This window comes from Anomaloglossus baeobatrachus, chromosome 2 (assembly GCF_048569485.1).
Source record: "Anomaloglossus baeobatrachus isolate aAnoBae1 chromosome 2, aAnoBae1.hap1, whole genome shotgun sequence".
Lineage (NCBI taxonomy): Eukaryota > Metazoa > Chordata > Amphibia > Anura > Aromobatidae > Anomaloglossus > Anomaloglossus baeobatrachus.
The window spans coordinates 234,302,962-234,447,140 of record NC_134354.1 but is presented as its reverse complement, the minus strand read 5'-3'; the positions used below and the strand labels follow the sequence as shown (position 1 = coordinate 234,447,140).

The window sequence follows — 144,179 nt, the reverse complement described above, 5'->3', positions numbered from 1 at the left end:
AACTTGAAATGTCGAAAAAAAACACCAGATATATACAATGCAACTTTATTAGAGACTCATAAAACAATGGAAGTGCAGAACATACAATTGGACACACAGAGTACAATAATATCAATCTCGAAACTGATAATATGAGATATAAAGACAAGTACGTGACTCCAAAATCCTAAAGGTGCTAATGGCTGTTCCCCCTACCTAACAACGGAGGTTAAACACCCTAAGAAGCAACCAGTGGTGCCCACGTTCCACGGTGGCTAGCCCTATCTTTCCCTGTTCCTAAGAAACTGCATCACTGGGTAACGGTCCTTGGATAAGGACAGAATCCAAGGCTATGGAAGAAAAAGATACAATACAGTTATGCAATGGTCTGCTGGCTATGCATTAATATAAAGTGCCAGCTGACAACAGAATGCCTCAACACGTTTCACCTCCTCATTAATCCTTCTGGGGTATGGAACAAGGATACGGTGTATGCGGTATGGTAACAGGCTCATCAGGAGGCGGAGGGTCAGATGATGTCACGCTCCCCGGGTCCCCTGCGCTGTCCCCTGGCTCACCTGTCACGCGTCCTGGCTCCCCTGCCTCGCTTCCCGGTTCCTTGGTCCGGTCACCGCCGCTCCCCGCTCTTCAGCATCCATTGCCAGCCCGTCCCCGGCGTCCTGGTCCCCGCTCCCGGCGCCCGTCAGCTTCTCAGCCCCAGCCCAGCCCTGCTGCTTCCTCCTCGCAGCTTCCTGCCCTGGCTTCTGGCACTCGGGCCGCGCGCATGCGCATTAGGGCGCGCGCGCGGTCATTGACCCTTTCTTAAAGGGCCAGCGTCCATTAACAGGAAATGATGCAAACAGGTACAGGGTATAAAGGGGTTTAATGTCCAAGGGGGCGGGGCCTGATCTTCGTGTTTCCCAAGCTAGGAGTCAGGTCTCCTGGTGTCTATATGATATACTCACCTATCTCTCTTGTAGAGCCGTGCCTGCCTCGCCATCCGGTCCTGCTGAATCCCGAACCCCGAACGCTGTCCATCTGCCATCCTGACAGTCCGTACCATCTCGGATCCCTGCGGTGACCCGTCATCTCGCTCCGAAGGTTCCGGACCCCGCCTGACATCTTCTCGGCTTCCGAACCTGAGCTACGTCACCCGGACTACCTACAGTGACTCCGTAGTCCCAGGGACTTCTCCGTTAAACTCATATGCACGGACTGTTCTGCTGCCTATAGTGCTCCAGCTACCGGACCCCTTACCACCATCTAGGAGTTCGGCCCAGTGGATCCACCTCCTGGGTCTGCCCGTCCACCTGGCCCTGACAGATGATAACATTGATGTCCAAAGATTTAGATGTGGTCCCCCACACCTAGCTCCCAGTTTATGCCAGCAACATAATAATAGTGGACCCTTCTGATTGTAAGGGGTACTTTGCACACTACAACATCGCAAGCCGATGCTTGCGATGCTGAGCGCGATAGTCCCCGCTCCCGTCGCAGCTGCGATCTCTTGTGATAGCTGCCATAGTGAACATTATCGCTACGGCAGCTTCACATGGACTTACCTGCCCTGCGACGTCGCTCTGGCCGGCGACCCGCCTCCTTCCTAAGGGGGAGGGTCGTGCGGCGTCACAGCGACGTCACACGGCAGGCGGCCAATAGAAGCGGAGGGGCGGAGATGAGCGGGACGTAAACATCCCCCCCACCTCCTGCCTTCGGCATAGCCGGCGTGAGCTGCAGGACGCAGGTAGATGTTCCTCGCTCCTGCGGCTTCACACACAGCGATGTGTGCTGCTGCAGGAACGAGGAACAACATCGTAACATCGGTCCTTCCAAAATTATGGAAATGACCGACGCTACACCGATGATACGATTTCGACGCTTTTGCGCTTGTTAATCGTATCAAAAACGATTTACACACTCCGATATCGACAGCGACGCCGGATGTGCGTCACTTTCGATTTGACCCCACCGACATCGCACCTGCGATGTCGTAGTGTGCAAAGTACCCCTAAGGGAATATTCCACCGAAAGAACCCACAGAGTCAGCTGTCCTGGGGATCATGGCAGCAGCCACAACCCAATGGTTTGTGCTGGTTTGTGCTGCTGAAATAAATGGCCATGAGATGCCGGGGTCCACTATTATCATGAACTTATTTCCCCCCACTTTTTATTGTTTTTACTAGTCCTCTAGATGGACTTGAACCTGCGTTCATTCATCCGGATGCTTCAGCGCTGCTCTCTACACCACACATGCTGTCTTCCCATGAACGCCGGCGCTTAGTCAGCGTTCCCAGAAAGTACTTCATGACAGACCTAGAAGTCATCAGCTTACCCCCGACTGTCATGATAACCCATCGGTGACCCGTAATCACATCACGGGGCTGCCAATGGGAGCATGGAATGACGCGCTCCCCACTGATGAGCATGAAATACCAGTGTCAGAGGGATTTAACACTAGAAGTCCCAGAGAGGGGTTATTTAACATTTCTACCTTTGGAACCCAGAGACGGGTCGAATGACCTGAAGGATTTTAGCTAACATCCTATAATCACCGTCTTTTGTTCTGTAATTAAGGCCATTACTGTCGCACCACAGGAGGTTGTTGCTGTTTTCCATTGAGTTTAGCAATTTAGTTTCTAGTTAGTTCTATTCAGTTTATTGTATTTGTCATTTGACCCTCTTTCGGGACTTCATGGAGGACCTCGAAATTTCTGGGACTTCTAGTGTTAACATCTCTGATCCACACTCGCCTGTTGGCTGCACGTCGGCTGAACAGATCAGCCAACATGTGCAGGGAAAGATGCGAGTTTGCCATGTGAACCCACATTAAAAGGGACAGATAGGGCCTACAGATTTTACCTCAGAATTGAGAATTTTGATAATGACTGATCAATTTTGACAGAAAAAGAAGTAAAATTGTCTGATAAGATATATTACAAAGTTGCTTATTTCCATGTGTACTATTGATTTATGAAATAAACATTTGTACGACGGTTACACTTTAAATTACAAGCTGATTACATCACGGCCAATCCAGGGTAGTGATACGCACCTTAGGTGAATGAGAAGAAGCTGATATTGTATTTCTATATCATCCTTAATAAGAAATTGATTTTTTAAGACATCCACTTTTCTTTATCTTCACTTACTACATTATATAATGAGAAGAAACATTCAGTAATTCTCGGGACAGAATCCGATGGGTCTTCATCCCGTGTGGACATACCTTGACTTTTTATATCTGACTGGATTAGGTGGAATATTTACTCATTTATCTCATGACCTCCTATTTTTCTCTCAATGCCAAGAGGCAGCTGTAATCACCAACTAGTCATTTTCTCGTGGGCGAGGAGGCGATAACTGTTGGCAGCCAAGACTCTGCTATTTTTGACAGTGAGCGCATAATTACTTCAGTGTTGACTTGTACTACACAATCATAATTAATCTCTTATGTGTCGTGTTCCTCTATCTCCCGCACAACTTCACTTGTTGTTTTTGTGGGTTCCCTGATGTTTTTTTGTGGATTCACTGGTTTTCGGTAGCTTACATACATATTTTTAGAAAGAAAAAAACAAACTGCTCTTGGATTAATGTTTTTCTACCCCAGTGACCTCCATTGATTATTTTATTGGTTAAAAACTGAATAAGCTAATGTGACTTTTAATTGTTTTGATGCATCTTTCATATGACTATTCATGTGAATCTTTTAAAAAAAATCTTGAAATCGCATACGGTAATCAGTGAATCACATTCCTTGTAATGAAAAGGAGAAATAAACTTCTGGTACACTTGGCCCATCTTTGTCTAATCCACCATCTCTCAGATAATTCTCTTGACCCTTTACAATCTGGTTTCCACTCCACTCTACAGAAACTGCCTTCAATAAAGTCTTTAGCGATCTATTAACAGGTACTTGTAAATCTAATGGTCACTACTCTCTGCTGATCCTCCTGGATCTCTCCTCTGTAGCATTTGACTCTGTGGATCACCAGCTCCTCCTCAATATGCTCCATTATTCGGACAACCCCTTCTGCATCTTCTCATTTTTGCCATGTAAAACAATAATAGCCTGTACTTACGTGCAGTGTCAGCTCTATTCCAGCAATGTCAGTACTGCGTATCCAAGGGGTTGTGTGACATTATGTCACACGAGTCCTGCACCTAATCACACTCACTTTTTAGATAACGCTGACATCCAGTAGAAGTGAAAACTACATGTAAGTTTTGTTTTTATTTTACATGGTGGAATATAGTAATTGAGAAGTGGGTGTCTGTGTAGTCTTTGCACTGATTGCCCATTTACTTCAGAATACAACATCAATCTTACGCACAAAGCTCTCCAAAAGTGATGCACTGCCCTACTTAATTTCTATCGCCCACCACCCCCAAGCTCTCATTTCTGCTAATAATCTCAGTTTAACACTTTAAGCTATCCAAACCTCCCACCCCTGTCTCCAAGACTTATCTTGTGTTGCACCAGCTCTTTGGAGTGCACTACCCAAGATAATTTGGTTACGTCCCAGTTTACTCAGTTTGGGATTGTTCCCTAAAAACACACACAGTTGAAACCAGAGGTTTACATACACGTTTTCCTCACTATTTGACATGAAATCAGAATACATTTTTCCCGTTTTAGGTCGATTAGGAACCAAAATTATTTATATTTGCCAAATGCCAGAATGAGAGAGAGAATGTTTTAAAGCATTTTAATTACTTTCTGCAAAGTCAGAAGTTTACACAAACAAGAGTAATATGCCTTAAACAATATGGGACAGCCCATATGATGATGGCATATCTTTTGAAGCTTCTGATTGCTTTATTGGCAACATCTGAGTTAATTAAAGACACACTTGTGGATGTATTTTAATGTACACCTGAAACACACTGCTTTTTTGTGTAGCATCATGGGAAAGTCAAAAGAAATCAACCAAGATCTCAGAAAGAGAATTGTGGATTTGCACGTTTGGTTCATCCTTGGATACAATTTCCAGATATCAGAAGGTGTCTCTTTCATTTGTATAAACAATTATACGCAATTACAAACAGGATGGGAATGTCCAGCCATCATACCGCTCAGGAAGGAGATGGCTTCTGTGTACCAAAGATGAACGTGCTTTGGTCAGACATGGTGCATATCAACCCAAAAACAAAAGCAAAATACATTCTGAAGATGCTGGTGGAAGCTGGTTAGATTGTGTCATTATCTACAGTGAAACAAGTACTGCATCAACATGGGCTGAAAGGAAGAAGTCATAAGGCTATGTGCAGACATTGCTTTTTTACTTCTTTTTTTCCTGGCAGATTTTAATCAAAACTGCATGGAAAAATGCATGCCAGCAAAGTCAATGAGAATCTTGACTTGCTGTGCACATATTGCTTATTTTTTCTTGCAGATTTTGTTGCAGAAAAATAGAAGCAGCATGTGAATTATTTCTGCTTTTTTTGCTGCATTTATAACCCACTGCAGAGCTTTATCACTACAGTGGATTATATCTGTCAGCACTGCTGCTCGCAGCACTGACAGCCTCACACACCATGCATTTGGCATGGTGTGTGAGGCTCTCTGTAGCTCAGTAACCTGGGATCATCAAGGTGACAACCCAAGGTTGTCATGGCAATGATCAGGTCCCAGTCATCGCATTATTTGGGCCAAATCCCCAGGAAGAGGTAAGCGATTCCTCTCCCTGCCTCCTGAATGCTGCCACCACATTGATCACATCACTCAGATCAATCACAGGGGAATAAACTGCCGGGAGCGGCGTGGGCACTGCTCGGTGACCCAGCGGCAATCACAGGGTACAGTGCAGGAACCCCTGTGATCGCCATGACTAAAAAAAAAAAAGCATGAAAAAACGCTCAAATGCAATAAAAATGTGCATTTTTTTCTGCTGCGTATTTTCTGCCAAAACATGCTTTTTTTAAGTGCAGAAAATAAGCTCATAATAAAGCAACGTGCACACATTGCCTTACTCCAAAAAAAACCCAAACAAAAACATAAAAAAGCCAGATTAATGTTTTCAAATATACACAGAAACAAAGACCTTAATTTTTAGAGACATATCCCGTGGACTGATAAAATTAAATTTGAACTGTTCTGCCATAATGACCATCGTTATCTTTTGAGGAAAAAGGAAGAAGCTTTGAAGCCTGAGAACACCATATCAAGCATGAAACACGGGGGGGGCGGGGGGAGGGGTGGCAGCATCATGTTGTGGGGTTGTTTTGCTGCAGGAGGGACTGGTGCACTTCACAAAATAGATGGCATCATGAAAAGATTATGCAGCAATACTGAAGTAACAGCTCAAGACATCAGCCAGGAACTTAAAGGTTGAGCCAAAATGGGTCTACCAGATGGACAATGACCAAAGCATAGTGCCAAACTAGTTGCAAAGTGGCTTAAGGATAACAAAATCAATGTTTTGGAGTGGCCATTACAAACCCCTGATCTCAATCCTATTGAAAATTTATGGACAAAGCTGAAAATTCAGGTGCGAGCAAGGCGACCTATAAATATGACTCAGTTACACCAGATCTGTCAGGAGGAATGGGACCAAATTCCTACCAACTATTGTGAGACGCTTGTGGAAGGATATCCAAAATGTTTGATCCAAGTCATACAGTTTAAGAGCAATGGTACCAAATACTAATGAAATGGATGTAAACTTTTGACTTTGCAGAAAGTAAAAAAAAATCCTTAAAACATTCTCTCGCTCATTATTCTGGCATTTGGCATATACAGTGTGTCCACCCATATCCTGTCCATCGCAATTAATTTGACAACGGTGGCAGCTAAAGGCATAGAAGTGGTGTCTAGGTATAGTAAAGTAGCCATGCGCTACGCAATGAAACCACCTATAGCGCCACCTGGTGGAAAACAACAGAGTTAGCATTTTTATTTTGAAAACAGAACGAGATAAAGAAAAAACGTGAATTACAAAGTTGTAGGGCATCATCAATTCAATATGAATCGACACCTTGCATACAGAAATACTATGATAAGAATGTGTAAAACTCACAAGGCTGCGGACGTGAAGCGATACCTCATGGAGACCTTCCTAAAAGTCATTGGGTATGGTGGCTTTGTGGAGTGGCCTCCATGCTCACCTGACCTGACCCCATTGGATTTCTTTCTGTGAGGTCGCATCAAACAGCAGGTATATTCGACCCCTCCACCAACATTGCAGGACCTACGACGACGTATCACAGATTCTTCTCCAAACGTGTCACCTACCATATTGCACAACATGCAGCAAGATACAGTATGCTGTCCAGAGTCCAGATGTGCATTGCAGATCATGGTGGCCACTTTGAGCATCAAAGTTAAATGCGAACCATATGCGTGACCAGCATTCAATGTTTTGGGGGGGTCATAGGTTTCATATCATAGCATTTCTGTATGCAAGGTGGTCGATTCATATTGAATTGATGATGCCCTACAACTTTGTAATTCACTTTTTTTCTCTATCTTGTTCCATTTTCGAAATAAAAATGCTAACTCCTTTGTTTTCCACCAGGTGGCGCTATAGGTGGTTTCATTGCATAGCGCATGGCTACTTTACTAAACCTAGACACCACTTCTATGCCTATAGCTGTTGCCGTTCTCAAGTTAATGGCGGTGGGCAGGATATGGGTGGACACACTGTATAAATAATTTTGGTTCCTAATTCATCTAAAACAGGAAAGATTTATTCTGATTTGATGTCAGATAGTGAGAAAACATGCAGATGTGTCTTTTTAGATAGTCGATGGAAACTTCTGGTTTCAATTGTATTTTTAGGCATCTCTATCATGTCACCTAGTCATTAATCTAACTTTTGTCAGATCTACCTTTCTACTTTTTCCTTAGAATTCCTGCAGTGCTTTGCAAAAGTATTCATAACTCGTGACCTTTTCCACATTTTATCATGTTACATCCACAAACTTAAATGTATTTTATTGGGATTGTATGTGATATACCAATGCAAGGTTGTCAGGGAACTCCATGTACCTATCCGGATCCAGCAACTCAGGTAATTAAAAAAAAGACTGTAAGTATAACGCTCCTGGTTTTCCTTTTTTTTCTCCTTTTTTTTTTTAAAGGACAGATACGAGAATCCTGGAATTTTACCCAACTGATCCCGATTGCCCTGGTGTGGTGGCAATCAGGGTAATAAGGAGTTAATGACAGCTTACAGCTGCCACTAAGCTGTAAATTAGTAATCGGATGCATCTAGAAGACCCCTCCCCTATTACTAATCTGTAAGTGAAAAGAAATAAACAAAAACACTGAAAAAATCATTTTACATAAAATAAAAAACCCTCTTTCTCCCCTTTATGAACCCCCAAAACACCCAGTTCCGACACAATCCACAAGAGGTTCCACGACAATTCCAGTTCTGCTACATACTAAAGTGGCACAGAACATGTCTGCACGCTGTGGGCGGCAAGCAAAGACTTACTTAGCCGCAGTGATGACCGGTGATATCACTCAATTGATTTGCGGTCACACCTGGAGGTTCGCACGGTACTCCACCTGTAACTGCAGGTAAACTGACCTCAGTTGACTTCATTAAACTCAGCGACCTCACCAGAAATCTGATGCAGACATTTCAGCACCAATTTTGCATCTTCTGATAGAAAACCACGGTTTTCTGCCAGGAGATGCAGGTCTGTGAACTCAGTCACTGAGTTGAATAAGGTCACCTGAGGTCAGATTACTTGCGGTCATAGTTGTCACAGCTGTGACAACAGCTAAACTAAGTGATGTCACTACTGATCGCTGTGGCTCAGTCACTCTTTTCCTGAAGCCCACAGCGTGACGACATGTTCTGTAGTGCTGCGCTATCACTTCAGTATGTGGCAGAGCTTTAATCGTCTTGGGACCTTGTGTGGATTATGTCGGAACTGGGTCTTTTGGGGGCTAATAAAGGGGAGAAAGGGTGACTTTTTGTATGTTATTTAAAATAAAGTATTTTTTCTGTTTTGCATTTTATTTCTTTTCACTTACAGATTAGCAATGATGGGGATCTCATAGATCCTTCCTATTAGTAATCTAGGGCTTAGTGGTAGCTGTGAGCTGTCATTAGCCCCTTATTACTCCGACTGCCACCGCACCAGGGCAATCGGGATGAGCTGGGTAAAGATCCGGGATTGTTCCATCTAATGGATGTGACAATCCTGGGCAGTTGCAGGCTACTCTTTTTAGACTGGGGGTGCCAATAACCCTGCGTCTCTCCAGCTTGAAATTACCAGCTCTCAGTTGTCGGCTTTATTATAGCTCGGTATCAAAATTGGGTGGGGAGGGAACCACACACTGGTGTTTTAAATTATGTATTTAAATATTTTTTTTTTAAACGCCGCATGGGGTCCCTTTTATTTTGATACACAGCCAAGATAAACACATGGCTGGGAGCTGCAGCCTGTAGCCGTATGCTTTATCTGCTCTGGGTATTATAATATGGGGGGACCATATGCCAATTTTTTAATTTATTTATTTTTATACTATAGGTACGCATGCATCTGTGATTGGCTGCAGGCAGACATTGTCACACAGGGTGGGAGCGCTGTCTGACTGCAACCAATCAGAGACGCCAAGACTGCTGGTGGGCAGGGGAAATAATGAATATGCATGAGGGATAATGAGCAGCCCTGGAAGTAGTATTACCACTGCGCAGGAGACTGGTACTGTAAGTATAACGCGCTTGCTCTACTTCCCCTATCCCTTCTACCACCATTTTAAAGAGCCAAATTCTGGTCCCCATAGACTTATATGGGAACCAGCGTCCGGGCAGATATCTGGGATCAATACCAGCCCGGAACCGAGGTTTTTGTTTTTTTTAAACCCAGTTAGACCCACGAATCCCAGGTATCTGCTGCTCCACCCATCACAATTAGGGATTAACCAGCATCATGAAAGACAAGGAACACACCAGGCAGGTTAGTGATAATTTGTGGAGAATAGTAAAGCAGGTTAGGTTATAAAAAATATAGCCCAAGATCTGAACATCTCACAGAGCATTATTCATTCCATCATCCATTGTTATTGCCACAAAAGGAAGCTCTACAAAGTTAAGGGGGTGAATAGTTAGGGCGCTTTCACACTTGCGTTCAGCGCAATCTGCCGCTATGGAGAATAGCGCAGTCCGTTAACGCACTGTGCTATTCTCCATAGACTTGTATTGACGACGCACTGTAACGCAAGTGTCTGCGTTTCTTCCACTGGACGACGCTGCGTTGGTATTTTGACGCAGCGTCGGGCGGAGGGAACACTACATGTAGCGTTTTTTGGGTCATTAAAATAACGCACCTTGACGGATTCCTTTGGAATCCACCAAGGTGTCTAATAAATGTCTATGGTGGCGGATTCCTCCGCTATGCGCTCAGCGGCGGAATCCGCTGACGGATTCCATCACGTTCTACTGCACATGCTCAGCATGTCCAGCATAATGTAAATAATTTAAAATCACTCCTGGTCTCTCTCCCCCCTCTCTCATACTCACCGATCACGAGCGCGATGCTGCACAGTTGTCACAAAGCTCCGGTGGCTTTCCTCTTTTGAAAATGCCGGCCGCTCATTATTCAATTTTGTATTCCCTGCTTCCCCCGCCCACCGGCGCCTATGATTGGTTGCAGTCAGACCTGCCCCCACGCTGAGTGACAGCTGTCTCACTGTAACCAATCACAGCCGCCGGTGGGCGGGTCTATATCGTGCAGTACAATAAATAAATAATTTATAAAAAAGGCGTGCGGTCCCCCCCAATTTTGATAACAGCCAAGGTAAAGCCACTTGGCTGAAGGCTGGTATTCTCAGGGTGGGGAGCTCCAATTTATGGGGAGCCCCCCCAGCCTAAAAATATCAGCCAGAAGCCGCCCGGAATTGCCACATCCATTAGATGCGAAGTCACGGGACTCTACCCGGCTCATCCCGAATTGCCCTGGCGCGGTGACAATCAAGGTAATAAGGAGTTAATGGCAGCAGCCCATAGCTGCCACTAAGTCCTAGGTTAATCATGGCAGGCGTCTATGAGACACATTATGATTAACCTGGAAGTGAAAGTAAATAAACACATACACCCGAAAAAATACTTTATTTGGAATAAAAGACAAGAAAAACACCCTTTTTCACCACTTTATTAAAATCCCCAAATACCCCTCCAGGTCCGACGTAATCCACGAGGTCCCGCAACGCATCCAGGTCTGCTACATGAATCTTACAGGAGCGGCAGTAGAACACCGGTGCTGTCGGCTCCACGCAACAACTGAAGTGAATCGCGCTGTCAGCGGGGACGTCACTGAGGTAATGCCTGTGTGTGCGGTGATGATGAGTGCCGTAGTGCCTGTGTGTGTGCGGTGATGATGGGTGAGGTAGTGCCGGTGTGTGTGCGGTGATGATGAGTGCAGTAGTGCGCGCGTGTGTGCGGTGATGAGTGCGGTAGTGCTTGCGTGTGCGGTGATGATAAAGGCTCTCTCTCGGCTAAAGAAAACTTAACGCAACGTGTTATTTCACTGGAATCCGTTGCCTTTATTATCACACTTTTTGCAAGGCATCCGTCACATGCGTTACACAATGCATTGTGATGGATGCCGCACAACGCAAGTGTGAAAGGGCCCTTATGCACACTGAAGTTTTCAGTGATTTTTTTCCTATTTTGGTTGTTTCACAATAAAATTAAAACCAAATGTTCACAATGTTCTTTACATGAACTGATGCAAGCCATAAAAAAAAATGTGAAATTCCAGGTTGTGAGGTAGCAAAACACAAAAAATTGCCAAGAGGGTGTGAATACTTTCACAAGGCACTCTACATCATTGATTTAAACTGCCAGTGTACGAAAACACACTCTGTGCCGGCAGTGGTTACTGACCGCTGACCAGCACGGCCAGAGATGCAGAGACCCATCTGACTGACTGATCACAGCATGATCGTGGGAGAAATGCTAAAATATCAGCACTTCCCTGCGCAATGACCGCCTGAGCTCAGCTTCGCTGACAGCCGAGCTCTAGCAGTAGCAGCCATGGCTGGTGCACACATCGCTCCTGGCTGGTTAACCCTCTAGATGCATCGATCGATAGCAATTGTGGCATTCAGAAGGTTATTGGTAGGAGGGGGCTCCCGCTCGTACCCCCATCGGCACCCCTATGACAAAATCATGGGGAGCCGACAGTTGTCATGGCACCCGGAGGGAAACAATGATCCCCTGGTGTGTCAGATATGGTGGCCTGTTAGACCCAGTCATAGGCAGTGTAATCTGACAGGTATCATGTTTTGCAATACATGTTTATTTTAATGCATAAGGCCAGTGATCAGAAGAAAAAATCCCGGAAAGGTAATAAATAAAAAGTTAAAAATATTAAGAAACAAAATTGCAAAAATTATTTAAACCCCCTCTCCCCACAAAATAAAGAATAAAAAAAATCACACTAATAAATACGTATATTCATGTAAAAAATAAACTATAAACTATTTATATAAAATAAAGTACATATATTTAGTATTGTCATATCTAGAACGAAGCGATTTATACAACTATCACACTATTTAACCCCTACAGTGAACACCGTAAAAGTGTGGCAAGAACTGATGCTTTTTCATCATACATCTAATATATAAAGCTGTGTGTGTGTGTGTGTGTGTGTGTGTGTGTTTGTATGTATGTCCGGGATCAGCATCTGCACCGTCGCAGCTACAGCCACAAAATTTTGCACACTCACACATCTGGACCCCGAGAGCGTCATAGGCTATGTTGTGAGGCGAAATTTTAACCCCGCGCGTTCCAATTACCAATCAATTTTACCCCTATCTACATAATGGGTAAAAAGTGAAACGAAAAGTGTATCCGCACTGTCGCATTTACAATTACGAAATTTTGCACAGACACCTCATGTGACCCAGGGAACGTCGTAGACACTATGCTTTGACAGGAAAATTTAACAGAGGAGGATTTTTCCAACTTTGTCTCCTACCTGAATACCACTAACACCTTGAACATGTCGTTCACCTCTACCTTTGGAGGCAATTACATTAATTTTTTGGACGTTGAGGTTGCAGTAATTGATGGAGTAATAATAACAAAAGTATATAGAAAACCGACAGCTTCAAATTCTGTCCTACATTACGAAAGCGCCCACCCCTATCACACAAAAACCGTTTTACCTTATTCACAGTTTTTGAGGGTAAAAAAAACTAACAGTACCGATGTGGTCTTTGCAGAACAGGCAGGGGAATTAAAACATAGATTTCAGGAACGGGGTTATCCCGACACTATTATTGATGCAGTGTATACAAAAACTGTACCTGAGGAGTCTTGTTTCTGTTCGACAGACTTTTTGAGGAGTAAAAGAAAGAAAAGCAAAAGAACAGTACTAATGACAGATTTGCCTTTAGTTTCAAATTCGGACCCATGTTTGATATCATAAGAAAAACCCTAAACAGTAATTGGCACATCCTGAAGAGGGATCTAGATTTGAAAAATATGACCATTTCAAAACCGTTGATTTCCTACAGGAGATGCCATAAATTAAGGGACTTGCTGGTCAAGAATAGACTGACTAATAAAAACACATGGTTGGATAGACAATCTCCAATTGGCAACTTTAGATGTGGCCAATGTAGATTTTGAAATCTACATATGACCGGCAAGTCCATAAAAATTGTCTCTCATGTACATCAAATCAAACATTTTATATCATGTAAGACAAAATTTGTAGTCTACATAGTAACTTGTCCCTGTGGGAGATTTTATATAGGAAAAACCATCAGATGCCTATATATTCGGTTTAGGGAGCATTATAACTCAATAATGACAGGCAAGGGCTCTCCCAGATTGATAGAGCATGTACGAGAATCGCATGGCGGTTGTCCCGATATCCTCAGTTTTGCTGGGTTGGAAAGAGTCTCACTCCCCCCACAAGGAGGGGACCATCACAAACTACTTTTGCAGATGGAAGCAAAATGAATTATAAAGTATGGAGCACAAGGGGCATTAGGAATGATTTATCAGTTTTCTTGTAACAGAGAGGTTTTTGCTGCAGTAACATGATTATTATTAAAAAATGAGTTTGTCTAAAAATTAATGAGACCAATAACAGTGAAGAAAATATACAAGAAATTGATACATGAATAAGATATAAAAAAATGTATTGATAATATCGATCATGCACATTTGTTATGTATGAATTCATTTGTATGAGCAGCATTGCAATCTTTATTTACTTATAAGTCCTATTCTGGTTGACTTGCAACTTTGTTTTTAATTGATGGTACGTAATGTATTGATAAAATGTACCTTTTATCTGTATTATACACTTCACTTGCATATTTTATGTGCGAGGAGGTCACCTGGATGTGCTGTCCTATTTAAGGAGAGCTGATCTTACCCCACATGTGGACCCGTAGAAGCCTAATTACAGGCGAAACGGCCGTCATCCGCAGTGAGGGGCCGCATCCAGGTCTCCTCTACCCGCTGACAGCTTACACCTTTTAACCTCGATTATGGAATAAAGAATTACCGGATGAAAAATATCAGCTTTGGTGCGCTTTCATTCTTCTTCCTTGTGGATTATCAGGAAAATTTAAGCCCGCGCTTTACAGTTACTCTCCAAAAAACATGCCTCCATTAAAGTAAATGGAGCCTGGAACTACAGGTTATTAATAGGAGCTGTGATTGGTTGCTATAGGAACAAAAGACATTCATAGTATAAGAAGCTTATATGTGAGGTAATAAGATGTCGGTGGTGAGACAGATAGAGAGAGACAGACAGAGAGACAGACAGAGACAGAGAGAGACAGACAGAGACAGACAAAGAGACAGACAGAGAGACAGACAGGGAAAGAGACAGACAGAGACAAACGGTGAAAGAGACAGAGACAGACGGGGAAAGAGACAGACCTGGAAAAAGACAGGCCTGGAAAGAGACAGACCTGGAAAGAGACAGATGGAGAAAGAGACAGATGGGGAAAGAGACAGATGGGGAAAGAGACAGACAGACATGCAGACAGGGACAAAGACAGGCAGACAGGGAAGGAGGAGACAGCCAGAGAGACAGACAAAGATAGATGAGGAAAGACACAGACCTTGATAGAGACAGACGGGGAAAGAGACAGAGAAATAGAGACAAACAAGGAAAGAGACAGAGACAAGCAGACAGGGAAAGAGACAGACAGGAAAAGACACAGACAAAGAGACGGGGAGACAGACGGGGAAAGAGACAGACCTGGGAAAGAGACAGACCTAGAAAGAGATAGATAGGCAAAGAGATAGACCTAGAAAGAGACAGATGGGGAAAGAAACAGAGAGATAGAGAAAGACAAAAAAAGAGACAGACAGAGACAGGCAGACGGGGAAAGAGACAGACGGGGAAAGAGACAGACGGGGAAAGAGACAGACCTGGAAAGAGACAGACGGGGAAAGAGACAGACCTAGAAAGAGACATACGGAGCACATTACTTGGCCAATTTAGTTAAATCTGTGTGGAATATCTGTGGTGTTGAAATATATGTTGTGAAATGCTTCTATTAGCTTAGATTTTGCCTTTTAATAATTACATTTCTATCTATTTGTTCTGTGTTTTTTGTGTGCAGAATACATTTTTGTTAATACATTCTATTTTGTTAACAACAGTTATTAATCCGGGCGAAACCGGGTAGTACAGCTAGTCCTAAATTAAAGTGGAATAAAACTCGAGCAAATTAACAAAGGTACATAAAAATGGTATAGCTGAAAACATCATCTTGTCCCACAAAAAACAAGCCACTGCCCAGCTCCCAGCAGTAAAAAAATAAGGCTAAGTTCCCATAATCAGTGATCATCTGTTAGAATGGATCCAGCAGCGATCCATAGGCAAACAAGTTGTGCAGACTCAACTGTCTGTTTGGAAAAAATTGATTTTTGCAAGAACTATTTTTTTTTTTTTAAACATGGGAGTCTATGGAAAACGGATCTAATAACTGATTACTATTTAGGCATCCATTTATTTTTCATTTGTAAAGGATCTTTCTCTCTCTACCCGGCCTCTGTTGCGGGCTTCTGGAAAGATTAGAGAAAATATGGGGGCCACAAAATTGAGTATATCGAGCAACCACGTGATACTCGATAGAATATCAAGCAAGGCCAAGCATGCTTGCTTATCACTAATAGCAACCAGTTAGCGGATCTGTTTTCCATAGACTCCCATGTTAAAAAAATGGATCTTGCAAAAATGAAGTTTTTCAAAATTGATAAAAAAAAAGTTTTGTTTGCATAGCCTCAAATTGTTTTCATTGTGTAAAAGTCGCAAAACGTAAAAAAATGATATAAATGTGATATCACTGTAATCGTACTGACCAGAAGAATAAAGAGGTCTATCACTTTCACGGTGAACTGCATGAAAAAAAACTAAAAAAAAAATATTTCTGCCTTGCTGGTCTTTGTTCATGCTTGGAATAGAAAGTGATCAAAACATATTATGTGCCCAAAAATGGTACCAATGGAAATATCAACTCATCCTGCAAAAAACAAGCCCTCACATGAATCTGTCTGCAGAAATAAAAAAAAAATTATAGCTCTCAAAATATGGTGATACAAAAACTTTTTTTTTGTACAAAAAAAATGTTTTTTTAGTGTGTGATAAAATGTAAAAAAAATAAATAAATCTGCAGCAATTGCACCAACCTGAAGAATAAAGCTGTTTAATCACTTTTACAGCACAGTAAATGGCGTAAAAAATAAAATATTAACATTTGTTAATTCTACCTCCCAAAGAGCATAGTCAGGCTCTGCTCACATTTATCCTGCGCTCTACACTGAGCGCTTACACTGAGGCTTCTGTGTTAATCTCTAATATATGTGATTCATGAGGCAGATAGCGTCACCTTGGACTCTCTCTGGCCTATGATCTGGCCAGTCCCGTCTTTGTAGATGTGCATAAAAGTGGGGTCAGCCACCTCTTTTGTGCATATCTTAAATGGAAACACTACCGAACAGAAGCCACACAGAGTACACAGTATTTCTGCTGCCTCATTAGTGAATGGTTTCCTCAGGGGTTTCATCTGGATCACATATTTTGTAAATATAGAAACAACAGTTACTTATTCAAATTGTCATAACCGACTGTCTGCACACTATGATGGCAGTTCTCAAAGCCAGAACGGCTGGTATGACCTGAATTTGATGCAGGGTATCACTATCTACGTAATGATGGTGTCACATCAGTGGCCCAAAATCATTTAACCCCTTAAAAACACCAGTTACTTATTCAATCGCTAAAATTGACTGTCTTCCCACTTTGATGTCGGTTCTGATGCCCAGAACCCGTTTGGGCCAGGCTGGAGTGACCTGAATTACATGTGCCGCACCCTTATCTGTGTCTCTGCATTGTGAGATCAGTGGCCTAAAATCATTTAACTCTCTCAGTAACGCCCTCCGGTGCCCACTTTGATGCCATTTTCATGCCAGTTTTATAATTATTGAAGCTGTTTTTAAGTGAAATTCACATCAGGGCATCTCGCAGAATTGTATTTTATTATTGTAATTTTTGTTGTTAAACCCTAAAAAAAAAAAAGAAAACAGGAAAAAAAAATTGATGAATAAAAAAACAAACTTCAGTATCCTGGCCACTTACTAGGCCCTGCGACCCCTGATGTGACCCATGAGAGGGGTCCAGCAACAGCACAGTCCACAATCAGCTCAACGTTACAGAGATGCAAATTTAATATGTCCTGATGTGACAGCCCTTGCAATGTCTGGCTTCCACCCAGGTGCTGTATAGGTGGCTGTTCTCTATCCATAGTGATACCTGTGCATCCTCCTTACAGTATGTGGGGGGGCTGTCTTCTATCCATAGTGAAACCTGTGCATCCTCCTTACAGTGTGTGGGTGGCTGTCCTCTATCCATAGTGATACCTGTGCATCCTCCTTACAGTGTGTGGGGGTCTGTCCTCTATCCATAGTGATACCTGTGCATCCTCCTTACAGTGTGTGGGGGGAACTGTCTTCTATCCATAGTGATACCTGTGCATCCTCCTTACAGTGTGTGGGGGGGAAGTCTTCTATCCATAGTGATACCTGTGATCCTCCTTACAGTGTTGTGGGCTGTCCTCTATCCATAGTGATACCTGTGCATCCTCCTTACAGTGTGTGTGGGGGGCTGTTGACTATCCATAGTGAAACCTGTGCATCCTCCTTACAGTGTGTGGGCGGTTGTCCTCTATCCATAGTGATACCTGTGCATCCTCCTTACAGTGTGTGGGGGGCTGTCCTCTATCCATAGTGATACCTGTGCATCCTCCTTACAGTGTGTGGGGGGGCTGTCCTCTATCCATAGTGATACCTGTGCATCCTCCTTACAGTGTGTGGGGGGCTGTCTTCTATCCATAGTGATACCTGTGATCCTCCTTACAGTGTGTGGGGGGCTGTCCTCTATCCATAGTGATACCTGTGCATCCTCCTTACAGTGTGTGGGGGGCTGTCCTCTATCCATAGTGATACCCGTGCATCCTCCTTACAGTGTGTGGGGGAGCTGTCTTCTATCCATAGTGATACCTGTGCATCCTCCTTACAGTGTGTGTGGGGGGGGGGGGGGTGTCCTCTATCCATAGTGAAACCTGTGCATTCTCCTTACAGCGTGTGGGCGGTTGTCCTCTATCAATAGGGATACCTGTGCATTCTCCTTACAATGTTGTGTGCTGTCCTCTATCCATAGTGATATCTGTGATCTTCCTTACAGTGTTGTGGGCTGTCCTCTATCCATAGTGATACCTGTGCATCCTCCTTACAGTGTGGGGGGGGGGCTGTCTTCTATCCATAGTGATACCTGTGCATCCTCCCTACAGTGTGTGTGTGGGTGGGGGGTGTCCTCTATCCATAGTGATACCTGTGCATCCTCCTTACAGTGTGTGTGTGTGGGGGGGGTCCTCTATCCATAGTGAAACCTGTGCATTCTCCTTACAGCGTGTGGGCGGTTGTCCTCTATCAATAGTGATACCTGTGCATTCTCCTTACAATGTTGTGTGCTGTCCTCTATCCATAGTGATACCTGTGATCTTCCTTACAGTGTTGTGGGCTGTCCTCTATCCATAGTGATACCTGTGCATCCTCCTTACAGTGTGTGGGGGGGGCTGTCTTCTATCCATAGTGATACCTGTGCATCCTCCCTACAGTGTGTTTGTGGGTGGGGGGTGTCCTCTATCCATAGTGATACCTGTGCATCCTCCTTACAGTGTGTGTGTGGGGGGGTGTCCTCTATCCATAGTGAAACCTGTGCATCCTCCTTACAGTGTGTGGGGGTCTGTCCTCTATCCATAGTGATACCCGTGCATCCTCCTTACAGTGTGTGGGGGGAACTGTCTTCTATCCATAGTGATACCTGTGCATCCTCCTTACAGTGTGTGGGGGGGGGAAGTCTTCTATCCATAGTGATACCTGTGCATTCTCCTTACAGTGTTGTGCGCTGTCCTCTATCCATAGTGATACCTGTGATCCTCCTTACAGTGTTGTGGGCTGTCCTCTATCCATAGTGATACCTGTGCATCCTCCTTACAGTGTGTGTGGGGGGCTGTTGACTATCCATAGTGAAACCTGTGCATCCTCCTTACAGTGTGTGGGCGGTTGTCCTCTATCCATAGTGATACCTGTGCATCCTCCTTACAGTGTGTGGGGGGGATGTCCTCTATCCATAGTGATACCTGTGCATACTCCTTACAGTGTGTGGGGGGCTGTCTTCTATCCATAGTGATACCTGTGATCCTCCTTACAGTGTGTGGGGGGCTGTCCTCTATCCATAGTGATACCTGTGCATCCTCCTTACAGTGTGTGTGGGGGCTGTCTTCTATCCATAGTGATACCTGTGATCCTCCTTACAGTGTGTGGGGGGCTGTCCTCTATCCATAGTGATACCTGTGCATCCTCCTTACAGTGTGTGGGGGGCTGTCCTCTATCCATAGTGATACCCGTGCATCCTCCTTACAGTGTGTGGGGGAGCTGTCTTCTATCCATAGTGATACCTGTGCATCCTCCTTACAGTGTGTGGGGGGCTGTCTTCTATCCATAGTGATACCTGTGATCCTCCTTACAGTGTGTGGGGGGCTGTCCTCTATCCATAGTGATACCTGTGCATCCTCCTTACAGTGTGTGGGGGGCTGTCCTCTATCCATAGTGATACCCGTGCATCCTCCTTACAGTGTGTGGGGGAGCTGTCTTCTATCCATAGTGATACCTGTGCATCCTCCTTACAGTGTGTGTGTGTGTGTGGGGGGGGGGGTGTCCTCTATCCATAGTGAAACCTGTGCATTCTCCTTACAGCGTGTGGGCGGTTGTCCTCTATCAATAGTGATACCTGTGCATTCTCCTTACAATGTTGTGTGCTGTCCTCTATCCATAGTGATACCTGTGATCTTCCTTACAGTGTTGTGGGCTGTCCTCTATCCATAGTGATTCCTGTGCATCCTCCTTACAGTGTGTGGGGGGGGGCTGTCTTCTATCCATAGTGATACCTGTGCATCCTCCCTACAGTGTGTGTGTGGGTGGGGGGTGTCCTCTATCCATAGTGATACCTATGCATCCTCCTTACAGTGTGTGTGTGTGTGGGGGGTGTCCTCTATCCATAGTGAAACCTGTGCATTCTCCTTACAGTGTGTGGGGAGGAAGTCTTCTATCCATAGTGATACCTGTGCATTCTCCTTACAATGTTGTGCGCTGTCCTCTATCCATAGTGATACCTGTGATCCTCCTTACAGTGTTGTGGGCTGTCCTCTATCCATAGTGATACCTGTGCATCCTCCTTACAGTGTGTGGGGGTCTGTCTTCTATCCATAGTGATACCTGTGCATCCTCCTTACAGTGTGTGGGGGGCTGTCTTCTATCCATAGTGATACCTGTGCATCCTCCTTACAGTGTGTGTGTGGGTGGGGGGTGTCCTCTATCCATAGTGATACCTGTGCATCCTCCTTACAGTGTGTGTGTGGGTGGGGGGTGTCCTCTATCCATAGTGATACCTGTGCATCCTCCTTACTTACAGTGTGTGTGTGTGTGTGTGTGTGTGTGTATGTGTGTGTGCGTGTGCGTGTGTGTGGTGTCCTCTATCCATAGTGATACCTGTGCATCCTCCTTAGGCCCCCTTCACACGTCCGTGAAAAACACGCACGTGTGTTACGGGCCGTTTTTCGGGTCCGTGTCCCGTTTTTGTGTCCGTTTTTATGGTCCGTGTGGCACCTGTGTGAATTGCGTATGCTAGCCGTGTTTGTGTGCAGAACGTCCGTGTGTGCGTGTGGAATTAACGTGTATGTGTACGTGTAATGTCCGTGTGTAATGTCCGTGTGTGTGATGCACAATGTCGTTTATAAATGTCGGCTGACAGCAGACAGAGTTGCGCGATGAGAATGAACTCGGGTGAACTTCACCCGACTTCATCCTCATACCGCGGCTCTGTCTGTGTCGAGTACTGATTAGCGGTCACCTGTGAAGGATTCACCGGTGACCGCTAATCCCCCGAGTGACTGAAGTGTCCCCCCCTCTCTCATACTCACCGTTCCTTGATCTCCGGCGCAGCGCTGCACGGCATTCACACTGCTGCGGCGGCTTTTACTATTTTGAAAAAGCCGGCCGCCCATTAAACAATCTCCTATTCCCTGCTTTCCCCGCCCACCGGCGCCTATGATTGGTTACAGTGAGACACGCCCCCACGCTGAGTGACAGGTGTCACACTGCACCCAATCACAGCAGCCGGTGGGCGTGTCTATACTGTGCAGTAAAATAAATAAATAAATAATTAAAAAAAAACGGCGTGCGGTTCCCCCCAATTTTAATGCCAGCCAGATAAAGCCATACGGCTGAAGGCTGGTATTCTCAGGATGGGGAGCTCCACGTTATGGGGAGCCCCCCATCCTAACAATATCAGTCAGCAGCCGCCCAGAATTGCCGCATACATTATATGCGACAGTTCTGGGGCTGTACCCGGCTCTTCCTGATTTGCCCTGGTGCTTTGGCAAATCGGGGTAATAAGGAGTTATTGGCAGCCCATAGCTGCCAATAAGTCCTAGATTAATCATGTCAGGCGTCTATGAGACACCCTCCATGATTAATCTGTAAGTTACAGTAAATAAACACACACACACCAGAAAAAATCCTTTATTAGAAATAAAAACACACACACATTCCCTGGTTCACCACTTTAATCATCCCCGAAAAAGCCCTCCATGTCCAGCGTCATCCAGGATGCTCCAGCGTTGCATCCAGCGCTGCTGCATGGAGGTGACAGGAGCTGCAGAAGACACCGCCGCTCCGGTCACCTCCACGCAGCTAATGAAGACAGCCGTGCGATCAGCTGAGCTGTCACAGAGGTTACCCGCTGTCACTGGATCCAGTGACAGCGGGTAACCTCTGTGACAGCTCAGCTGATCGCACGGCTGTCTTCATTAGCTGCGTGGAGGTGACCGGAGCGGCGGTGTCTTCTGCAGCTCCTGTCACCTCCATGCAGCAGCGCTGGATGCGACGCTGGAGCATCCTGGATGACGCCGGACATGGAGGGCTTTTTCGGGGATGATTAAAGTGGTGAACCAGGGAATGTGTGTGTGTTTTTATTTCTAATAAAGGATTTTTTCTGGTGTGTGTGTGTTTATTTACTGTAACTTACAGATTAATCATGGAGGGTGTCTCATAGACGCCTGACATGATTAATCTAGGACTTATTGGCAGCTATGGGCTGCCAATAACTCCTTATTACCCCGATTTGCCAAAGCACCAGGGCAAATCGGGAAGAGCCGGGTACAGCCCCAGAACTGTAGCATATAATGTATGCGGCAATTCTGGGCGGCTGCTGACTGATATTGTTAGGGTGGGGGGCTCCCCATAACGTGGAGCTCCCCATCCTGAGAATACCAGCCTTCAGCCGTATGGCTTTATCTGGCTGGCATTAAAATTGGGGGGAACCGCACGCCGTTTTTTTTTAATTATTTATTTATTTATTTTACTGCACAGTATAGACACGCCCACCGGCTGCTGTGATTGGGTGCAGTGTGACACAGTGTGACACCTGTCACTCAGCGTGGGGGCGTGTCTCACTGTAACCAATCATAGGCGCCGGTGGGCGGGGAAAGCAGGGAATAGGAGATTGTTTAATGGGTGGCCGGCTTTTTCAAAATAGTAAAAGCCGCCGCAGCAGTGTGAATGCCGTGCAGCGCTGCGCCGGAGATCGGGGAACGGTAAGTATGAGAGAGGGGGGGAAACTGACCGACAGACTGTGAGAGAGGGACAGACAGACAGACAGAGAGACCGACAGAGAGACTGACCGACGGACTCAGGGAGATTGACGGACATACACAGAAATAGAAAGAATAGCCGACATCACTAGAAATAAAAACACCAAACGGACACGGACTATAGGTATATGCATACGTGTTTACTAACGTGTGTGCACATATCCATAGACTTTCATTGTGTCCACGTGTGCGTGCTCCGTGCAGATAACGGACATGCATCCGTGCCAAACGCAAACACATACGGATCACGGACACGCACACACGGACATAATGAAATAACGCACGTGTGACCACAATCATAGATTAACATTGGTGCACGTTTGGCCGTGTCTCCGGTATATACGGAAACGGACCAAACACGCACGTGTATCACGGACGTGTGAAGGGGGCCTAACAGTGTGTGTGTGTGTGTGTGTGTGTGGTGTCCTCTATCCATAGTGATACCTGTGCATCCTCCTTACAGTGTGCGGAATATAGAATAATGTGCACAGTGTCCTCCTGGTCTCTAGGACGTTCCGAGTGGATCTTGTTTTCTGGGGGACAGCATTAGGGGACGGACCCAACATGGCGGCGCCCAGGGAGTGATTCATGCTATGTGCAGGCACCGGCTTCTCCGCTCCTTGTCGCTCCTGTTTGTTGTCGCTGTCTTCATAGACTTCAGTCATGTTTGCCAAGCCCTTCAAGGTGAAGTCCAACACGGCCATGAAAGGCTCAGACAGGTGACGTGCGCCATATACCCGCTAATACAGCCATGCCCGCTGGTAATGGTGGATGGCACTGCCCTCAGTAATGCAGCGTCGTCCAGACAATAATACAAGTGCACACTGTGCTAGAGGATCTACAGTTGTGGGTCACTGGCAGGGGCATGTGGGACAGGGAAAGGGATTTCATCTCCGCTACATATATAAGGGGCTGTCCAGTTTGGGTGATGTGCCCATAGAAATCAGGTTACGGGCTTTGGTTCCCCTTAATAAGCTGGCATATAATGCTCTCCCCAGGACACCAGTAAGGACAGATGATGGCAGGCAGTCCCCAGCGACCCTGAAGTGTAAACACCTCATTTTACGTGTGTGTATATATACATATATCTATCACTCACAAAAACCTAGGGCTATTTGGCTGAAGGGGGAAATGTCAGGGGGATCCCAAGATGCACTCCAACCTTTTCAGGTAAACTTAATGTGACTGTCTCTAAACCTTTGTCCAACTGTTCAATGCTTCATTACTTTTTACACAACGTACTGTCCTCTAACAAGAAGCTTAATGGCAAAATTCACAACAGAAATCTATGAATTGCTAAATACATTTCAGAGTTCAATTCTAATTGCTATTTACACAGTCCGCCTCAGCAGAGTGTTCACATTGTGACATCATGAGAGCAAGATGACACCTAACAATTGAGCAGTACCTCACCATTGTCAGGCTTCGAGTAGGATGTTCTCAGATGGAAGTGTCCACTGAGCTTAGTATGTCACAGAGTGTCATCATCAGGATGCAACACAGATACAGGAAGAGTCACAGAAACACATAAAAGATGTCCTTTGGCTAGATTTCACACTGACAACAGCTTCATTGTGAACAATGCCTTTCAGAAGCGGATGATGAATGCCACACAACTGCAGGCACGTTTAAGAGTGAGAGGCATCCAAGTGTCACGTCAGAACATTCAAAACCGGTTTGCATGAGTCTGCATGCTAGACATCCTGCAAGGATACCTGACCACACCACCGGGCACAGGCGTCCTCGTCTTGCTGGATGAGGGACCATAGGGCCTCAGTGCTGTTCACTGATGAAAGTCAATTCGTGCTGAGTACAAATGATGGCCGCCAGTGATGTTGGAAACATCACGGAGCCCGCTATGCAGTAGCCACTGTTGTTACCAGAGAAGCCTTAGGTAGTGGTGGTGTTACAGTGTGGGCCAATGTGTTTAGTCAATACAGAACTACATTATGAAGGGTGCAGTGACAAGATCCTACTACTTGAATAACATCCTTAATTCAATCATTGTGCCCCTGCATGAACAACAAAGGCCTAATTTCATCTACAGGGATGACAATGCTCTAACTCATTGAGGTCTGATCATTAAGGCACAGCTGCTGAAGACTGAGTACCTCAAATGGAGAGGCCTGCACTTTCTCCACACCTGAATCCCATAGTAAACTTATGGGATCAGCTGAATCACCATATAGAGGTGTGTAAGGCCGGTTTCACACATCCGGCTTTTCTCCACTTTGTCGGATCCGGCGCGCTCCCGTACAGTGTATACAGTACAATGGCCGCACAACAAGCTCCGGTCACATGCTGTCAAGTGATTGGAGCATGTGACCAAGAAGTTGCAGCGCGGCGATTGTAATGTATACACTGTACGGGAACACGCCGGATCCGATAAAGTGGAGAAAAGCCGGATGTGTGAAACCAGCCTAAGTCTGTACCCCAGAATGTCAATGACCTGAGGGCTGCCTTTCAAAAATTGTGGGATGCCATGCCACAGCAGACAGTAACTTTATTTATAAATAACATAAAATGTAGTTGTCAAGCTGTAATTGATGCTTAACGCCACATGACAAGTTATTGAGACATTGACATTTATTGGGGGGTATACCCACCACTTTTGATGGCTTTTGTTTCAATAATCTGTTTGGGATGAGGAAATCCCCATTGCTGCTGCTACTTAAATGCCCTACTTTCATGATAAAATATCACCGTTGAGTGAACTTTTTACGTTTTATATAAATTTCACCCAAAAGCCAAATATCTCTAACTTTTTGTGAGTAGTGTGTATATGTAATCTATGGGGTAACATACCAGACATACAGTTGATGTGTATATTATCCCCCTAATGCACATTTAAGGGTTTTTCCAAGCTTTAGTATACAGCCATGCGCTTCCCTGTCTTTGTGGCAGGGGAGCAGCTGTGAAATCACAATTACAGAAGGGTCCTGCAGCCACTGACTAGGCTCATTGAGGTGGACCAGGTATAAATACTGAGCCCAGTGCTCACATGCTGCAGTTTTGGCATCACCACTGAAGAACTGTAACCGATCCCGAGCAGTCACGCAGGGGGGGCAAGTAAGACCTGTTTCACATCTCTAGGAACATGGACCATACTGGGATGGTAGTAACTGCAAACACCACTTTCTCATTAATTTTGACTCAGCTGAGAGCTTCTCCTTTACCTTATGTGTCGTTGACATGTGTGAAGGTGGCGGGCTAACTGCTCACCATGAGGGGGTCTGGTTTAGCAATTGATATAAACCAATCAAACAGCCCCCTTCATACACTTCACCAACGCATGAAAGTGGAGGAAGCTCTTGGCTGAGAATACACTACTTCCAGCAGAGACCTTGACAATCATTAGGAAATGAATGCAAAAAGCATAATGAGTTGCCTTTATCAAATGTAAAGTGTCGTGACATCTTCCTGTCCCACAGTCATGTCCTCTACATTTTGAGAACTAGACCTAGAGGTTGAACCCCACTGATCATAAAGTGAAACTATATTCTTTTACAACATTGTAAAAATCACTTTAGGGTATGTGCGCACGTTGCGTTCTGCCGTGACAAATATTCCGCAGCGTTTTGTCACTGCATGTGCGTTTCAAAACGCAGCCAAAAAGGTTTGTTTTAGAAGTATTTTGAATGCAGAATGGATGCAGAATTCGTGTGTTCTGGATGCTTGTTCTGCCATAGAGAGGGAAAAGCATCCAAACCGCACAAAAGAAGTGACATGTTGCTTTTTAGAAAGCAGCGATTTTGTAAAAAAATCGGCATCCAAAACGCTGCGTTTTAAAACGCAACGTGCGCATGGAATTTGCAACATTCTCATTGACTTGACTGGGGACGCAGAATACATGCGTTTACGCTGAAGTTTAAAATGCTGTGTAAAAGCATGAAAATACGCAACGTGCGAACATAGTCTTCCTTTGAGATGTCAATTTTCTTGGCTCCTTAAAATGCAGTCAACATCTCTAGAATTACTGAATGTTGGAGTTCTGTAATCTCTTCCATGCTGAAGGAAGAGTTGCTATTTTTTTAGCCATAATGCTGAGAGTTGCAGGACATGGCAATATACAGTTAGGTCCAGAAATATTTGGACAGTGACACAATTTTCGCGAGTTGGGCTCTGCATGCCACCACATTGGATTTGAAATGAAACCTCTACAACAGAATTCAAGTGCAGATTGTAACGTTTAATTTGAAGGTTTGAACAAAAATATCTGATAGAAATTGTAGGAATTGTACACATTTCTTTACAAACACTCCACATTTTAGGAGGTCAAAAGTAATTGGACAAATAAACCAAACCCAAAAAAAACATTTTTTATTTTCAATATTTTGTTGCGAATCCTTTGGAGGCAATAACTGCCTTAAGTCTGGAACCCATGGACATCACCAAACGCTGGGTTTCCTCCTTCTTAATGCTTTGCCAGGCCTTTACAGCCACAGCCTTCAGGTCTTGCTTGTTTGTGGGTCTTTCCGTCTTAAGTCTGGATTTGAGCAAGTGAAATGCATGCTCAATTGGGTTAAGATCTGGTGATTGACTTGGCCATTGCAGAATGTTCCACTTTTTTGCACTCATGAACTCCTGGGTAGCTTTGGCTGTATGCTTGGAGTCATTGTCCATCTGTACTATGAAGCGCCGTCCGATCAACTTTGCGGCATTTGGCTGAATCTGGGCTGAAAGTATATCCCGGTACACTTCAGAATTCATCCGGCTACTCTTGTCTGCTGTTATGTCATCAATAAACACAAGTGACCCAGTGCCATTGAAAGCCATGCATGCCCATGCCATCACGTTGCCTACACCATGTTTTACAGAGGATGTGGTGTGCCTTGGATCATGTGCTGTTCCCTTTCTTCTCCAAACTTTTTTCTTCCCATCATTCTGGTACAGGTTGATCTTGGTCTCATCTGTCCATAGAATACTTTTCCAGAACTGAGCTGGCTTCATGAGGTGTTTTTCAGTAAATTTAACTCTGGCCTGTCTATTTTTGGAATCGATGAATGGTTTGCATCTAGATGTGAACCCTTTGTATTTACTTTCATGGAGTCTTCTCTTTACTGTTGACTTAGAGACAGATACACCTACTTCACTGAGAGTGTTCTGGACTTCAGTTGATGTTGTGAACGGGTTCTTCTTCACCAAAGAAAGTATGCGGCAATCATCCACCACTGTTGTCATCCGTGAACGCCCAGGCCTTTTTGAGTTCCCAAGCTCACCAGTCAATTCCTTTTTTCTCAGAATGTACCCGACTGTTGATTTTGCTACTCCAAGCATGTCTGCTATCTCTCTGATGGATTTTTTCTTTTTTTTTCAGCCTCAGGATGTTCTGCTTCACCTCAATTGAGAGTTCCTTAGACCGCATGTTGTCTGGTCACAGCAACAGCTTCCAAATGCAAAACCACACACCTGTAATCAACCCCAGACCTTTTAACTACTTCATTGATTACAGGTTAACGAGGGAGATGCCTTCAGAGTTAATTGCAGCCCTTAGAGTCCCTTGTCCAATTACTCTTGGTCCCTTGAAAAAGAGGAGGCTATGCATTACAGAGCTATGATTCCTAAACCCTTTCTCCGATTTGGATGTGAAAACTCTCATATTGCAGCTGGGAGTGTGCACTTTCAGCCCATATTATATATATATAATTGTATTTCTGAACATGTTTTTGTAAACAGCTAAAATAACAAAACTTGTGTCACTGTCGAAATATTTCTGGACCTAACTGTATTAATTACTAGTTTGTGGTTATTTCTGTGGCCAAATTTAAAAGGCTTGTCCAGTTAAAGGGGCTCTGTCAGCACAGAATGACTGTTCAAACCAAGTGAAGGGGCTCGGTGCATCATGAACCAATCATTTAAATCCACCTTCCCACCTGCTTGTTTTCCCCATATGTCCACCTCTCATCTTCTTTGACAGCTCTGGCTTCAGAGATCAAGAAAAGAGAGGAGATAGATGGAAACCAGCAAGTAGTCAGCTGCATTTGAATGGTTGGCCACGCCATGATGCACAAGCGCCTGTACTTGGTTTGAACAGTCATTCTGTCCCTTTAAAACAAGCTAACACCTATTCCCAGTATAGGTTCAGTAAAACAAAGAATTGATCCTGTACTACCAGGGTTTACCTTTCATGGTTGGGTGGCCAGAGGAAAGCTGCCCCAGAACCAAAAATTAAACATGCTCAGAGGGGCACACTTCAAAGGAGGCAGATGTTCAGCAAGTCATCCATAGAAGAAGAAAAAGTGGCTCCACTCCAAGGTCCGTGAAAAGGATTTGTTGATACAAAAAGGTGTGCATAATAAAGGTAGAGGTGGGTATAAGCTCCCCCAAAACGGACTACGGCCGTTTCGCGCTAACCATGCGCCATTCTATGATCCATAGAAGCGCATGTTTAGCGCGAAACGGTCGTAGTCCATTCTGGGGGAGCTTGCACCCAGCTCTGCCTTTATTATGCACACCTTTTTGTATTAACAAATCCCTTTCACGGACCTTGGAGTGGAGCCACTTTTTCTTCTTCTGTGGATTACTATTCCCAGCATAGGTCATAACTAATGTGTTGGCGTGGGCCGACCTCTGGGACCCACATTGATTGGCAGAATAGGGGTCTATTATCCCTATTAGAATGGAGTAGCAGTGCGCCTACCTAGGCGTTCCACTCATTCCCTATGAGGTTGACGAGCACTGCGCTTCTTTTTCCAGCAGTACTATGCAAAATGAATGGAGTGGGGGTCAAGTGACTGATAAATATGCCCCATAAAGAATAAAGATCCCCCTTTCTCTGATTGGTGTGGGTCCCGGCAGTCGGACATAACAGTGATTATGTTTCATTGGACAATCCCTTTCGTGTTCATTTGTGTCCTCCTACATACAAAATGTAAAAGTAGTAAAGCAATTTGGACACGTATGTTTTCTTTGTCGCTCTATTGGGAGACCCAGACAATTGGGTGTATAGCTACTGCCTCCGGAGGCCACACAAAGTATTACACTTAAAAGTGTAAGGCCCCTCCCCTTCTGCCTATACACCCCCCGTGGGATCACGGGCTCCTCAGTTTTCATGCTTTGTGCGAAGGAGGTCAGACATCCACGCATAGCTCCACTGTTTAGTCAGCAGCAGCTGCTGACTATGTCGGATGGAAGAAAAGAGGGCCCATACTAGGGCCCCCAGCATGCTCCCTTCTCACCCCACTTTTGTCGGCGGTGTTTGTTAAGGTTGAGGTACCCATTGCGGGTACGGAGGCTGGAGCCCACATGCTGCTTTCCTTCCCCATCCCCTTAGGGCTCTGGGTGAAGTGGGATCTTATCGGTCTCCAGGCACTGAGGCCGTGCTCCATCCACAGCCCCTGGGAATCTGCTGGACATGGAGCTGAGTATCTTCAGGGACATGGCCCTGCTACGTTGAGGTACTCTGTGTCCCCATAAAGGGGACCGCGCACAGACACACGGCAGCACTGCTGGGTGTGTTAGTGCGCCAGGGATGGCGGCGCTGCCCGCACTGGTGCCATCGCACAGTACAGCGTGCTGGGTGTGTTAGAGTATTGGGGGACTGCCGCGTTAACCGCCGCTGCCATTTTTATCTCAGGCGCGGCTGGGACTTGTGGTGCGCCGGGGACTTCCGCGCCGACCAGGGCTTATATGCCGGGCCGCGCTTATCACTCTAGTCCCCGGCTTTTGCGGCCTACTCTCACTTCGTTACCGCCCACTGGCCTGCCAGTCAGGGTAAGGGCGTGACGCTGCACAGCACGGCAGCGCTGAGAGCTGGAGCATGCTTTGCATACTCCACCCCTCTCACTGTACACAGTGTGAAACCGGATTCCCGCACTTTCTGGGGCACGCCCACGGCCTCCTCCTCTACACAGGACGCCGGCAGCCATTCATGTCAGTTTTTTCTGTGACTGAGAAAAGAGACAAGTTTGGGAAGACCCTGGCAGGGATTCTGGTGGTCACACAACCGCTGTGAGCGGGCGGTAAGCAGCACCTGTGGTGCTGACCCCACTAGTGCCGAAATGCACATATAGATATATGCTTGTACGCTATACATTGCACTGTTCGGTCGCACTTTTGTATTTTGGCTATATACCCTCCTTGATTGTTCGGGGGAGATAACAGCATATCGTCTGTGAAAAACAAGGGTGCAGAAGCACAGGTTTTCTATGCAGCCTGTACAGCATGTACGGCTATACTGCCGGCAGGTTCCACGGACCCCAATTGTATGCAATGCACGGCCCTTGTGGAACTTACTCAGCCGGAGTCTCTGCTAATGGTCCAGGTGATGGGGACGGAGTTTGCAGTATTTACTTCAGACTTTCTGAGACTATGGCTAAGATACTAGAAGCCTTGCAGTCCAGACCGGTCCCTCAGACCATGGGCACTGTTGATTCATTGCCCCTGGTCCCCCCCCCCAGTTGGTACAACAAGGTGCTCCTGGAGTGTCTCAGGGATCCCAGGGTGAGGGGTCTGACTCGGACCGCAGTCCCAGACCCCCTAAGCGACCTCGCTGGGAGCATCCCTCGACGTCACCGCATCATTCAGGGTCTCAGCATGGGGACTCTCTCTATGATAAGGCGGAGGTATCTGATCAGGATTCTGATCCTGAGAACGTTCTCTACCTGGATACACCTGATTGTGACACCGTAGTGAACGATCTTACGGCGTCCATCAATCATATGTTGGTTATTTCTCCCTCAGCTCCTACGCCTGAGGAGTCAGCTTCTCAGCAGGAGAAGTTCCGTTTCAGGTTCCCCAAGCGTACATTGAGTACGTTTTCTGGATCACTCTGACTTCAGGGAGGCAGTCCAGAACCACCAGGCTTGTCCAGATATCGTTTTTTCCAAACGCCTTAAGGATACACGTTATCTCTTCCCTTTTGACGTTGTCAAGGGCTGGGTTCAGTGTTCCAATGTGGACCTCCTATCTCCAGCGGCTAAATCCTTAGTTGCAGTGGAAGATATGGCTTCACTCAAAGATGCCACTGACAGACAGATGGAGCTCTGGTTGAAATCCATCTATGAAGCTATTGCCGTGTCTTTGCTCCAGCTTTCGCAGCCGTCTGGGCGCTCCAAGCGGTCTCAGCGGCTCAAGCGCAAATTGAGGCAGTCACACGTATGTCTGCGTCGCATGCTGCGTCTTTAACATCTCAAACGTCAGCGTTTGCGTCATACGCCATTAATGCTGTCCTGGACTCGGCGAGCCGGAAGGCGGTTGCGTCCGACAATTCAGTGGTAATACGCAGAGCCTTGTGGTTGCGGGAATGGAAGGCAGATTCTGCTTCCAAAAAGTGCCTAACCAGTTTGCCATTCTCTGGCGACCGCTTGTTTGGTGAGCGACTGGATGAAATCATCAAACAATCCAAGGGAAAGGATACATTCTTTCCTCAGGCTAAACCGATCATACCCCAACAGAGGAGGGGACAGTCGAGGTTTCGGTCCTTGCGGGGCGCAGGCAGGTCCAATTCTCCTCGTCCAAAAGGCCTCAGAAGGATCAGAGGAACTCCGACGCGTGGCGGTCTAAATCACGCCCTAAAAAGACCGCCGGAGGCGCCGCTACCAAGGCGGCTTCCTCATGACTTACGGCCTCCTCACACCGCATCCTCGGTCGGTGGCAGGCTCTCCCGCTTTTGCGACACCTGGCTGCCACAAGTAAAAGACCGTTGGGTGAGAGACATTTTGTCTCACGGTTACAGGATAGAGTTCAGCTCTCGTCCTCCGACTCGATTCTTCAGAACATCTCCGCCTCCCGAGCGAGCCAAGGCTCTGCTGCAGGCGGTGGGCATTCTGAAGGCAGAAGGAGTGGTGGTCCCGGTTCCTCTTCAGCAACAGGGTCACGGTTTCTACTCCAACCTGTTTGTGGTTCCAAAGAAGGACGGGTCCTTCCGTCCTGTTTTGGACCTAAAACTGCTCAACAAACACGTAAGGACCAGGCGGTTCCGGATGGAATCCCTCCGCTCCGTCATCGCCTCAATGTCCCAAGGAGATTTCCTAGCATCGATCGATATCAGGATGCTTATCTCCACGTACCAATTGCTCCAGAGCATCAGCGCTTCTTGCGCTTCGCCATAGGAGACGAACACCTTCAGTTCGCGGCACTGCCGTTCGGCCTGGCGACAGCCCCACGGGTTTTCACCAAGGTCATGGCTACAGTAGTTGCGGTCCTCCACTCTCAGGGTCACTCAGTGATACCCTACTTAGACGATCTGCTGGTCAAGGCACCCTCTCAAGAGGCATGCCAACACAGCCTCAACGTTACTCTGGAGATTCTACAGAGTTTCAGGTGGATCATCAATTTTCCAAAGTCAAATCTGACACCGGTCCAATCGCTGACATATCTTGGCATGGAGTTTCTTACTCTTCCAGCGATAGTGAAGCTTCCGCTGGACAAACAGCGTTCACTACAGACAGGGGTACAATCACTCCTTCAAGGTCGGTCACACCCCTTGAGGCGCCTCATGCACTTCCTGGGGAAGATGGTGGCAGCAATGGTAGCAGTCCCTTTCGCGCAGTTTCACCTGCGTCCTCTTCAATGGGACATCCTACGCAAGTGGAACAGGATGCCGACGTCCCTAGACAGGAACGTCTCCCTCTCTCAAGCAACCAAAGCTTCCCTTCGGTGGTGGCTTCTTCCCACCTCATTATCGAAAGGGAAATCTTGCCTACCCCCATCCTGGGCGGTGGTCACGACGGACGCGAGTCTGTCAGGGTGGGGAGCGGTCTTTCTCCACCACAGGGCTCAGGGTACGTGGACTCAGCAAGAGTCCTCACTTCAGATCAATGTTCTGGAGATCAGGGCAGTGTATCTTGCCCTAAAAGCGTTCCAGCACTGGCTGGAAGGCAGGTAGATCCGAATTCAGTCGGACAACTCCACAGCGGTGGCTTACATCAACCACCAAGGTGGGACACGCAGTCGGCAAGCCTTCCAGGAAGTCCGGCGGATTCTGCTGTGGGTGGAAGCCACAGCACCCACCATATCCGCAGTTCACATCCCGAGCGTAGAAAACTGGGAAGCAGACTTTCTCAGTCGCCAGGGCATGGATGCAGGGGAATGGTCCCTTCACCCGGACGTGTTTCAGGAGATCTGTTGCCGCTAGGGGATGCCGGACGTCGACCTAATGGCGTCTCAGCACAGCAACAAGGTCCCGGCATTCATGGCGCGGTCTCACGATCACAGAGCTCTGGCGGCAGACGCCTTCGTTCAGGATTGGTCGCAGTTTCAACTTCCTTATGCGTTCCCACCTCTGGCACTGTTGCCCAGAGTGTTACGCAAGATCAGGTCCGACTGCCGCCGCGCCATTTTCGTCGCTCCAAAATGGCCAACGAGGTCGTGGTACCCGGATCTGTGGCATCTCACGGTAGGCCAACCGGGGGAACTATCAGACCGACCAGACTTGCTGTCTCAAGGGTCGTTTTTTTTTTTTTTCCATCTGAATTCTGCGACCCTCAACCTGATGGAGTGGCCATTGAGTCCTGGATCCTAGCATCTGCAGGGTTATCTCAAGGGGTCATTACCACTATGAGACAGGCCAGAAAACACACATCTGCCAAGATCTACCACAGAACGTGGAAGTTATTCTTATCTTGGTCCTCTGCTCAGGGAGTTTCTCCCTGGCCAATTGCCTTGCCTACTTTCTTTTTTTCCTGCAATTCGGTTTGGAAAACGGTTTGTCGCTCGGTTCCCTTAAGGGACAAATCTCAGCGCTCTCTGTATTTTTTTCAGAAGCGCCTAGCAAGACTTCCTCAGGTACGCACGTTCCTGCAGGGGGTTTGCCGCTTAGTCCTTCCTTACAAACGACTGTTAGAACCCTGTGATTTGAACAGGGTGCTGATGGTTCTGCAGAAACCACCATTCGAGCCTATGAGGGATTTTTCTCTCTCACGCCTTTCGCAGAAAGTGGTTTTCCTAGGGGCAGTCACTTCACTTCGGAGAGTGTCTGTCGGGGCAGCATTGTCGTGCAAAGTCCCCTTCCCGGTGTCTCACCAGGTCAAGGGGTTCTGCGTCCGGTTCCGGAATTTCTCCCTAAGGTGGAATCCCCCCTTTCATCTCAATCAGGGTATCCGTACCCTCTGTTTGTCTTCATCCAGTTCACCAATGTGAAAAGGATTTGCACTTGATTAGATCTGGTGAGAGCACTCAGACTCTTCATCGATCGTACGGCGTCCCTGCGCCGCTCGGAAGCACTCTTGTCCTTGTCGCTAGCCAGCGTAAAGGGTTGCAGGCTTCCAAATCAAGACTGGCTCGGTGGTTCAAGGAACCAATTCTCTAGCTTATCGTTCTGCTGGGCTTACGGTTCCCTCAGGGCTGAAGGTCCATTCTACCAGAGCGGTGGATGCGTCCTGGGCTTGAGGCACCAGGCTACGGCTCAGCTGGTGTGTCAGGCGGCTACCTGGTCCAGCCTCCACACTTTCACGAAACACTGTCAGGTGCATACCTATGCTTCGGCGGATGCCAGCATAGGCAGACGAGTCCTTCAGGCGGCGGTTGCCCACCTGTAGAAAGGGGCCGTTTTACGGCTCTATTACGAGGTTTTATTTTACCCACCCAGGGATTGCTTTTGGACATCCCAATTGTCTGGGTCTCCCAATAGAGCGACAAAGAAGAAGGGAATTTTGTTTACTTACCGTAAATTCCTTTTCTTCTAGCTCTAATTGGGAGACCCAGCACCCGCCCCTGTTTTTTTGTATACACATGTTGTTCATGTTGAATGGTTTCAGTTCTCCGATATTCCTTCGGATTGAATTTGCTTAAACCAGTTTATTGGCTTTCCTCCTTCTTGCTTTTGCACTAAAACTGAGGAGCCCGTGATCCCACGGGGGGTGTATAGGCAGAAGGGGAGGGGCCTTACACTTTTAAGTGTAATACTTTGTGTGGCCTCCGGAGGCAGTAGCTATACACCCAATTGTCTGGGTCTCCCAATTAGAGCTAGAAGAAAAGGAATTTACGGTAAGTAAACAAAATTCCCTTCTTTTCAACAATACGTATATGTAAAGGTTGTGCTTTAATGTCATGTATTACACAGGAGAAAGCTGCGAGCCGACGTCGGCTCATCATTCCCTGCTCTGAGCACAGAACAGCTTTCTGAACTTCTGCCAACCAAAGAGGAACTGACTACTGTTAAGGTGTACGCTCACAAAGGAGATGCACTGACCATCTACGTCCACAACAAGAACCCCATCATGTTTGAACTGGAGAGGAATCTGTATCCAACGGGTAAGACGCAGATACTGAATGCACATTGTTATATTAACTTTCACAGAGAGCTGCAGTCGTGTGGCCTCGTGATTATTATTGTTATATGTAAGAATGTAGCACAGTGGTGGGGGGAATTTATCAACCTACTTTGGTTTTTCCTGGGTCATTGCAAATTGAAATGACATGCAATTAACAAAAAGGCGAGTCATGACACTGCGTAATTCTTCAATACCCAAGATCAGGATGCACTTTATGTCGAGCCTCCTCCACCCTCCAAAATATAAAGGCCCTGCAAGATTCAAGAACAATTAGCCTATCCTACACAAGGCTCAGCCATTGACTTGCTCTTCCTTGAGGGTAGTTTTTTAGGTTGTACATTAGTTAGCGGCTTGATAGCCACATCTATGTCTTTATGAAGGGTACTATACCCCAAACATTGATGTGACAGGTTGACTAGTATCATAAAAATTGTCTGGCAAGAAGACCTTACTTCATTTTGTTCTAAAGACCTGACTGTTTCTTCCAGGATCACTTCAGGAACATTTTTCTTTTCTTGCACAGGAGATGACAGATGTTAATTTCTGGTTCTGTCACTCCCAGAGCAGGAGGCACATGTCTGAGGCTGGATGCAGATTTTGCCTACAATCAAGTGACCATCCCAATTATTAATTATTAGTTTCCGGAAATTGTGATTACTGCTTTTGCCTGGTGTAGGGAATGGTGATGGATGACAGCTGTCTGTCTCCATATGTACTGACAGCACTGACTATCCAGCTTAGAGTCAAACCCACAAACCCATAGGTAAGGCCAATCAGTCTGTTTGCAAGTGATATCTTACAAAATAACCAGTCCTTTTACCGGTTGTCAGACAGTAAATCCCTAGTAACCAGGGAATATAAACAAAATAAAGCTCAGTTGTTCTCCATAACTAGCTGTTTTCTCTTCTGATACACGTGTGACATTTATAGACAGAACTTTAGTTCTTAATATTTTTGTATAAATCAGTTAAAAGGGTTATCCAGGCATATCACAAAAGTATGCAGTCACTCAATGTGACTGCAGACATGCAGATCCCTGCATCACGAGCAGCGAACTCTGTGAGGATTCTCCAGTCCCAGCAGCAAGACTAAGTGCTCACTGCAAGTGTACAATATGAATACTCCCAGTCACATTTAAGGCCCCTTTACACACTGAAACTTTCTAGCGATCCCACCAGCGATCCCAACCTGGCCGGGATCGCTACAAAGTCTCTGGTGAGCTGTCAAACAGGCAAACCTGGCCAACGACGCAACAGCGATCCGGACCTGCAGAACGACCTAGCTAGTCATTGGGGACGTTGTAAAGCAGCTTTTTGAAAGGGAAGTCGCTAACGAAGTCGCTGTAAAGTCCCCTTTACACACTGAGACTTTGCTGCACAGCGGGAAACAAAGGACCAAAGAATGGTCCTGAACGATTTGTAGCGATCACAACTTCACAGCAGGGGCCAGGTCGCTGATGTGTTTCACACACTGCAATGTCGCTGGGGAGGTCGCTATAACGTCACAAAACCGGTGACGTTACAGCGATGTCGTTTGCGATGTTGCAGTGTGTAAAGCCACCTTTAGACTAGACATGTTTAGCTTCCCTCAATTCACTTCACGTCTAGTCTGAATGTGCACGGGAGTATATACCGCATATTTGAGGTTACCGCTTAGTCTTGGCACTGGAGAATCCTCACAGTGCTTGCTGCATGTGATGCAGGGATCTGCATGTCTGCAGTCACATTGAGTGCCTGCATACTTTGTTGATAAGCCTCAACAATCCCTTTAAGGGTAAGTTCACACAGTGCGTTTTTCGCGGCGTTTTTGCGCGTTTTTCGGGTGCGTTTTTGGCCTCAAAACTGTATGACTCTGCTTCCCCAGCAAAGTCTGAGTTTTCATTTTTGCTGTCCGCACACAACTTTTTTTTTTAAGCTGCGTTTTTGAGCTTAAAAAAAAAAAAAATGGACATGTCAATTCTTTCCTGCGAAAAACGAAGAGATCAAAAACGCACCAAATCGTGGTAAAAACGCATGCGTTTTTTGCCGCTTTTTTTGCCGCGGGTGCGTTTTTGTGCGTTCTTAGCGGCCAAAAACGCAGCATCAAAAAAACACAGCGTGTGCATATAGCCTACCTGATTTATACAAATTTGGAGACCCCTCACAGCATTTGGTGTGGGCAATGTGATAATTTACAAGTCTGCAGTCACACAAAGTCACTGCAAACGTTCGTGATAAGCCTGGACAACCCCTGTAAAGATTAAATTAAAAAGATGGTACTTATCAGCAATTCACAGAATGAAGATAGTCAAATGTTGCAGTCAGCTATATCCATCTGTCATAGAAACCTGGACTAGAGCACCAGTTTGAGTGTTTAGCTGTAATCAATCCCCAGTGCTTAGATGGACCTATATGGACTCGTGTGTATATATATATATATATATATATATATATATATATATATATATATATATATATATATATATATATATATATATATATATATATATATATATATATATATATATATATATATATATATATATATATATATATATATATATATATATATATATATATATATATATATATATATATATATTATATTGTGAGATAGCGGGGCCATTGATATGTGACGGACGGTACGTATCCCCCAGAATGCGCACAGAAACATATTAGAGCCCTACATAGGGGTCAGTCCAGTAACCTCCAGGCCGGGTTATGCAGGTGGCTCATGTCCACAGTTCTCATTTAAAAGCTCTTTGTAAAGGCCTGGGTGGGGCAGAGCATGTTGTGTAAGCTGCAGAGCAGGAAACTGAAGAGAGTTCAGGCCTGTGTGGAACTATAACACAGGTCTGTGGACCCCCGGGAATAGCAAAACGGAATATAGTAAGACCGTCTCCTACGGCAAGCCGTGCCTGTGTGACGGGGAACCGTATGGACTGTGAGTAACCCGGCTGTGTTCCGGATGACTTTTCCTGTACCGCAAGGACAATAAAACTGTTTGGATCAGACTGTTTTGGGTCACTGCCTCATTGTCGTCCTGGGGGACCCCCACCCCGCTACATTATGGTGGAGAATGCGGGCATAGAGCATTGAGGCATACCCCACCGCTGCACCAGCTGAAGTCTGTGACGGCTCTGCATGTCCATAATTAGGCCGGCTACGCTACAGTATAAACCGGCTAATAACATGGAGGAGCTTCTGCGGCAGTTGGTAACAATTCAGCAAAAGCAACAGGAGCAATTGGGTCTGTTCCAGCAGCAGCACCAGGAATCCCAGCGGCAGCATCAGGAATCCCGGCAACAGCATCAGGAGACCCAGCGACAACAACAAGAGGCGAATGCATTGCTACGGCAGCAGATTGCGGCTCTGCGTGAGACACCGGCAGCAACTGACTCCGACCGACGGGTGCCCCGGGACAGGGTTCGCTCTGCCCTGAGGAAACTAAGCCTGGAGGATGACGTGGAGGTTTTTCTTACGGTTTTTGAGCGCACAGCGGAGCAGGAAAAACTGCCGGCAGACCAGTGGGCGGAAGTGGTGGCTCCGTTCCTGATAGGGGACGCTTAGAAAGCCTACTTCGACCTCAGCCTGGAGGATGCCCTGGACTACAAGAAATTGAAAGGTGAGATCCTTGCACGTCTGGGGGTCAATACCTACGTGAGGGCTCAGCGAGTGTTTTCATGGGCCTATGTGGAGACCTGTCCAGCTAGGTCTCAGGCATATGACTTACTACAACTGGTTAAAAAGTGGTTACAGCCGGAGGTGTTATCTCCAGCCCAGATGGTGGAAAGGGTGGTGGTCGACCGGTTGGTGCGGACTTTGCCAGTCGCTATTCAACGTTGGGTGGGGCAAGGAGACCCGGGTAACCTGGACCAGGTGGTGAGTTTAGTTGAGCGATATACCGCCACACAGGACTTTATACGAGACTCTACCCCAGTGCGTCAAGCCCGGCGGCCACAGGACCCTGGCCGAGAGACACGTACGGCACTGGTGAACAACAAAAGCAAAGCCCATATTGAGGGGGCAACCCACACTGAGAGCGGCAAAAGACTAGTTCCCCCAGGAATAGTAACAAAAACTGGTGGGGCCACCGCTATGAAGTGCTGGAGATGTCAAGGGCCCGGCCATATCGCCGCTTATTGCCCGTTGATTACGGAGTCCATGGATTGTGGGTACGCCCGCCGAATGTCTATGTATGCTAATACGGTGTATGCTGCACGCCCTATTCTTGAACCTCCTCTCTGTCATGTGTATGTAAATGGACATCGGGCAGAGGCCCTTTTGGACTCAGGCAGTATAGTGACCCTCGTTCATGGGTCGCTGATCTCGGGGTCGGAGTCCACGGAGAGGGAGGTTGGGATTGTGTGTATACATGGTGAACTCCGCAAATATCCAACAGCAGAGGTATGCCTCTCCACTTCGTGCGGGGACGTGACGCATGTGGTAGGAGTGGTGAAAACCCTACCATATGGGGTAGTAATGGGAAGGGATTTTCCGTTGTTTTGGTACCTGTGGGATAGAAATAATACCTTTTCCCAGGCAAAAATGAATCTGGGTGCGGCGCCGATAATCCCGAGTCGGTGATACCTGCTGTAGGGATCGCCGACCTTGGGACAGGGGGAGACCCTGACAGCGGTCCACTAGAGGTGTTGGCAGGGGAAAGTGAAGAGACTGTAGCGATCCCGGAGCTGGAAACATCCCGGGAGGACTTCGGGACGGCCCAGCTAAGGGATCCTACTCTCTCCCAGGCGTGGGAGAATGTAAAAGAGGTGAATGGGGTGGCCCAACAACCAGGGGCAGAAGTTGTCTTTCCCCGCATGGCGGTTTATAATGATTTACTCTACCGAATAGACAAAAGCAGGGAAGAGATAGTAGAACAACTGGTCGTGCCACAAACCCATCGTCAGGCAGTGCTTAACATGGCTCACACACACCCCCTGGGGGGACACTTAGGGGCTACCAAGACACAAGAGCGTATTTTACGGAGGTTCTTTTGGCCAGGAGTGTACGCAGATGTACGTAAATTCTGTGAATCCTGCCCGGACTGCCAACTGACCTCGCCCATTGCGAGTTTCCGGAGTCCATTGGTGCCTCTTCCAATTATAGAGGAACCTTTTGAACGGATCGCAATGGATCTGGTAGGGCCCCTGGTAAAGTCCGCACGCGGTCACCAACACATATTGGTGGTTGTGGATTACGCCACACGCTATCCAGAGGCCATTCCGCTGCGCCATACCTCCGCGAAGCTTATTGCTCGGGAGTTATTTGCCATATTTTGTCGTCTTGGGTTACCAAAGGAGATCCTTACTGACCAGGGGACCCCGTTTATGTCCAAGGTGACAAAAGAATTATGTAAACTGTTGAAAATAAAGCACCTGCGTACATCGGTGTACCATCCGCAAACCGATGGGCTGGTCGAGCGGTGCAACAAAACCCTTAAGTCCATGCTTAAAAAAGTGGTTGCCAAGGACGGGAGGGACTGGGACATGCTGTTGTCCTATCTTATGTTTGTGCTCCCAGAGGTGCCGCAGGCATCCACAGGTTTTTCGCCATTCGAGTTGCTTTATGGCAGACACCCTAGGGGCTTGCTGGACGTAGCCAAGGAAACATGGGAACAGGAGCCCACCCCATATAAAAGTGTGATTGAACATATGGCTCTAATGCAAGACCGCATCGCAGCGGTTTTGCCTATTGTAAAAGAACATTTAACAAGGGCACAAGGGGCACAAAGGCGCACTTATAACACACGAGCCACCATCAGATCTTTTGATGTAGGGGATTGGGTCTTGGTTTTGGTGCCCACGGCCGAGAGTAAACTGTTGGCCAAATGGCAGGGGCCGTATGAGGTTCGGGAAAAGGTGGGGGAGGTGAACTACCGAATATATCCAGCCGGGGAGGAGGAAGCCGGAACAACTGTATCATGTTAACTTGCTTAAAGCCTGGAAAGACCGGGACTGTATGGTGACGGGAGTAACACCGGTGGGGCCCTGGGGGGAACCTGTAGTGCCACCCATCCTGGGAACAGAAGGGAGTGTACACTTAGACGACACCCTCACTAAACTGCAGCGTCGGGAGGTTCGGAAGTTGGTACAGCAGAACTCGGATGTGTTTTCCGAGATACCCGGCCGTACTTCGGTTATCCAACATGACATTGTCACCGAGCCTCGGGTAAAGGTGCGTATGAAACCGTACCGGGTGCCCGAGGCCCGGAGACAAGCCATTGCAGCAGAGGTGAAACAGATGCTTACCCTAGGGGTGATCGAGGAATCAAAGAGTGACTGGGCTAGTCCCATTGTGCTGATTCCAAAACCCGACGGGTCGCTACGTTTCTGCAATGACTTCCGGAGATTGAATGAGGTTTCCAAGTTCGACCTTTACCCTATGCCCCGGGTGGACGAACTTATTGAACGGTTGGGAAAGGCTCAATATTTCACGACGCTTGACCTTACCAAAGGCTATTGGCAGGTGCCGCTGACAGAGTCAGCCAAGGAAAAAACGGCCTTTATTACACCAGAGGGGCTCTATCACTATGTTGTCTTGCCTTTTGATTTACATGGAGCCCCGGCTACTTTCCAAAGACTGATGGACATAGTGTTGGAACCCCATCAGAAGTACGCATCCGCCTATCTAGACGACATCATCATCTTCAGTTCCGATTGGCAGACCCACTTGTCCCAGGTCCAGGCCGTCGTTAACTCCCTGCGGGCGGTAGGGTTGACCGCAAACCCAAAGAAATGTGCAATCGGTCAGGAGGAAGCCCGCTATTTGGGGTACGTGATTGGCCGTGGGGTGATCAAACCTCAAGTAAATAAAATAGAGGCCATCCAAAAGTGGCCCAGACCAGTGTCCACTAAACAGGTGAGAGCGTTCCTCGGCAGGGAGAATAAAACTTTATTTTTTCCCTGTAGCCATTGTTCCAATAACCTGAAATTTACAGTTTACTTATTTGACTATACGTAGGAATTCAAAACTGTATTAACACTCAAAAGAAATCCCTATATTAAAAAATCTTTCTAATTTATTAGGTGTGCATTAAAATATATATGCAAAAATAAAGAACAAACCAATATACCAAATGGTTTAAAAGTGGTGTAAGTACAAATATCCCCAATGGTAATGGAGGAATGGAGTGGGTAGACAAGAGGGTGACAGGGGGAGGGTGTATTTGTCTGTAGCAAGATATTGTAAGTACTCTCAGCTTTGTCTGACCCTAATAACAAACTTCACCCGGGGCCATGTAGTTGATTTGGACAGATCTGTGAAATTGATTGGCCTCTGTCTTGCTCACTCATGTTGGGAAAAAAGGCATCAATATTTTAAATCAAACTGCTTGTCTAAAACCTATTACGTGTAGTCTAGGCTAACCGATAGGGTGGGCTTACACCACCCAATTTGCGGCATTGAACCACCACTGGTCAGCTATTTATTGATTGGTGGTCGTTTATAGCATGTTCAGGCAGGAGACCTCATTTAAGATTGGTAATACACTGTGTGCAGACTTATTAAGCAAATGAGTATTTTGATCACATGACACTTTTTATACATGTTGTCCTACTCCAAGCTGTATAGGCTTGAGAGCCAACTACCAATTAAGTAAATCAGGTGATGTGCATCTCTGTAATGAGGAGGGGTGTGGTGTAATGACATCAACACCCTATATAAGGTGTGCTTAATTATTAGGCAACTTCCTTTCCTTTGGCAAAATGGGTTCGAAAAGAGATTTGACGGGCTCTGAAAAGTCCACAATTGTGAGATGTCTTGCAGAGGGATGCAGCAGTCTTGAAATTGCCAAACGTTTGAAGCGTGATCACGCTTCAATCAAGAGTTTCATGGCAAATAGCCAACAGGGTCGCAAGAAGTGTGTTGGGCAAAAAAGCGCAAAATAACTGCCCATGAATTGAGGAAAATCAAGCGTGAAGCTTCCAAGATGCCATTTGCCACCAGTTTGGTCATATTTCAGAGCTACAACATTACTGGAGTATCAAAAAGCACAAGGTGTGCCATACTCAGGGACATGGCCAAGGTAAGGAAGGCTGAAAAACGACCACCTTTGAACAAGAAACATAAAATAAAACGTCAAGACTGGGCCAAGAAATATCTTAAGACTGATGTTTCAAAGGTTTTATGGACTGATGAAATGGGAGTGACTCTTGATAGGCCAGATGGATGGGCCAGAGGTGGATCAGTAAAGGGCAGAGAGCTCCACTCCGGCTCAGACGCCAGCAAAGTGGAGGTGGGTACTGGTATGGGCTGGTATCATCAAAGATGAACTTGTGGGACCTTTCGGGTTGAGGATGGAGTGAAGCTCAACTCCCAGACCTACTGCCAGTTTCTGGAAGACACCTTCAAGCAGTGGTACAGGAAGAAGTCGGTATCGTTAAAAAAACCCCCATGATTTTAATGCAGGACAATGCTCCATCACATGCATCCAACTACTCCACAGCGTGGCTGGCCAGTAAAGGTCTAAAAGATGAAAAAATAATGACATGGCCCCTTTGTTCACCTGATCTGAACCCCATAGACAACCTGTGGTCCCTCATAAAATGTGAGATCTACAGGGAGGGAAAACAGTACACCTCAGAACAGTGTCTGTGAGGCTGTGGTGGCTGTTGCACGCAATGTTGATCGTAAACACATCAAGCAACTGACAGAATCTATGTATGGTAGGCTGTTGAGTGTCATCATAAAGAAAGGTGGCTATATTGGTCACTAATTTTTTGGGGTTTTGTTTTTGCATGTCAGAAATGTTTATTTCTAAATTTTGTGCGGTTATATTGGTTTACCTGGTGAAAATATACAAGTGAGATGGGAATATATTTGGTTTTTATTAAGTTGCCGAATAATTCTGCACAGTAATAGTTACCTGCATAAACAAATATCCTCCTAAGATAGCCAAATCTAAAAAAAAAACCCACTCCAACTTCCAAAAATATTAAGCTTTGATATTTATCAGTCTTTTGGGATGATTGAGAACATAGTTGTTGATCAATAATAAAAAAAATCTTCTAAAATTCAACTTGCCTAATAATTCCGCACACGGTGTAGAGCATTCTGTGTGCATAGGCTACCATTGTGTTCTCGGCAGCACAGGCCCTGTTTAAACAGAATGATGTGCTGCCAAGAATGATGCAAAACAAAACACAATGTCACATAATGAACAATTGCTGTGTTCATTCAGCGTGTGATTGGCAGCAACTTTACACTACATGAGTATCGAGTTGTTACTGATAATGGCGCAGTGTTATTGCAACCTTTCACAGGCTTGATATGTACCAAGCCTTCCTTCGAAGTGTAACAGGCTGCAGATCACCCAATGAATAAGCAAAACGCTCGTTGAGTGAAAGGATATTTTGTGCTGCATAAACGATCATCTTTTCTCGGCAGCGCATCTTCCTGTGCTAAAAAGAAAAAAAATGAGCGCTGCTGTTATAGATTGTTCAGTACACATCACAAGAGAGGTTAGTCCGCGTGACAGGATCGTAAACGAATCCTGATCATCAAACAAGCAGGTGATTGGTGGTCGATTAGCACCCCAGCTCGGCCCGTGGTAACTGACCCTTACACATAGTGGTCAGATAGGTGATATGTTGTAACTGTAGGACAATGCCGTCAAAGTAAGATACCCTAGTGTCCGTGAGAAAGTTGTGAAAAAGGCCAATGTGCATGACCTACATTAGTGACACCTGATTACACAATGCCCCCTGGCTGTGATATGCTAATACTGCGCTCCGTCATGCTTATGTGGCGGTGAGCTGTGCTCAAACTGCGGATGGGCAGATAGATGGATGTCAGCATTTCCTGCTGAACTTGGCAATCTATATGTTGTAAAACCTAGAGATTTCTATGACTAGAGATGAATGTCTGTTTTCACCTTCATGACCAGGCCAGTTTTTTCATTTCTGACCAGTGTCCCTTTATGAGGTTATAACTCTGGAGCTTCAACGGATCCCGAAGATACTTAGGCTATGTTCATACACTGCGTTTTTTACCCGCGTTTTTGGTGTGTTTTTGCTGCAGAAATTTCTTGAGAAATTCTTGTAACCTTTCTGCAGACATTCCCCAGCAAAACCTATGGGAAAAAAAATTAGCTGTGCGCACACTGCGTTTTTTTCTTAAGAAAATTCTTTCGGTAGATTTTCTTAAGAAAAAGAATGAGCATGTCACTTCTTTTCTGCAGCTAACTGCGTTATTCACTCCATTGACTGTAATGTAATCATCAGGAGTATCTTTTCAATGTCTTTTGTGTAGGATCAGATGGCACATAGAAGCACTTCCGTGTGCATCTGATCCTACAAAAAACGCATCGGAGGTCGTATGTCCGCTCCGTTATTATGGAACATGTCCTATTCTGTTCCATGATAACGGACTGTGCCTCAATACAAGTCAATGGGCCCGCAAAATCCCCAAAAGCCGCACGGAAGCACTTCCGTGTGACCTCCATCGGGTGCCCGTGCAGTCTGTGTCCCGCTCCAGCCCCGCGGCTGCTCACACAGCAGTATCAGCAGCTTCTCACACAGCAGTGCGAGCAGCCGCGGGGATGACAAGCGCTGCTGTCAGGAGGTTAGATGAGATCATTACCTGCTGTGATGATCTCCTGCTCTCCTGACGTCAGCGCTGTCACTGACTTCTATGCCCGTCTTGTGGGCGGCCCGAGACTGTCACTAGCGGTGACGTCACAGGCTGTCGCGATACTGCTAAGAACGCGGCGGGCATAGAAGTCAGTGACAGCGCTGACGTCAGGAGTGTAGGAGATCGTCACAGCAGGTAATGATCTCATCTAAACTCCTGACAGCAGCGCTCGTCATCCTCTGCAGTGACCTGGGCTGACCTAGTGATGTTAGCTCAGGTCACTGCACTACTCTCCCAGCCAATGGGGAACATTCTGTTCTTCATTGACTGGGAAAGTGACTATGGTATGGATCGTCGTGGGACCCCCTTTTTGGATTACGCTGGACTCGGATTTGATTGTTCTTTTAAATAAATTGGTGAAAGAGGGAATGTTTTGGGGAGTGTTTCTTCAAATAAAACTTTTTTGTTGTCTATTTCTTTATCGTTCCTTTGGGAGACCCAGACCATGGGTGTTTAGCTTCTGCCTCCGGAGGACACACAAAGTACTACACTTAAAAGTGTAGCTCCTCCCTCTGAGCTTATACACCCCCTGGAGAACCAGATCTAGCCAGTTTATCGCTTTGTGTTCAGGAGGCATACATCCACACATGCACTCTCATATGATTATTCCTTTTGGAACGAGATTGAAGAGTGGGGTCCACGTCTGGACCCTCGGCATGTCCCTTCTCACCCCACTGTTTCGGCGGTGTTGTAAGGTTGATTCCTAGGCTGGAGCCTTACATGCCGTGCTCCTTCACCATCCCTCCTGGGCTCTGCCTTGAAGTGGGAGCCAGCACGGTCTCCATGCTTGGCAGGAGACCGGTCTCCACCCGCAGCCCTTCAGGACCCTGCTGGACGGAGCACTCATCCCCAGGGACTTGGCCCTGCGTCTCAGCAAGCTAAGTACCTGAGACGTTTAGTTTTCGGGGTCCCTGTACTTTATTGTTGTGGGAGAGTGTGCTTATTGTGTTTTCTGACATTTCCGGCGGGTTCTCTAGCTGTCGCCTGAGAACCGCGCCGATGGTGCCTGCGCGTCGGCCGCGCCGCTCAAATTTAGGCCCCGGCTTCGCCGGAGGCCTACTTTCTGTTTCACTGCCCTCGCATGTCACTCATACAGAGGGACAGGCTCGGCTCCGCCCGGCGGCCGTTCTGTACAGGGGAGGGACACTACCCACTGCAGTGTGTGTCCCCTCCCCTGTAGGTCTCTATGGCCCTCCAGATCCCGCTCCTCAAGCAAGTCCCGCCCCCTCTCTTCGCTCCGGCGGCCATTTTCTCAGCGTTCTCTCTGCGATCAGTCATTGCAGCGCTGGTCTGCAGCATCTCTGCTGAGGTGCTGTGCTTGGGGGTCCGGGCTTCGGGATCTGGAGGGCACACAACACCGCTCCAGCGGTCTGGTAAGCCACAACCGGTCTCCGGTTGTGGACCTCTGTATATACTCTCTGGTGTTCATTCTCTGGCAGAGCCCCCACTCCAGCAGCATGTCTCACACGAGGAGCAAGGCTCCAAAGCTTTATTCAGTATGCACTGCATGTAAGCTCCTGCTGCCTGAACCGAGCATCTTCCCACATTGTGATGCCTGCTCTAACCTGGCGGTGCCTCAGCCTGGAGTCTCACCCCCAGTGGTCTCTCAGGCTGCTCCTGCTCCTGTGGCTGAACCCCCGGCTTGGGTAGAATCCTTTTCTAGGTCTATCTCCCAGTCTTTTGCTGACTCCATGGGACTTCTGTCCAGGACTTTGCTGAACATGCATCAGCCCCCTTCACAGGGTGCCTCTGCTGCTAGGGGTCTCTCAGGACCGGAGCTCACAGAGGATTCATCATCTGGTCCCAGACCCCGTCCTCCTGAGAAGAGACGCAGGGTTCCCTCTCCTTCCTCGTCCCGCGGCTCTGATTCAGGAGCTGACTCGCAGGATGAGGAGGATGCCTTTACGGGGGGCTCGGAGGTTAACTCCATGTACCCCATTGATCTGTCCAAAAGTGACTCAGATGTTAGTGATTTGATTGCTTCCATTAATTCTGTACTGGATTTCAATCCGCCAGTATCAGAGGAGCAACCCTCTCTGGCAGAAAAGCACCAGTTTACCTCGCCTAAGAGAGTAAAGAGTGTGTTCTTTAACCACTCCAGTTTTCAGGCCGCTGTGACCAAGCCCAGGGCCTATGGGGAGATAAGGTATGCACACCAGTGACTATGGAAGGGGAATACATGGAATAGCAGAAACTGCTGTGTGAATACTGACATGAAAAATTCAATAGCTATTTGTAAGAATGAAATGTGAAAAATGGAACCTGCATTACTGCCATGAATATATGAATAAAGAGAAATTTAGCTACTGAATTGATCAATGCAGAAGAGCCCCAACACTACGCCAAAGTATTTCTCTACGTTGGGGTCCCTAGCTTGTGTGTGTCCTCTCATGCAGTTAAAAAACTTACCGTGTATGGGACGCTGAGACCCAGGCTATATATGCGTATAATGTGGATTGGCAATAGGTGTGTATGGGGAGGGTTCACAAACGAAAAACTACTAACATTAAGGAATAACGTTTGGAACTCCATTCTATGTCTGAACTGGGTGCAAAAAACCTAAAAAACATCACTATGGGGAGATAAGGTATGCACACCAGTGACTATGGAAGGGGAATACATGGAATAGCAGAAACTGCTGTGTGAATACTGACATGAAAAATTCAATAGCTATTTGTAAGAATGAAATGTGAAAAATGGAATCTGCATTACTGCCATGAATATATGAATAAAGAGAAATTTAGCTACTGAATTGATCAATGCAGAAGAGCCCCAACACTACGCCAAAGTATTTCTCTACGTTGGGGTCCCTAGCTTGTGTGTGTCCTCTCATGCAGTTAAAAAACTTACCGTGTATGGGACGCTGAGACCCAGGCTATATATGCGTATAATGTGGATTGGCAATAGGTGTGTATGGGGAGGGTTCACAAACGAAAAACTACTAACATTAAGGAATAACGTTTGGAACTCCATTCTATGTCTGAACTGGGTGCAAAAAACCTAAAAAACATCACTATGGGGAGATAAGGTATGCACACCAGTGACTATGGAAGGGGAATACATGGAATAGCAGAAACTGCTGTGTGAATACTGACATGAAAAATTCAATAGCTATTTGTAAGAATGAAATGTGAAAAATGGAACCTGCATTACTGCCATGAATATATGAATAAAGAGAAATTTAGCTACTGAATTGATCAATGCAGAAGAGCCCCAACACTACGCCAAAGTATTTCTCTACGTTGGGGTCCCTAGCTTGTGTGTGTCCTCTCATGCAGTTAAAAAACTTACCGTGTATGGGACGCTGAGACCCAGGCTATATATGCGTATAATGTGGATTGGCAATAGGTGTGTATGGGGAGGGTTCACAAACGAAAAACTACTAACATTAAGGAATAACGTTTGGAACTCCATTCTATGTCTGAACTGGGTGCAAAAAACCTAAAAAACATCACTATGGGGAGATAAGGTATGCACACCAGTGACTATGGAAGGGGAATACATGGAATAGCAGAAACTGCTGTGTGAATACTGACATGAAAAATTCAATAGCTATTTGTAAGAATGAAATGTGAAAAATGGAACCTGCATTACTGCCATGAATATATGAATAAAGAGAAATTTAGCTACTGAATTGATCAATGCAGAAGAGCCCCAACACTACGCCAAAGTATTTCTCTACGTTGGGGTCCCTAGCTTGTGTGTGTCCTCTCATGCAGTTAAAAAACTTACCGTGTATGGGACGCTGAGACCCAGGCTATATATGCGTATAATGTGGATTGGCAATAGGTGTGTATGGGGAGGGTTCACAAACGAAAAACTACTAACATTAAGGAATAACGTTTGGAACTCCATTCTATGTCTGAACTGGGTGCAAAAAACCTAAAAACATCACTATGGGGAGATAAGGTATGCACACCAGTGACTATGGAAGGGGAATACATGGAATAGCAGAAACTGCTGTGTGAATACTGACATGAAAAATTCAATAGCTATTTGTAAGAATGAAATGTGAAAAATGGAACCTGCATTACTGCCATGAATATATGAATAAAGAGAAATTTAGCTACTGAATTGATCAATGCAGAAGAGCCCCAACACTACGCCAAAGTATTTCTCTACGTTGGGGTCCCTAGCTTGTGTGTGTCCTCTCATGCAGTTAAAAAACTTACCGTGTATGGGACGCTGAGACCCAGGCTATATATGCGTATAATGTGGATTGGCAATAGGTGTGTATGGGGAGGGTTCACAAACGAAAAACTACTAACATTAAGGAATAACGTTTGGAACTCCATTCTATGTCTGAACTGGGTGCAAAAAACCTAAAAAACATCACTATGGGGAGATAAGGTATGCACACCAGTGACTATGGAAGGGGAATACATGGAATAGCAGAAACTGCTGTGTGAATACTGACATGAAAAATTCAATAGCTATTTGTAAGAATGAAATGTGAAAAATGGAACCTGCATTACTGCCATGAATATATGAATAAAGAGAAATTTAGCTACTGAATTGATCAATGCAGAAGAGCCCCAACACTACGCCAAAGTATTTCTCTACGTTGTATTCCTTCCATAGTCACTGGTGTGCATACCTTATCTCCCCATAGTGATGTTTTTTAGGTTTTTTGCACCCAGTTCAGACATAGAATGGAGTTCCAAACGTTATTCCTTATTGTTAGTAGTTTTTCGTTTGTGAACCCTCCCCATACACACCTATTGCCAATCCACATTATACGCATATATAGCCTGGGTCTCAGCGTCCCATACACGGTAAGTTTTTTAACTGCATGAGAGGACACACACAAGCTAGGGACCCCAACGTAGAGAAATACTTTGGCGTAGTGTTGGGGCTCTTCTGCATTGATCAATTCAGTAGCTAAATTTCTCTTTATTCATATATTCATGGCAGTAATGCAGGTTCCATTTTTCACATTTCATTCTTACAAATAGCTATTGAATTTTTCATGTCAGTATTCACACAGCAGTTTCTGCTATTCCATGTATTCCCCTTCCATAGTCACTGGTGTGCATACCTTATCTCCCCATAGTGATGTTTTTTAGGTTTTTTGCACCCAGTTCAGACATAGAATGGAGTTCCAAACGTTATTCCTTAATGTTAGTAGTTTTTCGTTTGTGAACCCTCCCCATACACACCTATTGCCAATCCACATTATACGCATATATAGCCTGGGTCTCAGCGTCCCATACACGGTAAGTTTTTTAACTGCATGAGAGGACACACACAAGCTAGGGACCCCAACGTAGAGAAATACTTTGGCGTAGTGTTGGGGCTCTTCTGCATTGATCAATTCAGTAGCTAAATTTCTCTTTATTCATATATTCATGGCAGTAATGCAGGTTCCATTTTTCACATTTCATTCTTACAAATAGCTATTGAATTTTTCATGTCAGTATTCACACAGCAGTTTCTGCTATTCCATGTATTCCCCTTCCATAGTCACTGGTGTGCATACCTTATCTCCCCATAGTGATGTTTTTTAGGTTTTTTGCACCCAGTTCAGACATAGAATGGAGTTCCAAACGTTATTCCTTAATGTTAGTAGTTTTTCGTTTGTGAACCCTCCCCATACACACCTATTGCCAATCCACATTATACGCATATATAGCCTGGGTCTCAGCGTCCCATACACGGTAAGTTTTTTAACTGCATGAGAGGACACACACAAGCTAGGGACCCCAACGTAGAGAAATACTTTGGCGTAGTGTTGGGGCTCTTCTGCATTGATCAATTCAGTAGCTAAATTTCTCTTTATTCATATATTCATGGCAGTAATGCAGGTTCCATTTTTCACATTTCATTCTTACAAATAGCTATTGAATTTTTCATGTCAGTATTCACACAGCAGTTTCTGCTATTCCATGTATTCCCCTTCCATAGTCACTGGTGTGCATACCTTATCTCCCCATAGTGATGTTTTTTAGGTTTTTTGCACCCAGTTCAGACATAGAATGGAGTTCCAAACGTTATTCCTTAATAATAATACAAGCCCAGGGCCTGTCCTGACAAACGCTTCCCAAAGCATGGTTCTGATGATCGCTTTCCCTTTCCACCTGAGGTGGTCAAGGAGTGGGCTCATTCCCCAAAGGTAGAGCCCCCCGGTGTCTAGACTCTCAGGCCGGACCGTTGTGTCGGTGGCTGATGGCACCTCCCTTAAGGATTCCACTGACCGCCAGATTGACCTTCTGGCCAAATCCGTATATGAAGCGGCGGGGGCCTCGTTCTCCCCGACTTTTGCAGCAGTGTGGGCTCTCAAAGCCATCTCTGCTTCTCTAGAGGGGATGCATTCCCTCGCCAGGGAATCTATGCCCGAAATGGTTGCCTTAACTTCCCAAGCTTCAGCTTTTTCATCCTATGCCATGGCTGCTATGCTGGAGGCTTCTCACCGCACTGCGGTGGCTTCGGCTAATTCCCTCGCTATCCGCAGGATCTTGTGGCTTCGAGAGTGGAAGGCAGATGCTTCTTCAAAGAAGTACCTTGCTGGGCTCCCTTTTGCTGGGTCCCGGCTGTTCGGTGAACAGCTGGATGAAATTATTAAGGAAGCTACTGGCGGGAAGAGTACTTCCATGCCACAAACCAAAACCAGGAAGCCTGTCCAGGGTAGGAATCAGTCGAGGTTTCGTTCCTTTCGTTCCTCCAACTGGTCGTCCTCTAAACCCTCGGCCTCGTCCACTAACTCAGCCAAGGACCAGAAATCCAACTGGCGCCCAAAAGCGCGTCCACAGAAGACCGCAGGAGGTGCTGCCGCTAAGGCAGCCTCCTCGTGACTATCTGTCCGCGCCAGCAACGTCCTTAGTCGGTGGCAGGCTCTCTCACTTTGGCGACGCGTGGTTTCAACACGTCTCCGATCAGTGGGTGAGGGATATCATCTCCCACGGCTACAGGATAGAATTCTCTTCCAGCCCCCCAAACAGATTTTTTCTCTCAACTCCCCCCTGCTCCAAGGCCGCCGCCTTCTCGCAGGCCGTGGCATCCTTGCAGGCCAACGGAGTAATTGTACCGGTTCCCGCCCGGGAACGGTTCAGAGGTTTCTACTCAAATCTCTTCCTAGTCCCCAAAAAGGACGGTTCCTTCTGGCCCATCCTGGATCTCAAGCTTCTCAACAAGCATGTTCAGGTGCGGCACTTTCGCATGGAGTCTCTGCGATCAGTCATTGCTTCAATGACCCAAGGGGATTTCCTGGCATCCATCGACATCAGAGATGCCTATCTGCATGTGCCAATTGCAGTTTCACACCACCGTTGACTACGTTTTGCAATTGGAGAAGATCATTTCCAATTCGTGGCTCTCCCCTTCGGGTTGGCCACGGCCCCTCGGGTATTCACCAAGGTCATGGCAGCAGTGATTGCGGTCCTGCACCTACAGGGGTTAGCAGTGATTCCTTACCTGGACGACCTTCTAGTCAAGGCTTCATCCAGCGCGGACTGTCAGCGGAGTGTCTCGCTCACTCTCGCCACTCTAGCCCAATTCGGGTGGCTTGTCAATCTTCCCAAATCCTCTCTGACTCCGACCCAGAGTCTCACGTACCTAGGGATGCAGTTCGAGACTTTGCCGGCACTTGTGAAGTTGCCCTTAGTCAAACAGCAGTACCTCCAACTGGCGGTGCGCTCTCTGCTGAGGCCCCGCTGTTATTCCCTCAGGCGCCTGATGCAGATGCTGGGTCAAATGGTGGCGTCAATGGAGGCTGTTCCCTTCGCCCAGTTCCATCTGCGTCCCCTGCAGCTGGACATTCTCCGCTGTTGGGACAAGCGGCCTTCCTCCTTACACAGGTTAGTGGCTCTGTCGCCACAGACCAGGAGCTCTCTTCAGTGGTGGCTTCGGCCCCTCTCTCTGTCCCAGGGGCGCTCCTTCCTGGCCCCGTCCTGGGTGATCCTCACCACAGATGCCAGTCTATCCGGCTGGGGAGCGGTACGTCTCCACCACAGAGCGCAGGGCACTTGGACTCCGTCCGAGTCAGCACTTTCGATCAATGTGCTGGAAACCAGAGCCGTGCTTCTGGATCTTCTAGCTTTTCACCACCTGTTGGCGGGCAGGCACATCCGAGTCCAGTCAGACAACGTGACCGGTTGCCTACATCATTCACCAAGGCGGGACACGCAGCCGCCTGGCAATGTTGGAGGTACAACGCATCCTTCAATGGGCGGAGGACTCCAAGTCCACCATATCCGCAGTCCACATCCCAGGCGTGGAAAACTGGGAGGCAGATTATCTCAGCCGTCAAACCGTGGACAGTGGCGAGTGGTCCCTGCACCCGGCAGTGTTTCAGTCAATCTGCCGCAAATGGGGCACTCCGGACGTGGACCTAATGGCATCCCGTCACAACAACAAAGTTCCTGTTTACGTGGCTCGCTCCCACGATCCTCAGGCATTCGCCGCGGACGCTCTGGTTCAAGACTGGTCCCAGTTTCGTCTGTCCTACATGTTTCCCCCTCTAGCTCTCTTGCCCAGAGTCCTGCGCAAGATCAGAATGGAGGGCCGTCGAGTCATCCTCATTGCTCCGGACTGGCCCAGGCGAGCTTGGTACCCAGACCTGCTCCATCTGTCCGTAGAGGTGCCGTGGCATCTCCCGGACCGTCCACACCTTCTTTCACAAGGTCCGTTTTTCCGCCTGAATTCTGCAGCTCTCAAATTGACGGCGTGGCTCTTGAGTCCTGGATCTTGACGGCTTCTGGTATTCCTCCGGAAGTCATCTCCACTATGACTCGGGCCCGTAAGTCTTCCTCCGCCAAGATCTATCACAGGACTTGGAAAACTTTCCTGTCCTGGTGTCGCTCTTCCGGCCATCCTCCTTGGCCATTCTCCTTGCCGACCCTTCTGTCCTTTCTACAGTCCGGTCTGCAGCTAGGACTGTCCCTCAACTCTCTCAAGGGACAAGTCTCAGCTCTGTCAGTGCTGTTCCAGCGGCATCTCGCCCGGCTGGCTCAGGTCCGCACCTTCATGCAGGGCGCGTCTCACATCATTCCGCCTTACCGGCGCCCCTTGGATCCCTGGGACCTTAATTTGGTTCTCACGGTTTTGCAGAAACCCCCCTTTGAGCCTCTTAGGGAGGTTTCTTTGTTTCGTCTTTCACAGAAAGTGGCCTTTCTGGTGGCCATAACTTCCCTCAGGAGAGTCGCCGATTTGGCTGCGCTCTCTTCGGAGTCACCTTTTTTGGTTTTCCATCAAGACGAGGTGGTTCTCCGTCCGACTCCGGACTTTCTTCCTAAGGTGGTCTCTCCCTTCCACCTTAACCAGGACATTACTTTACCTTCCTTCTGTCCGGCCCCTGTTCATCGCTTTGAAAAAGCGCTGCATACTCTGGATCTGGTGCATGCTCTCCGGATCTATCTGTCTCGCACCGCTGCTCTTAGGCGGTGCACTTCTCTTTTTGTGCTAACCACAGGTCGGCGCAAGGGCCTCTCTGCTTCTAAGCCGACCTTAGCCTGTTGGATTAGATCGACCATTTCGGACGCCTACCAGTGTTCTCAGGTGCCTCCCCCGCCGGGGATCAAGGCACACTCGACCAGAGCTGTCGGTGCCTCTTGGGCTTTCAGGCACCAGGCTACGGCTCAACAAGTCTGTCAGGCTGCCACTTGGACTAGCCTGCATACCTTTTCAAAGCACTACCAAGTGCATGCTCATGCTTCGGCAGATGCGAGCTTGGGCAGACGCATCCTTCAGGCGGCTGTCGCCCATTTTTGAAGTTAGGTTCTGCCTACTTCTTAGTTTTCTGTTTATTTCCCACCCAGGGACAGCTTTGAGACGTCCCATGGTCTGGGTCTCCCAAAGGAACGATAAAGAAAAAGAGAATTTTGTTTACTTACCGTAAATTCTTTTTCTTATAGTTCCGTATTGGGAGACCCAGCTCCCTCCCTGTTGCCTGTTGGAAATGTCCTTGTTCCGTGTGTTATCACCGGCTGTTGTCGTGGACAGAGTCTCCGGTTGTTCCGGTTCTTGCTCTGTTTTACTTGTGGGTGGCTATTCTCCTTCAGCTTTTGCACTAAACTGGCTAGATCTGGTTCTCCAGGGGGTGTATAAGCTCAGAGGGAGGAGCTACACTTTTAAGTGTAGTACTTTGTGTGTCCTCCGGAGGCAGAAGCTAAACACCCATGGTCTGGGTCTCCCAATACGGAACTATAAGAAAAAGAATTTACGGTAAGTAAACAAAATTCTCTCTTTTTTTTTATTACTGACTGGGTGGTGATGTGTGGTATCTAATAGACGCGTTACATCACTAACTCCAACGCTTGATGCCAGGTGACATTACACATCTGGCATTAACCCCATATATTACCCCGTTTGCCACCGCACCAGGGCAATGGGATGAGTTGGGGCAAAGCGCCAGGATTGGCACATCCAATGGTTGCGCCAATTCTGGTGCGGCTGTGGCTTGCTATTTTTAGGCTGGGTAGTGTCCAATAACAGTGGACCTCCCTAGTCTGAGAATACCAGACCACAGCTCTCCGCTTTACATTGGCTGGTAATCCAATTTTGGGGGAACCCCACGTTTTTTGTTTTAAATTATTTATTTAATGTAAAATAACAGCGTGGGGTGCCCTCTGTTTTGGATTACCAGCCAAGGTGAAGCTGCCAGCTGTGGTTTAAAGGCTGCAGCCGTCTGCTTTACCCTAGCTGGCTACAAAAGATAGGGGGGACCCCCATGTCGTTTTTTTTTTTTATTATTTATTTTTTTGGCTAAATATAAGGCTAAGCACCCTTTAGTGCCACATGAAAGTCACTAAAGGGTGCCAGCTTAGAATATGCAGGGAGGTGGGACATTATATATGTCTTTCTCATCTATCTATCTATCTATCTATCTATCTATCTATCTATCTACAGTGCTGGCCAAAAGTATTGGCCATCCTGCAATTCTGTCAGACAATACTCTGTTTCTTCTTGAAAATGATTGCAATCACAAATTCTTTGGTATTATTATCTTCATTTATTTTGCTTGCAATGAAAAAACACAAAAGAGAATGAAACAAAAATCAAATCATTGATCATTTCACACAAAACTCCAAAAATGGGCCAGACAAAAGTATTGGCACCCTTAGCCTAATACTTGGTTGCACAACCTTTAGCCAAAATAACTGCGAACAACCGCTTCCGGTAATCATCAATGAGTTTCTTACATGCTCTGCTGTAATTTTAGACCATTCTTCTTTTTCAAACTGCTCCAGGTCCCTGAGATTTGAGGGGTGCCTTCTCCAAACTGCCATTTTGAGATCTCTCCACAGGTGTTCTATGGGATTCATGAGTCTGGACTCATTGCTGGCCACTTTAGTAGTCTCCAGTGCTTTCTCTCAAACCATTTTCTAGTGCTTTTTGAAGTGTGTTTTGATTCATTGTCCTGCTGGAAGACCCATGACCTCTGAGGGAGACCCAGCTTTCTCACACTGGGCCCTACATTATGCTGCAAAATTTGTTGGTAGTCTTGAGACTTCCTAATGCTATGCACACGGTCAAGCAGTCCAGTGCCAGGCAGCAAAGCAACCCCAAAACATCAGGGAACCTCCGTCATGATTGACTGTAGGAACCGTGTTCTTTTCTTTGAATGCCTTTTTTTTTTTTCCTGTAAACTGTTGATGGCTTTTCCCAAAAAGCTCTACTTTTGTCTCATCTGACCAGAGAACATTCTTCCAAAACGTTTTAGGCTCTCAGGTAAGTTTTGGCAAACTCCAGCCTGGCTTTTTTAGGTCTCGGGGTAAGAAGTGGGGTCTTCCTGGGTATCCTACCATACAGTCCCTTTTCATTCAGACGCCGGCGGATAGTACGGGTTGACACTGTTGTACCCTCGGACTGCAGGGCAGCTTGAACTTGTTTGGATGTTAGTCGAGGTTCTTTATCCACCATCTGCACAATCTTGCGTTGAAATCCCGTCAATTTTTCTTTTCCTTCCACATCTAGGGAGGTTAGCCACAGTGCCATGGGCTTTAATCTTCTTGATGACGTAGACACAGGAACTTTCAGGTCTTTGGAGATGGACTTGTAGCCTTGAGATTGATCATGCTTCCTCACAATTTGGATTCTCAAGTCCTCAGACAGTTCTTTAGTCTTCTTTCTTTTCTCCGTGCTCAATGTGGTACACACAAGGTCACAGGACAGAGGTTGAGTCAACTTTAATCCATGTCATCTGGCTGCAAGTGTGATTTAGTTATTGCCAACACCTGTTAGGTGCCACAGGTAAGTTACAGGTGCTGTTAATTACACAAATTAGAGAAGCATCACATGATTTTTCAAACAGTGCCAATACTTTTGTCCACCCCCTTTTATATGTTTGGTGTGGAATTATATCCAATTTCGCTTTATGACAAATTTTATTTTTTTTTCATTGAAGACAAATTAAATGAAGATAATAATACCAAAGAATTTGTGACTGCAATAATTTTCAAGAAGAAACTGAGTATTATCTGACAGAATTGCAGGGGTGCCAATACTTTTGGCCCGCACTGTATCTATCGATTATCTATCTATTATGTAGATTATTTATTGCTGTAAAAGCATTAAAAAACACAGGGACCAACCTGAAAAAAAAAACGCACCAAAACGTACATGCGTTATTGGTGCATTTTTTAACGTAGGTGCGCTAATCCTTCACTCTCAAGAAATGTCTTAAGAAAAATAATTTTTCTAGTGTGAACATAGCCTTAAGCGGGCTTTACACGCTACAACATCGCTAGCAATTGCTAGCGATATCGAGCGTGTAAGCACCCGCCCCCGTCGTGTGTGCGATATCGTGTGTTCGCTGCCGTAGCGAACATTATCGCTACGGCAGCGTCACACGCACTTACCTGGTCGGCGTCGTCGCTGTGACTGCCGAACAATCCCTCCCTCAAGGGGGAGGGACGTTCGGCATCACAGCGATGTCACCGCGACTTCACTAAGCGGCCGGCCAATCAAAGCGGAGGGGCGGAGATGAGCGGGACGTAACATCCCACCCACCTCCTGCTTTCCGCATTGCGGCCGGCGGCAGGAAGGGGACGTTCCTTGCTCCTGCGGTGTCACACACAGCGATGTGTGCTGCCACAGGAGTGACGAACCACATCGATAATCAACCATTACCGATTTTTGGTTTTGGAACGACCTCTCCATGGTGAACGATTTTCACCATTTTTGAGGTCGCTTAAGGTCGCTGGTAAGTATCGCACGCTGCAATATCGTTAATGACGCCGGATGTGCGTCACTAACAACGTGACACCGACGATAAAACATTAACGATATCGTAGCGTGTAAAGCCCCCTTTAGACTGTTTTTTTCGTGACACATTGTACATTTATGTTAGTGGTAAATTTAGGACGATATTTTTTGCGTGCGTTTGTGAAAATATCAATATTTTGGGGTAGATGTTGAAAATTTTTACCTTTTTATTCCCTTAAACCAAAGAGTTATGTCACACAAAATAGTTGCTAAATGATATTTTCAACATGTCTACTTAACATCAATGCAGTTTTTGAAACATTTTTTTTTTTATTTTTTTTTAGGAAATTATTATTCAATAGTTTTTATTAGGTTTTCAAATTTTGTAAATAGAACAGTTATAACAAAAACAAGATTAAACACATTGTATCGCATTACATCATGCAATTAGAAGGGTTAAAAGATTATCTGCAATGTCTCATTTTTCCAACAAAATTTACAAAACCATTTTTTTCTTTAGGGACCACATCACATGAAACTTTGACAGCCCTAGGTGACAGAAAATACCCAAAAGAGACCCTCAAAGGGCTCAAAATCAAATCCAAGAAGATTATTAACTGTTCAGGGCTTCACAGGAATTGAAGCAATGTGGAAGAAAAAAATGAAAATTGTACTTTTTCACACACACAAATATTGCTTTAGCCTATATTTAGCATTTTCACAAAGGTAATAAGAGAAAATGCCCCATACAATTTATTGTGCAATTTCCCCTGTGTACAGGGATACACCATATGTGCTGGAAAACTACTGTTTGGGTGCATGGCAGGGCTCAGAAAGGAAGGAGAGCTATTTGACTTTTGGAGCGCAATAGATAAGAGGATGCCATGTCACGTTTGCAGAGCCCCTGATGTGCCAAAACAAACCCCCCACAAGTGACGCAATTTTGGAAACTACACACCTAGAGTAATTTATCTAGATGTGTGGTGAGCACCTGGAACCCACAGCTGCTTCACAGAATTTTAAAATGTTGAGCCGTAAAAATGAAAAAATAAATTTTGCAATTTCTCCTAAGTACACTGATACCCCCTATATGGTCATACACTACTGTTTGTGTACATGGCAGGGCTTGGAAGGAAAGGAAGGTCATTTTGAATTTTTGAGTGCTAATTTGGCTAGAAGATATTTGAAGAGGCTTTGATGTGAAAAATTTACATAAACCCCCACAAATGACCTCATTTTAGAAACTACACCTCTTGAGGAATTTATCTAGGGATGTAGAGAGCACTTTTCACCTTTAGGTGATTCACAGAATTGTATAACATTGAGCTTAGTAAATGAAATTTCCAGGCTTAAATTTTGCACCTTTTTTGACTATTGGCACCACATTTGCTAAGCACCAGTCCTGTGGTACAAACCCTGTTATTATGGAATCCTGGACTTTTAGAAATGATGGTCTGTCTATTATGGTACTTAATTCCTGCAGTTCTCGGAGGTGTATGCCATCCGGGCCTGGGAATTTGTCTACTATAGGGATTTTGAGGCAGCCATACTTCCTGCTGAGGTAAGCAGGTGACATTTAATAGGAAACGTATAGTCTCCCTGATCATGTCATATCATATGTCATGGGATTTTCTTTGTGTAAATAATGTTGAAAAAAGGCTTTTAATTGGCCTTTCCCTTATCGTCTTCTGTAATTTCACAGACATTGTCTTTGAGGGTCCAACACTATAATTTTTGAGTGTCTTACTGTTTATGTAGCTGAAGAATGATTTTGGATTATTTTTACTTTCTCTGGCAATGAGTCTCCCTGTCTCGGTCTTTTCTGCCTTTATTTGTCTTTTACAGAATTTATTTAATTATACATATATATATTTTTATATATAATATATATATATATATATATATATATATATATATATATATATATAATTCTTCCTCTCTATTCTCTTGCTTAAATGCCTTAAATGCTTTCTTTTTGTCATGTATTACGCCCCTTATAGCTCTGTTTAGCCATAGAGGTTTTTTCCTATTCCTATCTTGTTTATTCCCATAGGGTATATAGGGTGGTCCAAAAGTAGGTGGACAGTATGTGTAATAGGGTTATCAAACATGGTGTAAAGTGAAACTGACGCAGCTGCCCTTAGCAACCAATTAGATTCCACTTTTCATTTTTCACAGACTCTTTGGGAAATGAAAGGTGGAATCTGATTGATTGCTAAGGGCAACTGAGTCCGTTTGTCTTTACACCATGTTTAATAACCCTATTACACATACTGTCCACCTACTTTTAGACCACCCTGTATATTGTGCACAGGTCCTACTCAGGATGCTTAGAAAAGTGTCCCATTTGCTTTGTGTACTTTTATTTCTCAGATTGTCCACGTTTATGGCAGTAAGTTCATCTTGTATGCATTAAAAATTTGGGAAATTCACCTTTTTGATATTTAGTGCCCTTGTAGCCCCTCTACCATACATCTTATTAAAGCATGAAAACATATTATGTTCTGATCACTATTACCTAAGTAACCCCCAACCTGCACATTTGATATGCGACCTGGCCTATTGGTTAATATTAGGACTAGCAGTGCCCCCTTAATGTTGGGTCCTGAATCAGCAGCAAAAGGTAATTGTCTCTTATAATTATCAAAAACCTGTTTCTTCTGCTGGACCTGCATTTTTCTGTTCTTTAATTTATATTCGAATAGTTGAGGTCTCCCTCCACTGACCAATATATCTGCCTTTTAGGCTAAGTATGTACTGTGTCTGTGCACTTAACCTCTACAGTATACGATTAGCGCTTTTTTCGACGTTTACTGTACATTGCCGTAGGCGACCATACTCCAGTTGGAGGCTAAAAGTGTTTTGTTTGAGCCTGTGCCTGGCAGATATGTCTGCATACCGCCTGTATTTCTCTGTAGGAAAGCACAACAGTCTGTGCTGTCTATACAGAGGACCACTGCAAAGAAATGTATACCATGCATTATACATTGTTTGGGGTCCTTATAGTCATCGGATTCCTCGGTATTCATCCTGACTGTGGCCACTGATGAACACATACCTTTTGAGTGTGTGCACCTAACTGTGGGTACAAACACAATGTCTACCTAGCCTTAGCTGTATACAGAGCTTTTCTGCTGGTTAAAGGGAATCTATCAGCAGGTTTTTTGCTGAATCATCTGAGAGCAGCATAATGTAAGTTAAGAGATCATGAATCCAACCATGTATCACTTAGATTACTGGGTGCAGCCATTCTGCCACATTCAGAATTTTTGAATAAGCCATGTAGAAGAGCTGAGAGCTGTTCCCACCCACACCAGGCTCTCCATAGAGATTGTACATTGACAGTGAGGTGTGACGCAGAGGAGGGGGTGTGCCGGATTGTGATATTGTAGTCTGAGCAATGAGAAATCCTGCTGCTTAAACAAACATAACAAATAAACAACACATTGGACCTTGACAAGACAGACATCCCTGAATTCTCTGTGCGAACCCTAGCTGTATGCTGTCTTCAGATTACAGAGCAAAAACTTGCTGACAGATTTCATTTAAGCTTAGTTCTCTCATCTCATACGTCATAATGACCAGTGTGCCTATGCATATTTCTTCAGTTCTGTCATTCATTTGGTAAAGCTGAGTGTAATGCCCTGTTGGAGTCTAAAGGTAGCCATATTGCTCATTCAGCTAGTCTGACATGGATGACACTTAGTTGCTCAATTCTGCAATTCAGAAAGCTTGTGCTTTCAGTGCGGAGAGTACAATAAGCTGCAAGTCTCTGCCAGGCACCTCTGCTAAAGCCAAAGCATGGGTCATGTCAGAGGAGTCACGAGGCCACAATACACATGGTTGGCTGAGTAGGCCGACATTAAACTGTATGAGGTCCTTGCAGTCTTACTTTATAATGTTAGGTTTCATTCATTTGCTGTCAGTCCTTATATTTTACCTGTAAAGGAATATATTCTTCGATCTGCTGTGTTATTGTAGCATTTTGGAAGTGGTGTCACTCGTGTTAATGAAGTAAGAGTTGGGAAATAAAGGTGTGTTGATGATTACTATACTGTCGTGCATGCATGTCACGTTAATAAAGCACAGCCACACCCTCCCTGCCTCTTTAATAAGGCATTATTTTATATGGATAGGGAACATTTAGGGCAGAGCTCTCCAGACAGCTTGTGATTTATGTCCCTCTAATACTTTCCAAGAATACAGCAGAGTCATGAATCCAAGTGATCATAATGCGTTTTATAGTCTACCAAAGCAAGCTTGTCTTGTTCAGTAATACATATAGAAAATTGTATTACCAAGAGATCTAATAATGACCAATAAATAACATTCCAATAATTCACCACGTGTGAAGAAGACCGGCGCTCACTCTTCTAAATTATAGAGAATTAAACAATGTGACACCTTTTGGCTCGAATAGAGGCAAAATGCGTCACATATGATGATATTATGTTTTAAATGGTCTGCTATAATTAATTTACAAGACTGAGCGTCGGTCTTCTTCATCCTGTATGTTCATGGAGTGCCATCCCTAAGACACGCACTACGAACCCTTCGAGTGCCATCTTGATCTTTACTACAATTATGATTCAACAAAACCGGAAAAAGGAGTCGGCATACCGGTCAGTATAACTTTAATGTGTAGGTGCGTATTCATACTGACATAAACAGAGAAAACCTAGGGTAAAAACCAATGAGCAAATACCATGCAGTAAGTAAGTACCGTATTTTTCGGACTATAAGACACACTTTTTTTCCCCCCAAATGTTGGGGGAAAGTGGGGGGTGCGTCTTATGGTCTGAATATAGGGCTGCGGGGAATGAGGGTGCTGCAGTGGAGCGGGTCATCGGGGGCACGAGCAGGTTGTAGCAGCCTGCCGTGACCTCGTGGACCTGCTCATTTAATATGCACGCCCATCATCCCGCCCATCATCTCTCAGCGCTGAAGCCTGCACTGACAGGTGGGCGGGATGATGGGCGAGGGATAAACAGCCGGCCCGCATGATCACCCCTGGCAACTGCAGCCTGGAGTGATCATGTGCGGCTGTATTCTATGCCATATCTACAGGAGCTATAGCAAAGCTGGAAAATATAATTCAGCACAAACTCAACTAGAATTTTCCAGGACCAGAAAAAAAGTAAAGATTCATTTAGAGGAGCCAACCACAGCCTTTAAATGACCGCTGATTGGGTATGTGAAAGCCTGATGGCCTGTTTTAATGGCCTAGTTTAGTCATGCTGACCACTAGTATATGAAAAAATTGCAATATGTGAAATTACAGTACTTAATTATTTACTGACCTCCCTCGTGTGTCGCTTTCTCTACTGCTGGGATTAGATATTCACATGTAAAAAGCACAGAGACATTCATATCTATTTGGAATGCTCTTTAACGTGAAGAAGGCGTGGCGTTATAGAAATCACAGGATCAATGGAAATAATAATATGGAAATTATGAAAAACAGAACATTTTTTTCAAAACCTCTCATAGTATCAAAATGTTCTACCACTCTGAATGCACTTTGACACGCAAAATCATCAAGATCCACCTCTGGCAGCTCCCTTTACAAGTGCCGACAAATGACGTCTCAGATGTGCTCTATAAGCATAAATCTAGAGATTCTGCAGGCCATGGTTTCATGATTAAGCCAACAAGTGTCACATAATAGCAGAAGTAACAGGTAGCAAATATTACAGAAACTGGAAGGAAGATTAGAGGGGTCCAGCTACCGTACAATATGCCACCCCACAATATGTACATTCCCTCGTGAAGGCCTCTTCTTGGCATTGTCTGTGTAGACTCCAGAGCAAACTCTGGCTATCATTGGTTCCAAGATAAAATCAAACTTATCACTGAAGATGACAGTCCTCCATTGCCGTCTTGGTCTTAACCATGATGGTCTTTTGAGAGCGGTGGTGTGAGGTTAATGTAAACCTGTAGTTGAATGTCTGCCTCATAGTCTGTCATGCAAACTCTTTCTTGTAGTGCAAGGTGTCATAATGTACAGTACCTGGACTTCATTAGGCTTCATCCCATGTACAGTAAGAGCTCGGCATTACATTGAATGGTCGTGAAACCAGTGGTATGGCCATTTCTCTAAAATGCCACAAGCCATACCCTTTGCAGCTTGAATGGCCTAAGCGTGCTACCATTGCCTGCAGCATCTCCAGACTTGTCTCCCATCAAGCAGATCTGGGCCTTCATTGGTTTGGCAATTGCAAATGTTGATTTGTTGGCCTAAGGACATTCAGCAAGGCAGAACTTTCCCCCGACCATCAATAACCTCACTGATGACAGCCAAGGTGTGCAAGTTTGTGTACTTCTACGCATGGAGCTCATACTCGATACTGAATAAATCAAGAGATTTAGAAAATTTTGTTTCCATTTTTTCAACATTTGCATATCACTAACATGGCTACCCATCCCATGAGTTCCACAATTTCACCACTTTTCCTTCTTGGTGTTGCGTTTCAATGTTGAGCAAAGTGAAGGCACATGCAAATAACAGAGTGCATATTCATCAGATTTAGGAATATCCAGTCCAGATTATTTGCCAAATAAGTCTATATAATCATTGCATTGCAGGCAGTGGGGATATGCTCGTGGCACCAAACATTGTCGTTTACACAGGATGATGTGCTGCCGAAAATAATGATTTTAATGCTGAGTTGAAGTGTTGGGGTTTTATTGTTGAACTAACTATGGAGTGTAAATTACATAGTTATTTTCATGCCGGTATAAACGTTCCAGTCACTCTACAAACAATTAATGTCAAAACCGCTGGCATCAAAAATTACAATTTTTATCTAAACTACAGCAAGCAGCCCAGTAAGTGACACATGGCTGGAATCAGGGTCTCTGTCTCTATGTTATGCTGCTCTCAGGTTAGGGGGCAAAAACCTGGTGACAGATTCCCTTTAATAGGGGAAGCTTTGACCTATTGGTAGAATCACAGATGAGCATAATGCCCTGTAGCTTACACCAGCATACATTGTAAATATTCACTCTTTCTATTTACTTCTGCAGTTTATTCCCTATGGAGTTTTCCAGATCTTCTTCCAGCTTTTACCACTTGGCCACCGGTTCTTGAAAAAATGTCTGGCGGAGCAGGTAATATTCTGGATTATTGTAGTTATATTAAAAAAAAACTTATGGAGTTTTATGGAGTATTTTTTTTTCTTTTTTTTTTTTTTAACCCCGTGTGATGGTAAATGTTTAAATCCAAAACTTCCTGTAAAGATGGATAGTACTAATGTCATCTGTTTGCTTTATTCTGTTTCCAGGGAGAGGGCAAATACCCAGCTTTTTGCTAAATGTGTTTTAATGCAATATATGGCCAATAGTACATGGAAACCTGACCATCCAACCTATATGAGCTTGTTGGACAATTTGTTACAAAACCATGGTGCATAAAGATCAATTTAGACAGTCTATTAATGGGAGGACGATCGTTTGTTCCCAATTAAGATCTATAAAAGGCACCTAATTACCAAACAAAATACAGGCAGTGTTTGCTCTCATTTTATTCCTATTGCTCCTACAAATATTTTTGTTTGTTTGTTATTTGCATTAGCACTAAATATGAAGGTCCATGTCTCTGGATATGGTGGATTTAAAAAAAATAAAAATCTAAACTAGCAAAACCTGGCCTCTTTTGACAGCTCCTGTTTAACATCAGACTCTTAGTTGCACAATTAGACATGATAACATGATCTTCAAAAGGGGCAGTCATATGCCATTGGCTCAGATCACAACACCTCTGTGCTGGGCTCTGTTGTGGTGTCTGTTGTTCTGACAGGAAAAATATCACTGCACAGGGATCGGTGCATGTGCAAAGGCATGTAAAGCCAGTGGCCCAAACAGGGAGTCTCCAGTACGTATGCTCCGGCTCACTGCAGAATGACTAGTGATGAGCGAGCACTACCAAGCTCGGGTGCTCTGTACTCGTAATGACTAGTGATGAGCGAGCACGATCCTGATCACAAGCTTTCCTGGGAAGCTCGTGTTACAGTTCGGGTCCACGGGCTGTAAAAACAAGCACATTATTAAAAAATTATGATTATACTTACAAGCCCCGCGACACGTCCTGCAGACTGTCTCCCGGCCGCTTCTGCTTCCGATCATTGCTGTGCCCCCGGGTAACCACCACTGACTAAAGGACCTGCCTTGACGTCATAGCCATGTGACCAGTCTGGTGTGAATGTTGTACAGACATTGGCTTACAGACTGGTCACATGGCTATGAAGGCCCTGTTAACTTCCGGGGGTATTCATTGCACTATTAGTCACTCGGCAGTCTTCGGCTGTTTTCGGCCGTGTTCGCGATGATGTCAGGGTTCACCTATGGCTCATGGACTCAATTGAACTTTAACTGTCACTGTTCGAGTCTTTCCCTGCACTGCGCACACTCTCCCGACAGGAGCGGATCGACTGCATGTATTTCCATGCAGCTGAGGCGCTCCTGTCAGGAGAGTGTCAGTCCATGCGGGGTGATGCAATGCGAGACTCACATGAGTCATACGCAAGTGGAATCATACACTCAGTGTCAGCCTGCTTCTTGCTCTGTATAGACGCTTGTCTGTACAGAGTGATGAAGCAGAGCTGACATTTCTCTACCGTTGGACTACGTCGGACTAAGGAATTTTTATAATGAAGATGCAGTCTCTAAATGTTTTTTTGTTTTATTTCTAATAAAAAAACATTTTTCTATGTGTTGTGTTTTTTGGGGGGGGTTTGTGTTTTTTTTTTGTTGTTTACTAGAAATTCATAGTGGCCATGTCTAATTTGGCGTGACACTATGAATTTTGGGCTTAGTACCCGGCTGAAAATACAAAGCTGGTATGAACCCCACTATTACCCAGAGTGCCACTGCCATCAGGGCCGCTGGACGAGCCAGGTAAAGCACCTGGAAATGGCGCTAAGAAACAATGCGCCATTTCTAGGGGAGGCTGCGTTTTTTAGCATGGGGGGCCCTGATTGCTTGGGCCTTACAACGCTAAGAATCCCAGCCTCCAGCTGCCTGGCTTTACCTGACTGGCGATCAAATACGGTGGGAACTCCCGCATTTTTTTTTTTTAAATTATTTTTTAAATAATTAAAAAAAAATAATGGTCTTCCTGTATTTTGATTGCCAGCCAAGGTAAAGCCAGGCAGATGGGGTGGCAGCCCGTAGCCATCGGCTTTATGTGCGCTGAGAATAAAAAATACTGCGGAGCACTACGTAATTTTTTTTTAATTATTTATTTTTTACACTACTATATGTGTGAGGGACCCAACAGCCAATCACAGACGCTGTCGCGCAAAATGGGCGTCTGTGAAAGCGTTTGTGATTGTCTTTTATTTTAACAGTAAAATAACACAACAACACAGAGAAAAAATATTTTATTAAAAATAAAACAAAAGATATTTAGGACTTAATCTTTATTACTCAAAGAAAACCCTCCAACGTAGTCCAAAGGCAGGCGAGCATCTTCAGCTCTGCTACTTTTGACTTACAGGAGCTTGGAAGGTCCTGTAGTCAATGGTGGTTACCCGGGGGCACAGCAGTGATCGGACCCGCAAGCAGAAGCGGACAGGAGACAGAGTCTGCAGGACGCATTGCGGGACCTGTAAGTATAATGACAATGTTTATTATTAACTATATTCTTTATTTTACAGCCCCCCCGCCCCATCCCATAAATGTAAAGTCCAAGTTCGGTGTTCGAACGCAAATTCGCGTTATCTGAGAACCCGAACTCTATCTTTACAAAAGGTTCGGACGAAGCTCCCGAACATGAACATTGGGGGATCGCCCATCACTTTATATGAGCGTTCTTAGGACGTCTTGTTCCTAGATAATTTTGCAGTGTAAACAGGCTGTTGACCACCTGTAGACCAAGCCAAATGCAGCCATGCACTGTGCATCATTCTTGGCACCGCATCATCCTGTGCTGCTGAGAACAATGGCAGTGTTTGTGCACGGAACGATATATGGCAGATCGCTCAGTGTGCATCATTTATCGCGGTCGGCTGTGTAAACAGGCTAATAAGCCACCGCTGATTAGTAAATATTTAACGATCAGCAGTCATTTATTCCCACTGGTTGATCCGTATTACCTTCATCTCCATTACAGAACTTTAACAGCTATATTGGTTCCTGCATTGTTTTCTTCCAAATTGTCTTTGCTGAAATGTGGGACTTTTCGATAGCAACTGGTAATCTAGACTGTATGGTGGTATACAGCAGGCAAGACACCTGCTACTTGCTATTTCTGGGTCGTCCTTGTTATCCCCTAAGCACATTTTGTTTTTATTAACCATTTCACTAACTGTAACACTAGATCAGGTTGAAGTACCTTCTTAAAGACTGTGCCCTCCTAAAATACATCAAGAATGTAAATATAAATCCATCAGTTGTCTTACACGCATGATATCTGCTGATTGACGACCTCTGATAGTCATTATTTTTCTGCTATATTTTGGGGTCTTGTGGAATAGTGTTTTAGAGGAGTTTCCCCACAAACAAAGTTGATTTAATCAGTAGATCTTGAAATAATAATAAGTTCTACAATTGGATGTGTTTAGAAAATATGTTCCTATGCGGAGATAATCTTATATACTGAATGTTTCTGTCCTTACAGGGACAAGATCTGATCATACACTACATCTCCTGGGCCGTGGAGAAATAAAAAGTATACAGACATTACAGTACAGGATCATAGCGGATTCTTTCTTTGAGGTAAAACATTTTTTTAAAAAATAGGCAGGGGAAATGTTTTACCTCACAAAAAGAATCAGATATGATCCTGTGCTGTAATGTCTTCATACTCCTTTCCTTGTGGATATAGTTTTTCCTGTACTGAAACATTAGCTAAAGGATTGTTTTGGTGTTTTGAGCTGCGTGCTTATTAAACAAATAGAAAAAAGGGCAGATATAACATAACTGAACGCCTATGATACAAACATGATGACACATTGTTTGTTGCGAAACGTGGAAAGTAAGAATAATAGCTAATCGTGAAGTGGCTGCCCTGCCCTACAACCTACAAAGGATGTCATTACTAGGAGAAAGTTTCCCACCGTATCCATGTGCTGATGTTTGTGTCTATTCCAGATCTGATGCTGCCTGGCGTTGTGGTGCCACCTACAGGCCTTCCAGAGGTTCAACGGGGCAGTCTGTGTGCCGTCATATTAGTGGGAAACAGGTATTCTCCATAATAGTACAATTTAAATATTCACTAAGAAAAACAGACAAAAGGTCAAATATAGAAATAGTTTATTGAATTAATTTAAAAATATTAAAACCAGGATAGGGAATGAAATCACATAAACACGTAGAAAAATAGGGCGGTGTGTGATATATACAAATATTATTATTATTTACTGCTTATAAAAAATAGTTTTGTCTCATATCAAATCACATATATACATGTATACCTAGTGTAAATATATTAATCAAGTGGTATATATATATAAAAATATAATACTGTGGCAATTTAGATATGACAGATGATAAATACAATGAAATATAAAGTGTGAATATATGGTAATATAATAAATTATAGGAAAAATGTATGGAATGCATAAATAAATTAATAATATATCCATACATCTATCATCGCTCCATAAAAATATAGTTATATGAAAATGATGTCATAAATAAGAGGCCATCAGATTAAATAGTATAATTTATCAAATTAACAATTCCACAAAAAAGAAACACATGTAATATATAATATTAGAGTATTTGCCTATATATGTGTGTGTGTATGTATATATATAATATATATATATAATATATATATATATATATATATATATATGACAATTAAATATTCAATAAATACAACTATTCTGGCACATTGGATCATTATATAATATATTCAATGGTAGTAAAAAAATCACTAATCAAAATTGATAATTAATACATATAAAGTGCAGGTTTGCAGAATATTAATATCAAATACACCCTGGTATCAAAAAATGAGTACTAAATATATTAAAATATATATTATATTATATAATAAATTTATAATAAGTAGTGACCACAGTACTATATAATAAATAAAGTGCAAATAGTAATAATATTGTAAGGTCAATTAATTCACAGGCTGCATTCACTGCTATATTATAACTGCTAGTTGTGATGCACTGTCAGCAGACTACCAAGGAATAGAAAAAATAGATTCCATAGTGCAGCAGTGTAACACGTTGATAAACAATCTAAATAACTAGTAGTGTGAGGGAATTGATTAGTACGCCAGATGGCATCAGAGTATGATTGCTGTAACCCACCAGGTGCTTATGGCAAAAACTCAATGGACTAAATGAAATTAATTAGGCAGGAAAAAAATCAAGCACATTACCTCAATGTAAATGTACACTGCCCGTAACCCCGATGTACATTTCGGAGGTTTCTTCCTTATATTTCACGTAATAGTATAATATAGTCTAAGTGTGAATGGGCATAAAAATATCTGTCCCACAGTGTTCCAGACCTGTGTGTAACACACCTATGTCCAAGCACTAATCTCTCGCATTCTTCAACTGCCATCTCCTATCTCAGTAAAGGGAAAGTCTTCACTGAATACAGATTTTACCTCAGAATTGGGAATGTTGATAATGACCGATCAATTCTGGCAGAGAAAGAAGCAGATTTGTCTGATAAGAAATATTACAAAATAGCTTATATTCATATGCACTATTGATTTATGGAATAAAACCTAAAATGACGGTTATGGCTGAAATATGAGTACATTGCCAGTAACATTTGCTGCTTGTACAGAGCAGCCCTTGATGGGCAGTTCTGCTTTTCCCTCGTAGCTGTTTTGTGTTTCCGCACCACAATGCAGTATCTTTGGGCAGCAGGCTCCACACATTTTTATTTGTTATTTTTTGTGCAGGGCTCCTGTAGCAATTGGTGTGTCCACTATGTCCACAAGAGAGATGTTGGCTTCTGGAATGAAGGGGAAAGGCTTTAATATTTTACACACGTACAAAGATCAACTATGGTAAGAAAGTGACCACTATTACTAGAGTACCGCTGTGCTGTAGGCTTAGGATGGATCACATGTACATAATGTTAGTACATAGGTTTCATGTGTAAAGTAATAATTGTCAGCACACCTACTGTGTGCTGTAATCCCAAGAATGGAGTAACAAGTACAAGAACATTTTGTGACTGAGCCAAGCTGGGTATTACATATAAGCAATGTGTTTATGGCAGGGCCTATGGTGACAAGTCGGGTCCTCCAGTCATTGCTCCTGTGGAGACAGAGCCCGCACCTGTAGCAGAACAGGAGGAACCATTCATCCCCCAAAACTCGGTGCCTGAAACCCATGTACCCGAAACACAACTGGAAACGTTGTGCCTGGTTGAAGTAGCAGCTGATACACTGCAGGAAGGTGAAGACATTGGTGAAGAGGAAGACCCAGAGGAAACGCAGGACTCAAGTGAAGGTTGTCACGTATCCCCACAAGGTAACTATTTACCCGGTCCACGTAGACATAAGCAAATGCTCACTGGCATAATCTGTAAAAGCGATCCTGTCACCAGGTCAAAAGTGACCATTTTGTTCCACATTTTATTATACCCACTTTTTCCATGATCATTCCATTGTTTTTGTTTGTTTTTTTACAGCAGTTTCCAGAGATATGAGCTTGGTGTTTTTTTTTTTTTTTTTTTTTTTTTTAGTGCACCCAATGTGATTATTTTATGGGCTTTACCAAAGGGGTGTTGCTTATATGATCCTCACGAGACGTGACCTTAGGGTGTCTTAGGGCAGATTAAAGACAATATTCAGAGTAGTAAAGAAATACACAAATTAAGCGGAAAATGGCCACTGGTACCAAGTCCTCTTTAAGGCTTCCCCTTACATTAGGTGAAAGTCTGCCTAACCTACTAATTTTGGCAGAATAGGCTGGATATCTTTTATGTATAGGGCCACCCGACTTAAGGTATAAGGCTAAGTTCACACTGATGCAACGGATGCGTTGCAGATAGTGGCACAACTGATGTGACTGATGCTGCAAAAAAAGATCCGTTGTGTTTAGTTTTTTTTTACTGTTTTACCGGCGGCCGACTATTGTGAACGATCAGCTGATCGTTCACAATAGCCGGGCGAACAGCTGATTGTTCACAATAGCCGGGCGATCAGCTGATCGTTCACAATAGCCGGGCGATCAGCTGATCGTTCACAATTAGCCGGGCGATCAGCTGATCGTTCACAATAGCCGGGCGATCGTCTGATCATTCACAATAGCCGGCTGATCGGCTGATCATTCACAATAGCCGGCTGATCAGCTGATCGTTCACAATAGCCGGTGATCGGCTGATTGTTCATAATTTCCGGCTGCCAGCCAATCAGCTGATCGTTCCGACCTCTGGAACTGAATTTACAGTCGATCATGGTTTTTTACTGTGCGCATGCTCACAGTAAAAAAACGATCCGCCGCACACAAAAAACGTTACATTCAGCGTTGCTCCCGCCTGCTGGTCAGTCAGTAAATGACTGATCCATCACGCGGCGGATGAAACGCAGGGCCACCAGTCACACTCCGTCGCTAATAGAAGCCTACGAGGAAAAAAATGGATTCCTGCAAAATATTTTGCAAGATACCGTAATTCCTAAAGGCGACGGATTGTGACTGATGTAAAACAACAGAAGTGTGAACTTGGCCTAAGGCAACAGCTTTCTCATCTCTATCCGTTGAAAATCCTGGAGTGCTTGGCTGACCTGAGTGTATTCTGAAGTTGGGAGAGATACTATGACTATCTCATGTTTAGGAGCAGGTTTACCATTACAGAAAAGGAAATGGGCTGATTATAATTGATTAATCTATTAGTAAGGAAAATCTGCTTCTAAAAGGTTAATTGGAGTGTCTCACTATATGAAGTGTCCACAAGATAAACACCAAGTAAAAGCTGTGGCAGATTTTTAATTTGTACCTATTTCTTTTAGCTGTTCAATAATACACATGAATCCTTTTTACATTGCTGCAGATATCATTACATGCAGCATGAAGTAAGATATAGATGTTTAATGTTCATATGCAATCTCCCCCTTACTTTGTGGTAACTCCCAGCGCAGAGTCAGGAAGTCTCACATCACTGTCAAAATAGTAGGACAGTGGAGATCCCAACTTCAGCTTTCATCTTTTAAAATCCCCTAGCTTTCTCCTTTAAGTTAGTGATACATATTTTACATTTACTAATTGTGAATATCTAGACCCTAGTCCCAGCTATGTATTAGGTTGCCAGAAACAAGATTTAAAAAATACTATATTTATCCTTTGTGTTGGTTTGCATTAATGCTTCACATAAGAATTTTCTTCCTTTATCTCACTATAGAAGCCATGGACAGCTTATTAAACCAGTGTTTCTTCCATGCTTTGAGGCACAAAGTGAAGAAATCAGACCTCCCCCTGCTTACAAGCACCTTCCTGCGAAATCATCTTTTCTCCTGTTGGTGAGTTGTGTTGTACTTTCAGTAATGTTATTGGTAAGAAATCCTTCCCAATGTTTAGGTTGCAGACCATTTATTGCAGTACACACTGCTGTGTCTGGTACTGCCGCTCTGTCTCGCTCACGGTACCAGACACTATGAACTAAATAAAAGAGGCCGTGGTGCTCTAGTTAACACCACTGTTCCCTTGTTTTGCTGATCGATCGGGGTCCCTCATCAATCACACATATAAGGGTTCAAAGAATAGGTGTAGAATCACAGGAAAACTTTTAAAACCTAATACATAATTATGTATATATTCACCATTATCGGGGTCTTGCTGGGAATCCCTGCCCTGTGGAGAGATCAAATACTAGAAACAGAACTAGTACCTCTCTCTACTTTTCTCAGCAGCTGCTCTTTTCTTAACCCCACTGATGTCACATAGGATGGTCTGATTCAGACGCCTCTGCAGAATACAAGAATTTATTTTTAGAGTGCGTTCCCACGATCAGTGTTTGCAGCGTTTTGGACGTGGCATGCTTCAGCAAAACACTGCGTTGTACAGTACAAGCTTAGTGGATGGGATTTCTAGAAATCCCATGCCCACTATGCTTCTTTTTTCTCCAGCAAACACTGACCTGCGGTGCGTCTTTCCAGAAGGCAGCATGTTAGTTACTTGCTGCAGAATTACCTGCGTCCTCCGTAGCGAGAACACAAGTGAGAGACAACAGCGCAGTGACCCTGATCGTGGGCACAGTCAGCTGTGGTCTCCTGCGTTCTCCTGCAGAGGAGATACGCGGCCCCACCGGTCAGGATCCGCTGCGTCCAGGACGCAGTGAGTCCTGATCGTGGACACATAACTTAAATATTTCTTTGTCACTCCATTGGGAGACCCAGAGAATTGGGTGTATAGCTTCTGCCTCCGGAGGCCACACAAAGTATTACACTTTAAAAAGTGTAACCCCTCCCCTCTGACTATACACCCTCCCGTGGATCACGGGCTCCTCAGTTTTATGCTTTGTGTGGAAGGAGGCACACATCCACTCATGCATTCTCAACTTAGTTAGGTTGGAAGAAAAGAGGGCCCCCACGGGGGCCCCCGGCATGTTCCCTTCTCACCCCACTACGTCGGCGGTGTTGTTAAGGTTGAAGTACCCATTGCGGGTACAGAGGCTGGAGCCACATGCCGTCTCCTTCACCATCCCTTAAGCGGCTCTGGGAGAAGTGGGATCCTAAGCGGTCATCCATTTACTGGGACCGTGCTCCATCCGCAGCCCCTGTGGGAACCTGCCGGACCGGAGCCTCTTCAACCTCAGGGACCGGGCCCTGCAACTCAAAGGTACTCTGTGTCCCCATAGGGGACTGTGCAGGGAGCGCACCTTCTTCCCGGAAGCCGCGGCGGCTGCTGAATTCAGGAAGCCGGTGGACTTCCGTGCCGACCGTGCCTGCTTGTCGGGCGCGGTCTCAAATTTAGTCCCCGGCTTCATCGCGGCCTAGTCGCAAAAATCCCGCCCCCGGGCCTGCCTGTCAGGGGTAAGGGCGGGATTACCGACCTGACGTCGGATGTGAGGGCTGGAGCATCCTGCATGTTTCCTCCCCCCTCACTGATCACTGTGGGGACCCCAGATTCCCGCACTTTGCTGGCGCCGCCCACGGCTCCACTCCTCCCCTGAGAGCTCCGGCAGCCATTTTTTGGCATTCTGCCGGTGGAGGATTCTCAGTGAACAGCTCTGCAGCTCCGGGGGATCCAAGGCAGGGAATCTGGAGGACACACTCCGCTCGTTTCGTTAGCGGTCGGTAAGCCACACCGGTCACCCGGTGCTGGTCCCCCTAGGGTGCCGGATTAGATACGTATATATATATATATATATATATATATATATATATATATATATATATATATATCTGTTCGGTCGGGCTGTATACCCCTTTCCCATATACCCTCAGTGATCACTCTCCTAGGAGACAACAGCATGTCGTCCACAAGGAGCAAAGCTGCTAAGGCACAGGGTTTTTTTGCGGCCTTTACCTCTTGTGGGGCTATGTTACCTGCGGGTTCCACCTACCCTCACTGTGAGCAATGCTCGACCCCTGTTTCGCTTGCTCAGCCGGAGCCTCGGACACTGGTGGGCCCCTCGGCTCATGTAGACCCCCCTGCTCCGCTGCAGGGACAGAGTTCGCCTCTTTTGCTGAGAAACTCTGAGTCACTTTCACAATCCATGGCTCAGTCTATGGACAAATGGTCTTCTAAGCTGCTAGAGGCTTTGCAGTACAGACCGGACCTTTCACAGGCCCCGGCCCCTGTTGGCTCGTCGCCTCCAGGCCCCTCTCGGTCCGCGCCACAGCGCGCTCATAGGTTGGCCCCTCGATCTCAGGCGGAAGACTCCTGCCCGGACCGTAGTCCTAGACCGGCTAAGCGGCCTCGCTGGGACTCTTCCTCGACTTCCTCTCGCTGCTCGGGATCCCAGCTTGAGGACTCTCTGGAGGACGAGGCGGACGTCGCAGCTCAGGGCTCTGACCCTGACGTCGCCCTTAACCTTGATACACCTGAGGGGGACGCCTTAGTAAATGATCTTATCTCGTCCATCAACCAGGTGTTAGATCTCTCTCCCCCGCCTCCTCCTGTAGAGGAGTCGGCGTCTCAGCAGGAGAAACACCAGTTTCGGTTCCCCAAACGTACACGCAATACGTTTTTTGATCACTCTAACTTCAGGGACGCTGTCCAGAAGCCCAGAGCGGTCCCGGACAAGCGCTTTACTAAGCGACTCACTGACACGCGTTACCCCTTCCCATCTGAAGTCGTTAAGGGTTGGGCTCACTGTCCCAAGGTGGATCCTCCAGTCTCAAGATTGGCGGCTAGATCCGTGGTGTCGGTTGCAGATGACTCATCGCTAAATGATGCCACTGACAGACAGATAGAGCTCCTGGTGAAGTCCATCTATGAGGCCACGGGCGCGTCTTTTGCCCCAGCCTTTGCAGCCGTGTGGGCACTCCAAGCTATCTCGGCTTGTCTGACTGAGATTAATGCTGTCACACGTAATTCTGCTCCGCAAGTTGCGTCTTTGACCTCTCAGGCGTCAGCCTTTTCATCCTACGCCATGAACGCCGTCCTGGACTCTGCTAGCCGTACAGCTGTAGCATCCGCTAACTCTGTGGCAGTCCGCAGGGCCATGTGGCTGCGCGAATGGAAGGCAGATTCGGCTTCCAAGAGGTTCTTAACCGGTTTTCCGTTTTCTGGCGACCGTTTGTTTGGCGAACGATTGGATGAGATTATTAAGGAATCCAAAGGAAAGGATTCCTCCTTACCCCAGGCCAAACCTAAGAGACCTCAACAGAGAAAGGTTCAATCGAGATTTCGGTCCTTTCGTCCCTCCGCCAAGTCCCAATCCTCTTCGTCCAACAGGCCGGAGAAAGGCCAGAGGAACTCCTATGCGTGGCGATCCAAGTCTCGCCCACAAAAGGCCGCAGGAGGCACTGCCTCCAAGACGGCTTCCTCATGACTCTCGGCCTCCCCTGACCGCATCCTCGGTCGGTGGCAGGCTCTCCCGCTTTGGCGACGCCTGGTGGCCACATGTTCAAGACCGATGGGTGAGAGACATTCTGTCTCATGGTTACAGGATAGAGTTCAGCTCTCGTCCTGCGGCTCGTTTCTTCAGAACCTCTCCGCCCCCCGCTCAGGCCGACGCACTTTTTCAGGCAGTAGCCGCTCTAAAGATGTAAGGAGTTGTGATCCCCGTTCCCCTTCAGGAACGTGGTCGCGGATTTTACTCCAACTTGTTTGTGGTGCCAAAAAAGGACGGGTCATTCCGTCCCGTTCTGGACCTCAAGCTACTCAACAGACATGTGAGAACCAGACGGTTCCGGATGGAATCTCTCCGCTCGGTCATCGCCTCGATGTCACAAGGAGACTTCCTAGCATCGATCGACATCAAGGATGCTTATCTCCATGTACCGATCGCACCCGAGCATCAACGTTTCCTGCGTTTCGCCATCGGGGACGAACACCTCCAGTTCGTGGCATTGCCTTTCGGCTTGGCGACAGCACCACGGGTTTTCACCAAAGTCATGGCATCCGTTGTGGCGGTCCTGCATTCTCAGGGCCACTCGGTGATTCCCTACTTGGACGATCTCCTAGTCAGGGCCCCGTCTCGGGTGGCGTGTCAACAAAGTCTATCTGTCGCTCTGGCGACTCTCCAGCGGTTCGGGTGGATCATCAACTTCCCGAAATCCAAGTTGACACCGACCCAATCACTGACGTACCTTGGGATGGAGTTTCATACCTAGCAAGCGTTAGTCAAGCTTCCGAGCGACAAACAGCTTTCTCTGCAGGCAGGGGTGCAATCCCTTCTTCGGAGTCAGTCACACCCCTTAAGGCGCCTCATGCACTTCCTGGGGAAGATGGTGGCAGCTATAGAGGCAGTCCCGTTCGCGCAGAACGGATTCTGCAGTGGGTGGAAGCCACAGCTTCCACCATCTCCGCAGTTCACATCCCGGGCGTAGAAAACTGGGAAGCAGATTTTCTCAGTCGTCAGGGCATGGACGCGGGGGAATGGTCTCTGCACCCAGACGTGTTTCGAGAGATCTGTCGCCGCTGGGGAATGCCGGACGTCGATCTCATGGCGTCACGGCACAACAACAAAGTCCCGGCATTCATGGCACGGTCTCAGGATCACAGAGCTCTGGCGGCGGACGCGTTAGTTCAGGATTGGTCGCAGTTTCGACTGGTTTATGTGTTTCCTCCTCTGGCGATGCTGCCCAGAGTGTTACGCAAGATCAGGTCCGACTGCCGTCGCGCCATTCTCGTCGCTCCAGACTGGCCGAGGCGGTCGTGGTACCCGGATCTGTGGCATCTCACGGTGGGTCAACCGTGGGCGCTTCCAGACCGCCCAGACTTGCTGTCACAAGGCCCGTTTTTCCATCTGAATTCTCTGGCCCTCAACCTGACTGTGTGGCCATTGAGTCCTGGCTCCTAGCGTCTTCAGGGTTATCTCAGGATGTCATTGCCACCATGAGACAGGCCAGTAAGCCTACGTCCGCCAAGATCTATTATAGGTCTTGGCAAATCTTCCTATCCTGGTGCGCTAATAACGGTTTTACTCCATGGCCGTTTGCCTTACCCACTTTTCTTTCATTCCTTCAATCCGGAATGGACAAGGGTTTGTCACTTGGCTCTCTCAAGGGCCAAGTATCGGCGCTCTCCGTGTTTTTTCAAAAGCGCCTAGCCAGGCTTCCGCAGGTCCGCACGTTCCTGCAGGGAGTTTGCCACATAGTCCCACCTTACAAGCGTCCGCTGGAACCCTGGGATCTTAACAGGGTGCTAACGGCTCTTCAGAAACCACCTTTCGAGCCGCTGCGGGATGTCTCTCTATCACGTCTTTCGCAGAAGGTGGCCTTCCTAGTGGCAGTCACATCACTTCGGAGAGTGTCTGAGCTTGCAGCGCTGTCATGCAAAGCCCCCTTCCTGGTGTTTCACCAGGATAAGGTGGTTCTGCGTCCGGTCCTGGAATTTCTCCCTAAGGTGGTATCCCCTTTTCATCTCAATCAGGATATCTCCTTGCCTTCATTTTGCCCTAATCCAATTCACCAGTGTGAAAAGGATTTGCACTCTTTGGATCTTGTGAGAGCACTCCGGCTCTACGTGTCTCGCACGGCGCCCCTGCGTCGTTCAGATGCGCTCTTTGTCCTTGTCGCTGGCCAGCGTAAGGGCTCGCAGGCTTCCAAGTCAACCTTGGCTCGGTGGATCAAGGAACCGATTCTCGAAGCCTACCGTTCTTCAGGGCCTCCGCTTCCTTCAGGGCTGAAAGCCCATTCTACCAGAGCCGTGGGTGCATCCTGGGCATTGCGGCACCGGGCTACGGCTCAGCAGGTGTGTCAGGCAGCTACGTGGTCTAGTCTGCACACTTTCACGAAACACTATCAAGTGCATACCTATGCTTCGGCAGACGCCAGTCTAGGTAGGCGAGTCCTTCAGGCGGCGGTTGCCCACCTGTAAGAGGGGGCCGTTTTTTCGGCTCTTTTTATTGAGGTATTCTTTTACCCACCCAGGGACTGCTCTTGGACGTCCCAATTGTCTGGGTCTCCCAATGGAGCGACAAAGAAGAAGGGAATTTTGTTTACTTACCGTAAATTCCTTTTCTTCTAGCTCCTATTGGGAGACCCAGCACCCGCCCCTGTTCCCTTCGGGCTGGTTGTTCTTTTGTGTACACATGTTGTTCATGTTGAATTGTTCTTTTGGTTCATGGTCTTCAGTTCTCCGAACATCCTTCGGATTGCATTTACCCTAGACCAATTTATAGGTTTTCTCCTTCCTGCTTTTGCACCAAAACTGAGGAGCCCGTGATCCACGGGAGGGTGTATAGTCAGAGGGGAGGGGTTACACTTTTTAAAGTGTAATACTTTGTGTGGCCTCCGGAGGCAGAAGCTATACACCCAATTGTCTGGGTCTCCCAATAGGAGCTAGAAGAAAAGGAATTTATGGTAAGTAAACAAAATTCCCTTCTTTTTCTTCCATAAGCTAAACATTTAGTTGTAAACAGACCAATATCATTTAATAAAGTACAGTGGAATCTTGGATTAAGAGTAACTTGGTTTGAGAGCGTTTTGCAAGACAAGCAAAGCTTTTTACAAATGTGTAACTTGGTTTTAGAGCAATGATTTGTAATAAGAGCAGATACTCACCATGCACACGTCTGGTTCTGTCCTTTCACCACGTTCTGACCCACTCTGGAGGTAACTTTCTGTACATATTTACTGTATACTGTACACAGTATACCATTGTACAGTATATACTATATAGCATGTCTATCAATTTGCTTTCTTCATCGTTCCTATGGGAGACCCAGACCATGGGTGTATAGCTACTGCCTCCGGAGGACACACAAAGTTACTACACTCAAACGTGTAGCTCCTCCCTCCTAGCATATACACCCCCTGCTAGCCAGTCCTAGCCAGTTTCATGCTTTGTGTCAGGAGGATCACACACACACATGCATCCTTTTTTGATTAACCCCCGCCCCCCCCCCCCCCCTCACTCGGGCGCCATTTTCTCAGCGTTCTTAGTACGCTGGTCGGCGCTGGCTGCTCTGCAGTGCAGAGGGAGTGGATATCTGGCTGGGGGTCCAGGCTTGGAACCCGGGGGGCACTCATAATAGCGGCCTGATAAGTCACAACCTCTGGTTGTGCACTTTTATACACTAGCAGGGCATTCTGAAGGAGTTAATTCTTTATTATAGAACCTCCTCCTCAGCAGCATGTCTCACACTAGGAGCAAAGCTCCAAGGCTGTACACTACATGTTCTGCATGTAGGCATATTGTCTGAACTAGCACAGACCCACACTGTAATGGTTCTTATGTGGTGGTACCTCAGCCTGGAGTCTCCCCGGGCTGAACCCCTGTCTTGGGTATTCTAAACATTCTAGACAGAGCCCCCCACCTCTGCAGCATGTCTCACGGAGCGAGGCTGCAGGCTTGGTGGTCTCGTACGGCTCTACCGAGCTCATAACCACTGTGGCCCCTCAGCTTGGAGGCTCATTTATGGTCCCTCCAGCTCCTCCGGTTTCGGTGGCTGACCCCTGGGGGAATCTTTTTTCCAGGGGTCGGCTGTCCCGGCATCTGCTGAGCATGCAGCCCCCTTCTCAGGGCGTTTTCTGCTCGCTCAGCAAAGCTCACAGACCCCGTCCTCCTCACAGGGAGACGTAGGGTCCCCTGTACTCCCCGTCTCGCAGCTCCGATTACGAGCTGACTCACTGGGCGAGGAGGATGTCTCTACCAGGGGCTCGGACGCTACTTTAGGTACTTTGATCCGTCCGTAGGTGACGCGGATGCGAATGATTGGATTGCGTCCATTATACTTGTACTGGACCTCCATCCGCCTGTATCAGGGGAGTATTCCCCGCTGGCAAAAAGGCATCAGTATACCTTTAACAGGACGAGGAGCGTGTTCCTTAACCACTCCAGTTTTCAGCCCGCTGCGTCCGAGCCCACAGCCTGTCCTGCAGATCCCACAGCGGGGTTCTGCTGCCTGTCTCCCCCTCCCATCAGAGGTGGTCAAGGAGTGTACTCATTCGCCAGGGGTGGCCACTCCGGTGTCTAGACTTTCAGCCCGGATAGTTGTATCAGTGGCTGACGGCACCTCTATAAGGATCCCACGGTACATTAATTATTGTACTGGACCTCAATCCGCCGGAGTTACCTTATCTAGGGGAACACTATGTGTGTTCCTTAACCACTCCAGTTTTCAGGCCCTGTGACCAGCCCAGGGTCCGCTCTGACAGTCGCTTCCCATGAAGCGTGATTCTGAGGACTGTGTTTCCCCTGTCCACCAATGGTGGTCAAAAGGTGGGCTCATTCACCTCAGGTGGCTCAGCCCGGACCGTTACGTCAGTGGCTGATGGCTCCTCTGAGGAGATGCTTTCCCTCACAAGGACGCTATGCCCAAGACGGTTGCCTGAACTTCCAAACTTCAGTCTTCTCATCCTCTGCCAGGTCTGCCATGCTGGACACCGCACGGCGGTGGTCTTGGCTACTTCCTCACTATCCGCAGGCTCCTGTGGCTTCGGAAATGGAAGGCAGATGCCTCTATAGAGGTTCCTTGCTGGGCTCCCCTTTGGTGGGACCAGTTTCTTCGGAACCAACTGGATGAAATTTAGGAAGCTCTTGGCGAGGAGAGTTCTTCCTTGCCACAAACCTAAACCAGGGATCCTGTCCAGGGCAGGAATCAGTTGAGGTTTCGGTGGTTTCCGTTCCTCCATCTGATCGTCCTCTAGCTCGGCCTAGGTTCATAGAACCAATTGGCTTGAAGCTGCGTCTTCAGAAGACCGCAGGAGATGCTGCCACTTAGTCAGCTTCCTCCGAGCTATCTAGCCACGCCAACCTCCTCCTGGTCGGTGGCAGGCTCCCTCCACTTGGCGACGTATGGTTCTAACACGTCTCCGTTCAGTGGGGGCGGGATATATCTCCCATGGCTACAGGATGGAATTCTGTCCACCCGCCAAACAGATTTTTTCTGTCACCCCCTCCCGGCTCCAAGGCCGCCGCCTTCTCACAGGCTGTGGCATTTCTTGCAGGCCAATGGAGGAATTGTACCGGTTCCTGACTGGGAACGGTTCTGAGATTTTTGTTTAAATCTATTTCTAGTACCCGAAGAGGGCGGTGCCTTCCGACCTGGATCTTTAGCTTTTCAAGCATGGTCAGGTGTGGCGTGTTCACATGGAGTCTCGGTCTTGTTCCGTGTGTTTTTTTCACCGGATCAATCAAGAACCCAAGGAGATTCCCTAGCAGCCATCGGCATCAGAGATGCCTTTCTGCAGGGGTCAATCGCAGTTTCACACCAGCGTTGACTACGTTTTGCCATCGGAGTGGTCCAATTCGTGGTTCTTCCCTTGGGGTTAGCCACGGCCCCTCGAGTATTCTCATTGGGGCTGCTGTGATTAGGGTCCTGCACCCCTAGGGATTGGCAGTGATCGTTTGCCCTGGACGGCCTTCTTCTCGGGGCTTCATCCAGTGCAGACTCTTAGCAGAGTACTTCGCTTACTCTCGCCACTCTAACCTATTCGGGTGGCTTGTCATTCTGTTCAAGTCCACTCTGACTTCGAACCAGAGGTTCTCAGGGACGCAATTCGAGACTCTGTCGGCTCTTGTAAAGCTGCTCTTAGTCGATCAGTAGTCCCTCCGCTGGCGGTCGACGTCGTTCTATCAGACACCAAATACAGGTGCTGGTCAGACGGTGGCGTCAATGGAAGTGATTCCTTGCCCAATTTCTCCTGCGTCCTCTGAGACTGGATGTTTTCCGCTGCACACGCGAACTCCCTCCTTCCACGGGGTGGTGGCTTTGCCACTGACCAGGGGCTCGTTTTCAGTGGTGGTTTCGGCCACTCTGTCTCAGGGACTTCCTGGCCCCGTCCCGGGTGACCCTCACCAGGGTGCTGGTCTTTCCGCCTTGGGAGCAGTATATCTCCATCAATGGGCTGGAAATCAGAGCTGTATTTCTAGCTCTCTAAGCCTTCACCATCTGTTGGCGGCTAGGCACATTCGAGTCCAGTCGGACAACGTGACAGCGTTTTCCTACATCAACTTCCAGGGCGGGACACTCAGCCGCCTGGCAATCTTAGCGCCTCAACATTCTTCAGTGGACAAGGGACTCCTAGTCCACCGTATCCGCAGCCCACATCCTAGATGTCAAAACTGCGAGGCAGACTATTTCAGCTGTCCAACCGTGGTCCACAATCCTCAGGTTTTGCGGTAGACACACTGGTTCATGTTTGATCCCAGCTTCGTCTCTACCTCTTGCCCAGAGTCCTGCGCAAGATCAGTAAAGGGGGCCGTCGGGTCATTCTCTTACTCCAGACTGACCCAGGCAGGCTTGATACCCTGACCTGCTCCTTCTGTCCGTTGGGTTGCCATGGCATCTTCCGGACCGTCCAGACCTTTTCTCAAAAGGTCCGTTTTTTCCGTCAGAATTCTGGATTCTCAGATTGACGGCGTAGCTATTGAGTCCTGGATCTTGGCGACTTCTGGTATCCTTCCTGAAGTCATCTCCGCTATGACTCGAGCCCCAAAGTGTCCTTGGACCTTTTTAGCCTTGCCGACCCTCCTGTCCCTTCCACAGTCCGGTCTACAGCTAGGACTATCCCTCATTAAGGGACAGGTCTCGGCTCTGTCAGTATGTGCCAGCGGCGTATCGTCCGGCTGGCTCCGGTGCGCTCCTTTAAGGGCGCATCTCACATCATTCCGCCTTTCCGGCGGCCTATGGAGCCCTGGGACCTTAATCCGGTCCTCCCGGTTCCCGGAAACCCCCCTTTGCGCCTCTTAGGCAGGTTTCCTTGTTTCATCTTTCACAGAAAGTAGTCTTTCTGGTGGCTAGAATTTCCCGCCAGGGAGTTCTGGCTGCACTCTCTCTGAGTCACCCCCTTTTTGGTCTTTTGCATCAAGACAAGGTGGTCTCCGTTTGACTCCGGACTTTTTTCCTTAAGGTGGTTACTGCTTCCACCTAATCCGGGGCAATTTTCCTGCCTTCCTTTTGTCCGGCTCCTGTTCATCGCTTTGAGGAAGCGTTGCATATGCTGGATCTGGTGCGGGCGCCCCGGATCTATGTGTCTCGCACCGCCGTTATTAGGCGGTGCACCTCTCTCTGGTACTGACTGTTAGTCAACGTAGCGGTCTCTCGGCATCTAAGCCGACCCTGGTTCGTTGGCTTAGGTCGGCCATTTCCGAGGCCTGCCAGTGTACTCAAGTGCCTTCCCCGCCGGGGATCAGAGCACATTTGATCAGACCTGTCGGTGCCTTTTGGGCTTTCAGTCGCCAGGCTACGGCTCAGTAGGTCTGTCAGACTGCAGCTCGAATTAGTCTGCATACTTTTTCGAAGCTCTATCCAAGGCATGCTCTTGCTTTGGCAGACGCGGGCTTGGGCAGACGCATCTTTCAGGCGTCTGTCGCCCATTTGTGAAGTTGGGTTTGCCTGCTTCTCAGTTGTCTGTTTATTCCCACCCATGGACTGCTTTAGGACGTCCCATGGTCTGGGTCTCCCATAGGAACGATGAAGAAAAAGAGAATTTTGTTACTTACCGTAAATTCTTTTTCTTATAGTTCCGTCATGGGAGACCCAGCACCCTCCCTATTGCCTGTTGGCAGGTTTCTTGTTCCGTGTGTCTTCACCGGCTGTTATTGTTGTAGACAGACGTTCCGGTTCTTCCGGATTTTACTCTGTCTCTTCTTGTGGGTGGATGTCCTCCTTCAGCTTTTGCACTAAACTGGCTAGGACTGGCTAGCAGGGGGTGTATATGCTAGGAGGGAGGAGCTACACGTTTGAGTGTAGTAACTTTGTGTGTCCTCCGGAGGCAGTAGCTATACACCCATGGTCTGGGTCTCCCATGACGGAACTATAAGAAAAAGAATTTACGGTAAGTAACAAAATTCTCTTTTTTGTGGATACAGTATTGTACTTCTTTCTGCTACCAGTACAGCACATTGTAATCTAATTGCCTGGGCAGTATTCCATTTGGCTTAGTTCTGCCCTTATTTTGGGAAGAATAGATTTGGGGGGTGTTTTTTTGTGTATTCTACTAGAATAAAGATTGTCATATTTATACATCATTTTTCCTCTTTATAGTACCTCTTGCACACCAACAATTCTATTGTAAGCTAGCATACAGTTTAATTTGTTTTATATGCTTTTACTGTACTGCACAGTATTTTGTATTAGTATACTGTAATAATTGTATATTAATACAGTACATTATTTTATATTACTGTAATAAGTTTGTATAAATGCAGTAAATATTTTTTGTTTGTGGAACAAATTGGCTGCGTTTCAATAATTTCCTATGGGAAAATTCGCTTTGATATAAGAGTAACTTGGTTTAAGAGCAGACTATACCGACAATTATTAAAGTGAATTTACACTTTGAATCATGATTATCCCGTTAAGGTTGGCCAAATCTGGCCTTACCTTCCTATAGCATTAGTGAACTAAGAGCCAATGGCCTGGGCATGGGCCAGAAAACTATGGTACCTTTTTATTATCATGGCCTTTTTTCATTACTTTTGTTAATTGATTTACTTTGTAGCCCTGAAGGACAGCAAGTGGACATAAAGAAGTCCAGTTACAAAAAGGTATGCTATCCAGAATACAGTCTTGCTCTGTTTATCAGAAAGTTTTGACATAAGTTGGCAAAACGTCAATTATTAAAATACATTTCATCTTTTTGTCAGTAATTTAGCTAATGGATGTGTAAATATAATATATAAAATATACCGTATTTTTCGTTATATAAGACGCACCGGATTATAAGACGCACCCCAAATTTAGAGATCAAAAAAAGGGAAAAAAAAATATATACTTATACTCCGGTGTTGTCTTACCATAGGGGGGGCAGCAGTGGTGGTGAAGCAGGGTCACTGGAGGCAGAGGTTGTGCTGGTAGCGGTGGCCAGTGGTCGCAGCGGCGGGTCAGTAGTGACAGCTGTGGTGACGGCTCAGTGGTGGCAGCGGCGGTGACTGCTCAGTGGTGGCAGCGGTGACAGGTCAGTGGTGCCAGCGGCGGCGACAGCTCAGTGGTGGCAGCAGCGGCAACGGCTCAATGGTGGCAGTGGCGGCGACGGCTCAGTGGTGGAGCAGGCCAGTGCGGTGTGTCCGTGGTCCCGGTTCAAGTGATGGCGCCCAGAGCGGCGCATGCACAGATGGAGCTCTCATCCAAGAGCTCCATCTGCGCACGCGCAGACACCTGGCGCCATCATTTGAAACCGGGACCGTGGACACACTGGGACACCCACCGCACAGCCACTGCAGTCCGCACAGCCGTACGCACATGGTGGCAGCAAGCAGGTTGCCCGCCCACCCGCACAGAGAAGCAGCTGGCCGCCGGGACAGAGAGGCAGCCGGCACTGACAGGCAGCCGGCACGCAGCCACAGGCAACCCGGTCTCCTTAAGGCACCTTGCCACACGCACACAGCCACAGGCACCCGGTCGCCCGCACAGACAGCCCCACCGGTAGGCTATATTTGGATTTTAAGACGCACCCCTCATTTTCCTCCCAAATTTTTGGGAGGAAAAGTGCGTCTTATAATCCGAAAATTACAGTATATAAAACACACAGAAAATATAAGTCACAGTCTCCAGACACTTTCAGACTCATTTATAGGAAATCACAAGTCACACTGTTCTCTAATAGCGAATATAGGCACACCTAATTTACGTTTTTGAAAATTTCTGGGTAATTGCACATTATCATGAGGGGTAACAGAGGAATCGCACACTAAAGAGATCTAAGAAAAGACGCTCCAGAATTATTTCATGGGGGTATACAAGTATTTATTGAAACAGACAGGATCGCTTCATTTGAAAACAGGCAGTCTGAAGAAATATTAAATTACATGACCTCTAAAAATTAGTGTAAGACTTTTATTGGTGGGTATCTGATTTTAGGAAAAATATTGTAAATTAATCTGTACATTATTATATTAGAAATCCTGTCCCGTTTTCATGAAGACCTGCAGAATTTGATGTATTATGTTGTAATTTTGCCCCATGTCTTATTAATCTATTCAACGTCCTTCTTCCAGCTGTCCAAATTCTTACAGGTTATGCAGCAACGTAAGATCCTGCAGGTAAAGGAGCTCAGTAAAGGAGTGGAGAGTATCGTGCTGATAGACTGGAAGCATCCAGAGTAAGTATGACATTAGAGGGGAGAAAAACAAAGGAATTTGGAGTTAATGGTTTAAGAATCTTTATTATACCGTAAGTCTTTATTAGTGCCACCAATTACATATCAACAAAAAATATACATAACAAAAAGGGGTAGAGGTACCCCATACAGTGGTGGTATGGCTACATAAGTAAAATAGAGGGTTCAGAGAGGAATACTGACATATCATTTAATCCCACCATCATTCATTTAAGAACCAACATGTGCAATGTGTATATCATTGATCACAATGGAAAATGTATTATAAACGTGCTGTCAGCTCACCCGTCTGAATAGTGCTCTTCTAAGTATGAAATTAGCAGTTAAAAGGGTACTCCAAGACTGTAATATTAATTGCCTCTTCTTAGAATAACCCAATAATGTTAATTACCATATATACTGGGGTATAAGTTGAGGGCCCTAATTTACCACAAAAAACTGAGAAAACTTATTGACTCGAGTATAAGCCTAGGGTGGGAAATGAAGCAGCTACTGGTAAATTCCAAAACTAAAAATAGATACCAATAAAATGTAATATGCCCCATACTTGTCTCCTGTAGTAATGTTGCCCCATCCTTGTGCCGTATCTTGTAGTAATGTGCCCATTCTTGTGCCCCATCCTGTAGTATTGTGCCCATCCTGTAGTAATATGTCTATTATTGTGCCCCATCCTCTAGTATTGTGCTGATTCTGTAGTAATATGTCTATTCTTGTGCCCCATCCTGTAGTATTGTGCCCATCCTATAGTAATATGTCCATTCTTGTGCCCCATCCTGTAGTAATGTGTCCATGCTGTAGTTATGTTCCCATCTTTGTGCCCCATCCTATAATAATGTGTCCTATCCTTGTGCCCTGTAGTAATGTGCCCATCATTTAGTAATGTCCTAATTCCGGTTCCCTTCTTGTCCCCTATTATGCCGTTGTTCACATACACACAACTCTGTTCCTGGGATGTCCTCTTACCTGCTTCTTGCAGACCGCTCATAGACCCGTACATGATCGCGTCCGGTGCACGGAGCCGTTGCTGCTGTCATTGCTTTACTGTAGTTGAATGCTTTGAGGCGCAGGATCCGCAGGGGTGCCAGACCAAAGCTGATCAGACATTGATCACTTATCCTAAGGGTAGGCCATCAGTGTAAAAGTAGTGGACATCCCCTTTAATGTTTCTGCATACCAAGATATTTTGGATCATTGCAAGCCTGTAGCTTTGAGCAGTTTGGGGAAGGCCATTTTATGATCCACATGACTGTGCCCTAGTGCACGCAGCAAGGTCCATAGATACATGATTAGGTGAGTTTGGTATGGAATAATTTGGCTGGCCCTCAAAAAGTCTTACCCTCAACCAGTGTTGTGTAGTCTGTGTCCATTTTGGTGGATTTGGTTTAAATTGGACCAACTTAGACTCTTAAAATATGTAATAAATTGGGTACAGCGCTTCAATACAGTATGTGCGGAATATTTGTTTCATAAGAAATTGCAAAAATTATGAAATATCATATAAATGTTCTATTCCTGGTCTAAGGATCCAGGCTTTTAGTTGAGATGAATCTGTGCTCCACTTTATGTACATAAGTAGTGAAGCTTGTTCTAAGCAGGTTGTAGTCGGGAGTCGGGGATATTGAGGAGTCGGAGGTTTCTGTTACTGACCCCACAGCCCTCAACCTCCTCGAACACCTTAGGAATGAGCTAAAATGGAGATAGTGAGTCAGCCCTGTAACATCAGTGTTTGACCCTATGAATGCTCTTCTGGATGAGTGGGAAATAATTTCCACAGATACACTTGTAGAAACTCTTGTAGAAAACCTTCCCGGCAGAGAGGAAGTTATAGCTGTAAATTGGCAACTGACTCCATATTACTGCCTATTAATTTAGGATTGGATGTCATAAGAGCTTCTGTGAGTGTAATGTTTAGGGCCCAATACTTGTGTACATATAGTGTATTTTACTACTTTGTTGTTGCAAAAAAATCCTAATTTTTCTCATTTTTCTTGTCAGCATTAGATTTTTCGTGGCCCCAGTTTCAGAGCCTCCCTCTTCAGCAGAAGACATGAGTGGCGGAGTAGAGCACTCGTATCAGCCTCCTGAGATCATCTCCCTGTATGGCATTTCTGCCAAGATGTTGCCTTTATTCCAGGAGTCGGGCCACAAGTAAGGGACAGGATCTACTGAACAATACAGTTCTTAGGTCGCACATCGCCAGGATTGTTAAAATAAGTTAATCATCTCATTTCTAAAAGGAGATGAAATACGAGGGGCTGCTGATAAGTATTTGGCTTTGTGATCTTTTTTGTTTCTATGGTAATGAATGTTACATCACATGAAAGCCTTATGTGTCTAATATATGTTTTCAAAATTTTTTGATTGTTGCTTATGGCAACAGTTTTCTACACAGCAGGAAAACAAAATGGCGGAGTCTAATGTGATAGTCACAGCAACTGAGAGCAGCGGAGTGATAAAATTCTTGCTTCTGCAAGGAAAGTCCGCGAAGGATATTCATGGTGATATGTCATAGACATTGGAGGATCAATGCCCTTCATATTCCACAGTTGAGAACTGAGTTGCCAAATTTAAAACGGGCCACTTCAGCTTCAATGATGAGGAACGTCCTGGTCAACCAAGAGTGGTTGTTGTTCCGGAGATCGTCGATGCTGTGCACAACCTCATACTGGAGAATCGACGAATTTCAGCTAAAGCAATAGCAGACATCATGGAGATTTCCCGTAAACGTGTTTGTGTCATTATCCATGAACATTTGGACATGAGGACGCTATCTGCAAAGTTGTTCCCCAAATGTTTGACAACAGATCAGAGAAGTATGCGAGTGAAAACTTCATGGTCTGTTTGTCAGTGTTTCTAGACTGATAAAAATGTCTTCAATCGACTGGTCACTATGAATGAGACCTGGATTTATTTGTATGACCCTGAAAACAAGGAGCAGTCAAAAGAGTGGCGGCACAGTGGTTCTCATCCAAAGAAGTTCAGGCTGCAAAAATCGGCAACTAAGGTGATGGTGTCTGTGTTCAGAGATAAGGAGGGCGTGCTACTAGTGCACTACCTTCAAATAGGTTCCACCATCAATGCAAGGTATTACATTGAACTTTTGGACCAATTGAAGGCAGCTCTGAAGGCCAAAAGGTGCGGCAAGCTGTCCAAAGGAATCTTATTCCTGCAAGACGATGCCTCCACTCACACTGCAGAAGCAACCACTGCAGAAGCAACCACTGCAAAACTGGCAGAGCTGGGCTTCCAGCTAGTTGACCACCCACCTTATTCACCAGATCTAGCTCCCTCCGACTATCACCTGTTTTCAAACCTGAAGAAACACCTCAAGGATACCAAATTTCACACCATTTCTGATGCCATGGCTACTACGGATGCCTGGTTTGAGGCACAACCAAAATCCTTCTTTTTGCTAGGCTTACAGAACTTGGAATACCAATGTAAGAAGTGTGATGTCATCAGTGGAGAGTATGTGGAATAAATGTAAAGTTTCATTATCCTATCTCATTTCTTTCTGGGTAAATCTAAAGACTTATCAGCAGCCCCTCATATATTTTTAAAGCTGTAGTTATTTGTGAATATGGGCACAGGAGGGGTGTAGATGGCATTATAGCCATTTACATTTGGGGTAATGATGTTGGGAACAAAATGTTTTTCTTTCTGTCCAGTAGTGATAGTTTAATGGAAGGATTTGGTTGTAATTAAATGGAATCTGTAACTAGGATTCCTCTACCCCATCTGCGATCATCATGATTCATAGACAGAGCCTCTGATTCCAGTGATATATCATTTACTCTGCTGTTTGCTGCAGTTTAGAGGAAATCCCTGTTTACTGGAGATCTACCAGTTTTCAGAATGCTGGTCTGTATAACCCCGCCCACTCTGCTGCCAGTCAGTGGTGGGGCGGAGCTATACAGAGTTCATGAATATGCAAAATAGCAGCAGGTTTACTATTCCTCTAGTGATAATCTCCTGTTGATGAAACTGTGATTTTATCAAAAGTACAGCAAACAGCCCAGTAAGTGACTAGGCACTGGAATCAGGATCTCAGTCTCTACATTATGCTGCTCTCAGATTAGGTGTCAAAAACCTGGTAACAGATTCTCTTTAAGGGGATTTCCAGCAATATCCATAATAAGGGTTTTCCGTCAATAGGTGATTAGTGGGGGCCATCAGTCAGTAGAGCTTTTGCTGTGACTTGTGCTGCAGCCACATTGCGACTTTGGGTTGTTTTCTTTTCTTTTGCTTTATATTTTTGTGTCTCAATGTCCTCTGAGTTGGCAGGTTGTCCTCAATGTGCTATTTGGAGAGACTGTAGCATGATTTTCCTTTCTTTTTTTAACCACTTGAGACACACAAATGCTTGATAAATACTGATAATACAGAAATTTCCCCACCTTCTGGTTAACGAGGGTAGGATCTCACTTTGCACCTCCAACAATTAGCCAAAATGGGAAAATAAGTCTTAGTTGGCCGAGAGGGACATGTCAAAAAAGTAAAACCAATGCCTTGAACATAAAGTTTCTTTGTCGCTCCATTGGGAGACCCAGACAATTGGGTGTATAGCTTCTGCCTCCGGAGGCCACACAAAGTATTACACTTTAAAAACTGTAACCCCTCTGCCTATACACCCTCCCGTGCATCACGGGCTCCTCAGTTTTATGCTTTGTGTTGAAGGAGGCACACATTCACTCAAGCTCCCATTTTAGTCAGCAGCAGCTGCTGATTGTATCGGATGGAAGAAAAGAGGGCCCTAACAGGGCCCCCGGCATGCTCCCTTCTCACCCCACTAAGTCGGCGGTGCTGTTAAGGTTGAGGTACCCATTGCGGGTACAAAGGCTGGAGCCACATGCCGTTTTTCCTTCCCCATCCCTTAGAGGCTCTGGGAGAAGTGGGATCCTAACCGGTCACCATTCACTGGGACCGGGCTCCCTCCGCAGCCCCTGGGGGAATCTGACGGACAGGAGACTGAGTATCATCAGGGACAGGCCCTGCATCTATAAGGTACTCTGTGTCCCCTTGGGGACGGTGCATGTTTTTTTGTGACGACCGGGACTACCGCGCCGACCGCGCCTGTTTGCCGGCCGCGTTATTAAATTTAGTCCCCGGCTTCTGCGGCCTAGTAACTCCCGCCCCCGGGCCTGCCAGTCAGGGGTAAGGGCGGGACGGTCGACTGGACGTCGGCAGTGAGGGCTGGAGCATACTTAGGTGTTCTCCTCCCCCCTCACTGAGCACTGTGGGGCACCAGATTCCCGCACTTTATTAGTCACGCCCACGGCTCCCTCCTCCCCTGAGAACTCTGGCAGCCATATTTACAATCACTTCTGCCGGTGGAGGATTTCAGAACGAGCTCTACAGCTCTGGGAGGCCCAGGCAGGGAATCTGGTGGACACACAACCGCTTTGGGCGGTCGGTAAGCCACACCGGTTACCCGCTGCTGGCCCCCCTTGGGTGCCGAAGTGTGTATATATATATATATATATATATATATATATATATATATATATATATTTGTATACATTTTCTCTGTTCGGCCGCATTGTTTTGCTTTTGGCTATATACCCTCAGTGATCACTCTCAGAGGAGACTACAGCATGTCGTCCGCAAAGAGCAAGGGTACCAAGGCACAGGCTTATTTTGCAACCTGTACCTCATGTGCGGCTATGCTACCTGCAGGTTCCACCTACCCTCATTGTGTGCAGTGCTCGGCCCCTGTGACACTTACTCGGGGCAGGGAATCTGGTGGCCACACAGAGCGGTTGGTAAGCCACACCGGTCTGCCGGTGCTGGACCCCCCAGAGTGCCGAACTGTATATATATATATCTTTTGTGTATACATTTGCTGGTTCGGCTGTACTGTTAACTTGAGGCTATATATATCCCTCAGTGATCACGGTGATCCCTTACTTATCTCTTGGAGGACAACAACATGTCGTCCGCAAAGAGCAAGGGTACCAAGGCACAGGCTTATTTTGCAACCTGTACCTCTTGTGCGGCTATGTTACCTGCAGGTTCCACCTACCCTCACTGTGTGCAATGCTTGGCCCCTGTGGCACTCACTCAGCCGGAGCCTCGGGCACTGGTGGGACCCTCGGCTCAGGTAGAACCGCCGGCTTCCACTGTCCAGGTGGCAGGGACAGAGTTTGCAGTTTTGGCTGAGAAACTCTCTGAGTCGCTTTCACAATCCATGGCTCAGTCTATGGACAGATGGTCTGCTAAGATACTAGAAGCCTTGCAGTCCAGATCGGTCACACAGGCCCCGGGCACTGGGAGTTCATCGCCCCCAGGCCCCTCTCGGTCGGTGCAGCAGAGTGCTCCTGGGGTGACACCTAGGTCCCACGGGGAGGACTCCGACACGGACCGCAGTCCCAGACCGGCTAAGCGGGCTCGCTGGGAACCTTCCCCGGCTTCATCACGCTGTTCGGGGTCTCAGCATGAGGACTCTCTGGAGGATGAGGCGGAGGTCGCAGCTCAGGGCTCTGATCCTGACGTTGCTCTCAATCTTGATACACCTGAAGGGGACGCCATAGTAAATGACCTTATAGCGTCCATCAACCAGGTGCTAGATCTTTCTCCCCCAACTCCACCTATAGAGGAGTCGGCTTCACAGCAGGAGAAACACCAGTTTAGGTTTCCCAAACGTACACGGAGTGCGTTTTTCGATCACTCTAACTTCAGAGATGCTGTCCAGAAGCACAGAGCATTTCCGGACAAGCGCTTTACTAAGCGCCTTAATGACACACGTTACCCCTTCCCCCCTGACGTAGTTAAGGGTTGGGCTCAGTGTCCCAAGGTGGATCCTCCAGTCTCTAGACTGGCGGCTAGATCCGTAGTATCAGTGGCAGATGGTTCATCGCTCAAGGATGCCACTGACAGGCAGATAGAGCTCCTGATGAAATCCATCTATGAAGCCATAGGCGCGTCTTTTGCTCCGGCCTTTGCAGCCGTGTGGGCACTCCAAGCTATCTCAGCTTGTCTGTCTGAGATTAGTGCAGTCACACGTACCTCTGCTCCGCAAGTTGTGTCTTTGACTTCTCAGGCATCGGCCTTTTCGTCCTACGCCATGAACGCCGTCCTGGACTCAGCGAGCTGTACAGCGGTAGCGTCCGCCAATTCGGTGGCAGTCCGCAGGGCCATGTGGCTACGCGAATGGAAGGCAGACTCTGCTTCCAAGAAGTTCTTAACCGGTTTGCCATTTTCTGGCGACCGTTTGTTTGGCGAGCAATTGGATGAAATTATTAAACAATCCAAGGGAAAGGACTCGTCCTTACCCCAGTCCAAACCAAACAAACCTCAGCAACGAAAAATTCAATCGAGGTTTCGGTCCTTTCGGCCCTCAGCCAGGTCCCAATCCTCCACGTCCAACAGGTCAGAGAAGGGCCAGAGGAACTCTTCTGCATGGCGGTCTAAGTCACGTCCTCCAAAGACCGCCGGAGGAACCGCCTCCAAGGCGGCCTCCTCATGACTTTCGGCCTCCCCAAACCGCATCCTCGGTCGGTGGCAAGCTCTCCCGCTTTTGCGACGCCTGGTGGCCACATGTCCAAGACCGATGGGTGAGAGACATTCTGTCACACGGTTACAGGATAGAGCTCAGCTCTCGTCCTCCGACTCGTTTCTTCAGAACATCTCCGCCCCCCGAGCGAGCAGATGCACTTTTTCAGGCGGTGAACACTCTGAAGGCAGAAGGAGTTGTGATTCCCGTTCCCATTCAAGAACGTGGTCGCGGTTTTTACTCCAACTTGTTCGTGGTGCCAAAAAAGGACGGATCATTCCGCCCCGTTCTGGACCTCAAACTGCTCAACAGACATCGGAGAACCAGACGGTTCCGGATGGAATCTCTCCGTTCTGTCATCGCCTCGATGTCCCAAGGAGACTTCCTAGCCTCAATCGACATCAGGGATGCTTATCTCCATGTGCCGATTGCACCAGAGCATCAACGCTTCTTGCGTTTCGCCATCGGGGACGAACACCTTCAGTTTGTGGCACTGCCTTTCGGCCTGGCGACAGCCCCACGGGTCTTCACCAAGGTCATGGCATCCGTGGTGGCGGTCCTACACTCTCAGGGCCACTCGGTGATCCCTTACTTAGACGATCTCCTAGTCAAGGCACCCTCCCGGGTGGCATGTCAACACAGCCTGACCATTGCTCTGGAGACTCTCCAGAGGTTCGGGTGGATCATCAATTTCCCAAAGTCAAAATTGACACCGACCCAATCACTGACTTACCTCGGGATGGAGTTTCATACTCTCTCAGCGATAGTGAAGCTTCCGCTGGACAAACAGCGTTTGCTGCAGACAGGGGTGCACTCTCTCCTTCGGACCCAGTCACACCCCTTGAGGCGCCTCATGCACTTCCTAGGGAAGATGGTGGCAGCAATGGAGGCAGTTCCCTTTGCGCAGTTTCATCTGCGTCCACTTCAATGGGACATTCTCCGCAAATGGGACAGGAGGTCGACGTCCCTAGACAGGAACGTCTCTCTTTCACTGGCAGCCAAAACCTCTCTTCAGTGGTGGCTTCTTCCCACTTCCTTGTCGAAGGGAAAATCATTCCTGCCCCCATCCTGGGCTGTGGTCACGACGGACGCGAGTCTGTCAGGGTGGGGAGCGGTCTTCCTCCACCACAGGGCTCAGGGAACCTGGACTCCGACAGAGTCCTCCCTTCAGATCAATGTTCTGGAGATAAGGGCAGTGTATCTAGCCCTAAAGGCGTTCCATCGGTGGCTGGAGGGCAGACAGATCCGCATACAGTCGGACAACGCCACGGCGGTTGCGTACATCAACCACCAGGGAGGCACACGCAGTCGTCAGGCCTTCCAAGAAGTTCGGCAGATTCTGCTGTGGGCGGAAGCCACAGCCTCCACCATCTCCGCAGTTCACATCCCGGGCGTAGAAAACTGGGAAGCAGACTTTCTCAGTCGCCAGGGCATGGACGCAGGGGAATGGTCTCTTCACCCGGACGTGTTTCAAGAGATCTGTTGCCGCTGGGGAACGCCGGACGTCGACCTCATGGCGTCTCGGCACAACAACAAAGTCCCGGCATTCATGGCACGGTCTCAAGATCACAGAGCTCTGGCGGCGGACGCATTAGTTCAGGATTGGTCGCAGTTTCGACTTCCTTATGTATTTCCTCCTCTGGCACTGCTGCCCAGAGTGTTGCGCAAGATCAGGTCCGACTGCCGCCGCGCCATCCTCGTCGCTCCAGACTGGCCAAGGAGGTCGTGGTACCTGGATCTGTGGCACCTCACGGTGGGTCAACCGTGGGCACTCCCAGACCGACCAGACTTGCTGTCTCAAGGGCCATTTTTCCGTCTGAATTCTGCGGCCCTCAACCTGACTGTGTGGCCATTGAGTCCTGGCTCCTAGCGTCCTCAGGGTTATCTCAAGATGTCATTGCCACTATGAGACAAGCCAGGAAACCAACGTCCGCCAAGATCTATCACAGGGCTTGGAGGATCTTCTTATCCTGGTGCTCTGATCGGGGTTTTACCCCCTGGCCGTTTGCCTTACCCACTTTCCTTTCTTTCCTTCAATCCGGAATGGACAAGGGTTTGTCTCTCGGCTCTCTCAAGGGACAAGTATCGGCGCTTTCCGTTTTTTTTCAAAAGCGTCTAGCCAGGCTTCCGCAGGTCCGCACGTTCCTGCAGGGAGTTTGCCACATAGTCCCACCTTACAAGCGTCCGCTGGAACCCTGGGATCTTAACAGGGTGCTAACGGCTCTTCAGAAACCACCTTTCGAGCCGATGCGGGATGTCTCTCTATCACGCCTTTCGCAGAAGGTGGCCTTCCTAGTGGCAGTCACATCACTTCGGAGAGTGTCTGAGCTAGCAGCGCTGTCATGCAACGCCCCCTTCCTGGTGTTTCACCAGGATAAGGTGGTTCTGCGTCCGGTCCCGGAATTTCTCCCTAAGGTGGTATCCCCTTTTCATCTCAATCAGGATATCTCCTTACCTTCCTTTTGCCCTCATCCAGTTCACCAATGTGAAAAGGATTTGCACTTGTTAGATCTCGTGAGAGCACTCCGGCTCTACATTTCTCGCACGGCGCCCCTGCGCCGTTCGGATGCGCTCTTTGTCCTTGTCGCTGGCCAGCGTAAGGGGTCGCAGGCTTCCAAGTCAACCTTGGCTCGGTGGATCAAGGAACCGATTCTTGAAGCCTACCGTTCTTCTGGGCTTCTGATTCCTTCAGGGCTGAAGGCCCATTCTACCAGAGCCGTGGGTGCATCCTGGGCATTGCGGCACCAGGCTACGGCTCAGCAGGTGTGTCAGGCGGCTACCTGGTCGAGTCTGCACACTTTCACGAAACACTATCAGGTGCATGCCTATGCTTCGGCAGATGCCAGCCTAGGTAGGCGAGTCCTTCAGGCGGCGGTCGCCCACCTGTAAGAGGGGGCCGTTTTTCGGCTCTTTTTATCGAGGTATTCTTTTACCCACCCAGGGACTGCTTTTGGACGTCCCAATTGTCTGGGTCTCCCAATGGAGCGACAAAGAAGAAGGGAATTTTGTTTACTTACCGTAAATTCCTTTTCTTCTAGCTCCTATTGGGAGACCCAGCACCCGCCCCTGTTCCCTTCGGGCTGTTGTTCTTTTGTGTACACATGTTGTTCATGTTGAATTGTTCTTTTGGTTCATGGTTTCAGTTCTCCGAACATCATTCGGATTGAATTTACCTTAGACCAATTTATAAGTTTCCTCCTTCCTGCTTTTGCACCAAAACTGAGGAGCCCGTGATGCACGGGAGGGTGTATAGGCAGAGGGGAGGGGTTACACTTTTTAAAGTGTAATACTTTGTGTGGCCTCCGGAGGCAGAAGCTATACACCCAATTGTCTGGGTCTCCCAATAGGAGCTAGAAGAAAAGGAATTTACGGTAAGTAAACAAAATTCCCTTCTTTGCTGAGTAAATATTACTGTATGGAGGTAGAGTGGAGAGACACAGTTGATTGTGACACTCACTTGTAATGGCCACATATGATTCTTTCTTTTTGCTGTTTTGTAGAAAAGGTGATGTCCTAACGCCCAGTGATGTCAGAAATGTGGTCATCTCTTATGTCAAGGCCAATGAACTTGTCCACCCAGAAAACAAAAAGTGAGCATCTGGTAAAAATGCCTGTAGTTTCTTCTGTGCATAACTTGGAAGCTTTGTAAGAGGCTGTCTCGATATCAGATGTTTAGTAAAAAAAAAATGGGAAATATTCAAGTTGGAGCTTTCAGAACGTCCCACATTGCTTATGAGAGTTCAATGGTTTCTGAAGATTGAATCAATAATAACATAGTAACATAGTTTCTAAGGCTGAAGGAAGACCTTATGCCCATCTAGTTCAGCCTATTTTAGTGCCTATGTTCTCCAGTGTTGAACCTGTGGAAGGCAAAACCCCACAGAGTAGAAGCCAGTTTACTTCATAGGGAAAAAATTATTTCCCGAATCCTAAACTGGGTCAACTATTTACCTGTAATATTATGCTATTTATAACCTTCTATACTTTTGCTATCAAGAAAAGCATCCATTCCCATTCCTCTCTTAAACTCATTCAGTGAGTTGGCCATCACCACTTCCTCAGGAAGAGAGTTCCAGAGCCTCACTGCTCTTACCGTGAAGAACCCTCTTCTATGCTGATGTAGAAATTTTCTTTCCTCCAAACTAAGAGAATGTCCCCTTGTTCTTGTCATAGTCCTTGCTACAAACAGATAATGAGAGAGATCTCTGTATGGCCCTCTGATATACTTGTACATATTTATTAGGTCTCCCCTAAGTCTTCTCTTTTCTAGAGTAAATAGACCTAATTTTGATAACCTTTCTGGGTATTGTAATGCACCCACTCCATTTATTATTTTAGTTGCCCGCCTCAAGTTCAGTAATGTCTTTCTTGAGCACCGGCACCCAAAATTGCACACAATACTCCAAGTGTGATCTGACGAGTGATTTGTACAGAGGGAGAATGATGTTTTCATCTTGTGCCCCCAGACCTCTTCTAATGCATCCCATCGCCCTATTTACTTTGGTGGCAGCTGCCTGACACTGGGCACTCCAATTTAGCTTCTTATTGATTAAGATGCCTAAGTCTTTTCCAATGTCTGATTTCCCCAGCAGTTTCCCATTTAATAAGTAATGGTAGCATCTGTTTCTCCTTCCCATGTGCATAACCTTACACTTATCAGTGATAAACCTCATTTGCCATTTTTCAGCCCAATTATCCAATTTACTCAAATCCATCTGTAGTTGCAAACTGTCCTCCTTTGTGTTAGCTACCTTACATAGTTTTGTATCGTCTGCAAATACTGATATTTTACTCTGTAAGCCATCCACCAGATCATTAATAAATATATTAAAAAGTAGGGGGCCCAATACAGACCCCTGTGGTACCCCACTAGTAACCCTGGCCCAATCTGAGAATGCAAAATGCACTCTTTGTTTTCTATCACTAAGCCAGCTACCTACCCATTTACACACATTTTCCCCTAGCCCAAGCTTTCTCATTTTACTTAGCAGTCTTTTATCTGGGACAGTGTCAAATGCTTTACCGAAGTCGAGATAAATGACATCCAATGATTCTCCTCGGTCCATGTGAGAGCTTACATCCTCATAGAAGCTGATCAGGTTAGTTTGACAGGAGCGGTCCTGCATAAATCCATGCTGATATGGAGTTAAACATTTATTAACATTGAGACATTCCATAATAGCATCCCTTAAAAACCGTTCAAACATTTTACCCACAACAGATGTTAAGCTTACCGGCCTATAGTTTCCAGGTTCCCTTTTAGATTCCTTTTTGAATATTGGTACCACATTTGCTGCCAATCCAGTGGAACAGACCCAGTTTCTATAGAGCCCTTAAATATAAGGAATAGAGGCCTGTCTATCACATTACTTAACTCCCTTAATACCCGAGGGTGAATGCCATCAGGGCCTGGTGATTTGTCAATTTTAATGCTACTAAGTCGGCTCTGCACTTCTTCCTGGGTTAGGCTGGCCATACTTAATGGGGCATTTACCTGATAACTCTGCACTTCCCCTGGCATATGCTTTTCTTGTGCGAACACAGTTGAGAAAAAAGTATTTACAACATTTGCTTTTCCCACATCGCTCTCTATAATTTTACCCTCATTGTTCTTTAAAGGGCCAACACCATCAATTTTAATCATTTTACTGTTTAAATAAAGAATAGTTTGGGATTTGTTTTGCTTTCCTTAGCAACGAGTCTCTCAGTTTCTACTTTTGCTAAATGTATTTTTCTTCGGCGCTCTATTGGGAGACCCAGACGATTGGGTGTATAGCACTGCCTCCGGAGGCCACACAAAGCAATTACACTTAAAAGTGTAAGGCCCCTCCCCTTCTGGCTATACACCCCCAGTGGGATCACTGGCTCACCAGTTTTCGGCTTTGTGCGAAGGAGGTCAGACATCCACGCATAGCTCCACTGTTTAGTCAGCAGTAGCTGCTGACTATATCGGATGGAAGAAAAGAGGGCCCATATGGGGCCCCCAGCATGCTCCCTTCTCACCCCACTGGTGGTTTGTAAGGTTGAGGTACCTATTGCTGGTACGGCGGCTGGAGCCCACATGCTGTTTTCCTTCCCCATCCCCCTGAGGGGCTCTGAGGAAGTGGGATCTTACCGGCCCCAAAGCCCTGAGGCCGGGCTCCATCCACAGACCCATTGAACCTGCTGGATGTGGAGCGGGAGTGCCGTTCAGGGACATGGCCCTGCACCATTCAGGTACTCTGTGTCCCCGTACACACAGGCACAGCACACTCCAGACTTGCTGGGTGTGCTAGTGCGCCGGGGACAGTAAAGGGTTACAGTCACTGCAGCCTAGCTGAGTGACTTTATTTATTGGGAACTACCGCGCCGGACGCTCCGTGAGCGGCGGCGCGGCTGGGACTTGTAGTGCGCCGGGGACTTAGCGCCGACCGCGCTTTTACGGCGGCGGCGCTCATAAATCCAGTCCCCGGCTTTTGCGGCCTAACTCAGCTTCGTTCCCGCCCCCACCCTGTCAATCAGGGTAGGGGAGAGACGCTGTACACTCAGCAGCGCCGAGGGCTGGAGCCTTATTTACATGCTCCAGCCCTCTCACTAGACACTGTGGGACGCCAGGTTTCCCGCTCTGACTCGGGGCACGCCCACGGCCCGCCCCTACTCACACGAGCTGGGGAAGGAAGCCGGCAGCCATTCCTGCAGCCCGAGCTGGGAGAACGGACTCTGGGCAACCAACAGGAATGGGGCGACCTCACACCCGCTTATAGGCGGGCGGTAAGCGGCACCTGGGGTGCTGACACTAAATACCGCAGTTTTGTCTATTTGTATTTAAGTACACTGCATAGGTCGCTATTTCGGGCTATATGCCCTCTTAGATGGCGACACATCAGCAGCAGGAAAGCATGGGTGCTACGGCACAGGCTTTCTATGCTGCTTGTATTGCACGTACTGAAGTGTTCATGTGTATTTATGCTTGTATGCTGTACACTGCACTGTACGGTCACTAGTCTTGGCTATATTCACCATAGAATGGCTAGACTACAGCAGCAGAAAAGCAAGGGTGCTGAGGCACAGGTTTTTTTCTATGCTGCTTGTATTGCAGGGGTTGCAGTGTTCATTTGTACTTATGCTTGTATGCTATACATTGCACTGTATGGTCGCTATTCTGGGCTCTATTCCCCTAGATGGCTAGTCTACAGCAGCAGAAAAGCAGGCTTTCTATGCTGCTTGTATTGCATGTGCTGCAGTGTTCATTTGTACTTTATGCTTGTATGATATACATTGCACTGTACGGTCGCCATTCTTGGCTCTATAAGTCGGCAGCAGCATATAAGCAACACAGGCTTTCGATGCTGTTTTTGCTGCATGTGATACTGTTCCACGGCACTGCTCCCCATTGGGTGCAATGCTCCCCTGTAGCACTTGGTCAGCCGGGGTCTCTACTTGACGTGGCCAAACGAACCACCTCTCAACCCTGTCCAAGGACAGGGACGGAGTTGCAATGGGATAGAGACTTGCAGTCCGGACAGGCCATGGGCAATCTGGATCATTGCTCCCTGGCCACCCTCACTTGGATTAAAAATCGGTGCTCCGGGGGGGTCCCAGGAGGCTCTCTGTATGATGAGGTAGACGTAGCTCATCAGGACTTTGATCCTGACACCGCTCTCACTCCGGATACACCGGATGGTGACGCCATAAGGAATGATCCTATAGCGTCCATCAATGGAATGTTGGATCTTTTCTCCCTCAGCTCCCCCAGCGGAGGAGTCAGCTTCACAGCAGGAGAAGTCCCATTTCAAACTCAAACGTATATTGAGTAGTGTTCTGGCCACGCTGACTTCAGAGAAGCAGTCCAGAAACACCACGCTTACCAGATAAGCGTTTTCTCCAAACGTATTAAGGATACACGTTATCACTTTCCCCCTGACGTGGTCAGGCGTTGGACCCAGGGTCCAAAGGTGGATTCTCCAATGTCCAGGCTTGCGGCTAGAGCCACAGTTGCAGTGGAGATGGGACTTCACTTACAGATGCCATTGACAGACAGATGGACTCTGGTTGAAATCTGTCTGTGAGGCTATCGGCGTGTCGGTTGCTCCGGCATTCACAGCCGTATGGGCACCCTAAGCTTTTCAGCTGTTCTTGTGCAGCTGGTCTTGAGCACAAGTACATCTGTGCCGCAGGGGCGTCCGTAACCTCGCAATGTCTGTATTGCGACTTACCCTATTAATACTGTCCTGGAAGGACAGCCGAGGTTTCGGTCCTTCCCAGGCTCGGGCAGGTCCCAATTGTCCTCGTCCAAAAGGGCTGAAAAGCCTCAGAGTGGCTCAGCTGCCGACCGGGCTCAATCACGCCCAAGGAAGGCAGCCGGAGGAACCGCTACCAAGGCGGTCTCCTCATGACTCTCAGCTCTCTCATCTTTCCGCATCCGCGGTTGATGGCAGACTCGCTCGCCTTTGGCGACATTTAGCTGCCACAGGTCACAGACCGGTGGGTGAGGGACAGTGTGCCCACGTGCACAGGACAGAGTTCTGTTCTCGTCCTCCGACTCGATTCTTCAGAACGTCCCCACATCCCCACCGAGCAGGTGCTCTTCTGCAGGCAGAAGGAGTGGTAATCCCGGTTCCTCTTCAGGAACAAGACACGGTTTTCCTCCAATCTGGTTGTGGTGCCAAACAAGGATGGCTCTTTCCGTTCCGTTCTGGACCTAAAACTGCTCAACAAGCACGTGGAGGCCAGGCGGTTCCGGATGATACCCTCCGCTCCGTCATTGCCTCAATGTCTCAAGGAAATTTCCTAGCATCAATAGACATCTAAGATGCTTATCTCCACGTGCCGATTGCTACAGAGCACCAATGTTTTTCTACATTTCGTGATAGGAAACGACCAGCTTCAGTTCGTAGCTCTGCCATTCGGGCTGGCGACAGCCCCACGGGGGTTCGCCAAGGTCATGACGGCAGTGGTAGCAGTCTTGCACTCACAGGGACACTCTGTGATCCCTTACTTGGACGATATACTTGTCAAGGCACCCTCTCAACAGGCATGCCAACTCAGCCTGAATGTTGCGCTGGAGACTCTCCAGACATTCGGGTGGATCATCAACTTCTCAAAGTCAAACCTGTCACGACCCAATCACTAACGTATCTTGGCATGGAGTTTCATACCCTCTCAGCGGTAGTGAAGCTTCCGCTGGACAAGCAGCGGTCACTACAGACTGGGGTGCAGACTCTCCTTAAAGGTCAGTCGCACTTCTTAAGACGCCTCATGCACTTCCTCGGGAAGATAGTGGCGGCAATGGAGGCGGTTCCGTTTGCGCAGTTTCATCTGCGTTCACTTCAATGGGACATTCTCCGCCAATGAGACGGGAAGTCAACATCCCTGTACAGGAAAGTATCCCTTTCACAGACGGCAAGGACTCTCTGCAATGGTGGCTTCTTCCCACCTCATTATCACAGGGAAGATCCTTCCTACCACCGTCTTGGGCGGTGGTCACGACAGACGCGAGTCTGTCAGGGTGGGGAGCGTTTTTCTCCACCACAGGGCTCAGGGTCCGTGGACTCAGCAGGAGTCCACCCTTCAGATCAATGTTCTGGTAATCAGAGCAGTGTATCTTGCCCTACTAGCCTTCCAGCAGTGGCTGGAAAGAAAGCAGATCCGAATTCAATCGGACAAGTCCACAGCGGTGGCATACATCAATCACCAAGGGGGGACACGCAGTCGGCAAGCCTTCCAGGAAGTCCGGCGGATTCTGATGTGGGTGGATGCCACGGCCTCCACCATATCCGCAGTTCACATCCCCGGCGTAGAAAACTGGGAAGCAGACTTCCTCAGTCGCCAGGGCATGGACGCAGGGGAATGGTCCCTTCACCCGGACGTGTTTCAGGAAATCTGTCGCCGCTGGGGAAGGCCGGACGTCGACCTAATGGCGCCCCGGCACAACAACAAGGTCCCAACCTTCATGGCACGGTCTCGCGATCAAAGAGCGCTGGCGGCAAACGCCCTAGCGCAAGATTGGTCGCAGTTCCGGCTCCCTTATGTGTTTCCACCTCTGGCACCCTTGCCTAGAGTGCTACGCAAGATCAGATCCGATTGCAGCCGCGTCATACTCGTCGCCCCAGACTGGCCGAGGAGGGCGTGGTATCCGGATCTGTGGCAGCTCACGGTCGGCCAACCGTGGGCACTACCAGACCGACCAGACTTGCTGTCCCAAGGGCCGTTTTTTCCATCGGAATTCCGCGGCCCTGAATCTGACTGTGTGGCCATTGAGTCCTGGATCCTAGCGTCTTCAGGATTATTCCACGGGGTCGTTGCCACCATGAGACAGGCTAGGAAGCCCACGTCCGCTAAGAACCACAGAACGTGGAGGATATTCTTATCCTGGTGCTCTGCTCAGGGAGTGTCTCCCTGGCCATTTGCATTGCCTACCTTTCTTTCTTTCCTGCTATCTGGGTTAGAAAAAGGTTTGGCGCTCGGCTCCCTTAAAGGTCAGGTATCGGCGCTATTCGTCTTTTTTCAAGAGGCGTTTGGCACGCCTTCCTATGGTGCGCACGTTCCTACAGGGGGTTTGCCATATCGTTCCCCCGTGCAAGCGGCCGTTAGATCCATGGGATCTGAACAGGGTACTATGCCCTCCAGAAGCCGCCCTTCGAGCCTCTGAGGGAGGTTTCACTTTCTAGACTATCCCAGAACGTGGCTTTTCTGGTAGCGATCACATCTCTTCGGAGAGTGTCTGAGCTGGCAGCGCTGTCATCCAAGACTCCCTTCCTGGTCTTCCACCAGGACAAGGTAGTGCTGCGCCCCATTCAGGAGTTTCTCCCGAAGGTGGTATCCTCTTTTCATCTTAATCAGGATATCTCTTTGCCTTCGTTTTGTCCTCATGCAGTTCATCGGTATGAGAAGGATTTACATTTGTTAGATCTGGTGAGAGCACTCAGAATCTACATTTCCCGCACGGCGCCCTTGCGCCGTTCGGATGCACTCTTTGTCCTTGTCGCTGGTAAGCGCAAAGGGTCGCAGGCTTCTAAGGCCACCCTGGCTCGATGGATCAAGGAACCAATTCTTGAAGCCTACCGTTCTGCTGGGCTTCCGGTTCCATCAGGGCTGAAGGCCCATTCTACCAGAGCCGTGGGTGCATCCTGGGCATTACGACACCAGGCTACGGCTCAACAGGTGTGCCAGGCAGCTACCTGGTCGAGTCTGCACACTTTCACCAAACATTATCAGGTGCATACCTATGCTTCGGCGGACGCCAGCCTAGGTAGAAGAGTCCTGCAGGCGGCAGTTGCCTCCCCGTAGGGGAGGGCTGTCTTGCAGCTCTAACATGAGGTATTTCTTTACCCACCCAGGGACAGCTTTTGGACGTCCCAATCGTCTGGGTCTCCCAATAGAGCGCCGAAGAAGAAGGGAATTTTGTTACTTACCGTAAATTCCTTTTCTTCTAGCTCTTATTGGGAGACCCAGCACCCGCCCTGTTGTCCTTCGGGATTTTTGGTTTGTTTGCGGGTACACATGTTGTTCATGTTGAACGGTTTTCAGTTCTCCGATGTTACTCGGAGTGAATTTGTTTAAACCAGTTATTGGCTTTCCTCCTTCTTGCTTTTGCACTAAAACTGGTGAGCCAGTGATCCCACTGGGGGTGTATAGCCAGAAGGGGAGGGGCCTTACACTTTTAAGTGTAATTGCTTTGTGTGGCCTCCGGAGGCAGTGCTATACACCCAATCGTCTGGGTCTCCCAATAAGAGCTAGAAGAAAAGGAATTTACGGTAAGTAACAAAATTCCCTTCGTTTTTTACACATTTTATTTCTCTATCGCTTCATTGGGGGACACAGGAAACCATGGGGTGTATGCTGCTGGGACTAGGAGGCTGACACTATGCAAATAAAAAAGTTGGCTCCTCCCCCACAGTATACACCCACCGACCGGAGCTGAGGAGATCAGTTTTTGCTTAGTGTCCGAGGAGGTTGGACACGCAGGGGCTGCTCTCAGCCCCTCAGGTTTGTATTGTTGTGTTTTATTAATGTTTTCCCTTTGTTTTTCAGACACAGCTCGTCGGGCGACAGGGTGTTATCGCTCACCCTGCTCTCCCACCTAGAGACCGGTCGCACAGAAGTGGGGTCCGTCCGCCACTACTGTTGTCCTCCGTGTCTGTCTGGCAGTGAACCCAGCCCCTCCAACACAGAAGAGTGTTCGAGGTGCATCCGCGTTGAGGCAAAGTGCGACTTCGTTGATAAAGGCGGAGGGTCCTGCCCCCCTCCCCAAACTCTCTCGCTCCCGAGCCCGATTGTGGGGTAGGAAGACTAAGACCGTACCTGGGATGGAGAGGTACCCCTCCGGTCTCCCTTTGACTATGCCCGGGACGACCGTCGAGATGTCTTCGCTCGCCTTCAGGATGATTCCAGGGTCACCTCAGGACAATGCGGGACCTTCAAGATAAGTACTCTGCACTCCCCCTCCTTCTCCCCCGTTCCGGGCCATGGGGGGAGGGATCCCGTCTTTATATATTCACCACAGCCCCTTCACCACCTGGGTCAGGGGATCCTGATATTTCCCTTATAGCCATCTACCGCAGGCCCCTCTGTAGTTTGCTCCCCCTGTAGTGTGGCCTCCCTGCGCTCCCCCGATCGCCCCCCCCCCCCTGCGCTCATCCCCTGCCGTTGCGTTCGCTAATAGGCGTCCCCTCCGGCGGCCTACCTTAAAAAATTTAGCCCCCGGCTCCATTGCGGCCTTCTTCCTCAGTTGCGCCACACCCCCTTCAGCGTCCTGGCCTCTCACCGCTAAGCGTTTGCGCGCCTTCCAGGCCACGCCCCCAGCCAGAAATTCTTCTGTCCACGCAGGCTTTTCAAACTTTGGCTCGCCTCCCCTGTCGCGCGAGCTCACAATCCGGCTCTCCTGCTTCCTCGTGCAGGCGCCGCCCCCCTCTTTCCTGGCACCTGATGTCACTCCCCGGTGCCGAGACCTCCGGGGGATGTCATTCTGCCCGCCCTTCCAGCCCCACAGACCAAGCCTCTCGGCGTGGTAAGTAACGCCGCCGCAGCTTCAGCGTTCCCCGCAGGCAGCCAGTGCGATTCAGGGCCCAGCGCACCCTCGCAGGCCGACAGCTTCCCTGCGCTACCTGCAGCTAGGCTTCCCCCACAGTAACCGCTCCGGGCTGCCCGGGCACCACTGATCTCTCCTGGCCTCCCTTACTGCCCCCAGTCTCTGCAAGACTGATGAGAGAGAGAGAGTGTAATAAATAAAAAAACAAAAACAAAAAAACGGCCTTAAGCATGCCTCCAAACCCTTTTTTTCCTCTTATTTGTTGGAAGCACTATTTACTGCCATAGGCATCTATTCCTGATCCCTGAGTTCCCGTTCACTTACAGTGAGCTGTCTCCCCTCTGACACATATTATATGTCTAGAATTGCTTCAGGGAGTATTAGCAACCTCATACTACAGCATGCCCAGATTCCCTCCACTTCTACAAGTACGGGATAACACTCTTCCACACGCACTCTGCTAGGGACCACCGGTCCTCCGGCAAGTCACCCGTCTCCAATGTGCTGTCCCTGACCTGCCCATCTCCAGGAGTACTCCAGTGTTCTGGGGTCCTGTCCACTTCCACGGTCAGTGTGTTTCGTTTTCCTGCCTATTCTGCTGTACCCACTATCTAGTGTGTCAGTGTTCCTCATTTCCCTATCTACCGTAGGGTCGCTATCTAGTGTGTTAATGTTCCTCATGTCCCTACCTATCGTAGCGTGTCAGTGTTCCTTATGTACCTATCTTCCACAGGGTCAATGTTCTTTTGACCTGTCCACTTTTTATGTCAACCTGTCCACTATCCACTGTGCCAGTGTCTCCAAGTACCCGTCCTCTACCCAGTGTACCAGTGTTTTTTTCTACTCACTGGTCTACTACACCAGTAAGCCAGTGTCTCCAGGTACCTGCCCTCTATCCAGTGTGTCAGTGTCTTCATGTACCTGTCCACTACCCAGTGTGCCAGTGTTTCTCTTTGCCCTGGTCTACACCAGTGTGCCCGTGATCTCCACCTGTGTGTCAGTGTCTTTATGCACTTGTCCACTATCCAGTATGCCTGTCTTTTCTCTATGCACTAGTCTTCACCAGTGTGCAAGTGTCTCTATGTACCTGTTCGCTATCCGGTGTGCCAGTGTTTCTTCTACGCACTGGTCTACACAGGCATGCCAGTGTTTCCCTACGCGCTGGCCTACACCAGTGTGCCAGTGTTTCTTTATGTACTAGTTTTCATCGGTGTGCTAGTGTTTCCTCGTACTTGTCCTCTATCCAGTGGGCCATCGTTTCTCTACGCACTGACCTACTCCTGTGTGCCAGCGTTTCCCTGTACCTGTCCACTATCCAGTGTGCCAGTGTCTGCGTCATGTCTGTGTGCTCCAATACCCAGGTGCCGTTGGGGATCCTGCCCGCTATTCCGTGGGCCAGTGTTTCTACGTGCATTTGTTTACTCTGGTGTACCAGGGTTTTCACAAGCCCTTACACTACTCAGTGTAACAGTGTTTCTAGGCGCACCTGTCTACACCACTGTAACAGCGTTGTGTGAACCTTCCCACTGTTTAGGGTGTCAGGTTTCTTCTTGCACCTGTCCGTTTCAGTGTGCTAAAAGTTTTTCTATCAACCTGTCCACCATCCAGATTGACAGTTCCATAGACCTGTCCACTTGCTTGTGTGCCAGTGTCTCTATATGTCGGTCCATCTTCCAGGGTGCCAGTATCCACTATCCAGTGTTTCTCTATGCACCTACCCACCATCCGGTGTGCTAGTGTTTCCAGAACGTACCCTCTATCTTGTGTGCCAGTGTTTCTGTATGCACCTGTCTACTACAGCGTGAGAGGGATTTGATGAGCCTGCCCACTATCTATGGGCCAGCACTTATCAGAACCAGAAGCCGAATACAGCAACAGGCTTGAGTGCCTTGTCCAGCTTTTCCGCTCATCTTTGACTGAGGCGAGAGCTCCATCCAACACTGCCCCATGATGCGGCACGCCAGCAGCTGTCACATTCAGTGCCAGTATTCAAGATCGATGATCCTGCCCGCTATCCAATGGGCTAGCGTTTCTCCAGACCAGAAACTGGATACCGTAACAGGTATGTGTTGCTCTGCTCACGACCCAGTGAGTCATGTATCTCCTTCATCTTCGACTGAGGCGAGGACTGTGGTCTCCATGGACCCCTAACGCGGTACGGCAGCAACTGTCATTAAGTTGCTTCCCAGTGACCCGAGGCTTTCTCCTACTTCAAACCACTTATTCGGGTAAACAGGAGGTAAGCCATGGTCCTCCGACTAGTGCATTGTCTTCTTTTTTCTGCAGCAGTTATTTACTCACTTCTCAGCGATCTGCAGCCATCTCCTACCTCACACCATACGTATAACGTGATCTCGAGGTAAGGTAACACGCGACGATCTGACTGGAGGGTCGGGTGATTCTCCTCTGCAGCAACCACGGACCCCATGACGCAGCACAGCAGCAGCTCTCATTTAGTCGCTTCCCAGTGACCCGGGACCTCCTCCTACCTCGCACCATTCATCTACCGTAGCCACGAGGTAAGGCTTTTTTCTCTGACCGTACGTTGTCTGCGTCGTTTCTTGAGGCAGCAGTCATTTTGTTTCTCAGATGAGGTAAGCAAGGTACGGCTCTGTCTGCTAACCGGTATGTCGTCTGCTTTACTTCCTGCCACCCTCCTCGGGTGGTTCATAGTACTTCTAGTATCCGCCTATTGTTTGGCCTAGACCAGCCTTAGCAGCGCCCTTTACTAGGGTTCCGGCCAGGTACTGCATATGTTTAAATCCATAGGTCGTTACTTACATTCTCTCTCTTCCAGATAGAGATCAGATTTTCTCAGTCCCTTCACAGATAACAGATGAAGTTAAGAACCAGACACAGGATCATTTAGCAAGTATCGATTCCACGGAGGACCAGTTTCACCAACGGACTTCTAGTATCCTGACGGCCCAGTCATTGGGCTCACATTTCCGGACCAGCTGTAGGTTTTAAGCATCGTCTTCTGGCCATTTTCCGCAACAGAATTCTTCAGAGAGCCCTGAATGCTCAGGCCACTGGGAGTTTCCACCTGAACACTCAACGCTACAGCGAGTGGTCCCCATCTGATCTGCCAGTCTTCGCTAACACCTAGACAGGACCTGCTTCAGTTTCAGGCCAAGAGGGGTCTGCCTCCCTTTCCCTCTCTTGTAGCCATTCTAGATGGCTCGTGGAGATATGCTAGATCTCTTCGAATTCTCTGCCATACAAGATTCCATGATTGCTCTCCACCGCTCGGGCTCAGACGCTCGTGGATTCATGCACTTCTCAAGCAGAGTCTCTGCCAGACCATTTAACCTCACATATTCTTGGTCATTTCTTCCCCTTCGTTGTCACTTCTGGTTGCGACGTGATAACGCGTTTTCACGTCACTCTTCCGTTTTCCTTGCCACCTTCCCAGGATAGGCGTCGCTCCTCTGGTCGGCTAACGCTTAGGCCAGTGACATAGTCCGAGCCTTTCCTTGTGTCCCCCTTGGAAGGGTTTTTTCCTTCTCCCATTCCAGGTCGTACATCCCATGTCTTGTGCCTATTTTCAGTCACAAGAGCATTCCCCCATAGGGGGTTCTCCTTCCAGTATTTCACTTCAGTGACCATCTAGTACCCGAATCCGGAGTTCGAGTTTTCCCAGTCACGCCATTGTAGATGCCCGGACTCTCTTCTCCTGTCTGTCATGTGATAGTGGAAGTTGGTTATTGGATTTCCCTCGGCTCCTTAACCTTCTCTTTTTTTCTCCGGACTTCGCAAGTTTTTTCTGGACTTCTTTACACGGGAATTATCTCCTTTATTTTTTTTTCCCGCCTGCAGGCTGTTCCGTCCGCTAGGGTCAGATCACTTTCCTCGGTTCTGTAGAATCAACAGGTCAAGTCCCCCTATGGCAGAGTTCCCTTACTCTCTCCTCGAGTAGCTCGTCTCTTCTCTCAGCCCAACTCCCCTGCACACTTTCAGGCAGTTGGTGTTCCCTTTTAGTCATTCTACGGCAGTAAAGGGCCAAAGCTCAGTGGGCCTCCGCTTACCTGGCACCTACCTCTTCTAGGTGCCTTAGCTCTTCCCTCTTTCTTCCATTCTGAAACGTAGCACCAGGGTCAAGTCGGGCTTTTTTTTTCTCTCTTGTCCTGACCTATTGCTGTCAGTCGCCTTAGATTCTTAGGTGCAGATTTCAGAGGATGCATCTTTTTCCCTGATCATTCTAATCCCCGCACATGCGGTTTATACTAGATCTTAGTACTCCCTAGTACTCTTTACTCTTCCCCCTATACTTCGGCTCCTGCCGGGTAAGTATTCCTTACGGTGTCTAGGGCCAGGTTCTGGTCACAGAATCTCGTCGTCTGCTAACCCTGTTTTCGAGTCTTTTTCTTCCCACCCTAGGGGACTGCTTTAGCACGTCCCATGGTTTCCTGTGTCCCCCAATGAAGCGATAGAGAAAAGTAGATTTTGGGTACTCACCGTAAAATCTCGGAGCCTTCATTGGGGGACACAGCACCCGCCCTTTTCTAAGACTTCAGTGGATCCGGAATGTTCTGGATTTCAAGCTTCTCCTCATACTGCTTTTACACAAACTGATCTCCTCAGCTCCGGTCGGTGGGTGTATACTGCGGGGGAGGAGACAACTTTTTTTATTTGCATAGTGTCAGCCTCCTAGTCCCAGCAGCATACACCCCATGGTTTCCTGTGTCCCCCAATGAAGGCTCCGAGAAAGAGCCACAGCAGCACAGCAGCCACAGGCACAGCAGCCGAGAACAGGGCGCTCGGGGACCGGAGCGGCGAGTGACGGGCGGTGCAACTGCCCTGGAGGCATGAAACATACACAATATATATGATTACCTAGTGCACCAGTGTCACCACCACAGGGGGCGCTAGTCAATGATAACGCTCTCCACCAGGCCTTCTGGATGTTTGGATTTGACAAGGAAAACCACAAATTATTCTTCACTGATTAATTCTGGAATTAAATCACTTGTAGCTTCATAGTAGAACTGAATTTCTAACAGACCCCTGAAAAAGATATAAATTGAGCCTCCTTTTCCTGCGTAAACTGTAACTGATTACCATTAGTGATGATAAAGGTCTTGCTCTTTTTTTACCGATGGCATTGCATATAATATGATACCTTTTGAGATGGGGTATGTCAAAACTTGACCACTCTTAACTAATGAATCCTTTCTTCTAGGGATATATAGCCACACAGTTCTGGGAATAAAAAAATCCTGCCCCAACCTTTTCATAATATGTACTATACACATATTTATTTCTACATATTAGATATCACATCTACGGCATCTTAGTTATCACCTTCCATGTCTTTCTAGTTTTGGACATTTTAATCCATTCTTTCTATATCCTTTTTTTTAAGCTCAAGCCCAACATGTTATTAAATGTTGTATTTTATAAAATATAAGAAAAGTCTATTTTTAGAAGATTTAATTTTCCATGTCGTAGTTGTGATCAGCCTCTCCTCTGCCCCTGCAGCTTTGTAACCGTTAACCCTGTGATATGTGACTGCTTGCTGGATAAGTGTGAGCAGAATGACATCACTCATCTCAAATGGGATGATCTGGTCACAAGGTAAAGTTTGGTCATATCGATTAACCTGATAATATTCCTATTTTCTGTCAAGCTTTATTTATTGCCTTTAGTAATTGTATTATTGTACCTGTGTTTATGAATTGTGGATTGGGAAGGTCTGCATACCCCTATATTTTCTTTAAATGTACAATGATAATTGAAGAATAATTTAATACTAATGTAATATGATAGTTAAAGGGGTAGTTCGGTCTTGTGGTGAAAGCATGGGGTTACTCTGTGTGACTGCAGACTTTTTTGACTCCTTACAGTGCGCACACAGCATGCTGTCAGGAGTTGCTGATGAGAGCGGACAGAAAGAAAATATGTGATTTTCATACATGCGGTCTTGTGCCGACTAGACATGTTTGGCCTTGCTAAATTCAAGCTAATCGAGAAAGGCTGTGCAAGTCTATCCGAAATGTGGATGAAAGTAGGCAAATTACTTACTTGTGGTCTTTTGACCTCTCGCTCTCACTGGTGACACCGGAAAATCCTGACAGTGTGCGGTGTATACACTGTAAGGATTCAGATATTTGCAGTCACATAGTTACTGCAGATTTTCACCACAAGACCAGATAAACCCTTTAATTATTGTCTCTTTCTGAAGCATCATTATATTTTATGTGCTACACAGCCTTTCTACATGCACCAGAGATGGTGACTTTCCCATACTTACTTATATCCATGCCCACAGGATTTAAGCACTGGAGTGTGACATACTAATTTCAAATATAGTTGTAAAACACTTTGCTCATCTTCAAAAATACTCTAGGACAGTTGGGCCAAGTTCACATGTAGAAGTAGTAATGTTGCACATAACGTTCAGTTTTGCCATGATATTGTTCATCATAAATAATTCCAGAAAAAACCCCTGTAACCTTCCAATTTTTAAAGAGAACCTGTCAGCAGATTTGGGGCCTATAAGATGCGGCCACCACCAGTGCTCTCTTATATACAGTATTCTAACATGCTGTATATAAGAGCCAAGGCCGCTGTGTAAAACATAAAAATCACTTTATAATACTCACCTAAACAGTCGCGGCGGTGGAGTTGGGCCATATGGGTGTCTCCATTCTCCGGTGCTGGCGCCTCCTCTTTCAGCCATCTTTGTCCTCCTTCTGAGGCCTGTGTGCATCATGCGTCTACCTCATACACACTCGCCGGTCCCGCGCAGACGCACTACAATACTTTAGTCTGCCCTGCTCAGGGCAGATCAAAGTATGCCTGTGTGTAGGACCTCAATGCCAGCGAGTGTGGAGGACGTAGGATACGTCATGCACCCCGGCTTCAGAAGAAGGACGACAAAGATGGCCGAAAGAGGCGGCGCCGACACCGAAGGACGAAGACGCCCATATGACCAAACTCCACCACAGCGACCGTTTAGGTAAGTATTATAATGTGATTTTTACGTTCTACACAGCCGTCTGGGCTCTTATATACAGCATGTTAGAATGCTGTATATAAGAGCCCACTGGTGGTGGCCGCTTATAGGCCCCAAACCTGTTGACAAGTTCTCTTTAATGCTGATTGGATATAAAGACATTTTAAAAAAATCAGAATAGCCTGAAACATCCTTTTGATTACAATATGCAATATCTTAAGGTGGGTGTGTGATCATTCCTTCACTGCTCCGTTGCATCCATGTATGTTGAACCATCCATTATAGACGTGTGTCAGGTGGTATTGGTCTGACAGTGCAGTACACACTTGCCTGTGCACACAAGAAGTCAGTCCCCCTTGTCACAGCATTTCCTGGGACCTTTTGTAGGATATCATCACTTACAGACCCCGCACGTTGCTTTTCAGACCTCTTCCTCTCCCCATCCAGCCCCATCCTTTTTATTTCTCTGAAGTCTCAGGATGTCGCCCTCTCACCTCATTTGCAGTACCATATATTCCTACAGTAGGTGAATGAGTGGAGCAGAGGCTCACATGTTCGACTTTTGCTTCATTCAGGTGGGTCTTCTCAGAGCCCCATTCTTTGGATTAATGAGGGCTCCAGCCCTCTTTCTTATCGGTAGAAGATAACTATGGAGACTTGGTAAAACTCCTTAAGCTCTATCTTAAGATTTCCTCTAGGTGTTTAGAAAGAATGCAGCATTCACATCAAGTGACCTTCCCTGGGTGCTCTCCAGTTATTCGGAAAGGGAACATTGAACCCATTGACGTCAGCGTGGCACAGAGAGCTTCAAACAAAAAGGTAATTTTGAGTAAACCCTACAATAAATGAAGTTCTATAAATTTTGTTTATCTGCACACTGCTTATTGAAGAGTTATTCCAGTCTACATAAATTAGCACCTTATCTTAGTGAAGATTCCACATATGGAAAGAATGTGGCCACTATGTCCCATTTGTCCCTACCTGTTAGACCACTGCCAGGGAAAGCTGAGTGGGGTCACTTGCCACACGTGCTCCCTTCTACACCCTTCCTAACCCATGCTATCGAAAAAACGAAGACCGAGAACAATGGAAGAATGGGGGACACAAGAAACAATAAGACACACACTAAGCTAACTTTTGGCCAGCGTTATGGAGCACAACAACCCCTTAGATGCGATCCATTGATATTTAGATATGTGATACAGAACAGGATTTCTTTGTCGCTCCATTGGGAGACCCAGACAATTGGGTGTATAGCTTCTGCCTCTGGAGGCCACACAAAGTAATTACACTTTAAAAAGTGTAACCCCTCCCCTCTGCTATACACCCTCCCGTGCATCACGGGCCCCTCAGTTTTTTGCTTTGTGTTGAAGGAGGCACACATTCACGCAAGCTCCACGTTTTAGTCAGCAGCAGCTGCTGACTTTATCGGATGGAAGAAAAGAGGGCCCCTATGGGGCCCCCGGCATGCTCCCTTCTCACCCCACTCAGGTCGGCGGTGTTGTTAAGGTTGAGGTACCCATTGCGGGTACACAGGCTGGAGCCACATGCCGCTTTCCTTCCCCATCCCTTAGGGGCTCTGGGGAAGTGGGATCCTATCCGGTCATCCAGACACTGGGACCGGTCTCCCTCCGCAGCCCCTGGGGGAATCTGCCGGACAGGAGACGGAGTATCGTCAGGGACATGGCCCTGCATCCACAGGTACTCTGTGTCCCCGTTGGGACGGCGCATAAAGCACCTTGGGCCCAGACGCTGCAGCGACTGCGGCGTGGGTATGGGTCCGGGACTACCGCGCCGACCGTGCACTGCCGGCTGGCCGCGGTTTTAACTTTAGTCCCCGGCTTTTGCGGCCTAGTATAGTATTCTCCCGCCCCCAGGCCTGCAGTCAGGGAAAAGGGCGGGACGGTCGGTATGACGCCGACAGTGAGGGCTGGAGTACACTGAGCTGTCCTCCGCCCCCCTCACTACTCACGCTGGGGCACCAGATTCCCGTACTTTTGTGACTACGCCCACGCCTCCCTCCTCCTCTGAGAACGCCGTCAGCCATTTTTTCAGCACATTCTGCGGTGGAGAACTTCTGGCTGCAGCTGAGGGAGACCCGGGGAAGGGAATCTGGTGGCCACACAGAGCGGTTGGTAAGCCACACCGGTCTGCCGGTGCTGGACCCCCCAGAGTGCCGAACTGTATATATATATATATCTTTTGTGTATACATTTGCTGGTTCGGCTGTACTGTTAACTTGAGGCTATATATATCCCTCAGTGATCACGGTGATCCCTTACTTATCTCTTGGAGGACAACAACCTGTCGTCCGCAAAGAGCAAGGGTACCAAGGCACAGGCTTATTTTGCAACCTGTACCTCATGTGCGGCTATGCTACCTGCAGGTTCCACCTACCCTCATTGTGTGCAATGCTCGGCCCCTGTGACACTTACTCAGCCGGAGCCTCAGGCACTGGTGGGACCCCCGGCTCAGGTAGAGACACCGGTTCCCACTGTCCAGGTGACAGGGACAGAGTTTGCAGTTTTGGCTGACAAACTGTCTGAGTCGCTTTCACAGTCCATGGCTCAGTCTATGGACAAATGGTCTGCTAAGATACTAGAAGCCTTGCAGTCCAGACCAACAACACAGATGCAGGGCACTGTGCGTTCTTCGTCCCCAGGTCCCCATCAGTTGGCGCAGCAATCTGCTCCTGAGGTGACACATAGGTCCCACGGTGAGGACTCCGACTCGGACCGCAGTCCCAGACCGGTGAAGCGGGCTCGCTGGGGACCTTCCTCCACTTCATCACGCTGCTCAGGGTCTCAGCATGAGGACTCTCTAGAGGATGAAGAGGAAGGCGCAGCTCAGGGCTCAGACCCTGACGGTGCTCTCAATCTAGATACACCTGAAGGGGACGCCATAGTAAATGACCTTATAGCGTCCATCAACCAGGTGCTAGAAATTTCTCCTCCAACTCCAACTGTAGAGGAGGCGGCTTCACAGCAGGAGAAACACCAGTTTCGGTTTCCCAAACGTACACGGAGTGCCTTTTTCGATCACTCTAATTTCAGGGATGCTGTCCAGAAGCACAGAGCATACCCGGACAAGCGTTTTACTAAGCGCCTTAATGACACACGTTATCCCTTCCCCCCCGGAAGTAGTGAACGGTTGGGCTCAGTGTCCAAATGTGGATCCTCCAGTCTCTAGGCTGGCGGCCAGATCTGTGGTTTCAGTGGCAGATGGCTCATCGCTCAAGGATGCCACTGACAGGCAGATAGAGCTCATGATGAAATCCATCTATGAAGCCATAGGAGCATCTTTTGCTCCGGCATTCGCGGCAGTGTGGGCGCTCCAAGCTATCTCAGCTTGTCTGTCTGAGATTACTGCGGTCACACGCACCGCTACTCCGCAGGTTGTGTCTCTGACTTCTCAGGCGTCGGCTTTTTCGTCCTACGCCATGAACGCCGTCCTGGACTCGGTGAGCCGTTCAGCGGTAGCATCCGCCAATTCGGTGGCAGTCTGCAGAGCCATGTGGCTACGTGAATGGAAGGCAGACTCTGCCTCCAAGAAATTCTTAACCGGTTTGCCATTTTCTGGCGACCGTTTGTTTGGCGAGCAATTGGACGAAGTTATTAAACAATCCAAGGGAAAGGACTCGTCCTTACCCCAGTCTAAACAAAACAAACCTCAACAGCGAAAGTTTCAATCGAGGTTTCAGTCCTTTCGGCCTTCGGCCAAGTCACATTCCTCCACGTCAAACAGGTCGGAGAAGGGCCAGAGGAACCCTTCTGCATGGCGGTCTAAGTCACGGCCTAAAAAGACCGCCGGAGGCACCGCCACCAAGGCGGCCTCTTCATGACTCTCGGCCTCCCCAAACCGCATCCTCGGTCGGTGGCAGGTTCTCCCGCTTTTGCGACGCCTGGTGGCCACATGTCCAAGACCGATGGGTGAGAGACATTCTGTCTCACGGTTACAGGATAGAGTTCAGCTCTCGTCCTCCAACTCGTTTCTTCACAACATCTCCGCCCCCAGAGCGAGCCGCTGCACTTTTTCAGGCGGTGAATGCTCTGAAGGCAGAAGGAGTGGTGATTCCCGTTCCCCCTCAGGAACATGGTCACGGCTTCTACTCCAACTTGTTCGTGGTGCCAAAAAAGGACAGATCTTTCCGTCCCGTTCTAGACCTCAAACTGCTCAACAAGCATGTCAGCACCAGAAGATTTCGGATGGAATCTCTCCGCTCGGTCATCGCCTCAATGTCACAAGGAGACTTCCTAGCATCAATAGACATCAAGGATGCTTATCTCCATGTGCCGATCGCACCCGAACATCAACGCTTCTTGCGTTTCGCCATTGGGGACGAACACCTTCAGTTCGTGGCACTGCCTTTCGGCTTGGCGACAGCCCCACGGGTCTTCACCAAGATCATGGCAACAGTGGTGGCGGTCCTACACTCTCAGGGCCACTCGGTGATCCCTTACTTAGACGATCTCCTAGTCAAGGCACCCTCCTGGGTGGCTTGCCAGCACACCCTGACCATTGCCCTGGAGACTCTCCAGAGGTTCGGGTGGATCATCAATTTCCCAAAGTCAAAATTGACACCGACCCAATCCCTGACTTACCTCGGGATGGAGTTTCATACTCTGTCAGCGATAGTGAAGCTTCCGCTGGACAAACAGCGTTCACTACAGACAGGGGTCCAATCTCTTCTTCGGGGTCAGTCACACTCTTTGAGACGCCTTATGCACTTCCTAGGGAAGATGGTGGCAGCAATGGAAGCAGTTCCCTTTGCGCAGTTTCATCTGCGTCCACTTCAGTGGGACATTCTCCGCAAATGGGACAAGAGGTCGACGTCCCTAGACAGGAACGTTTCCCTGTCAAGAGCAGCCAAAACCTCCCTTCAGTGGTGGCTTCTTCCCACTTCTTTGTCGAAGGGAAAATCCTTCCTGCCCCCATCCTGGGCTGTGGTCACGACAGACGCGAGCCTGTCAGGGTGGGGAGCGGTCTTCCTCCACCACAGGGCTCAGGGAACCTGGACTCCGACGGAGTCCTCCCTGCAGATCAATGTTCTGGAGATAAGGACAGTGTATCTAGCCCTACAGGCGTTCCAGCGGTGGCTGGAGGGCAGACAGATCCGAATACAATCAGACAACGCCACGGCGGTCGCATACATCAACCACCAGGGCGGCACACGCAGTCGTCAAGCATTCCAAGAAGTTCGGCGGATTCTGCTGTGGGCGGAAGCCACAGCCTCCACCATCTCCGCAGTTCACATCCCGGGCGTAGAAAACTGGGAAGCAGACTTTCTCAGTCGCCAGGGCATGGACGCAGGGGAATGGTCTCTTCACCCGGACGTGTTTCAAGAGATCTGTTGCCGCTGGGGAACGCCGGACGTCGATCTAATGGCGTCTCGGCACAACAACAAAGTCCCGGCATTCATGGCACGGTCTCAGGATCACAGGGCGCTGGCGGCAGATGCGTTAGTTCAGGACTGGTCGCAGTTTCGACTACCCTATGTATTTCCCCCTCTGGCTCTACTGCCCAGAGTGTTACGCAAGATCAGGTCTTACTGCAGGCGCGCCATCCTCGTCGCTCCAGACTGGCCGAGGAGGTCGTGGTACCCGGATCTGTGGCACCTCACGGTGGGGCAACCGTGGGCACTCCCAGACCGACCAGACTTGCTGTCTCAAGGGCCATTTTTCCATCTGAATTCTGCGGCCCTCAACCTGACTGTGTGGCCATTGAGTCTTGGCTCCTAGCGTCATCAGGGTTATCTCAAGATGTAATTGCCACCATGAGACAGGCCAGGAAATCAACGTCCGCCAAGATCTACCACAGGACTTGGAAGATCTTCTTAGCCTGGTGCTCGGATAGGGGTTTTGCTCCCTGGCCGTTTGCATTGCCCACTTTTCTTTCCTTTCTTCAATCAGGATTGGACAAGGGTTTGTCTCTTGCCTCTCTCAAGGGACAAGTGTCGGCGCTTTCAGTGTTTTTTCAAAAGCGTCTAGCCAGACTCTCGCAGGTCCGCACGTTCCTGCAGGGAGTTTGCCACATAGTCCCACCTTACAAGCGTCCGCTAGAACCCTGGGATCTTAACAAGGTGCTGACGGCTCTCCAGAAGCCACCTTTCGAGCCGATGCGGGAGATCTCTCTATCTCGCCTTTCACAGAAAGTGGCCTTCCTAGTGGCAGTCACTTCACTTAGGAGAGTGTCTGAGCTAGCAGCGCTGTCATGCAAAGTCCCCTTCCTGGTCCTTCACCAGGATAAGGTGGTCCTGCGTCCGGTCCCGGAATTTCTCCCCAAGGTGGTATCCCCTTTTCATCTCAATCAGGATATCTCCTTGCCTTCCTTTTGTCCTAATCCAATTCACCAGTGTGAAAAGGATTTGCACTCTTTGGATCTTGTGAGAGCACTCCGGTTCTACATTTGTTAGACCTCGTGAGAGCACTCAGAATCTACATTTCTCGCACGGCGCCCCTGCGCCGTTCGGATGCGCTCTTTGTCCTTGTCGCTGGCCAGCGTAAGGGGTCTCAGGCTTCCAAGTCAACCTTGGCTAGGTGGATCAAGGAACCGATTCTTGAAGCCTACCGTTCATCGGGGCTTCAGATTCCTTCAGGGCTTAAAGCCCATTCTACCAGGGCCGTAGGCGCGTCCTGGGCTTTGCGGCACCAGGCTACGGCTCAGCAGGTGTGTCAGGTGGCTACCTGGTCGAGTCTGCACACCTTCACAAAACACTATCAGGTGCATGCCTATGCTTCGGCAGAGGCTAGCCTAGGTAGCCTAGGTAGGCGAGTCCTTCAGGCGGCAATTGCCCACCTGTAAGAGGGGGCCGGTTTCCGGCTCTTTTTATCGAGGTATTCTGTTACCCACCCAGGGATTGCTTTTGGACATCCCAATTGTCTGGGTCTCCCAATGGAGCGACAAAGAAGAAGGGAATTTTGTTTACTTACCGTAAATTCCTTTTCTTCTAGCTACTATTGGGAGACCCAGCACCCGCCCCTGTTCCCTTCGGGCTGTTGTTCTTTTGTGTACACATGTTGTTCATGTTCAATTGTTCTTTTGGTTAATGGTTCAGTTCTCCGAACATCCTTCGGATTGAGTTTACCTTAGACCAATTTATAAGTTTCCTCCTTCCTGCTTTGGCACCAAAACTGAGGGGCCCGTGATGCACGGGAGGGTGTATAGCAGAGGGGAGGGGTTACACTTTTTAAAGTGTAATTACTTTGTGTGGCCTCCAGAGGCAGAAGCTATACACCCAATTGTCTGGGTCTCCCAATAGGAGCTAGAAGAAAAGGAATTTACGGTAAGTAAACAAAATTCCCTTCTTCTGTGTTTTCCCAGCGGTACATTCCTCTTCATTTTAGCACATTTTAATATAGACATCATATTGAACTGTTTGATGCAGGTCACAATGATCAGGAATCTGGAGTTATACGGCTTGGACCCCTCATCATTTGCCAGCCAGATACAACAAAGGGTCCAGGCCAGTGCCACCTGCACGCCAATTCCGGGAGCTAAAGACCGGGTCCAGGTGCAGATTCAGGGGAACCAGTTATCACACATTGGGAAGGTGTTGCTGGGTGAGTAATGTGTCCACACAATGGATGAACTAGCCGAATTTAATGCATAAAATGGAAAGTTATTGTTGCTTAATGAAACCATCTAGCATTATTGTTGAACGAACATTGCAAATGGCAGGTATTATTCTGACTATTCGTGAGAAAGTCATCTATGAATCTTTATGTAAATGAGACTGCAAGTACATAAAGTGCGGGCCGATCCCGGGCATGTGCACCAACTCTTTGTTATTACGGCTGTTTAGCGATGCTACACCATTGTTATCAGCAGCACCAGACTGACGTCAATCAAGCAAATAGGGATGTCCCTATGTGGATCAGTGCACTAGTTGGAAATTGGTCAAACCTCGATGCACTTGCAGCCTCATTTACATAGACATTCCATCTTTGTGAAAATCAACTTTGACTCACTATTTGTGGTCAGGAAGGTATAATTTAACTGGTGTCTTACTACCCTTTTCAGAAATGTAACTACGCTTTAAAGGAAATTTATCACCACATTTTGTCTTTGTAATCTGAGAGCAGCATGATGTAGTGGATTAGACTCTGATTCCAGCAATGTATCACTTATTGTTCTGTGCTATTATTTTGATACAATCACTGTTTTCTCTGCTGCAGATCTAGCAGTGCCCAACATGCTGTATAACCCCAGCAACATAACTGTTTGGCTGCTATCTGTGTATACTGCACATTGACAGAAAGCTGCAAGTCAGTGGTGGGGGTGTGGTTACACCGTAGTTGACTAAAAGGCACGAGACACCTAGTCATGTAGTGATAATCTTCTGCTCATAAAATACTGATTTTATTGAAACTGCAACACACTGCCCAATAAGTGACACATTGCTGTAATCAGGCTCTCTGCCCCTACATCATGCCACTCTCAGATTATATAGCAAAAACCAGCTGACAAATTCTTTTTAAGTAACATAATTCCACATGGTTGATTGTATGGCATATAGACATCTTTTAATAGATGCTGTCAAAGTTTGGAAATACACCTAGATAGTATGGTGATTAGTATGTAAGGTCACTTCCAATAGAAAATTGTAGAATACATGGCTATTATTGAAATTTTGACTTTCTTGTGCTGACTATTCACTTACAATTACTTTTTCTTATCTTTCCTTTTTAGAACATTTTAAGATTCCTCGGAAGTATGTCCATGGATTAGAGTTGTCCGCTAAATCTGGCAAGAAGAAATGAACTCAAGATGTTTGTCCTTGATAAATCTTTTGAGGAGGGCTACATAGGACAAAAATGTCATATTAATAGAGTGCCCAGTACATAAACAGCCACAAGTGAGCATAGCCCACAACTAGTTTTAGGAAGCATTAGGAATATTTTACTATTTGAAGAGGCTGAAAACCCTCTTGAACCTGTGAGGTTATAAGACATCTCCAAAAAAGACTGTAAAGTACACTGGATCACACCACTGCATTATTTCACACTCTATTTGATTAACTGGGTACTATATGTAGTACTATCTATGTTCAGGTATATGCTGCCACTTCGGATCCAGCGCACAACCTATTCCACTTAATAGGGCAGATGAACTTTTCTAGAATTCGGAACTTAGAATTAGTGCAAAAAAGAAGTAAAGCAGAATACCCGAAAAGCTTTTTATGTAACACGGGACATAAAATAACATTTACCTGCAGATTATATAATATATACATATATATATATATATATATATATATATATATATATATATATATATATATATATATATATATATATATATATATATATATATATATATATATATATATATATATATAAATACATACCTGATTTATATTTTTCTTCTGGACAGAATTTGGTTTACTTCTTTACTGAGCTTGAGAAGGGGGTTTACTGCCACAACATGAAGGTGTTCCTCAAAATCATTTTGGTAATGAAAGATCTCTGTTGTAAGAGATAAGTAGTATGTCTGCTTTACAGTTTGCTTAATATTATTGTGCAATTTACTTTTGGCCAATTTTATTCTCCATTTTCTTGGATCCTTATATAAGAAAATGACATTTTTCTAAGTGCTCTAAAATGGCCACCCCTCTACAAATGACACCAAATATACCGCAGAGACCTTCAACCCACGCAAGTTAAACTCATTATCAAGTTAAAAGGTTATTCTCATCTCCAAGATCCTATCCCAATATGTAGTAGGTGTAATAATATAGGCACATACCTCTAAATAATTAGAAATGTAGTATAGTTCTGATATAGCCATGTCTCTTACCTCATGTGCAGGGCATTGCAGCTTAGGTGTCCATGATTACATCCACTCATATAGTGACAGTTAGTTAGTTGCTTGTGGTAGTAACCATGGATACCTAAGCTCCAATGCCCTGCACATGAGGTAAGAGACATGGCTATATCAGGAGAAGTATACTATATTTCTAATTGGAGTTATTTGCTAATATTATTATTATTACACCCACTTCATATTGGGATAGGATCTTGAAGATGGGAATAACCCTTTAAATGTATCAAAGTCATGATAGGCTCATTTAGTTTTCCACAAAGGATGTCTTGGGGGGATACTCTGCATAAAAAAGGAGATATATTAATGTAATAGGAAAATATGCCCATAAACTGTGACTGAATTACCCTGGACTCCATTTTTTATTTCAGAATAAATCGTTGAATATAATGAAAGCCACCATTTTTGGGACACTTTCTTACGCACATAAACAATTGGTAGTAAAATTGTTACGAGTATTTTCCCTTTTATCCATTTACTATGTGAAATATATATTTGTATACTGATGCTGCTGAAATAAATCCCTGTCAACAAATCAGTACATATCAAATGTCATGCAACTAGTCATTGAGAGAGAATCTTCCCATCATGAATAAAAAAATTAATTCTTCATTGGGGAACACAGAAACCATGGGTTGTTATGCTGCCACTTGGAGGCTGACAGAATACATGTTAGAAAAAAGCTGACTCCTCCCCACTAGGTAACACCAGGGCATCCGACACCCAGGTATTCAGTTTAGCTCAGTGTTATTGGGAGGCAGAGATTGGTTTTTGTTTCAGACCTGTCTTAGCCTTGGTTAGAGTAGGAGCTAACCTTCTCTCTTTGTATTTTAGATCCTATGCTCTGGCAGAGTTCAAACCATCTCTAGGGCTACCATTGTTCTCTGGTTTCGACCTACCAATGCAGAAGGTCAGGCTAACTTAGTGTTCCACTGCTAGGGCAAGGCTGTCTCCCCCCGCAGGGTAGAAGCCTTATGGGTCTCATGCAAAGAAGCACCTGTTCTTCAGTCATATGTAGTCTTCTGGCCACATCATTTTGAAGCTCTTACCTTTGCTTCTAGGGATACAAGTCTTAGGAGAAGGGTACTATAAACAGCAGTTACTTAGGTAGTAACTTGAGGGATAGCTATTCTTCCTTCTGCATTACTGATATTAGTTTCCCCATGTCATGGACAGCTTTAGGACATCCCATGGTTCCTATCTCTCCAAGGAAGAAATAAAGATTTTTGGTACTCACCATAATTTCATTGGGGGACATAGCACCCTTTGTTTTGGTGGGGGAAGGCTTTGCTTATGCTCCTCCCATTTCTTTTGCACTAATTGAATAACTATGTGTTGGGTGCCCAGATGTAGCCTAGTGGGGAGGAGTCAGCTTTTTTTCTAAGATGTATTTTTAGTATCAGCCTCCAGGTGGCAGCATATCAACGCATGGTTTCTGTGTCCCCCAATGAAGAAATAAAGATTTTTGGTACTCACCATAAAAGCTTTTTTTCATAGCATTCATTGGGGGACACAGCACCTTTGTTTTGTACGGGAAGGTTTTGCTTAAGCTTCTCCCACCTCTTCTGCACTAATTGAATAACTAGGTGTCGGCTGACCAGATGTAGCCTAGTGGGGAGGAGTCAGCTTATTTTCGAAGATGTATTCTTAGTGTCAGACTCCAGGGGGCAGCATATTACCCCATGCTTTCTGTGTCCCCCAATGAAGGTTACAAGAAAGATTTTATGGTGAGTACCAAAAATGTTTATTTTGTTTTGGGTTTTTTTCCCCAGAAGACACAATTCCCTGTTCTGCTCTCTAGTGTAACTTTCTTCTGAGTGAAAACAGCCTCACATATGTCATTCCAGTGGATCCCATATAATATCAAATCAGCCAGCAATGTTTGCTTGAAACAGTTTTAATACACTTATATGTAGATTTCATTACATGGTTAATCTCTATACTCTTTATATATTTTAAGACTAACTCCCCCCAAAAAATCCAAAACAGCAGCAGCAAAGAACACAATGTTCAAACAGTAGTAATGACATGATCACTTGGCACCTGACTCGGATGAGTGCCAGCAGACATTGCCGCATGAAGCAAGGCACTACCAGCAATGTCACATTCACTGGAGCGTAAGCCCACATCTAGGTAACACATTGCTGAAGATCAGCACCATATAGCATATTGAACATTTTAGTCCGAGGCTTCTTATTCTCCGATGACCGTAAAAAACTGGATTATTTCTGCAGGATGCAACTGTATGACGTCCATAGCAGATTTCTAACAGGCTGAGATACTGGCAGGTTTTTTCTTTGGTACCCACACTACCTTGTTGGGATTTTTGTGCTGTCACTCTTAACTGCTGAGCAGTCAACATGCAGTTTTGGTTTCCATTGTGCATGATATATAGAAACAGAATCTCACAATTGGTTTAGAAAAAATGCATACATTTGGATAAAATATAAATGTCACTCTCTTTGTAAACCTCCTTGTGCTGACATGAGTCTGGCTTCCAATCATGTGAAAGCTGCGATGTGCTGGATCTGACCAAGCTCAGTGATTTTCATGGACCATTGATTACATGGAGTTGAGACCTCATGTGGTTTGTCATGTTGATGGCAAGAATTCTGTGCCTATTCTTGATATTAAGGGGTTATTACAAAAAAACATGTTTTCCTCTCTCTGACCTCTGGGATCACAGTGATCCCATGATCAGGGCTTTAGAGATGAAGTGCTCAGCTAATCTCATAGACAAAGAATGGAATGGAGACCATGCATGCGTACCTCTGAGTGATTCAGGATGGGGATACAGACAGACAAGCAGGACAGAAAACAGGAAGATGCATGTTTGTCTTTAGAAGCATGGTCTTGCTCCTAGTAAGGTAATGTCCCCCTAGTTGTTGGCTGAACAGTGGATTGGCAGCTATCTTTTTCAAGAGTGCTCTCTCTTCTAAGTACTGAGTTCTCTATGTGACAGCCGCTGCAAGACCTCTATGGTGGTGGCTTATGTCAAAGAGAATAGAAGGGTCCTCAGTCTAAAATTGAGCGTCGCAGAGGCTTGACTCTCATGACATCATCTGTCGGAGGCACCAATACACATTAGACTTTTGGACAAATCCGTAAATATGAGAGGCTTTGGCTGACATTTGCCTTAACGGAACCTTTTATTACACATACAGTTGTAGCACACAATACAGTAAGGATAGCTGCTAAACTTTTAGCAAGCCTGGACTGTTGTTTTAAAAGTCATTCACTTGTTATGTTCTATGACCTGCTGGTTTTTCATAGATTAGGTATGCTCTACTAACGTCATCTCTTCACCCTCCTCAAGTTTGTTTCCAAAGCCTTGTTTCTCATGGCAGATCAGCAGTGCACTTCTCACCTTCTCTCCTCCAAGAAAAGCTGGGTTACTGCTGTGTGCATTCTGAAAAAGCCACTGTAACCCAGCTTTCCTGCTGCTTCGTTTTGCATTAATATAAGGCAATGCATTGTTAGCAGTCGGGGAAAGGAGACAGTCATGAGTGCGTACAGCTGGTAGCTCGACTACCACCGTACAAATCCCCTGTTCCTCGCAGAAATAAAAGAAGCATATCAACGGTGAGCATCAAAAGTGAAAGAATAGCTCCGATATTATGTGCCACATAGTATAGTGCATTATTATTGTTACATGTTCATACAAATAACTGGTGCACTAAATCTAATGGACATGGCAAGAATATAGTAATAGAAGCAGTTTCCATAACTTCATACAAATAGTAATGAACTAAGGCCAAAAGTATACAGTGTGTCCACCCATATCCTGTCCACTGCCATTAACTGGAGAATAGCAGCAGCTAAAGGCATAGAAGTGGTGTCTAGGTATAGTAAAGTAGCCATGCGCTACGCAATGAAACCACCCATAGTGCCACCTGGGGGAAAACAATGGAGTTAGCATTCTTATTTCGAAAACTGGACAAGATAGAGAAAAAACGTGAATTACAAAGTTGTAGGGCATCAATTCAATACAAATCGACACTTGCATACAGAAATGCTATGATATGAAACCCATGACCCCCCCCCCCCAAAACATTGAATGCTGGTCCCGCATATAGCGCTCATTTAACTTTGATGCTCAAAGTGGCCACCGTCAGCTGCAATGGACATCTGGATTCTGGACAGCATACTGTATCTTGCTGCATGTTGTGCAATATGGTAGGTGACACGTTTGCACAAGCATCTGTACGTCGTCATAGGTCCTGCAATGTTGGTGGAGGGGTCGCATACACCTGCTGTTTGATGTGACCTCACAGAAAGAAGTCCAATGGGGTCAGGTCAGGTGAGCATGGCGGCCACTCCACGCAGCCACCGTACCCAGTGATTTGTAGGAAGGTCTCCATGAGGTATCGCTTCACGTCCGCAACCTTGTGAGTTTTACACGTTCTAATCAAAGAATTTCTTTATGCAAGGTGTCAATTCGTATTAAATTGATGATGTCCTACAACTTTGTAATTCACTTTTCTTTGTCGCTCCATTGGGAGACCCAGACAATTGGGTGTATAGCTTCTGCCTCTGGAGGCCACACAAAGTATTACACTTTTAAAAAAGTGTAACCCCTCCCCTCTGCCTATACACCCTCCCGTGGACCACGGGCTCCTCAGTTTTATGCTTTGTGTGGAAGGAGGCACACATCCCCTCATGCATTCTCATACTTACTTATGTCGGATGGAAGAAAAGAGGACCCCGATGGGGTCCCCGGCATGTTCCCTTCTCACCCCACTATGTCGGCGGTGTTGTTAAGATTGAGGTACCCATTGCGGGTACGGAGGCTGGAGCCACATGCCGTCTCCTTCACCATCCCTTATGCGGCTCTGGGAGAAGTGGGATCCTAAGCGGTCATCCATGTGCTGGGACCGTGCTCCATCCGCAGCCCCTGGAGGAACCTGCCGGACCGGAGCTTCTTCACCCCCAGGGACCGGGCCCTGCAACTTGAAGGTACTCTGTGTCCCCATGTGGGGACTGTACAGGGAGGGTCGCACCTTCTCCCCGGAAGCCGCGGTAGTTCCGTCCGTTATCTTTTCGGCGGACTTCCGCGCCGACTGTGCCTGCTTGTCGGGCGCGGCCTTAAATTTAGTCCCCGGCTTCGCCGCGGCCTAGTCGCGAAAAATCCCGCCCCCGAGCCTGCCTGTCAGGGGTAAGGGCGGGATTACCGACATGACGTCGGCTTTGAGGGCTGGAGCGTCTTGCATGTCTCACTCCCCCCCTCATTGACCACTTAGGGGACTCCAGATTCCCGCTCTTTGCTAGCGCCGCCCTCGGCTCCACTCCCCCCCTGAGAGCTCCGGCGGCCATTTTTGGCATTCTGCCGGTGGATGCTAATCAGCGGCAAAGCTCTGCAGCTCCGGGGGATCCACGACAGGGAATCTGGAGGACACACTCCGCTCGTTAGCGGTTGGTAAGCCACACCGGTCACCCGGTGCTGGTCCCCCTAGGGTGACGGGATATATATATATATATATAATAGGTATATATATATCTGTTCGGAAAGGCTGTATACCCTTTTCCCATATACCCTCTTTGGTCACTCTCCTAAGAGACAACAGCATGTCGTCCACAAGGAGCAAAGCTACTAAGGCACAGGTTTTTTTCGCGGCCTGTACCTCTTGTGGGGCTATGTTGCCTGCGGGATCCACCTACCCTCACTGTGATCAATGCTCGACTCCTGCCACTCTTGCTCAGCCGGAGCCTAGGGCACTTGTGGGCCCCTCGGCTCATGTAGATCCCCCTGCTCCCCCTGAGCAGGCTGCAGGGACAGAGTCACCGTCATTGGCCTCTTTCGCTGAGAAACTCTCTGTCACTTTCTCAATCCATTGCACAGTCTATGGACAAATGGTCATCTAAGCTCCTTGAGGCATTGCAGTCCAGACCGGGCTCTTCACAGGCCCCGGCCCCTGTTAGTTTGTCTCCTCCAGGGCCTTCTCGGTCCGCGCCGCAGCGCGCTCCCAGGATAGCCCCAAGGTCCCAGGCGGAGGACTCCTGCCCGGATCGCAGTCCCAGACCGGCTAAGCGGCCTCGCTGGGACTCTTCCCCGGCCTCCTCACGCTGCTCTGGATCCCAGCTTGAGGACTCTCAGGATGACGAGGCGGACGTGGGAGCTCAGGGCTCTGACCCTGACTTCGCCCTCAACCTTGATACCCCTGAGGGGGACGCCTTAGTAAATGATCTTATCTCGTCCATCAACCAGGTGTTGGATCTCTCTCCCCCGCCTCCACCTGTAGAGGAGTCGGCTTCTCCGCAGGAGAAACACCAATTTCGATTCCCCAAACGTACGCGCAATACGTTTTTTGATCACTCTAACTTCAGGGACGCTGTCCAGAAGCCCAGAGCTGTCCCGGACAAGCGTTTTGCTAAACGGCACTCTGACACGCGTTATCCCTTTCCACCTGAAGTCGTTAAGGGCTGGGCACACTCTCCCAAGGTGGATCCTCCAGTCTCTAGATTGGCTGCTAGGTCCGTTGTGTCTGTTGCCGATGGCTCATCCCTGAAGGATGCCACTGACAGACAGAGCTCTTGGTGAAGTCTATTTATGAGGCCACGGGCGCATCTTTCGCCCCGGCCTTTGCGGCCGTGTGGGCTCTCCAAGCAATCTCGGCATGTCTGGCTGAGATTAATGCTGTCACGCGGAATTCTGCTCCGCATGTTTCTTCCTTGACCTCTCAGGCATCAGCATTTTCGTCCTACGCCATGAATGCTGTCCTGGACTCCGCTAGCCGTACGGCCGTGGCATCCACTAACTCCGTGGCTGTCCGCAGGGCCATGTGGCTGCGCGAATGGAAAGCAGACTCTGCTTTCAAAAGGTTCTTAACTGGTTTGCCTTTTTCTGGCGAACGTTTATTTGGCGAACGGTTGGATGAGATTATTAAAGGGAACCAAACATCAGGATTTTCGTGTATAAGCTGAAGCCAGTGCAGCACTGGCACTATCATGCACAGTGTGTACATACCATCAGGGGGCAGCTCGGGTGTTTAGTCAGTGAAATCCAACTTTATAAAGTTTGAAATTTCGTGCACTTTTTGATTGACGTGTGCACCTCTCTGTTAATGTCCGGGCGGGTTATGCAGGAGTTCCCCGCCCCCCCACCAGCCTGTTCCTCCCTCTCTTCTGATGTCCGGGCGGGTTATGCACGTGTTCCCCGCCCCCCCCCGCGCTGCCTGTTCCTCCCTCCGGCTGTATGTAAATATCTAATCTTCAGAAACATGGCGCCGGAGTGGGCCTCTGCGCATAGCGCTTATCTCCGGCGCCATGTTTCTGAAGCCCGCATTACACAGCTTGGTGTCTGCAGACTGCAGAACAGCTGATCGGAGGACGCGATCAGCTGTAGCTATGATGACGTGCCGCCTCAGGACACCGGGCCAGGACAGGAGCTTGCCAGCGACATCGGGGGTCAGGTGAGGTAAGTTCACAATGGACTCACATGACCCCGTGACGGGAGTGCTGCGAGACCCGGTCACGGTAGTGATATCGGGCGGCACTGTCTTCACGGGGTCAGGTGAATGAAATTACTAGCACCTGTGATGTCATTGCCCCAGCAGGCACGCACACATTATACACACACATACACACACTATATATATACACACACACACACACACACACTGCTGTGTGTGCGCCCCTGCGTTGACCTGGGCTCACCTTCTGAGTTCCAGGTCACTGCAGGAAAGCACTTGTGTGTGTGTGTATAGTGTGTGTGTGTATAGTGTGTGTGTGTGTATGTATAGTGTGTGTGTGTGTATAGTGTGTGTGTGTGTGTGTGTGTGTGCATAGTGTGTGTGTGTGTGTATAGTGTGTATGTGTGTATAGTGTGTGTGTATATATGTGTGTATAATGTGTGTGTATATGTGTGTGCGCGCGTGTGTATATAGTGTGTGTGTGTGCGCGCGTCTGTATAATGTGTGTGCGCGTGTGTGTATAATGTGTGTGCGTGTGTGTGTATAATGTGTGTGCGCGTGTGTATAATGTGTGTGTGCGCGTGTGTGTATAATGTGTCTGCGCGCGCGTGTGTATAATGTGTGTGTGCGCGCGTGTGTATAATGTGTGTGTGCGCGTGTGTGCATAATGTGTGTGCGCGCGTATAGTATGTGTGTGTGTGTGCGAGCGCGCCTCTCTGCTGGGGCAATGCCGTCACAGGTGGAAGTGAGGGGCTGCTCTCCCAATCAATGGGGGACTTTTAGTTCCGCATTGAACGTACCAGGGAGTATGAGATCAACCCCAGATTTGGATTTCGCCGGACCTGGATTATGGATGTCACAGGGAATTAAATTTGAAAATATGGCGTCTATTGTGTTCTAATTTCTATTTTTATGTCTTTTCAGGGTCAACTTTGGAGAACGTCGGGGGACATCTAAATGGATTACGGCGGACCTTTAGCATTTTAATAATTTTGTTAATAAATTGGTCAACGAGGGATGGCGTCGGGGGTTTTTTTGTTCTAATAAAAAGTATTACTTTCAAATAAAGGAATTCGTAATGGGGGTGTCTACTAGATGCCCACCCATTACTAATACCAGGACTTGATGTCAGCTGGCAATTCACAGCTGTTATCAACCCCATATATTACCTCGTTTGCCACCGCACCAGGGCAACGGGATGAGTTGGGGCGAAGCGCCAGTATTGGCACGTCTGATGGATGCGCCACTTCTGGGGCGGCTGCAGCCTGCTATTTTTAGGCTGGGAGTGTCCAATAACAGTGGACCTCCCTAGTCTGAGAATATCAGACCCCAGCTGTCCGCTTTACCTTGGCTGGTGATCCAATTTGGGGGGGACCCCACATTTTTTGTTTTAAATTATTTATTTAATGTAAAATAACAGCGTGGGGTGCCCTCTGTTTTGGATTACCAGCCAAGGTAAAGCTGCCAGCTGTGGTCTGCAGGCTGCAGCCGTCTGCTTTACCCTAGCTGGCTACAAAAAATAGGGGGGACCCCACGTCGTTTTTTTAAAATATTTATTTATTTTTTGGCTAATTACAAGGCTAGGCACCCTTTAGTGTCACATGAAAGTCACTAAAGGGTGCCAGCTTAGAATATGCAGGGGGTGGGACATTATATAGGTCTTTCTCATCTATCTATCTATCTATCCATCTTTCCCTCTATCCATTATCTGTCTATCTATTATCTATATTATTTATTGAAGTTCAGCATAAAAAAACCGCAGGAACCAACCTGTGGAAAAACCGCGCGAAAACTGCAGGAAAAGCGCATGCGTTTTTCCTGCGGTTTTGGTGCGTTGGTTGCACAAGCCACCTTCCAACATACATATCGATGAAAAATTCATTATACAACGGCAAGTAGCAGCAGCATAGGTGGCGAGGACGCGGCAGGCAGCGGGGATAGGTAAGCTCTATGAATACTCCACCTCCTCCTACTTCTCCATCATCATTCTCCTCCTCCTCATAATCCTCCTCCTCCATCATTATTATCCTATTATACACACACTATACACACACTACACACACACACACTACACACACACACACACACACTATACACACTACACACACACACTATACACACACACACACACACACACTATACACACACGCGCGTGCGCACACACATTATACACGCATACACGCGCGCGCACACACATTATACACGCGCGCACACACATTATACACACGCGCATGCGCGCACGCACACATTATACACACGCGCACGCACACATACACACGCGCACACACACATTATACGCACGCACACATTATACACACGCGCACACACATTATACACACGCGCACACACATTATACACACGCGCATACACACATTATACACACGCGCATACACACGCGCATACACAAATTATACACACACACAGCTGTGAGTGCTTTCCTGCAGTGACCTGGAACTCAGAAGGTGAGCCCAGGTCAACGCAGGGGCGCACACACAGCAGTGTGTGTGTGTGTGTGTGTGTATATATAGTGTGTGTATGTGTGTGTATAATGTGTGCGTGCCTGCTGGGGCAATGACATCACAGGTGCTAGTAATTTCATTCACCTGACCCCGTGAAGACAGTGCCGCCCGATATCACTACCGTGACCGGGTCTCGCAGCACTGCCGTCACGGGGTCATGTGAGTCCATTGTGAACTTACCTCACCTGACCCCCGATGTCGCTGGCAAGCTCCTGTCCTGGCCCGGTGTCCTGAGGCGGCACGTCATCATAGCTACAGCTGATCGCGTCCTCCGATCAGCTGTTCTGCAGTCTGCAGACACCAAGCTGTGTAATGCGGGCTTCAGATACATGGCGCCGGAGATAAGTGCTATGCGCAGAGGCCCACTCCGGCGCCATGTTTCTGAAGATTAGATATTTACATACAGCCGGAGGGAGGGAGGAACAGGCAGTACGGGGGGGCGGGGAACACGTGCATAACCCGCCCGGACATCAGGAGAGAGGGAGGAACAGGCTGGTGGGGGGGCGGGGAACTACTGCATAACCCGCCCGGACATTAACAGAGAGGTGCACACGTCAATCAAAAAGTGCACGAAATTTCAAACTTTATAAAGTTGGATTTCACTGACTAAACACCCGAGCTGCCCCCTGATGGTATGTACACACTGTGCATGATAGTGCCAGTGCTGCTCTGGCTGCAGCTTATACACGAAAATCCTGATGTTTGGTTCCCTTTAAGGAATCCTCGGGAAAGGACTCCTCCTTACCCCAGTCCATACCTAAGAGACCTCAGCAGAGAAAAATCCAATCGAGGTTTCGTTCCTTTCGTCCCTCCGCCAAGCCCCCCAATCCTCTTCGTCCAACCGGCCGGAGAAAGGCCAGAGGAACTCCTATGCGTGGCGGTCCAAGTCACGCCCCCAAAAGGCCGCAGGAGGCACTGCCTCCAAGACGGCCTCCTCATGACTCTCGGCCTCACCTAGCCACATCCTCGGTCGGTGGCAGGCTCTCCCGCTTTGGCGACGCCTGGTGGCCACACGTTCAAGACCGATGGGTGAGAGACATTCTGTCTCATGGTTACAGGATAGAGTTCAGCTCTCGACCTACGGCTCGTTTCTTCAGAACCTCCCCACCCCCCGCACAGGCTGACGCACTTTTTCAGGCAGTGGACGCTCTAAAGATAGAAGGAGTTGTGATCCCCGTTCCCCTTCAGGAACGTGGTCGCGTATTTTACTCCAACTTGTTCGTGGTGCCAAAAAAGGACGGGTCATTCCGTCCCGTTCTGGACCTCAAGCTGCTCAACAGACATGTGAGAACCAGACGGTTTCGGATGGAATCTCTCCGCTCGGTCATCGCTTCGATGTCACAAGGAGACTTCCTAGCATCGATCGACATCAAGGATGCTGATCTCCATGTGCCGATCGTACCCGAACATCAACGTTTCCTGCGTTTCGCCATCGGGGACGAACACCTCCAGTTCGTCGCATTGCCCTTCGGCCTGGCGACAGCCCCACGGGTTTTCACCAAAGTCATGGCATCCGTCGTGGCGGTCCTGCACTCTCAGGGCCACTCGGTGATCCCCTACTTGGACGATCTCCTAGTTAGGGCCCCTTCTCTGGTGGCATGTCAACGAAGTCTTACCGTCACTCTGGCGACTCTCCAGCAGTTCGGGTGGATCATCAATTTCCCGAAATCCAAGTTGACGCCGACCCAATCACTGACTTACCTCGGGATGGAGTTTCATACCCAGCAAGCGTTGGTCAAGCTACCGCGCGACAAACAGCTTTCTCTGCAGGCGGGGGTGCAATCACTTCTTCGGAGTCAGTCACACCCCTTAAGGCGCCTCATGCACTTCCTGGGGAAGATGGTGGCAGCTATGGAGGCAGTGCCGTTCGCGCAATTCCATCTACGGCCACTCCAATGGGAAATTCTTCGCAAATGGGACAAGAGTTCGGCTTCCCTCGACAAGAACATCTCTCTCTCCCTTGCAACCAAAACATCACTTCAGTGGTGGCTCCTACCCACATCTCTGTCTCGGGGAAAATCCTTCCTACCCCTAACCTGGGCCGTGGTCACCACGGACGCGAGCCTGTCAGGTTGGGGAGCGGTTTTTCTCCACCACAGGGCTCAAGGAACCTGGACTCCAATAGAATCGTCCCTTCAGATCAATATCCTGGAGATAAGGGCAGTATATCTAGCCCTATTGGCTTTCCATCGGTGGCTGGAGGGCAGGCAGATCCGAATCCAGTCGGACAACGCCACTGCCGTCGCCTACATCAACCACCAAGGCGGCACTCGCAGTCGTCAAGCCTTCCAGGAAGTCCGGCGGATTCTGCAGTGGGTGGAAGTCACAGGCTCTTCCATCTCCACAGTTCACATCCCGGGCGTAGAAAACTGGGAAGCAGATTTTCTCAGTCGTCAGGGCATGGACGTGGGGGAATGGTCTCTTCACCCAGACGTGTTTCGAGAGATCTGTCGCGGCTGGGGAACGCCGGACGTCGATCTCATGGCGTCACGACACAACAACAAGGTCCCGGCCTTCATGGCGCGGTCTCAGGATCACAGAGCTCTGGCAGCGGACGCTTTGGTCCAGGATTGGTCGCAGTTTCGACTGCCATATGTGTTTCCTCCTCTGGCAATGCTGCCCAGGGTACTACGCAAGATCCGGTCCGACTGCCGTCGCACCATTCTCGTCGCCCCAGACTGGCCGAGGCGGTCGTGGTACCCGGATCTGTGGCATCTCACGGTGGGTCAACCGTGGGCACTTCCAGACCGCCCAGACTTGCTGTCACAAGGCCCGTTTTTCCATCTGAATTCTGTGGCCCTCAACCTGACTGTTTGGCCATTGATTCCTGGCTCCTAGCGTCTTCAGGGTTATCTCAGGATGTCATTGCCACCATGAGACAAGCCAGGAAGCCAACGTCTGCCAAGATCTATTACAGGTCTTGGCAAATCTTCTTATCCTGGTGCTCTGATAACGGTTTTCCTCCATGGCCGTTTGCCTTACCAACATTCCTTTCATTCCTACAATCTGTAATGGACAAGGGTTTGTCCCTCGGCTCTCTCAAGGGCCAAGTATCGGCGCTCTCCGTGTTTTTTCAAAAGCGTCTAACTAGGCTTCCTCAGGTCCGCACGTTCCTGCAGGGGGTTTGCCACATGATCCCACCTTACAAACGTCCGTAGTAACCTTGGGATCTTAACAGGGTCCTGACGGCTCTTCAAAAGCCGCCTTTTGAGCCGCTGCGGGATGTCTCTCCCGTCTTTCTCAGAAGGTGGCCTTCCTGGTGGCAGTCACATCACTTCGGAGAGTGTCTGAGCTTGCAGCGCTGTCATGCAAAGCTCCCTTCCTGGTTTTCCACCAGGATAAGGTGGTTCTGCGTCCTGTCCCGGAATTTCTCCCTAAGGTGGTATCCCCTTTTCATCTAAATCAGGATATCTCCTTGCCTTCCTTTTGCCCTAATCCAATTCACCAGTGTGAAAAGGATTTGCACTCTTTGGATCTTGTGAGAGCACTCCGGTTCTACGTGTCTCGCACGGCGCCCCTGCGCCGTTCAGACGCGCTCTTTGTCCTTGTCGCTGGCCAGCGTAAGGGCTCTCAGGCCTCCAAGTCAACCTTGGCTCGGTGGATCAAGGAACAGATTCTCGAGGCTTACCGTACTTCTGGGCTTCCGCTCCCTTCAGGGTTGAAAGCCCATTCTACCAGAGCCGTAGGTGCGTCCTGGGCATTGCGGCACCGGGCGATGGCTCAGCAGGTGTGTCAGGCAGCTACGTGGTCTAGTCTATACACTTTCACGAAGCACTATCAAGTGCATACCTATGCTTCGGCAGACGCCAGTCTAGGTAGGCGAGTCCTCCAGGCGGCGGTTGCCCACCTGTAAGAGGGGGCCGTTTTCGGCTCTTTTTATTGAGGTATTGTTTTACCCACCCAGGGACTGCTCTTGGACATCCCAATTGTCTGGGTCTCCCAATGGAGCGACAAAGAAAAAGGGAATTTTGTTTACTTACCGTAAATTCCTTTTCTTCTAGCTCCTATTGGGAGACCCAGCACCCACCCCTGTGCCCTTCGGGCTGGTTGTTCTTTTGTGTACACATGTTGTTGATGTTGATTTGTTCTTTTGGGTCATGGTCTTCAGTTCTCCGAACATCCTTCGGATGGAATTTACCCTAGACCAATTTATAAGTTTTCTCCTTCCTGCTTTTGCACCAAAACTGAGGAGCCCGTGGTCCACGGGAGGGTGTATAGGCAGAGGGGAGGGGTTACACTTTTTTAAAAGTGTAATACTTTGTGTGGCCTCCAGAGGCAGAAGCTATACACCCAATTGTCTGGGTCTCCCAATAGGAGCTAGAAGAAAAGGAATTTACGGTAAGTAAACAAAATTCCCTTTTTTTTCTCTATCTTGTTCCGTTTTCGAAATAAAAATGCTAACTGTTATTTTTCACCAGGTGGTGCTATAGGTGGTTTCATTGCATAGCGCATGGCTACTTTACTATACCTAGACACCACTTCTATACCTACAGCTGCCACCATTCTCAAGTTAATTGCGATGGACAGTATATGGGTGAACACACTGTATATATATATATATATATATATATATATATATATATATATATATATATATATATATATATATATATATATATAAAAAATATGAATAGCACTGTCTAACTATAGTTATATTATCTTTTATGCATAAAAAATACCTCTGGTGATCCAAAAATATTTTACGGAACAACATGGCCTCCAGCTGAATTTGCAGGAATGTACTTGATAGTCCACCACTTGTTCCCATTAAATGGTGGGTCACCAGTCTATTTTGTGCAATGCTCTAATGTGGTAGTAGTCCAGTGCCCAAGAACATCACTTTTTTAGAGCTGCTGAACACAACCAATAGCCGTCTTATTGGGAAGTGATAGTTGATGACTGAGTACGGTATGTATGTACATAAGTTTAGTGTACTTCAGTATCTTTTTCTGGACTTGGCATCATGTCGTCCAAGCTCCACGATACAACTTCAGAAATGGAGACACAGCTACCTTATCCTGTCTTGTGACTCCCCATCTTCTTTTTTGACTACTTTGCTTATTTAGATGAAATGCGACTTGTACCAGATGTGGTGGGGAGAGGTTTTCTTTTCTATTTTTTATGAGGGGGGGGGGGGCGGTTTGGTGCAACCCACTCCAGTCCCTCTTTGGAGCAGATTCCACTTTTTAAAGTGATCCTGGCAGGTGCAATATGCGCCTAGGACTACAAGCAGTTCTGGGTGTATATTGCTAATCCCTTCCTAACCGTCCCTATATACACTAGCATAGATAAAGAGATATTTAGAAGAAGTATTTCTAAAGATCTTATATCATATGCTAATGAGGCCAGGGACAATTCGGAAGGGAGTTATTTCCCTTTGGCTAGTTGCCCCCCCTTGGCATATAAGCACGTCCCTGTGGGTGTGCTAATATATTAATGAATGCACAGCAGCTGAAGATGGTCGCTCTCACCTCTGCTGCCATCATGTCCGAGTCCTGGATTTCGGCTCAATGCGAATGATCCCAGACTTTCGGTCATGCACACTACGTGGGATTGAAGCCAGGACTCGTACATCCGGCTTCATAGTACACGTGACTGCCAGGTGTACGAGTCCTGGCTTCAAATCCATGTAGTGTGCATGACTGAAAGTCCGGGATCATGCGCATTGAGCCGAAATCCAGGACACGATGGCAGCAGAGAGTTGAGTGAGATACTCCTCTGACACTGCGCATTCATTAGAATGTTAGCACACCCACAGGGGTGCACTAACATGCTAATGGAGCCGACTAGCCAAGGGAAGTAACGCCCAAGGGACTAGTCCCCATGCTCATTAATTAGCACATGATAAATGATCTTTAGAAATACTTTTCCTAAAGACCTCTTTATCTATGCTAGTGTATACAGGGACTGTTAGGCAGGGATTAGCAATATGCACCCAGAACTGCTCGTGGTCCTAGTCGCATATTGGACCTGACAGGTTCCCTTTAAGGGATTTTATGACTTTTTATCTAAAAAAAAAAAAACAAAAGAGAATTTTTGATATTATAGAAAATTCATGAGCCGAGATGCACAATTCTAAAGAATTTGACATAAAATGCATCAATGAAGGCCACAAGAAAAAGTGTGTTCAATAAGTCGCAAATGGTGAATCAGGGATTTCATGTTCTTGTAGAGTAACTTTTCTCCTTTCACATACAAATTAAAATTCTGCTGTTTGTGCTTGGACCATCAGTGGTTGACCACCGCCGTGGTCAGCACTTAGCTGTGTCTTCTGAGCTCTCACTATCCATGGCTCGTGTAGGGCCAGGTTACAGCTCGGCTTTGTACAGACTGGTTATAGGGTTCTAAGATGCCTCTACTGAACCCCACTTTGTGCCTTTGATTTCATACAGTCATATAGAGTTTTTCTTTGCTGACTTCCATACTAATTTGTGAAAATAAACTTGTGATATTCTCTAATCGTGTACACATAGAGGAATTTTCTCCTGGAAGCAATGGCTATCATGGAATATTAGGCATTCTATGGAGCCTGTACTCAGAAAGGAATGATCCAGCTTGAGGCTGATATTTTTAGGCTGGACCTCCCCAGTCTGAGAATACAGTCCCAGCTCTCAGCTTTATCTTGGCTGGGTATGAAAATTGGCGGGACCACACGTTTTTTTTTAATTATTTATTTAAATAATTTAAAAAAAGCTGCATGTGGTTCCTCTTAAGCCAGAGTCACACTTGCGAGCGACTTGCATGAGTCTCGCATCGCATCACCCAGCACGGTCGCACACGCTTCTGACGAACGGGGGCGGCTAAATTTGTTTCTATGCAGCTGCACGCTTGTGTCTGGAGAGTGTCGGGTGATGTGATGCGAGAATCGTGCAAGTGTGACTCTGACTCCAGCCTTACGGTGCGCTCAAGAGAACCGTATGACTCGCACGAGTCTCGCATTGCATCACCTAGCAGCCGCACACTCTTCGGACACGAGCATGCAGTTGCATAGACCTACATGCAGATGCATTCTCCTGTCAGGAGAGAGTGCGGCTGCTGGGTGATGTGATGTGAGATTCGCGCAAGTGTGTGACTCCAGCCTTGCGGTGCGCTCACGAGAACCGTATGACTTGTACGAGTCTCGCATCGCATCACCTGGCAGTCACACACTCTCCGGACACAAGCGTCATCATAAAATCATCCAGCCATTTTGTAAATACTTTTCTAGTATCTGCCA

General features: G+C 47.2%; 1 protein-coding gene across 1 annotated transcript; it reads left to right on the top strand.

The window, feature by feature from the left end:
- The first annotated feature begins 23,736 nt into the window (after positions 1–23,736).
- EIF2D (eukaryotic translation initiation factor 2D) lies at positions 23,737–126,455 on the top strand. Its single transcript, XM_075333692.1, has 15 exons — positions 23,737–23,907; positions 36,192–36,382; positions 67,179–67,262; positions 71,244–71,334; positions 73,033–73,140; positions 73,356–73,609; positions 75,480–75,597; positions 88,141–88,186; positions 89,636–89,739; positions 91,753–91,905; positions 100,750–100,839; positions 115,740–115,835; positions 117,915–118,035; positions 124,601–124,775; positions 125,905–126,455. The coding sequence occupies exons 1-15, from the start codon at positions 23,852–23,854 to the stop codon at positions 125,973–125,975; spliced, it is 1,758 nt and encodes a 585-aa protein (XP_075189807.1). The 5' UTR covers positions 23,737–23,851; the 3' UTR covers positions 125,976–126,455.
- The last annotated feature ends 17,724 nt before the right edge of the window (positions 126,456–144,179 follow it).

Coding starts and splice junctions, on each gene's coding strand:
- EIF2D (XM_075333692.1), top strand. CDS start 23,852: ATGTTTGCCAAGCCCTTCAAGGTGAAGTCCAACACGGCCATGAAAGGC. Junction 73,141..73,355: donor ACGTACAAAGATCAACTATG/GTAAGAAAGTGA, acceptor TGTTTATGGCAG/GGCCTATGGTGACAAGTCGG. Junction 124,776..125,904: donor CATTGGGAAGGTGTTGCTGG/GTGAGTAATGTG, acceptor TTTCCTTTTTAG/AACATTTTAAGATTCCTCGG.